Below are 122,725 nucleotides of genomic sequence, written 5' to 3'. Positions count from 1 at the left end.
TACATTGTATTGTTGTCCAATGAACAACTAGACTTGTGTTTGCTACTCTTTTTTGCAGCTCTTTTGCAGTGATGTGTGGGTTCTTCTGAATATTTCTCATTAGGTCACGGGCCAGTCTATCTGCAATATTTCTTGGTCTTCCAGACCTTGCCTTGACTTGAACGGTTCCGTTTATCTTCCAATTTCTGACAGTGGAAATAGGTAGTTTGAAACATTGAGAGTTTTTGCAGCCTTCTTCTTCCTGGTGGAAATGAACCATCTTCGTTCTGAAATCCTTGGACATCTGTTTAGAGGAACCCATGGTTGTTAACACCGGACAGAACAGTTGGATACTTTAGAAGGCATGGAGTTACTTAAGAATAAAAAGTTCAACCACCATTTAGAGTTCAGGTTTGCTTCCAATAACATACAGATTCATTGTAACAGACATATAAACCAGGCGTGCCCACATTTTTTGCACCCCACTGTATGTATTGTATGTATTATATATTGACCTTTAATTCAGTGCTTGTAACTTAATGTTTCAGGCACTAGAGGCAAAACAAATTTCAGTGTCAACAAATAATAAAGTACAATTTAATCTAATCTAATGTAATTAGCAAAACTGTAGCATGCAGATAGCTGGCAACAATGATGGGCTGATTAGTGCTTGCTTGCATACACTGATATACAGTGGATACTCCATCCATCCATCCATTATCTTAACCCACTTATCCTGAACAGGGTTGCAGGGGGGCTGGAGCCTATCCCAGCATACATTGGGCGGAAGGCAGGAATACACCCTGGAAAGGTTGCCAGTCCATCGCAGACAGTGGATACTGATACACTTAATATCAAATTGAAAATTGTGTCCTTGTATAACTTCTCATACTCTAGTCCAAAACCAGCAACGTGATAGATCAAGGTGGTCAAGGTGGTATTTACTAGGGCAGTGGGGAGTACACAGTTGCCCCTCCAGCCCCCGTGTCTGCTTCCTTTGAGTTTGACAGAGGCTTGTGACATCACAGATTTTATGTCTGAGCTGCTATCCGCTTGCTTGTCTCCAAGGGTCACAGGTGGCCAACCTGGATGGAGCCGTGGCCAACGGGTTCGCCACAGCTCTTTAGGTTGGGCCCACTTTTTGCCATCCTGGTGAGAGCAATGGCAGGAGCAGAGATCTGAGTATTGTTGGGGAGAGGAGCTATAACACTCCTGCCCTCAGAGGTGATGTGACAGGGGTTTTATTCAACCTATTTCCTGATGCCAATTAGGATGGGGGTTTCTGGCCCATCCTGAATTTGGAAAGTTCAGTTGTCGTCTGAGGTGTCTGCCCCTTCTTGGGGTGGTCCTAGGGGCCTAAGCATAAGTATTGATCCTCTCGTTGAGCATTTGGTTTGCGAAGTGGCGCCTCTTCCTCCATCAAGGTAAAAGCGACCATCTCAGCTATAGCTGTCAATCGGCGTCTGCCTCCATCAGGGCAGTAATGATGGTCTCAGCCATGGCCAATTGGAACTGAGCTAGAGCACCACCCCTTCCCTTGTCAGGCTGGGCTCCCATGGACCCCAGAGGGATGTTGGGGGTAGATGCCCTACTGAATCCGTAGCCCTTCTGTACACCTTTCTCCCACTTCCCTTTTCTGCCAGTGGTTCTGGCCAAAGTGAAGGTGTTGTTACATTAAATTACATTAATGGCATTTGGCAGACGTTATCCAGAGCAACATACAGTTGAGTAGAATCCTCCCCTGGAGCCTTGCTCAAGGGCCCAATGGCTGTGCGGATATTATTGTGCCTACACCTTGGATCGAACCACCGACTTTGTGGGTCCCAGTCATGTACCTTAACCACTACACGACAGGCCGCCTCAGTTGTCAGTCAGAGTGCTGGTTGTGGCTCAGACTGGCCCCATCAGTCCTGGATGGCTGAGCTGGTAGGAATGCTGAGGGGATCCCCCTGGCCTCTCCTAGCCAGACCATGCTGTCTCAGGTGCGGGGACTGCTGTAGCATCCAAATTTGTTATTCAGACTGCGCGTTCTTGGCCCAGTGCTTATGACAACTCAACAGGCAGCCAGGGCCCCCTCTACTTAGGTGCTCTATGCTGGTCGCTGGAGCAGGTTCTGTTGTTAGTACCAATCCTGGGGCAGAGACTGTGGCACCTGATCAGTTTGATTATTTCTGCAGTCCCTACTGGAGAGTGGGGGTTATGTGCCGGCTATATTTAACTGCCACAGGCGTGTCAGTTGCCTCTTGAGGGGGCACAGAGGCTGTGCCTGCCAAAGATTTATTGGGTCCCCTCTGCTCTTAAACACCCTTACAGAGCTACATTCTCTGTCGATGCACCCAGCATGTTTGAGTTTGGAAGGTGAAGGCTCAGGCATCTCTCTCCTCCATAACCTGGCATTCCAGCCAAGGGTTCTGCTTTGCTCTTTTGTGGTGAGGCCTTTCGTTTGGACCCCTTTCATCCTATTCCTCATGGGTCTCTATAGGTGGTTGGCTGTACCTACTCTGCCCAGTCCGGGCACTGAGGAGCTACATTGCTTATACCTGCTCGATTAGACAGACAGATAGTGGGCTCGCTGGGTGATCAGTGCAATAGAGTTGGCCCACTTGACCAGAGGGGTGGCGGCCTCTAGGGGCGTGGTTCAGAAGTGCTTCCTTGGAGAAAGTTTGTGCAGCAGCTGGTTGGGCTTCCTCACTGGCATTTGCCTGGTGACCACCAGGCCTGGTCGGGTTGAGTCTTTTGGCCAACCATAGGTATTGAAGATTGCGTTGGTTAGTCCAAACAATGAACAGGATGTTAATTCCTTCAAGCAGGTGGCGCCACTCCTCGAAGGCCAACTTCACTGCCAGGAGCCCTTGGTCGCCGATGCTGTAATTTCTCTCAGAGGTAAGTGAGACAGCTTGTGCGAGTGTGGTGGTAGGGACTCCCAGCCAACAGACCAGAGATGAAGTTGGCGTTAGAACGGGTCTCTGCATTCTCAGCAGATAACGCTAGCGTGAATTATGGGGTACATCTGTGTATAAAAAGTTAAGACGAGAATCATGCAATCAACTGTGTGGCCCACATTCTGCATAATTGTGGGAGGAATTTAGGTGACAAGCTTAAAGTGGACATCGAGAGTGTAGTCACAAAAATATACAACCACTTTTCAGCATCTGCTACATGAGGAGTACATGACACTTTACAGGCATGTACCAATATGGTGACTCAGTTTGTAGCCAGCTGTCAAATGGCTTTATGACTGCTGGCCTGATGTCAAAAGTTACTCTTGGTCCCTTGGAGACGACAGCTGCCCATCAACACGTTGGAAGTTTTTAGCAAATGACAAGGATGGCAAAGTAGTGCGCTGTGACCTCATTTATAAAACAGACTTACGATCAATTTTGATCTTGAGTATGACTTACACAGAAAACCACGTCCAAGTAGTTATTTATAAAACTTTACTTTGATGAAAGGGTCTTATCTCTATGCAAAATGTAGACTTGACGCAATTGATTTATCTGCTGGTTATGTAGGGGTATTGCAGATTGGGACGCATATGCGTCCAAGCCTGTAGTGAACTTTGCATTAGCTATTTGATAGGAATGATCAATTAAAGGTGTGAGGAATTAATTGCCAGACGCAAGGTGTTTTGAATTAAAAACAGGATGCGATGTTCTATAAATAGTGTATAAAATTAGAAAAAAGTAACAATGGCTGTTCGTGCGTTATAGGAAGACATTGAAAAATGACTTTTTTGTCTCCCAAGAAATGTTCTGCTAGATTTGTGCATGGATTTAGCCCGTAATCTGGAAAGGGAGACGCGCTGTAATCATGCCATACCCGTATCTGTCCAAGTACCGTCCACTCTGGGATTCCTTGCTACTGGGACATTCCAGAGGGAAATGAGTGACAGGTTGGGTATATCACAGCCATCATTCAGCCGCATCCTGCCGCAAGTGATTGAGACGATTCTACACGTATTGTCCCCAGGATACATTAGTTTCCCCATTTATAGCCAATGCACAGGCACATGTCAAAGCCAAGTTTGTCCGCTCATTTAATTTCCCAGGGGTCATAGGTGTAGATGACTGCATGCATATTGCCTTACCTGCACTGTCTGTAGATGAACATGTATATGTTAACAGGAAGAATTTCCATTCATTCACTGTACAGATCATCTGCGATGCCCGTATGCAACTACTCAATGTATGCTCCAAGTGGCCAGGGTCTACGCATGACTCATTCATTGTGCGCCACAGCAGAGTAGGCCTGCGTCTAGAAGCTGGTGAGAGTGGAGACGGGTAGCCTCTCTTTTTTCTGGAGTTCTTTTTTTCCCCAGTGTATAATAGCCTATTAACCATGCAAAATTATGTAACCCAACTGTTTTACCCCATTAGGTGACTGGGGCTATCCACTGAAAACGTGGCTTCACTCCCTTTGCCGATCCCCGAACAGCACAGGAAATGCGCTACAATTTGGCACATGGCAGAACAAGGTCAGTTGTGGAGCGCACCATTGGACTGCTGAAGGGCGGTGGCGTTGCCTTGATGCATCAGGTGGAAAACTCTACAAGCCAGAGGCAACTTCATTTTATAGAAATTATACATTTATGAAAAATGAAAACTTAAATTTGGTTTTAAAATGGGTCAACCTAAAGCAACATACCAACATTTAATATTTAGGTTTGAAATTGCACATCCAACAGGTTCTGGCCAAACAGCTGAAAACCGTTTTTAATTTGGCACTACATTTACTGGGATTTCCCCTTGAAGCTTGTTCATTTTGGATTCCTATTGTTTCCACTAGCATTGCAACAAAATGCAAACAGATTTCAAGGGGACATCACAGTAACTGTAGTGTAGTGTAAGAATGAATCGTTTCCCTCCCCTATCAAAGCTGACACACAATACTGGCATGTGTTGTGCTCCACAACATAGCCCTGAGGCATGGTATTGAAACAGATGCAGAGATTAGAATGGACCCCCAAGAGCCTCCTAACTCACCACCCAATGGAGCACCTCCCCCGGCTGATGCAGTGAGGTGGCAGCTCATACAGAGTTTGCTGGTAAGAAACAGAATGCAAGACAATATACAAGCATACGTTTTTTATTCATGTTGTGGGAAAACGTTCGAAAATTGGATTATGTAAATTATTCAAAATCCTGCCCATTCTTGTGAGTTGTCATAATCTGCCCAACCAATGTGTTCAACTCGTTTTGGGTTTGCAGGACTGAGGCGGTCAACACGTGGATGGAAACCTCGACACCTGTGGCTAAACCTTCACTCCTGGCACCTGCTGATTTGGGAGCCTCACGCACTTTATCCCTGGGTGGAGAGCGTATATCACGTTACTGACAACCAAGTTTCACATTCTCTTAATTACTTACCGTCATCCAGTGATGCAGTCATGGGGTTTCGCGCGCCGACTACAGTTTCCGATGTTGCTGCTAAACATCCACTGTCGCCGTCGGAGCATGTGCCAATGTATACGCTTTCCCCAATGATTGCTGCGATGCGCTGGTCCATTTGGAAGAGCCAGGCCCCCCTCCCGTTACCTTAATGCTGCGGTTATGCATGGCTATTCTTTTTTTTTTTTCTTGCAGTTTAAGGTCAGACCATTTCTTTTTCTTTTTCTGATCAGCCACAATTCTGTCGTGCTGGCCCACCTCGTTCACTGCAGCGGCAACCCACTATTTATTCCACCTAATAATACGTGTTGCCTGTCTTCAATCTCATCTACTATCGCTGTGGTCTCGTTTCCCGAAAAGTTTGCTCCTTAGATCCATGATTATTTCTGACTAAACCCTCATTTGTGCTAGCATTATATAAGTGGACATCGCTGATTGTAAGGCACGTTCAGGTGCCTGCATAAGCAAGGTTTTTCATGCCCAGTATCTTTTATGAATCTTTATCTTTTATGTAAGCACACCGTCGGAAATTATCTTAAGACTAAGTTCAAGTATAAATCTAAGTGCTTCAAGCAGTGCTTGAAGTTGAGGGTGTCGGTTCCTCGCACATGCCGCCAAATAAAGTCAATATTTAACACTACAAAATAGTGAGGATGATTTTTTTGAAACGTATACGTCTCGGTCCTCAGAAGGGCACGCAAATTGTGTAGGAATGAGTATACACCACAATATAATTGTTTGCGCCCCTCCCTATGTCCTGTTTAGATTGCTAGGATTGATACAACGTTTCGTGCTTGGCATTCCAGCCAAGGGTTCTGCTTTGCTCTTTTGTGGTGAGGCCTTTCGTTTGGACCCCTTTCATCCTATTCCTCATGGGTCTCTATAGGTGGTTGGCTGTACCTACTCTGCCCAGTCCGGGCACTGAGGAGCTACATTGCTTATACCTGCTCGATTAGACAGACAGATAGTGGGCTCGCTGGGTGATCAGTGCAATAGAGTTGGCCCACTTGACCAGAGGGGTGGCGGCCTCTAGGGGCGTGGTTCAGAAGTGCTTCCTTGGAGAAAGTTTGTGCAGCAGCTGGTTGGGCTTCCTCACTGGCAAACGTTTCGTTTCGTTTCGGCGCCAATTAATGTTATGTAGCAGTATAACTGCAAAAAGTACTCAGTCTCATAAAATTAATGTTATCTGAAATATCTAACCACAAATGTATTTTAATGAATCATTAAAATGACCAATATTAATGATTGAACATCCAGATAACCTGAAGGTTAGAAGTTATTTGACTCGGCTCGGCTCTCTCTCTTATTTGACTTTGACTCGTGTTCATGTGATGCCAAAACAGACACCGGGTTTAATAAAAGTAATTTATTAAATAGACGTACAAACACAGAACATATTTGGGGTTCAGCTAACGAAGTTAGGTAGGATAGGTGTGTGTGCCCCTTGAACAAGGGAAAGGTAAAAGTAGCTAGCTTGGATAGTTAGCCAGAGTTCTGAGTGGGAGTGTTAGCTGTGTAGTTTACCTCTATACATACGCGAAAGATGGCGAATATGTTCACGAAAACATATGGCTAACAGAATGCAATCAAATGATAACAAAGACACAGATTGACAATATCAGTTAAAACTAAGCTAAACACTGGCTATGCCTGGATGTTCGAGAATGCATTGCTGGCTCCAGGAATGCTGAGCTGCTGTCCTTGTAGAAGCGGCATGGTGCTGTGAATCGTTGTCCTGGGCAGATGCGCAAAGCTGGGATGTTCAATGTCTCTCTCAAGAGAGAATTCAGCTTCCAAGAACTTCAAGAAGCAGCTGAAGCTCTTAACATGAGCAGCAAACTGGACATGGACCAGTTTTACAATGAGTTGCAGTGACAAGAGATCCTGTCACAACAAAGTGGACAGCACTGCTCAAGCATGCAATTACACCGAACATGACTACTTTGGTATCCTTCGCATTCAGCATCCTGGTCACCAACGCTTTTGTTGAGAGGCTGTTTTCATTGATGGTGGGGGCCTGGACCGATCAATGGAACTGCTGCAGCATTGAGCTCATCAAAAGCAAAATACAAGTGAACTACAGCTGAACGTGCCAGGAGTTTTACACCCATGTGCAAAAAGAGAATGTCCTGCTAGATGCTGCCTGTTCCAACAAGAAATACAAGTTCAAGCATTCAATCAGGTAGGAACACACAGTCCTTACCGGTAATTATGTTTGCGTAATTTTCTATTCCTGCATAAAATGGAATTAAGCCTAATAACACAAGCTAAACATTTCATACGACGATTTACAGCAGATTAATAACAAAATGTGCTATATATACCATCGAATATGAAATGAATACTCTACCATGTGTCCCACTTTCTCCTGCAAAAGCAGTTCTGCTGTCCTGTGACTGAACAATTTTGACCTGGTCACTCTAGGAAGAGCAACTAGCAGCAGCTCCAGACACCACTCAGTCGACGACCCTCTTCATAGCTGAGCTGAGGTCCAATGTCCAAACACAGTGGGTCGATAACATACAGACGGGAAATCCAGGAAGCAGAAGTCGAAAACAAAACGGTTCGATACACAGGTAATCAGACAGGAAGAAATGCTGGAAGGTATGGCTAAAGCACATGATAATCTGGCAACAAAAGACAGAAACAGAGGGGTTTAAATCCACAGATAAGGAGAAAATAATAATCAGATGTGCATGCTAACCAGGAAGTGAAAACAGATTAAATTAATGAATGTGAATGACTGGGGAGATATAGAGACGTCTGAAAGCACTGACTGAAATGGCAGTTTTATACACATCGTCCCCCTATTTCAGGGCACCATAATGTTTGGGACACAGCAATTAAAGAATTAAAGGAGTCGTGTAGTATTTTGTTGTATATCCTTTTCATGCAATGATTGCTTGAAGTAAGTGACGAAGGATTTTTGGTAAGTGAGTAAGTGAGTAGCTACAGTCTAATGGGAAAAGTCTATTGAAGGGGATTTCAGCAGTACACTCAGTGATCACTTGGACCTGTATACCAGCTTGTTAATGCAAATATTTAATCAGCCAATCATGTGGCAGCAACTAAATGCATACAAGCATGCAGATGTGGTCAAGTGGTTCAGCTGTTTTTCAGACCAAATGTCAGAATGGGGAAGAAATGTGATCAAAGTGACTTTGACAATGCAATGATTGTAGGTGGCAGACATGGTGGATTGAGTATCTCAGAAACTACTGATTTCCTGGGGCTGAAGAATCAATCCTTGGTTTCAGAATTAAAACAATAAACTCAAAGGACAAACAGTTTTAATGAAGAGTCCAAATAGCATATAATACAATGGGCAATGCCTGCAGAACACTACCTTTATAAAATATCACAATCACAGAGTTTTCTGGCAGATCTATCTGCATGCAGTCAATTGCAAATAAATCTGAAGTAATTACTGTAAGCAAATAAAGTATCTGCATTTGGTGATGGCCATTGTGCCCTATCCAGTCATACCGTTTAATTTATGCAGAATTTTTTTTATCATAGGTCATATATATATTACTATTTGGGCTGTAAATATCATTACAAATAAATAGTAAGCTTTCAGCACATGTTCATCTTTAGGCCCCAAATCTTGATCACAAATGCAAATACAGGTACAGAAAAATGGTGAAAGATATCCCTTTATTTGTGTTACTTCTGTCTTCGCAATATATTAGACAAGACTACATTAGGAATTAAATTGTCACTCATATCTGACACAATGGAACATCTGTCTTCATTGCACAGAAGAATGTGAAAGTAACTTTTCACACACAAATCTTCTTTGTTTATTGCAGGACGCATCAAACCATTGGGAAAGTGCTCCATCTTCATCATCTCCAATGGCTGCACAGTCCTCTCCATTTCGATCTCCACCCCCAGTCCAATTATCAGGCTCATGCTTCCCATTTTCCCTTCTGTGCCAAAACCTTAATAAATGGAACAGTGTGGTAATTAAATGTCTCGCTAGTATTTAGGGGAAAAAGACATTTTGTTATCAAGTGCACTGCATATTTTTCCGGTATTGAAACGGCGTGCATCTTAGCCAGACAGAGTAAATGCCTTATGTACAGGCTGAAAACACACCTGTATAGGCAGCATTTTGGCTCAATTATCACCAAACTCTGATAATTTATTGGTTTACTACTAGCCTTGCCCATTCCACACTTAATGCGACAGTAGATCCTCAAACTTTTTTCTACTTAAAGCATTCCCTTCCCGAATTTTCTGTGAATTTATTTATAGGTTTTTGGCATACTATTGGCATACCGATGACATGGCATCATCCCTGCTCTGCCTAAACTTTATATGCACATACAGTACTGTGCAGAAGTTTTAGGCAGGTGTGAAAAAATGCTGTAAAGTAAGTATGGTTTCAAAAATAGAAATGTTAATAGTTTATTTTTATCAATTAACAAAATGCAAAGTGAGTGAACAGAAGAAAAATCTAAATCAAATCAATATTTGGTGTGACCACCCTTTGCCTGCAAGCCAGCATCAATTCTTCTAGGTACACTTGCACCAAGTCAGGGATTTTGTTGGCATATAGTCAGGTGTGTGATGAACCAATTCTCTGGACTAATGAGTCAAAATATTTGTAGCGGAAGGCAATTTGTTCGCCGAAGGGCTGGAGAGCGGTACAAGAATGAGTGTCTGCAGGCAAGAGTGAAGCATAGTGGAGGTTCCTTACAAGTTTGGGGCTGCATTTCTGCAAATGGTGTTGGGGATTTGGTAAGAATTAATGTTCTCCTCAATGCTGAGTAGTACAGGCAGATACTTATACTTATTGTGCAATACTATCAGGGAGACATCTGATTGGCCCCAAATTTATTCTGCTGCAGGACAACGACCCCAAACATACAGCCACTGCCATTAAGAACTATCTTCAACATAAAGAAGAACAAGGAGTCCTGGAAGTGATGGCATGGCTCCTGATCTCAACATCATCGAGTCTGTCTGGGATTACACGAAGAGACAGAAAGAAGCATTTGAGGCTGCCTAAATCCACAGAAGAACTGTGGCTAATTCTCCAAGATGTTTGGAACAACCTACCGACCGATTTCCTTCAAAAACTGTGTGCAAGTATACCTAGAAGAATTGATGCTTCTAGGTAACTAGAAGGCAAAGGGTGGTCACACCAAATATTTTTCTTCTGTTCATTCACTTCTTCTGTTCATGCATTTTGTTAATTGATAAAAATAAACTATTAACATTTCTATTTTTGAAAGCATTCTTATTTTACCTGTATATGTAAGCCAGTCAGAATAAAACCATATCCTGAATGACTTAGCATAAGTGTAATTTACGAGACTACAGTATTCACATCCTTAATGTATTTTAGATGGGAGGGCAGGATGGGGAACAGCTAAACTGAAGAAAATATCAATAAACTATTCATTGAAATGCTGAAATGACCTGGAATGGATTTCACACAGTCCCATTTTCCCACCAGAAGCATTTCTGCACCTTTGTGCAAATGCAGTTAGGTCAGTTTGCCCTTCCTGAAGCAGAGCTACACACAGGAAGATCTTACTGTATTTTTGTCTGACTGAGCGGGGTATTGTCTACCCAGCGCCATTGTCCTTCAGTTCCCAGATCACTCAGCCCAATCCAGTGTGTCTCACTAATGCTGGATGCCACAAATGCCTGAACAAGAGAAATGAAAAGGAATTACTGGACTCTGCATTTGACAATTGCAGCAAGCTTTGCAACTTTAGATTATATGCACTAAAAGATTTTGTAAGACTTGCATTACAAATCAAAGCTCCATAAATTTTGTCATAAATGTATTCAAGTATGGGATTTCCTTCCAGATTTCGTCATTGATGCTAGATTTCTGTGAAGATTCGAGGAATTCTTTACCTGTTCCTGCTCAAAGTTGATAATGACCAGTTTAGCCCCCCTTGAGATGCAATAATCACGACTTTGTATCCAGTTCAATTTCTCAGTGGAAAATAAGTAGCACTGTCCCAGATGATTCCTCCAGCCACTGTCACACCCTCCGTTTGCTGTGTTAGACAGAGACACAGGGTCACAGTTCATGTGGGGTAAACTCTGTTTGCTGTGTTACACAGAGACACAGGGCCACAGTTTATGCAATTAAATATTGTTCAGAAAAGTAATGTCTTGCTCAACTGTAAACTGTAAGGTGGGGCGGGGCGGTGGGGGGGGGGTGTCAAGCTGATATCCCATAGGGCAGCAGTATCTGCAGGTTTTGTGTTTTCCTTTCAGTTAGAAGCCAATTTAGGCCTTGGAAGGAAGTGTAGATTGTGTAGATTCCTTAGCCAATCAGTGATGCAGTTAACAAAATGTACTGAAACAGACCAAAAGCCAATAAACAGTGTAGCCTTTCAATACTTGAATTGAACTTGAATCATTCTCAAGATTAAAATATATTTTCTCGGTAAAAATAGTGTTTCATACTACACAGTGTAGCTAAGATTTTTATGTGGCCCCCGTCAACCTTCACATCTACTGTAGCAATCAAACTCACCTTTGCAGGACAAGAGAGTTTTCATCACTTCACTGTGATTGGCCTGCAGTTCCTGCAACTGTCTCTCAGTTCCTGATTTACAAGAAAGAGACATCATTCGCTTCCATTCAAATGAGCTAAATTAGCACCTCCTTCTGAGTTCATTTTAGGGGATTCTTTAACCTACTACCCCAAAATAGGTCAGCTAACATAAAGCAACATAAACATTTTCTCAAAGTTAACATTCTCCCAAAGGTGTACGCAAATAAAACTCAGCCAGACAAGGGTAGTTGGTGCTTTCAAAGTCTGTGTGAAATTAACATATTATTTATGAAGGCTAGAGCTAATGACAGAATCAGTGAATTGCCTACTAATCACATTCCACATATGAATCACAGCTTAAAATGCGTAGTTCAAAAACTGCTGTTAATATCTTCATTGAATGGGAGTAAAACATTGTTTTACTGTATCTGTATGTAATGTGCTGTATCTGCCGGTGTGTGTAAGAGCACTATGGACAGTGCTATTGTGGGCCAAAACTTGGTGAAATGACACCAACCACATTTAAGATTTATTATGGAAGTTGGATTCTGGACCAAACAAGCCCCAAATGCATATCACACTTGACACAGTCATATTAAGCTGTGGCTGCATTCTGACTGCTAGATTCAGGATCATTCCATGGTGGTATGTGGACCAATTGAAGTGCTAAGTGCAGACCAGGACGGGCCTTAATTCAGTTTGTATCTGGGCAACACTATTTTTTTCTGTTAATAGAAAACAAGGTGAATTTAGTCATATTACAAATGTGCAGAATGTCTTATATCTTACTCACTGCACACTGCTATATAACAGTATATCAACAACTTCCCGGTGCTGTCCCTTGTCTCATAGCCTCTACAGCTTGGACCATCGTTGGAATCTAATCTCTTAGAATCCCTTGGTTTGCAAGAAAATAAGAAAAAGGATCTTCTTTTCTGACTCACCTGTTAATTTCTGCTCCACAGAAAAAAGATACGCAGAAAGGTTCCTGTTCTGAGCTTCCAAGGATTCTGCAATGGTGTATTCATCTGTTGGAACAAAAAGAGAATTGAGCAGTGCCTTGTCTGATATCGTCCTTCACAAGTCTGACAGTTATCTGACCGAGGGCAGTTTTGATGTTGGAAATGCTTATGGGTTTGGTTCCTGTTCCTTCTGTTATAGCTTCTGGAACTTGGACTGTTTTGGATCCTAATCTTCAAGAACTTCTGTCCTTAGTTTACAAGAAAACTGATAGTTAAGCCCAAAACATCTCATTTAGACGCACCTGCTAGTTTCTGTTGCAGAGAGGAGAGAGAGGCAGAGATGTTCCTGTTCTGGACCTCCAGGAAATTTGCAAAACTATTTTTTTCTGTTAATAGAAAACAAGGTGACTTTAGTCATATTACAAATGTGCTGAATGTCTTATTTTTTTACCCACCGCATGCTGCTATAGAACAGTATGTCATCAACTGTCCCTTGTCTTATAGCCTCTACAGACTCACCTGTTAGTTTCTGCTCCACAGAAAAAAGAGACGCAGAGAGGTTCTTGTTCTGAACCTCCAGGGATTCTGCAATGATGTGTTTATCTGTTGGAAAAATAATAATTGAGCAGTTTCTTGTCTGATATCCTTCACAAGTCTGACAGTTAGCTAACCGAAAGCAGGCAGTTTTGGGTTAGGAATGCTTATGGGGTTTGTGCCTGTTCCTTGTGTTATAAGCCTCTGGAACTTGGACAGTTTTGGATCCTAATCTTCATGAACTTCTGTCCTTAGCTTGCAGAAAGAGTGTAGAAACTAAGGCAAAGATTTCTGATTCAGACTCACCTGCTAGTTTCTGTTGTAGAGAGGACATGGAGGCAGAAAGATTCCTGTTCTGAGCCTCTAGAAAATCTGACATTTGTGTGTGTTTCTCTGTTGAAGGAAACCAGATATAAATTGCAAATTGTAGTTATTATCACATACAGTCAGGTCCATAAATATTGGGACATCTTTTTGACTCTATACACCACCACAATGGATTTTAAATGAAACGAACAAATATGCTTTAACTGCAGACTTTCAGCTTTAATTTGAGGGTATTTACATCCAAATCAGGTGAACGGTGTAGGAATTACAACAGTTTCTATATGTGCCTCCCACTTTTTAAGGGACCAAAAGTAATGGGACAAACTAACAATCATAAATCAAACTTTAACCTTTTAATACTTGGTTGCAAATCCTTTGCAGTCAATTACAGCCTGAAGTCTGGAACGCATAGACATCACCAGACGCTGGGTTTCATCCCTGGTGATGCTCTGCCAGGCCTCTACTGCAACTGTCTTCAGTTCCTGCTTGTTCTTGGGGCATTTTCCCTTCAGTTTTGTCTTCAGCAAGTGAAATGCATGTTCAATCGGATTCAGGTCAGGTGATTGACTTGGCCATTGCATAACATTCCACTTCTTTACCTTAAAAAACTCTTTGGTTGCTTTCGCAGTATGCTTCGGGTCATTGTCCATCTGCACTGTGAAGCGCCGTCCAATGAGTTCTGAAGCATTTGGCTGAATATGAGCAGATAATATTGCCCGAAACACTTCAGAATTCATCCTGCTGCTTTTGTCAGCAGTCACATCATCAATAAATACAAGGGAACCAGTTCCATTGGCAGCCATACATGGCCACGCCATGACACTACCACCACCATGCTTCACTGATGAGGTGGTATGTTTTGGATCATGAGCAGTTGCTTTCCTTCTCCATAATCTTCTCTTCCCATCATTCCGGTACAAGTTGATCTTTGTCTCATCTGTCCATAGGATGTTGTTCCAGAACTGAAAAAAGGCTTTTTTAGATGTTGTTTGGCAAACTCTAATCTGGTCTTCCTGTTTTTGAGGCTCACCAATGGTTTACATCTTGTGTTGAACCCTCTGTATTCACTCTGGTGAAGTCTTCTCTTGATTGTTGACTTTGACACACATACACCTACCTCCTGGTGTTCTTGATCTGGCCAACTGTTGTGAAGGGGGTTTTCTTCACCAGGAAAAGAATTCTTCTGTCATCCACAACAGTTGTTTTCCGTGGTCTTCCGGGTCTTTTGGTGTTGCTGAGCTCACCGGTGCGTTCTTTCTTTTTAAGAATGTTCCAAACAGTTGATTTGGCCACACCTAATGTTTTTGCTATTTCTCTGATGGGTTTGTTTTGATTTTTCAGCCTAATGATGGCTTGCTTCACTGATAGTGACAGCTCTTTAGATCTCATATTGAGAGTTGACAGCAACAGATTCCAAATGCAAATAGCACACTTGAAATGAACTCTAGACCTTTTATCTGCTTGTAAATGAGATAATGAGGGAATAACACACACCTGGCCATGGAACAGCTGAGCAGCCAATTGTCCCATTACTTTTGGTCCCTTAAAAAGTGGGAGCCGCATATAGAAACTGTTGTAATTCCTACACCGTTCACCTGATTTGGATGTAAATACCCTCAAATTAAAGCTGAAAGTCTGCAGTTAAAGTATATCTTGTTCGTTTCATTTAAAATCCATTGTGGTGGTGTATAGAGCCAAAAAGATGAGAATTGTGTCGATGTCCCAATATTTATGGACCTGACTGTATATAGAGGCTTAAAGAAGTTGGATTCTGGACCAAACAAGCCCCAAATGCATATCACACTTGACACAGTCATATTAAGCTGTGGCTGCATTCTGACTGCTAGATTCAGGATCATTCCATGGTGGTATGTGGACCAATTGAAGTGCTAAGTGCAGACCAGGACGGGCCTTAATTCAGTTTGTATCTGGGCAACACTATTTTTTTCTGTTAATAGAAAACAAGGTGAATTTAGTCATATTACAAATGTGCAGAATGTCTTATATCTTACTCACTGCACACTGCTATATAACAGTATATCAACAACTTCCCGGTGCTGTCCCTTGTCTCATAGCCTCTACAGCTTGGACCATCGTTGGAATCTAATCTCTTAGAATCCCTTGGTTTGCAAGAAAATAAGAAAAAGGATCTTCTTTTCTGACTCACCTGTTAATTTCTGCTCCACAGAAAAAAGATACGCAGAAAGGTTCCTGTTCTGAGCTTCCAAGGATTCTGCAATGGTGTATTCATCTGTTGGAACAAAAAGAGAATTGAGCAGTGCCTTGTCTGATATCGTCCTTCACAAGTCTGACAGTTATCTGACCGAGGGCAGTTTTGATGTTGGAAATGCTTATGGGTTTGGTTCCTGTTCCTTCTGTTATAGCTTCTGGAACTTGGACTGTTTTGGATCCTAATCTTCAAGAACTTCTGTCCTTAGTTTACAAGAAAACTGATAGTTAAGCCCAAAACATCTCATTTAGACGCACCTGCTAGTTTCTGTTGCAGAGAGGAGAGAGAGGCAGAGATGTTCCTGTTCTGGACCTCCAGGAAATTTGCAAAACTATTTTTTTCTGTTAATAGAAAACAAGGTGACTTTAGTCATATTACAAATGTGCTGAATGTCTTATTTTTTTACCCACCGCATGCTGCTATAGAACAGTATGTCATCAACTGTCCCTTGTCTTATAGCCTCTACAGACTCACCTGTTAGTTTCTGCTCCACAGAAAAAAGAGACGCAGAGAGGTTCTTGTTCTGAACCTCCAGGGATTCTGCAATGATGTGTTTATCTGTTGGAAAAATAATAATTGAGCAGTTTCTTGTCTGATATCCTTCACAAGTCTGACAGTTAGCTAACCGAAAGCAGGCAGTTTTGGGTTAGGAATGCTTATGGGGTTTGTGCCTGTTCCTTGTGTTATAAGCCTCTGGAACTTGGACAGTTTTGGATCCTAATCTTCATGAACTTCTGTCCTTAGCTTGCAGAAAGAGTGTAGAAACTAAGGCAAAGATTTCTGATTCAGACTCACCTGCTAGTTTCTGTTGTAGAGAGGACATGGAGGCAGAAAGATTCCTGTTCTGAGCCTCTAGAAAATCTGACATTTGTGTGTGTTTCTCTGTTGAAGGAAACCAGATATAAATTGCAAATTGTAGTTATTATCACATACAGTCAGGTCCATAAATATTGGGACATCTTTTTGACTCTATACACCACCACAATGGATTTTAAATGAAACGAACAAATATGCTTTAACTGCAGACTTTCAGCTTTAATTTGAGGGTATTTACATCCAAATCAGGTGAACGGTGTAGGAATTACAACAGTTTCTATATGTGCCTCCCACTTTTTAAGGGACCAAAAGTAATGGGACAAACTAACAATCATAAATCAAACTTTAACCTTTTAATACTTGGTTGCAAATCCTTTGCAGTCAATTACAGCCTGAAGTCTGGAACGCATAGACATCACCAGACGCTGGGTTTCATCCCTGGTGATGCTCTGCCAGGCCTCTACTGCAACTGTCTTCAGTTCCTGCTTGTTCTTGGGGCATTTTCCCTTCAGTTTTGTCTTCAGCAAGTGAAATGCATGTTCAATCGGATTCAGGTCAGGTGATTGACTTGGCCATTGCATAACATTCCACTTCTTTACCTTAAAAAACTCTTTGGTTGCTTTCGCAGTATGCTTCGGGTCATTGTCCATCTGCACTGTGAAGCGCCGTCCAATGAGTTCTGAAGCATTTGGCTGAATATGAGCAGATAATATTGCCCGAAACACTTCAGAATTCATCCTGCTGCTTTTGTCAGCAGTCACATCATCAATAAATACAAGGGAACCAGTTCCATTGGCAGCCATACATGGCCACGCCATGACACTACCACCACCATGCTTCACTGATGAGGTGGTATGTTTTGGATCATGAGCAGTTGCTTTCCTTCTCCATAATCTTCTCTTCCCATCATTCCGGTACAAGTTGATCTTTGTCTCATCTGTCCATAGGATGTTGTTCCAGAACTGAAAAAAGGCTTTTTTAGATGTTGTTTGGCAAACTCTAATCTGGTCTTCCTGTTTTTGAGGCTCACCAATGGTTTACATCTTGTGTTGAACCCTCTGTATTCACTCTGGTGAAGTCTTCTCTTGATTGTTGACTTTGACACACATACACCTACCTCCTGGTGTTCTTGATCTGGCCAACTGTTGTGAAGGGGGTTTTCTTCACCAGGAAAAGAATTCTTCTGTCATCCACAACAGTTGTTTTCCGTGGTCTTCCGGGTCTTTTGGTGTTGCTGAGCTCACCGGTGCGTTCTTTCTTTTTAAGAATGTTCCAAACAGTTGATTTGGCCACACCTAATGTTTTTGCTATTTCTCTGATGGGTTTGTTTTGATTTTTCAGCCTAATGATGGCTTGCTTCACTGATAGTGACAGCTCTTTAGATCTCATATTGAGAGTTGACAGCAACAGATTCCAAATGCAAATAGCACACTTGAAATGAACTCTAGACCTTTTATCTGCTTGTAAATGAGATAATGAGGGAATAACACACACCTGGCCATGGAACAGCTGAGCAGCCAATTGTCCCATTACTTTTGGTCCCTTAAAAAGTGGGAGCCGCATATAGAAACTGTTGTAATTCCTACACCGTTCACCTGATTTGGATGTAAATACCCTCAAATTAAAGCTGAAAGTCTGCAGTTAAAGTATATCTTGTTCGTTTCATTTAAAATCCATTGTGGTGGTGTATAGAGCCAAAAAGATGAGAATTGTGTCGATGTCCCAATATTTATGGACCTGACTGTATATAGAGGCTTAAAGAGTATTTCCTCCCTGGGCTTTTGCACATCTGAGCCTCTGAAGCTAGGCTCTCACATGAAACCTATTTTTTTGAGAATGTCTGTGCTTGGTTCTCAATACTATTTCAAACACGTTGCATGTTTGTCACGTCATGTTTTATGTTTAGTTATTGTCTTAGTTACGTTATTGTCATGTCTCGTATTATGTTAGTCTAGTCTCGCCATGTTTTTATGTTTTACTTCTTGTTCCGTTTAATTTTCATGTCATGTTACGTTTCATTTTTAGTTGTTATGATTTAATTGCTAGTCTTGTCATGTCACTTTATGTAGTTTATTCATGTCACATTTTGCAAACGTGTTATGTCACGATTTATGTTTGTTTCATGTTATGTTCTGTTCATTGATTAGCATACACTTTTTTGTGTCTTTCGTGTCCCCTGTCCCCTTTTGTTTGAGTCCAACCCCCCACGCACCCGTCTCAGTAAAGAGCATGTGCTGCTATTATTTTATTGTTTCCTTTCTCCAGTGCACAGGCAGAAACCTGGTACACACTCACCTGCTATGTGTGGTTCCAAAGAGCACAGGGAGGCAGAGGATTGCTGGATCTTCAGGGAATCTGGCATGTTACACAAAAACCAAAGGAATTTGTGATAGTGATAGAGCTATACATGATTTATTTCCCCCCCAAAATCTACTTGTCAACATGCCGCAAATAGAGACTAATCAAATGATTGAGATCACAACATCTAGTGTGGGGCAAATATATATATATTGCTCTGAAAAGAAGTATCTGCTGGATGAATGTATTATGACAGACTGTAAAGTTTCAGTGAACAATAGATACAGTATCTTAAGAAAGTATCCCCTTCACATTTTGCACAATTTAGTGTGTTGTAGATAAAATTTTAAATGGATAAAATAGCTATTTTTGTCCATAGATATTACTCAATAACCCATAATGACAAAGTCAAAACATGGTTTAGAATTTTTTAAATGTATTAAAAATAAAAAATAGAAATATCTCATTTACATAAGTATTCACTCTCCAAATTGTGGTCAGGTGCACTGCTCATCACTTATACCATCCCCACCAGCCCCTTTTCTTGACACAAGCTTAAAAATTACATAAAATAAAATTGTTATTATTACTTGACTACAGGCATAATCCTGGTCTCTTCAGAAAGGTAACCCTTCAGGGTCAGAATTACTCCAAAATATTACTGATATTACACTTCAGAAGCTGAAACACAGTGAAAGTTTTTTTTCTCACTGAAAAGATTTTCTGTTTTTGACTGGATGCAGATTATTGTAGCTGCTTGTGCGCTTGGAAACACAATGGAGCCAAGTCACAAAACTGGACAAATTCCCTTAAAAAAAAGGACACATGGAAATTGTTATAAATTATATTATGGGTCTTATGAGAACAAGTCAAAGACTAATTTAAGAAGCTATTTATTATTCAAAAGCAGCATGGCTTGTTATTCATAAGCATACTGAATAATAAAATATTATTATAACAGTGTTTTTACCTTCCTTCTCAGAAATATTCACTCAGACGAGATTCCTTGGAAGTCCTCAAAAGGAAGTCCTCTATTTAGACATAGGCGTTATGCCTGCCGGTTCCCGGATCCCTGTCCTTTTGTTTATGTGTTTCCCCAGTTCTCCTTGTGTCGTGTATTGTATTTAATTTACTTGTGTGTTTTTATTTTTCCATGTTGTAGGTTGGGTGCGGATCGTTACCTCGGCCTCGTTACCCCGCCTCATTTCCGGATCAGTTTCACCAGCTTTTTCATCACCTCATTTATCCGATTAGCACTGATTTCAGTTGCCCTGCAGTTCTCACCACATTCCTCACCCCTCAATCAATCATTCAATTAGTACTGGCACATGTAGGCATTCACTTCCACATAGTTCATTATTAGTTAGATTCCCTACACCTGTCCTTTTCACTATTTAGTCCCAGCACACACTCCCTTCCCTGCCAGACTGTGAAGTTTCAAGTCAAGTGCCTTTCATGTCTTTATCAGGTCTTGTGATCTGTCCAGTTTTGTCTTCATATCCAGCCTTGTCACCTGCCTGTCCTGTTAATCCCTGCCAGCTCATCTGCCTGCTTGCTTTCCTGGTTCCTGCCAGCTCACCTGCCTGCTCGCCTTTCCGGTTCCTGGCAACCTTGCCTGCCTGTTTGCCGGTCAGGGGATCCTGATCTCCAGCTCACTCTGTCTATTCCTAATAAACACCTCCAGTGAGGAGCGCTTAATCTGACTGTGGTCTGCGTCTGCCTGTGGGTCCTCACCAGTAAATCTCTTGTTGTAAAACGTCAACTTTTTTTTGGCATAAAACTCAAGAACAGTTTTTGCAGTAATGTCATTAGCTAAAATGCTTTTTAGTCATCACTTCAATAACATGCCCGTAGTCGGTTATTTAATGAGCTAAAGTTCTACTAAATTTTCTTACACGTGGATGGGGGTAACACATTTTCTCTGCAACTAAATTGCAAACAAATACTGTTCAGAGATGGTTGTACTTTGGCTCATCGTGTTCAAGAGAGCCTATGCAAAATGTAGATAATAGCAATTATATTGTAAGTACACAACGAAATGGACAACCGTGATAATTCCTCCAGAGAAGTAAACAATGGACATTCTATCAACGTTTCTCCAAGTTGGCACATTTTTAGAAAGAGAAACTATTATGCATTTGGTCCGCTGTACACTTGTTGACACTGCCATTACCTTATTACTTGTAGTAGACCTCTGTGGATTTCCAAAATGCAGAGAAGGTGAGACTTGTTTTACCACCCACATGTTACAAAATGTGTTACACAGATAAATTTTAACCGTGAGTTTTAATGCTTTCAATCGGTATATCCTGTTACCACAGTGATTGAAAAGTACAGGCTGAATGCAAAAAACCCCTCATAAATTAGAGATTTCAGCTTCAGATTTTTCATAAACACTTTGACATTATGGGTTATTGAGTGTAGATTGATGGGCAGAAATGGTAATTTTATCTATTTAAAATGTAACATAATATAGTGTGCAAAAAGTGAAAGGTGAATACTGTCTGAAGCCACTGTATCCCTGGGTGATGGCTCAGAGCAGGGTTTTGCACGGAGGATGGTAGACTCACAGAGCACTCCCAGAGCAATGAGGCCACACAGCAGGATGAGGCAGAGCACAACCAGCGGGGCCCAGGTCATTCTCTTGGTAACACCAACACTCTTTCCCTGGATTTCTGGACATACAGTACACAATCAACACTGTCCAGAGAGCTCTGGGTCAGTCTGAAACTTCTCATTGCATCAAGCTGTTCAGTTTCTCAATTTACCCTACATTTATCTACACTTAAACCAGATTATGTCAGGATTGGATGCATTATGGGAAGTATAGCACAGTATTATGCAAATATCTTGGGCACCCTATATTTATAAATATGGGGTCTCCGATGTTTGTTTTTTTGGGGGGGGGTTTTCTGCATTTGTGTGTCAGTAGAAAAGAGCTAATGTATGATTTTTTTGTATTTCAGTAAATAAAGTAACATATTAATCAATTGTCCACTTTTCTGAGAACTTTATTGTGGCTGTCTGGGATTACCCAGAGAGCTAAAAGAAAGTGAGACAGCCAAAGTATACAGAAGAACTGTGGCTAGCTACTATATATCAAATTCCTATGTCAGTTATTAATGCCAGTACATTTCAGTCAATAAAGTAACGTAACATATTAATCAATTGACCACTTTTCTGAAAACTTTGTTGTGGCTGTCTGGGATTACCCAGAGAGCTAAAAGAAAGTGAGACAGCCAAAGTATACAGAAGAACTGTGGCTAGCTACTATATATCAAATTCCTATGTCAGTTTTAATGCCAGTACAGATCAGTTTTAGGATAACTCAAGCTTTGATTTTCTTAAATGAAATAATATTATATTTGAGTGGATTAAACAATCATTCCGACAATGGAAGAAGCAATAATAGAAGAAACAATGCAAGCCATAAATCAGCCTATGTTTCAATACACCAGGTTTACTGTGCCCTGCTAGCATTAAATTATTTTGCACAAACAGATTTTCACAATATAACATAACATTACATTAGGTAATGGTAAGAACAGGCCATTCAGCCCAGCAATGCTCCACTTTTCCTACCCCTAAGTGTACCTACTACCTAAATTGCCTAAAAGCTAAATAAAATCTAACACTGTATCAAGCCTGGTCTTGAAAACCCCCAGTGTTTCTGCCTCCACTACATGCGCTGGCAAGCTATTCCACACATTGGCCACTCGCTGTGTGAAAAAATACTTCCAAATATCTGTACGGAATTTTTCCTTAGCCTTTTTCCATTTGTGTCCTCTCATTCTGCTAACCGAACTCAACTTGAAGAATCCCCTATACTTTGTTAATCCCTTTAATGAATTTAAAAGCCTCAATCAAATCCCCCCCCTTAGCCTCCTTTTACTAATCTTAAAGAGATTAAGCATCTTAAGTCTATCCTCGTAACTCTTATCTTTTATACCTGGAATCAATCAATCAATCAATTCCAGTTTCCCTTCTCTGAACCTTTTCTAATGCCTCTATGTCCTTCTTATAGTGCGGTCCCCAGAACTGCACACAGTACTCCCAAGTGTGGTCTAACAAGAGTATTGTTAGACCACACTATAGTCTATACTATTAGTTAAACCTCCAAGTTTTGTATCATCTGCAAATTTAACGAAATTACTTTTAATGCCCATGTCTAGTTCATTTATGTAAATGAGAAAGAGCAGTGGCCCCAGCACCGATCCCTGAGGGACTCTACTTCTCACAATATCGTGCTCAGTTAAGGCCCCTCCTACTACTACTCTTTGTGTCCTTTCCCATAGCCAATTCCAAACCCACTTCGAAATGGCTCCTACAATTCCTACCATCCTCATTTTGATAGAGTTTGTCATGTGGTACCTTATCGAATGCTTTTTGGAAATCTAGGTATAGAATATCATAAGCCCTGCAATCAACAAAACACTTGGTAGCTTCCTCAAAGAATGTCAAAAGGTTTGTCAGGCATGACCTACTCTTTCAAAAACCATGCTGGCTATCCCTTAGAATGTTATTCTTTTCAAGAAATAATTCCAGTTTGTCTCTAATTATAGATTCCAGTGATTAACTTGTTTCAAGTCATCTGGTATTTCTGGACTGTCTAAAAATACTTGCTAGTGGTTTAAAAATGATCTCACAAAAAATGCAAATGAACTCTTTGAGTACCCATCTTGGCCTGCTGCCTTATTTATCTTTAGCTGATGTAATTTATCCAATATTTCTTTATCCCCCATCTCAATATTGGCTAAAACCTTGTTAGTACTGAGTATGCCTTCCGGCCTACTAGTAACCTCCTCCCTGGTAAAAACTCTCAACAAAGTAGGCATTTAATGCCTCAGCAGTGTCTTTATTCTTATAAAGCAGTTCTCCTTTGTTATTCTTAATGCACTTTTCCTTTTCCTACTGCAGTATTGAAAAAAATCATTTGGGATTGCATTTAGCATCGTCCGCAATTTTCCTTTCAAATTGCCTTTTGGCTCCCCTTAGTTCTTTTTTAACCTTAGCACGCATATTACAATATTCTGCTTCATTACTCTCATTGCTGTCCTTTTTATATATCTGATACAGTTTATTATTTTTTCGCAAACTGTTACATATATTCATCCACTGTGGTTTTCTTGTAAATCGTTTTGGATTAAAAGCGTCTGCCAAATGACAAAAATGTAAATGTAAATGTAATATTTTTTATGCTTCTAGCATTTAAACAAAGACATTTCAGTTTGTTGCTTCTACACATCCTTTCCTGTTACCTCACTCCCTGCTGTCCCAAGCCACCATTACTTGATTTTTGCCCTGAAAAGATTTTGTTATTACTCTCACCATTACATGTAGCCTTTGCTGTTTCCGTCTGGGCAGTCTGTACCTCCCTGCCCATTTCACTCTATCCTCCCTGCCCCCCAAGTCCCTAGTTTAAATAATCCTGTGCTATCCTAAGCAATGCTGACCCACGCTGACATGCACTATATGATAACAAAAATGCATGCATATTAGGCTAAGTGGAGTATAAATTGCCCATAGACCTGTCCTGGGTGTATTCCTATCTGCCATCTAGGACAGGCTCCATGCATGTTGGGACAGTCTCCAATCTGAAATCTCTGGCTGAAATCTGAATTATCTGCAATTGTGTGGTTTTAATACTTTTTTTCGCATTCAGAAAAGGTTCAGAAATAAAGGCAATGCTTTATTTAAAATGGTATTGCTTTGTGATATGGCTTGTTTAGTTTCTGTGAAGAATACTGTATTTAATTTAGGTACAACTAGCAATTATTTTGATATCAATATTTTGCCAGCAGGCTCAACACAAATGTCATTTTAATAAAGAAGATAAATATAATTAATCACATGCCTCTTTGCCAATTTTGAATGTTTAAAATATTGAATTTTATGTTGAAACATTAAATGTTTTCAGTTGTAAAATATAGTGTTTTTAAACATTTCTTGAATTTTGAGTCAGAAATGTCCGAAATTTTTCTGAAAAGTAAAAACCCTGGGGGTCAGGGGGGAAAGGATCTCACCTCTGAAGACACATTCCTCATTCTTCTGATCCAGTTCAGAGAGAATTATTGCAGTGGGGCTGTAGTCATTTTCTTCCATTTCTCAATGAATCTCAGGGTAGTTTACAGAGGGATTGCAAATAGAGAGTGGGAGGACAGTCTTCCTTTTTATCCACTGTTTTTTTTCAAGACTGAAAGTGGCAAATGCAGAAGTTAAAGAAGAAATAGGATTAAGAAACCAAAAGTATCACTATCGTTTCTTTAAAAGAAAAAGAGACTCGAGGTTACTTCAACCCATTGGTAAAGAGTCATTAACCTCAAATAAGTAAATAACCTCATTATGTAACAAGTTTCCGTGCAGCAGAAAAGTTTTTGCTCCTGATTTCCTCTATTATTTGTGGTACTGAAAGGCTTCAGATCTTTAGACAAAATGAAATATTTGACAAAGGGAACACATCAAGTAAACATTCATTTATTTAATGAAAGAGGTTATCAAACACCCATAAAAAGCAACAGCGAAAAAATAATTCCCCTTAACATTAATTTGCCAGCAGGCATACCATCATGCAACCTGAATGGTTGAAGCTAAGCAAGTGTGTGCTTGGTTAGTACTTGGATGGGAGACCACCTAGGAACATAAAGTTGCTGCTGGAAGTGGTGTTGGTGGGCCAGTAGGGGGCTGTCTTCCCTCTGCTCCGGTGTTAATTTTGACAGCAAATTTTGATTTAGTTTAGTCTTTTGAATAAAATGCCATTTAGTTTTAGTCATATTTTAGTCATCTGAATTGTTTTAGTTTCATATCATAAGATTTTAGTCGACTAAATATACAGTAGATTTTGTCGACTAAAATCTAATGGGTTTAGTTAGTGTAATGCATTATTCAAGCATTTCTCTAGAATTTCCAAACTCATTATATATTCCTGGAGGAAACATCTTGTGTTTTCTTTTAATTTATAGAAGCGCGTAATCACTGTAGGCGTGTCGATTTGTTTTGCCCGGCAGAGTTGCCGTAGTTAGGGAAGTAATAAAAATGTACGTGCCCTGAAATCTGCAGCATGTGCGGTGTCTGTAGCCTTTAATTTTATTGTTTCTGGCCATACAAACACATGCCTGTAAGTACAAATTTTATTATGTTGGTTCGTACAAATGCCTAAAAGTGGGTGATGCATAATATGTTTTCCTGTATAAGAAAATACGGTTACATTGAACGCAAATATGATGCATGTAGCATTAGACGTTATATGGAAGTTGCCATGTACTTCAGCACGAAGCTAATCCGTTATGTTACCTTAATATGCTTTATATTTCAGTCTGTATTAGTATTGGAAACTGTGCATTATTCTGACGCGGATTTTCTGTATGTTTTTCAGTTTTACAGTGAATTCTCAAGTAAAAAGGGCAAACTAAAACTTCGGACTGGGTTGCCTTTCTTTTTGGGAAAACTGTTCGCTATCTGTCGAGCTATTCTTATAGCAGGGGCAGAATAGTAAAAAGGCATAGCATCGGGTGTCTCGGTGGCGCAGCCTGTAGAGCACTGACCGCATGCTCATTGCGAGTCGCGACGTCGGCGGTTCGAATCCGATCGCCTGACATTTGTCGCATGTCTTCCCCTCTCTCTTGCTCCCATTCTTCCTGTCTCTCTATACTATATACTGTCCAATAAAGCTGAAAAAGGCCTAAAAAATATCTTAAAAAAAAAAAAGGCATAGCATCAAAACGGCCAGCAATCGCCAGTCTTGCAAACGCAAAGTACAGCAAGTACGTAATAATGGCGCAAAGCAATGAAAAGGGGGATCTGGATGATCTTTTCGATATGCGATCTGAATTATCCAGCTGCTCGCGTGCTAGCAAAGTTCCATCGCCAGTTCAATGGCATTGAGGGCACGCGCTAAGGCAGAGGCTGCCAGAGCAGAACTAGCATTTGCTAACAAGCAAGCTTGTACAAACTGCAATGTGAAAAAGCAGTTGCTGCTGCAGAGGCAGAAGCTAAAGCTCTCCAAGCACCTGCAGCAGATGAATATGAAGAGTTGACACAGCATAGCAAAACTGAAATTACAACACAGGCCCCTGTCAAACATTTCAGTGAAAGTGCTTCAACTCAGGTTTACAGTCAGCATCCAGGCCACAGTGTTAAAGTCACAGATGCATTAAACTCGTATCAGAGCCCAACACTTGTTGCAGGCCCACACACCGTTTCACACCCAACAATGCACCAGCCAGCCCTGGACAACGTTGAGACAGCAAGGAGCCATGTGAAACTAGGTGCCACACCCCCAAGTGAAATCAAAACACATTCAAAAGGGAAGCTATTGGGAGCACCCCACAGACAGATTTCGTAGGAGAACCCTGCAGCCACAGGGAACCTACACACAGCAGTAGTTTCCCCAGCCACAATTATCAACCTCCTCAGCCGCATTCAGCCCATTTAACACCCCAATTCAACATGGGTCCATCTTGTTCTACAGTCACACCAGACCTAGCGAAATATTGAATGCGACGGGAGATGGTCAGTTCAGGCTTACTGAAATTCGATGATAAGCCAGAAAATTATTGGGCCTGGAAAACGTCCTTTCTGAGCTCCATTGAAGATTTGCTTTGCAAATGGTTGGGGCCCTCATCAGCTGAGCAAGCTAAAAGACTTAGGGCAGTGAATGTCCATAATAATTCTGCGGGCCTGACTATGGTGTGGCAGAGACTGGAAGAAATATACGGCTCTCCTGAGGTCATTGAGAATGCCCTCCTTAAAAAAGTGGAGGATTTTCCAAAAACCACAAACCGAGAAAATCACCGGCTTAGAGAATTAGGTGACATGGAGCTAGACACAGACAGAATAGATGGATACCTACCTGGTCTTTCGTATCTGAATACGTCACGTGGGGTCAATCCTATTGTCCAGAAACTGCCATATGGCCTTCAAGAAAAATGGATCACATTTGGATCACGCTATAAAACGGAACGCAGGGTACAGTATCCTCCATTCTCAATTTTCGTAAAATTTGTTTGCGATCAAGCTAGAGAACGTAATGACCCAAGCTTCGCTAACATAATGACAGGAACGCCCCCTGCTGCAAAAATGGAGAAAAGTCTCTCTCTTAATCCTCACACAAAACCAACAGTAGCTGTTTAAAAAATGGGAGTTGCGGATGGGAATAGCAATAGTGACATTTCAGCAGGAAAAATGAAAAATGACATCGACAAGCAGTGCCCATTGCACAACAAACCTCATCCATTGCGAAAGTGCAGGGGGTTCAGAAACAAAAAAACTGGACGAAAGGAAATCCTATCTCAAGGAAAACAACATCTGCTTCAAGTGCTGTGCATCGTCCACTCATATCGCTAAAGACTGCGACAAGCTTGTGCAGTGCACGGAATGCAACAGCGATAAACACCTCTCAGCACTACATCCGGGACCTGCGCCATGGAAAGCTGACGGCAAAACAAGCCCTGCAGTCCAAGGCGAGGAGCGGCAAGGCGGGGAGCAGCATGTGGAGGCCGTTCCACAGGTGACATCTAAATGCACTTTTGTGGTTTGTGGGAATGTAAACAGTTGCGAGTCCTGTTCCAAAATCTCTCCCGTCAAGTTGTTCACAGCAGGTCAGAGAGACAGAGCAGTGAATGTGTACGTTGTTCTAGACGAACAAAGCAATAGGTCGCTAGCTAGGACAGAATTTTTCGAACTTTTTGGCATTGACGGTGAAGGGTCAGCGTACATGCTGAAAACATGTTCTGGAGTTCTTGAGACAGTTGGGCGGCGCGCCAATCACTTCATTGTGGAGTCAATGGATGGTAGTACTCAAATTTCTTTACCCACTCTAATTGAATGTGATATGCTCCCAGACGACAGGTCTGAAATCCCATCACCTGAAGTAGCCACACGTTATCCGCATCTCAGACGAGTAGCGGACAAAATTCCAGATGTAGACCCAAATGCAGCCATATTGCTTCTCCTTGGTCGGGATGTAATAGAAGTACACAAAGTACGAGAGCAGTGTAATAGGCCCCGCTGAGCCCCATTCGCCCAGCGCCTTGACTTAGGGTGAGTAATCATAGGGGACGTGTGTTTTGGAAGAACACACAAAACAGCTGACATTCATGTTTTTAGAACCAATGTACTGGTGAATGGACATACCTCTATTCTTGCACCCTGCACAAGCAACATAGTTGTAAGGGAAAAAATGAACTGCAACACGCTGCAGAGCAAATCTCAAAGTGTTCTGCACACCTTAAGTGCCAACAGTAGTACAGACACTCTTGGCGAAAGTGCGTTTCAGAGAACTTTATAAGGTGGGGGTAGAGCGGAGAGCCAGGGGCGACCAGAGGAAGAACCCGACTGAGCGAACGCGCTAGGGTTCGCCCCTGAATGCAGGGGTTGGTTTACAGGGATATACAGGATATCTACTCCCAAAAGAAAGGGAGGAACAAAAACTAACCCGAAGGCGATTCTTAATAAGGAAACAGAAAACAAGCCCAAAACGGCTGAAGAAAAATAAAACAACCCTCACAAAACAGGGCGAATAATGAAATCACTCTTTGTGCTTAAAGGCGAGCACAGATACAGATAAACGAGGAGTTCAGAAATAAAAGTACAACCTAGCCAAAAAACGCTAGGCATGAAACAAAAAACCCATGAGGCACAGCTCAGGCAAAACACAAACTAAAATACAGATACCGGGGACAACGTCCCTCTACCACCGGCTCACACGAGCCCAAAACAAAAATGAAAACCCTTAGGGAAGGCGTCGGTGAACCCAACAACTAAACCGAGCGCCTTCCTTACCTTTGTTCTTTTCTTTCTTTAAATTGTATTGCTTTGACACACACACCTGCACAGAACCTGACTCGAATAAACACAGAGTCTACCTTGTGCATTTACCGGCTTTGTGCTAGGGCGAACGGTAACACAGAAGCACTGAAGACCAGTCAGAACTGGCTTTAAATACTCTGCTGGGAGGCAATTCCCCTGGTGCAAACGAGGAACAGGTGTTACCAATTATCCTAGGCCCTCTGGCGATCACCACGGGTATTACCTCCCACCATGACAACGTTACACGATGATCAACCTGGCATGTCTGTTGAGGACGAATTGTTCCTTGAACTCATGGACAAAAATGTTTACATGGATGCAGCTAATTGTTGGGTCGCACCCTTACCTTTTAAACCAAAAGCAGGAAACCGCCTAGCTTCCCTACACCGCATGTTAGAAAAGAAGGAAGGCATGAAAGAACAATTTTTCTAAGTCATGCAATCAATGTTTGATTTGGACCAAGCTGAGCCAGCTCCAATGCTTGCAGCGCATCAAGAGCGCTGGTACTTACCCATGTTTGGTGTATATCATCCTCAAAAAAGGGATCAAATTCGGGTTGTATTCGACTCCAGTGCCAAGCATGAGGGCATCTCACTTAACAACGTTCTCTTGAAAGGGCCTGACATTAACAATTCACTTCTGGGGGTCCTTATGCGCTTCTGCAAGGAGCCAATTGCTGTGACTGTAGACATTCAGCAAATGTTCTACTGCTTTACTGTCCATGAGAACCATCGTGACTTCCTCAGATTTCTGTGGTTTCAAGACAATGACCTAAACAAGCAAATTACTGAGTATCGCATGAAAGTGCACTTTTTTTTTTTTTTAAAGAAAAATGGCAGACGCTTTTAATCCAAAGCGACTTACAAGTGCATAGGTTCTACCACAAGTCAAAGCATCACAACCAGAACTAGGAAAATACACCTGGACTGCTGTTCTAAACATATAGTCGTCATCATAAGTGCAAAATTTTTATTTTTATTTATTTTTATTTTTTTTGGGGGGGGGGGGGTTAGACAGGGATAGGGGTATCAGAAGGGGGGGGCGGGGTGAGTCAGGAGGGAGGACTAAGGTAGAGTTTGAAGAGGTGTGTTTTGAGTCTGCGTCGAAATAGGGGGAGGGATTCTGCTGTCCTGACAGTGGTAGGCAAGTCATTCCACCACTGAGGGACCAGAACGGAAAACAGGCGTGAACGTGCAGCTCGACCGCCAGGTGCCCGTAGAGAGGGAACCGTAAGGCGACCAGAGCGGGCAGACCGGAGTGGTCTAGCTGGGGAGTAGGGAGTGATCAGGGATTGTATGTAATGTGGGGCAGTCCCCTTAGCAGCCTGAAATGCCAACACTAGGGCCTTGAATCGGATGCGTGCGGCAATAGGAAGCCAGTGGAGGCCAATGAGAAGCGGGGTGACATGAGCCGACCTGGGCTGACTGGTGATCAAGCGGGCTGCAGCATTCTGGACCAGCTGGAGGGGCTTGATGGCGCACGCTGGGAGACCGGCTAGGAGGGAGTTGCAGTAATCCAGGCGGGAAATGACGAGCGCCTGGACTAGGAGCTGGGTGGCTTTCTCCGTCAGGAGATGACGGATGCGGCGTATGTTATACAGAAAGAACCTGCAGGTTCTGGCAGTGGAGGATACTTGTGGAGCCAGGGAGAGGCAGTTATCAAGAGTCACCCCAAGATTCTTTGCCGTACGGGAGGAGGAAACTACAAAGTCCTCCACAGTCAGTGAGAGGTCAATTGACGGAGAGGACTTAGCAGGGATGTAGAGAAGCTCAGTTTTGGCAAGGTTGAGCTTCAGGTGATGGGAAGTCATCCACGCAGAGATATCAGCCAAGCAGGCAGAGATCTGTGTGGTGATTTGGGTGTCGGGGGGGAAGGAAATGAAGAGTTGGGCGTCATCAGCGTAGGAGTGATAAGAGAAGCCGTGGGAAGAGATAACAGAACCAAGAGACATGGTGTATAGCGAGAAGAGGAGAGGCCCAAGAACTGAGCCCTGCGGGACTCCAGTTCGTAGGGGTTGAGGGTCGGAGACTGCGCCCCTCCAAGTCACCTGGTAGGAGCGACCAGGTTTTTGGAAATTCTCCATCCCCCACTGTGGCCATTTACTGCTTAAGGAGAGCTGCCATACATGGTGAGAAAGAGCATGGTGCTGAAGCCAAACAGTTTATAATGACAAAATTCTATGTTGATGTAAGGCGGACATCTGGCATTATCACTCAGGGCTGGTCAGCTTGCTGGCTTCCTCTGGTATTGTGGCAAAATGTGGCTGTAAAGTAATTTAACCCAGGAGCATGCACCATTAACCCCCACTATCTCCGCACCCATACAGGCAGGAGCCTGTGGGGGAAGACTCAGGCCTCCAGCCGTAAAACTCGTTACGACGGGGCAACATCCTTTACGGCACGGGAAGGTTTCAGAGGGCACGGCCTGTTAGGCCCTGACCTTCTCCTGAACCCCCCTTTATTGCTCTCTCCCTCTTTACTCAGTCACTAAATGATGTGTACAGCATTGGATGTTTCATGACAGTCAGTTTAGATAATATTCATGTTTGGTATTATTCTGATTGTTTCAGTGCGACTGGTGCAATGGTTTTATTTCTGCAACAGCAAACCCTGGACATCATAACCAACCAGGAGAAACTGTGTGGAGCTCTGCCCCAGTGAAAGCCATGTGCCTCAACCCCCCCTGCGTTTCCTGGGGAGGCGTGGCTCCAAATTACAAATTGGTGACCCATTTTTAGGGTTAACATCAAAGGCCAGATTTTGGATTTAAGGACAGCAAACTAAGCAATCTGGGAGAATGCAATCAGCCTCCCGTGCACACAGTGCACGTAATTTCTACGTACAGGGTGTCTGTAGCCAGACTCCCGTATGTAGCTTTTATTACCAGGTATGACTTTTAAGACTCCGTAATTTGGTTTCCGTTGTAATGTTTTTTGATTTGGAACTAGTATGCAATTACGTGTATGTAACCTGCCTGGTAAAATAAAATTGTTAAAACTTGATCTGTTTGGTTTCGCTTACTGACACTCAAAGTTATACAGGGAATGCGTGGTTTACCCCCTCGAACTGGTCTAGGGAGGATGATTACTTCCACTTAATGTATCAAGGCGTATAGCACCCGTAGACCTATGTTGGTAAATCCCTCGCCTCCGCATGGTAGTTCATTCATGTCGAGCACAGCCGTAGCTAGGTTGGTCTGCTTGGGTCCCTAGGCTGTAAACAGATATACCCAAGAGTAGCTATTCCTGCGACCTCTGATGACTACAGATAGCTAGTCAGTTCGTGAGACGTGCAGATTACGCGCGATGTGACATGCGGTGGTACCAGCAGAGGACTGTTCGGAGAGTAAATCTCAGTACAGGATTCCTGTAGCGATCAAGTGAAAATTATAAATACGACATCCACTAAATGTGGACAACTAATCTAAATTATTATTCTAAAATGGAGTCAGATAAACGAAGGTGAATATATTGGCCCTATTGTGGAGATTCTTGGTCAGCCCGGACCAGTAAAGAGCGGAAGGCAGAGTGGTACTCCTGTCTTTGTATCATGGTTTATTTATTGGCTGATCTAGACTCTCCGCATAGGGGCCACTAATTTTTAACCCTATTAGTATTCTTTCAGCAACACCAGGAGGACGAGCACGCGGATACCTTCAGCCCTCGCTAAATTCCGTCGTTGGGTTAGCGTGGGGTTTTACATTGATGATGGACTTGCTTCATTTCCCACAGTCAGCGAGGCCATTTCTGTCCTGAAAGACACAAAGGAAATGCTAGTTGAATCAAGCATCAAACTACACAAAATAGCCTCTAACAGCCGTGCACTAATGGATGCATTTTCCCCAGAAGAGTTCCCATTTCGTCTGACCCAGACATGTCTACTGTCCTCACACCCGCCATGTTGCTAACTCAAAAAACTGAGACTGTGACATCACCACCAGGGGAGTATAGTCTCAAAGACATCTACAGCAAACATTGGAGACAGGTACAGACTCTGGCTGAGTCCTTCTGGAAACGTTGGCGTCAAGAATATCTGACGTCACTCCAACCAAGGCGGAAGTGGCACATGGACAAACCAAATCTGAGCAAAGGAGATGTCGTGCTTCTTAAAGATGCACAGCTTAAGAGAAATGAATGGCCGGTCGGACTGGTAGTGAATGCCATTCCAAGTCAAGACGGCAAAGTCTGTAAAGTGGAGGTAAAGGTGGTCAGGCAGGGTTCTGCAAAGGTATACTCAAGACCAGTTTCTGAAGTTGTACTCCTCTGTAAAGAATCTTAGTGGTATAACACATTATACCAGGCGGGGAGTGTGTTGTTATGTGTAAAGCGCGTAATCACTGCAGGCGTGTCGATTTGTTTTGCCCGGCAGAGTTGCCGTAGTTAGGGAAGTAATAAAAATGTACGTGCCCTGAAATCTGCAGCATGTGCGGTGTCTGTAGCCTTTAATTTTATTGTTTCTGGCCATACAAACACATGCCTGTAAGTACAAATTTTATTATGTTGGTTCATACAAATGCCTAAGAAAGTGGGTGGTGCATAATATGTTTTCCTGTATAAGAAAATACGGTTACATCGAACGCAAATATGATGCATGTAGCATTAGACGTTATATGGAAGTTACCATGTACTTCAGCACGAGGCTAATCCGTTACGTTACCTTAATATGCTTTATATTTCAGTCTGTATTAGTATCGGAAACTGTGCATTATTCTGACGCAGTTTTGTTTTTCAGTTTTACAGTGAATTCTCAAGTAAAAAGGGCAAACTATAACTTTGGACTGGGCTGCCTTTATTTTTGGGAAAACTGTTCGCTATCTGTCGAGCTATTCTTATAGCAGGGGCAGCTTAACTGACATAACTATTGTTTATGTCATTATTTGTTATTATTTGTTTTACTTGAAACTTGAAATTGATTTGACGTTTGTTACACATATTTATATGATTTTATTTTCATGAATATTGATTTGTTGAGTTACAATTTGTAAGAACCTATTTTACATTTTGTGTTGTGTGGGGACACATTTCAGTGTGACAATTTCCTCCAAGACATGCGCAATCGGTTAGCGTAGCAGGAGCAGTTAAGAGTGGAGTAGCAAGGGAAACTTCACTTATAAGTTTATAAAGAGTTTAATAAGAGTTTAACAATTGCATTGCCCTTCTGGAAGGTTTATGTTTTGAGAATTTAGACTTATTTTGGTCAAGTGGACTCATTCCCTCTTGGTTACGTGCAGCCAGTGAGGTACGTTATTCATGTGTTTTATGTTGTCGTGCATATTTAAGTTTCAGTTTGTATGAGCTATACGGTGAATTGTGTTATTTGAACAGTTCGACGGTGGATTTGAGGACAAAGACAATTAAATTCATCTGTAACAGAAGAACCGTGGTCTCGTGTATTTCCTGGACTGGAGGGAGTGATAGGCAGAATACATCTATTAACCTGTTATTATGGAATGGTATTAAGGATTGAATGTGCAATACAGACACAGGTAACTGTTGTGATTTTATGAAACATATCTTTATTTATCATGAAATTTAATCCATATAAAACCAAGTCTCATAAAGAAAAAAGAATACGGCCTTGCTTTTTCACAAAATACCAATAATTATATATGCATTGTATATAACAACTTGCATATGACATTCTTCCTTTTAAGCAGAAGTGCAAAACAAATATTAAAAAAGAAAAACTGTATTGGCTGTAATGCCAGTGCACATAGTATCTGAATATAGAAAATTCAACAGTCCTCTATTAATAATGAAAACAAGTATCAAGTAACTCAAAACAAGTGAAATAGATTTGGGTTGTGCTCTTTTCTACAGCTAGCACAGGCAAAGGAAGTGAATGTAACAGTTCTACTTCTCAGACTGATTAAATGAAATATTGTGAAGGCAGCAATGCCATTAGTCCATAAAATGTGAATTAAGAACAATTACATGGTCTCCAACTATTTATAACACAAGTAAGTGAAACAGCATACCGAAATACTTGTGGGGTGTGCTTATTTCTATAGGAAGAGCTATCAATAATTCACTGTTCACTGTTAATTATTTCAACAGTTGTAATTCTCAAATACATTCAAAGAAAAAGTGCATAGGCTATGCCATCAGTGATTAAAATCTAAATCAAGAAAAAATACCAAAATGTTGAAAACATGTCTCAAAAGCTGTGAATAGCAGGGAATGCAACCATTCTAATTCAACATTCTCAACATTAAAATAACAACTGCTAGGATAAAATGCCATTAGTGCGTGGAACTAAAAATCAACTCCTCTCTCTCAGCATTGACAATAGAGGTAAATATCACAGTAAACTAAAACACAGACCCATAACTTACAGTGCAACCGGAAAGTATTCACAGCGCTTCACTTTTCCCACATTGTGTTATGTTACAGCGTTATTCCAAAATGGAATAAATTCATTTTTTTCCTCAATTCTACACACAACACCCCATAATTTTTGCAAATTTAAAATAAATAACTAAGAAATCACATGTACATAAGTATTCACAGCCTTTGCTCAATACTTTGTTGATGCACCTTTGGCAGCAATTACAGCCTCAAGTCTTTTTGAATATGATGCCACACGCTTGGCACACCTATCTTTGGGCAGTTTCGCCCATTCCTCTTTGCAGCACCTCTCAAGCTCCATCAGGTTGGATGGGGTGCGTCAATGCACAGCCATTTTCAGATCTCTCCAGAGATGTTCAATTGGATTCAAGTCTGGGCTCTGGCTGGGCCACTCAAGGACATTCACAGAGTTGTCGTGAAGCCACTCCTTTGATATCTTGGCTGTGTGCTTAGGGTCGTTGTCCTGCTGAAAGATGAACCATCGCCCCAGTCTGAGGTCAAGAGCGCTCTGGAGCAGGTTTTCATCCAGGATGTCTCTGTACATTGCTGCATTCATCTTTCCCTCAATCCTGACTAGCCTCCCAGTTCCTGCCGCTGAAAAACATCCCCACAGCATGATGCTGCCACCACCATGCTTCAGTGTAGGGATGGTATTGGCCAGGTGATGAGCGGTGCCTGGTTTCCTCCAAACATGACGCCTGGCATTCACGCCAAAGAGTTCAATCTTTGTCTCATCAGACCAGAGAAATGGTCTGAGAGTCCTTCAGGTGCCTTTTGGCAAACTCTAGGCGGGCTGCCATGTGCCTTTTACTAAGGAGTGGCTTATGTCTCTACCATACAGGCCTGATTGGTGGATTGCTGCAGAGATGGTTGTCCTTCTGGAAGGTTCTCCTCTCTCCACAGAGGAACGCTGGAGCTCTGACAGAGTGACCATCGGGTTCTTGGTCACCTCCCTGACTAACGCCCTTCTCCCCTGATTGCTTAGTTTAGACGGGCGGCCAGCTCTAGGAAGAGTCCTGGTGGTTCCGAACTTCTTCCATTTACGGATGATGGAGGCCACTGTGCTCATTGGGACCTTCAAAGCAGCAGAAATGTTTCTGTACCCTTCCCCAGATTTGTGCCTCGAGACAATCCTGTCTCGGAGGTCTACAGACAATTCCTTGACTTCATGCTTGGTTTGTGCTCCGACATGCACTGTCAACTGTGGGACCTTAGACAGGTGTGTGCCTTTCCAAATCATGTCCAATCAACTGAATTTACCACTGGTGGACTCCAATTAAGCTGTAGAAACATCTCAAGGTTGATCAGTGGAAACAGGATGCACCTGAGCTCAATTTTGAGCTTCATGGCAAAGGCTGTGAATACTTATGTACATGTGATTTCTTAGTTTTTTATTTTTAATAAATTTGCTAAATTGTGTTGTGTGTAGAATTTTGAGGAAAAAAATGAATTTATTCAATTTTGGAATAAGGCTGTAACATAACAAAATGTGGGGAAAGTGAAGCGCTGTGAATACTTTCCGCATGCACTGTATAATGAGATTGTGCATATTTTTGCTATTAGAAGTGCTGTCAATGGCAGTGAATACAACAGTTCTATTTGGTTCGATTCATTTTAAGGAAAGCACTTCACGCCAATGTGACCCTTGCTCTATTGCGCCGGCCTCTAGTGAGGTCACCTGTGACACTGAACACCCTCTCTGCAAAGGCTTGAGAAGCTGGCATAGCAAACAGGTCTAAAGCAAAAGGTTTTAACATGTGATAAATAATTTCACTCTTTGCCAGCCAAACGTCTGTTCCTGTGTCATCAGAGGTGGATTGTGAAAGCTCTTCCTTATACTTTCTGATCTGCTGCCTCATGCTGGTTGTGGAGGTCCTCTGTCTAGGCCTTGTGCGGCATTTTGGAAGAAACCTAAATACTGGCTGCTTTGATGAGGATGGTGCTGCTTCTGGTTCCTCAATAGTCTCCTCTTCTGCATCATCTTCAGTCTGATCCTGATGTTGTGTGTGTGGCAAAGTGGATTTTTTTACCACATACTCTACTGCCTGTTTCAGCAGTTCCTGAATATTGTCATCAGCCACATCAACAAGGGTTTCACAGACAGCAGGGTTGACAAAGCAGGCAGCTGCTGCAAGTGGCGAGAACCTTTCATCGGTTGGATCCAAGAGCCAAGCAAAACGCTGGTTCACACTTCCTTTGATTTTCTGTGCAAGAGTGGCAAGGTCTCGGTAGCTAGTGTTCTGTTCAAAGTCAGCAAGGTGGCTGAGCAGATCAAAGAGGGCAGGGATCACCAGGGACATGGACATAGTGTCACTCTGGAGGGTTTTAGTATGTTCCGTAAGCTTTTGCCACTCACTAGGGAGGCAGACTGAGTCTTTCACTTTGAGGAGTCGTGCGACCATGTTGAATATGCTTGACCAGCTTGTGGGGCAGTCATTTACAACAATAAGGCCACACTGGTCCAATATCCTCTGTGTTGCAATGGAGGACTTGCGAAAGAGCTTTACCACTGACCTTGCTTTATCAAGGACTCTCTTGAACTCTCTTGAGACATGCCTCCTTCTGCACTATGTGGACGACAAGTTGTAAGGTATGCACCACACATGGTGTCCGGTCCATATCCATGTCGACATGATGGTACCTAAGGAGGAATACAGCCAAATAAGCATAAACTATAGAAAATGTTTCTATTTTAACCCTCAAAATCTTAATGATGGAAATACTTTTACATGAGATTACAAATACAGTGGGGAAAAAACAAAGATACAGCACTAGACCACAGTCCCAACCAGGGCTGGAAATTAGCACCAGCCACCAAATGCTGGTAAAATATGAACGTGGCTGGTAGATTTCAGACACAAAATAATGATTTACTATTGAGTGGCTGGTAGATGTTCACATTTTAAAAAGTTAATTTCCAACCCCGGTCCCAACATCAGCCTCATATTCATGTGATCATTGTCTGTCACATAAAAGAATAACATAAATAAAAATGGCTCACCGCAGGTCATCAATTTCTGACTCAGAGTCACATTCCATCATCTTCCTCAGAGCTGGTTTCTTCTCCTTCTGCTGTGGTGTGTTTAAATGCTGCCACCATATTACTCCCATTGTCTGTTATTACAGTAAGGATCTTCTCCTTTGGTATGCCCTACTCTTGGATACATTTGTCCACACATTTCTTGATTGACTGTGCAGTGTGTGGGTGGGCTACTTTTTCAAGTGCCAATAATATGTGTTCAGGTTTATTTTGTTCAACACAAAGGTAGGATGAACTTATAGCAAGAAATGAAGCTGTCAGTCCTTTTTTTGTCTACATGTCAATGCCAATAGATACTCTCCGGGCAGCAGCCAGTTTCTTTTTGAATTTTTGTCTTTCATCTTCATAATGTTTGTCAATCAGATTGCTTATTTTAGTTTTCTTTGGAACAGTCAGCCTCCTATCTACTGTCTCCATCATTAGAACAAAATCCTCATCTTCAATCGTTGTGACTGGTAATCCTGTGCGCCCAATCCGTTTTGCCATGGCCTCCTCCTCTGTTGTTCTTTAGAGTCACTTTTGTACTTTGAAGCACTCAGAAGAGCTGTTGAAATATTCTGCTGGGATGCACTAGCTTTATTTGCCCTCAGTGGCCCATCCTTGTCATTGGAGGTCTTCTGTATCTGTGAGGTTGAATAAGGGGGGGGAAATCAAGTTCTGATTTTTCTCTCACTCCCCGCATACACACGCGCACACAGCTCCAAGTTGTCTCTATACTACATTCCTGATAATTTCTCCCGACATATGTCTAACATTAAGTAAACTACATTTCTTCAAACGTGCATTATTCTTTTTATTGCGTATTTGTTTCAATTTCAGGACAGTAAAACTTTATACGTAGGCTATTATCTTTAGCATGTCAATCGATCTTTTGATTCACAACCTAAGATTAGGAACTCTGGGCCATTCACTTCTCTAATCAGTACAGGACAGCGGTGGTTTCTTTTAGCTTGTATTGTATTTCAAGTTTAGCGAAAACACACCAGCTCGGTTAGCTGATACAATAGCGTTAGCTAGAAGAAATCATTTAAAGTAAGTGTGCTTACCTTTGCATTAATTTCGGGATGACTCGTCTGCAAATGTCGCTTCAAGTTCGTTGTGTTTTTACCGGTGATTGTCGCTCCACATGGTTTACAAAGACTCTTGTTTTCCTTGACATCAAATGTGAAATTTATCCATATGTCCGTTCTTCTCTTTCTCCCAAACGTTGACATTTCTGTACTACAGTTTATGATGAGTCATGCAGCAAGTGTATGCTAGTGGATTTATGCTAGCATAAGTGTGTGCATTAGATTAACCTCCATACCACGCAGAGTTTAGTTCTGATTGGATCTCATCCCAAATCGTCCCTCCCTAACATTTTCGTCTCGTTTTTAATCGTTGCCGAAAGTGTCAATATATTTCATCATAGTTTTTGTCATCATCAATTCGTTTTTATTTAGTTATCGTCTCGTTTTCGTCAGTGAAAAAATGTCGTTGACGAAAAATATATTAATAAAAATAAATGAACACTGCTCTGCTCAAATAAAATCCAATGCTCCAGTGCAGTGATGGGGACACTGTGCTGTAGGAGGTGCTGACTTCTGGATGAGACGTTAGACTGAAGTCATCAAGATCCCATGACACTCTTTGCGAAGAGTAGGGGGTTCCCCTGGTTCCAAACCTGCTACCTAATCATCCCGATGTAATTTCTCTGCCTCAGCTGGTGAGCATTCTGGCATGATGCCATTGCATCACCCAGGTGGGTTCAACACATTGGTGGTTCTTGAGTTCTCTTCTTCACTGTAAAGCCCTACGAGTTGCTGGCTGGAGAGAAAAGCGCTATCTAAATGCAAGAAATTGTTATTAAGGAATTATGATTACGTAGTTACTGGTTGTATCACAATTGGAAATTATTGCGACCAAATGCTTCTTTTACTTTGATATATACTATGCTTCTCTGTGTGGAGTTTGCATGTTCTCCCTGTGTTCACATGGGTTTCCTCCCACAGTCCAAAGACATGCAGGTTAGGCTGATTGGAGAGTCTAAATTGCCCATAGGCATGAGTGTGTGAGTGAATGGTGTGTGTGCCCTGCGATGGACTGGCGACCTGTCCAGGGTGTATTCCTGCCTTTTGCCCAATGTACGCTGAGATAGGCTCCAGCCCCCCTGCGACCCTGTTTAGGGGTTAGGATAATGAATGAATGAATGAATGAATGAATGAATATTTGCGGAATTTATCACTTGGTGATTTCGATTTATGCCCCCTTGTTCCGCTAATAGAACCTCTAGAATCTCCTATAGTTTACTTTGTTATTCCCTTTTATGAATTAAAATAGTCTGTTAAGGTGAATTTGACTGCATTTTATGAGCTTATAATGGCATGTATTAAGCATCAGAAAAAAACAGAGAAATCAAATGCATTGCGATATTGACTGATATCAGTCTAAACATTGCCATCTATTCCTATGTGGGGATTAAATGGGTGGAGCTCAATGTATTACCAGACCCTGTGCTATTGACCTAATGGCCAATAAATCTTTTAGTCTCATTGCATATTTCCTCCCATAGTTTCATGAGATTTGTAGAGGTTTTTTTAGAAACATATTAGAAGTGAGAGCTATGTGGTAGCATGGTGGTGCAGTGGATAACACCTCACAACAAGCGATGTAATGGGTTCAAATCTTGACTTTGTGTGGAGCATTTTGCTATTTTTCAGGTCTTAATGCCTCGACCAACCATACCCCTCACTCAGTCTCCCTCCTTCTCCAATGCAATTTACTTGAGGTAGGTACATTTTGGGAGGAGTTGAGGAGGGAGGTGAGGTGGTGAGGCACTCCAATACACGCCCTTACAATCCAAACTCGGCTTTGGCAGGACTGGGAATCAAACCAACGGTAACAAAGTGATGCCTGTATCAAGGACCATTCCTTTTACCCATGTGCCATCGCTGTTCCCAGAGATTAAGCATCTAAAGTATATTTCCTCATAAATGCTATCTTTTATACCAGGAATCAATCAGGTTACCCTTCCTTGAACCTTTTCCAGTGCCTCTATACACTCAGTGACCACATTATTAGGTAGACCTGTACACCAGCTTGTTAATGCAAATATTTAATCAGCCAATCATATGGCAGCAACTAAATGCATACAAGCATGCAGACATGGTCAAGAGGTTTAGCTGTATTTCAGACCAAATGACAGAATGGGGAAGAAATGTGATCTAAATGACATTGACCGTGGAATGATTGTGGTGGTGGACAGGATGGTTTGAGTATCTCAGAAACTGCTGATCTGGGATCTTCAGGCATAACGGTCTGAGTTTACAGAGAATGGTGTGAAAAACAAAAAAACATCCAGTGAGCAGCAGTTCTGTGGGCAAAAACACATTGTTAATTAGAGAGGTCAGAGGAGAAGGGCCAGACTGGTCGAAGCTGACAGGAAGGTGACAATAACACAAATAACCACACATGACAACAGTGGTACACAGAAGTGCATCTCAACACGTCACAACTCTAAGTGGAAAAGCTACAGCAGCAAAAAGTCCAAAAAATAACTAATTGTCATGGTTAGTGGCTGTCTCTATTTGTTTCTACTATTGTTTTCCGTTTGGCGTCGTCTGAAGCTCTATTGGATTTTTTCTTCCTCCGTCCCGGTGTTTGGATCTCTCCGGGTCATTATCTCCGACACCTGTGTTCAGTTTCCGTCGGCTATAAATAGAGCTTACTTCTGCTTTCCGGTGCTTCTAGATTGTCGTTGCTTTATGACTAGGAAGCCGGTGTAGGGACTACAACTTCCACATTCCCACAGGAAAATTCTGCGACGACCACCACGAATGACGTCTAACTTGGTTCAGCCAATCCCGTAATGGCGGGAGCAATAAACGGTCCCGTATAAGAGCAAGACACGTTCTTGGGATCTTTCTCCTGCTTCTCCCCTTTCTTCATTCACTTCTTCGACGCACTCTTTTTGGCCATTCGCTTCAGCTCATCCGCTCCGAGACTCGGACAGAGTCTGAATGCTGCACAGCGCACTACCAGGCCTACGGACACACCCAGTTACCTTGCGGTAACTTCGTGGCCTATAGCGAGTGGAAACTGGTGTAGGCGGAAAGCTACATCAGTTTACCCCTGCAAAGCTCACCAAAGAACAACTGCAACGAACATCCTTCCAGCAACCGAGTGGACCAGACGACAACGCGCGGCTAAGACGCCCCAGCCTGCGCACCTCTCCAGGACACACATTCACAGCACCATCGCGGCTCCTATAAGGACAGCATGTCTTTTGGATCCAATGCGTATGGACTCAGTAAGAGAACAAACATTCAGGCATAGCCAGTGTTTAGTTTAGTCTTAACTGTTTGTGAATCTGTGTTTCAATATTTACCATCCTACCATTGTAATGTGTTTGGTTAGCTACATATATATGTACGTGAATTGATTCGCCGTCTTTTGCGCATATATAGAGTAAAACTACGCAAGTAGTCCCTTCTCACAGCTAACTCTAACTCATTACCACACCGAGAACTCTAGTTTACTCAAGCTAGCTACTCCTACCTTTCCTTTGTTCAAGCGACACGCGCGCTCGCGGGCGCCCACACACACACATACACGCCCTAACTTAACCTACTAAATTTCCTTACTAACTTCCCGTTATTTTATCTGTTCTGTGTTTTACGTTTGTTTAATAAATATATTTTATTAAACCCCGGTGTCCGTTTTGGAATTGCATAGACATGAGAGCCGAGTTAAAGCAGTCTTTCGAAGAACTTCCAACCTTCAGGTTATCGGTATGTTCAATCATTTATATTGGTTATTTTAATTATTAATTGAAATACTAAATTTGTGGTTGGATATTTCTGATAACAGTAATTTTATGAGACTGATTACTTTTTGCAGTTATACTGCTACATAACATTAACTGGCGCCCCGGTTTCGTAGAGAGTAAAATCCCTACGTTATTTGGCAGCCCGTGCGAGGACCCTACATAATCTGGAGCCCCGTGCGAGGACCCCTACACCGGTATAGGTAGAGGTATAAGAAGTTAGCTACTGCATCTCTGTTCGGTTTTATACAGAGACTATTCCTATCAGTGATAGGATTAGAATTTTAGTTTTCTGTCCTATCGTCCTCTATTCCTTTCTTTTTGCCTGCAGCCTGTTTATACTCTGTTCAGCTCCTTTCTCACTGTTTTAGCAATATCTCGCCTCCGTTTGAGGTCGTTTTGTGTTAGCCTAGTGCTAGGGAAGTTTTGCTCTTGCTTTTCCATTTCCTTTTGTTTTTCCTTTTCTCCTGCTGTGGTTTAATTCCGCTTCTGTGGTGTGTCTATTTTTAGATACGCTTTCTGAATCCTAATCTGTCGCGTTTGGTTCTCAATTTTCTAACCCAAACCTGACAGTAATAAATAAATAAAAAAGTGCCCACTGGGTGTATCTTTCTTGTAGTATGGTCCCAAGAACTGCACACTTCAAGTGTGGTCTGACAATCGTATTGTTTATGGCAAGTATAACTTCGTTAATTTATACCCTTAGCCAATAGTATTTATCATACTATTGGCTATCTATCCTAGCATCCTGTTGGCTTTTTTTTACTTCTCCACCCTTTCCACTTTAACCCTCAAAAACAATTTACTGCACACACATGTTTAAAAACTTAAAGAAGAGGCTTGTACCAGAAATTTGAGTAAGAACAAATTTATGTCAGAGCATGTACATACACTGTACACTGCACCCAGATGTCCTCAAGTGACCCCAAATCTCTCCAAATACAAAACATATCTTTTTGTCCAGACACATGAATGTTCAGAAAAGCTTTTTTTTATTAAAACTGTGTTTTATTCACATATATAAGAGTATGTTTTTACAAAATCATTTTTCACACACAAATCTTTTTTCTTTCCTGCAGGAGGCATCAAACCAATGGCTAAGAAATCCAGACTCATTCCCTATGGCTCCACAGTCCTCTCCACTTGAATCCATGCCCCCAGTCCAGTCATCTGGCTCATGCATTCCATATGACCTTGTGTGCCAAAACCTAAACAAAAAGGCAAGAGAGAAAAGCATGAAAATAAACTAAATAGTCATGTTCACAGCTGAGATTTTGAGGTTGATTCAGTGACATTTGATTAACCTAATCAAATCCATGTGGTTATTTGAGTTACTTTGCCTTTCTGTCAGCTTGAACCAGTCTGGCCATTCTCTTCTGAACTCTCTCATTAACAAGGCGTTTTGCACCCACATCACTCTCCAAGGTTGTTTTCTCAGTAAAGAGAAACTACTATATGTGAAAATCCCAGGAGAAAATCCTCAGCAGTTTCTGAGATACTCAAACCACCCCTCTGGTACCAACAATCATTCCATGTTCAAAGTCACTTAGATCACATTTTTTCTGCATTCTGATGAACAACAACAGAACCTCCTGACCATGTCTGCATTTAGTTGTTGCCACATGATTGGCTGATAAGATATTTGCATTAAGAAGCTGGTGTCCATATCTACCTAATAAAATGGTCACTGAATGTACTTAAGAACTGTTAAAGTCAAATGATCTTGTAGTGATCTTGTAGTGCTGTTAAAAAAGTATTTGCCCCCTTCCAGATTTCTTCTGTTATTGCATATTTGACATGCTGATTTGAATATATCTTTTGACAAAATGGAGGTCTAAAGGAAAACATAAAATTAAATTAAATACATTGTCAAACACTCATACAACCCCAGTGAAAAAGTAATTTCCCCTCAAATATTTTAACTGATTGTACCACCTTATAATTTGATATCAGACAGTCACATCTCTGTTGAGGTTGCTTTTAGATTTTTTTGGCTTCTCAGGTCTTGCCACAAGTCAGGACATTGACCAAACCACTAAAAGAAATGTGTAAAAATGTTTTAATGTATTTATTTCTATTATTTATTTATTTTACATTTATTTAATTTGGATTATTTTCACCCCATCTTGTGGTGGACTTCCTTTTGTCTTTTGGATCATTGTCTTGCTCCATAACCCAATTACGCCTCAGCTTGAGCTCGTGGATATATGACCAGACATTCTCCAAAAGAATTTTCTGGTACAGGGCAGAATTCAATAATGACAGGTTGTCCAGGTCCCAAGGCAGCAAAACATCCTCACACCATCACATCACCACCATACCACCACTTTTGGTATGATGTTGTTACTGTGAAATGCTTTACACCAGACAAAATGGACCTGTATCATTCAGAAATCTCCCCATAAAACATGACCCCAAAAGGCTTGAGGATCATCCAGGTGCTTTTTTGCAATTATGAGATGAGCATTGACGTTTCTCTTGATTAGTAGTGGTTTACACCTTGATACCTACCCATGAATCCCTTCTTTGCCTTTCTCTGTTTTATTGTAGAGCCATGAACACTGACATTAGCTGAGGCTAGAGAGGCCTCAGCTTTGAATGTTCTCCTCGGATCATTTGGATGAGTTGTCGCTGCGCCCATAGAGGAATTTTGGCACACTGGCCACTGCTGGAAAGATTCACCAGTGTTCCAAGTGTTTTCCTCTCCTTTATCCAAAGCACTGTACAATTGATGATTCTCTCCACCCATTCATACACACTCTGAGGCAGGTGCGTGGGGGTTGGACCCAAAATGCACAACTCAGAAACAATAGTAGGATAAAGTCCCGTCAGGGCTTTATTCGGGACGAATCCCAGGAGCGTAGTCAAAACAAGCAAAGTCCATACATGTAGATCCAGCCAAACAAACGATAAACAAACAGAAAGCACGGTGCCGATGGAAGAGGCGAACTCATAGTCGGTAGACGTGCAGGGAGGTCCGGTAGCAGGAGAGCTGTCAGCGGGGCAGAAGTACAGGCGGACGGCAGGCAGGGTCGTAGTCGAGGGCGAAGCAGAAGTCGAAACCATAAAACAATCAGTGAGGCAAAGGTACAAAAACGGTAGGCGAGGACGTGGTCAAAAACAAACAATGGTCAACGAAACAGAAATCAATAATCAATGGTCGGTAAACAGGCTTGGATCTTAACGTGTAATCTATGACGGTAATGCTCAAGAGTTGCTTTGACGAACAAGAGGCAGACAATTTCGCAACGAACAGTAGCGCGACTGGGATATAAATGCAGGTGTAGACAGGTGTAGACAATTAGTTAGAGCGCAGCAAGAAAATGGAAAACAGGTGCGATGGATGACAAGTTAAACAAGGTAATTAGTAATCGTTAGTAATAAACCTATCCTGCCCTAGCATTAGTAAATTAGTAAATGACATGCACGAGAAACGTAAGGTAACATGAACACATGATTAGTTTGTTAGTTCTACCCAATTCTGATCTAGCGTTAGTAGTTTTAGTAAATAGACAAATAGAAACAATTAGGGTGTGAATGACAGAAAGAGAGAGAGAAAGGCGGAACGCAAGGTTTGCGGAAAGACATGTAAAAGTGTATGTTTAAACAGTGACCAGTGTACGTAACAATGAACATAAATCAAAACATAACACTAAACGAACTAAGACGATAACCACTCAACATAACGAGGTAAAAATAATCGTAACGAAACATAACTAGACATGACAAGAAAATAAATCGTAACAGGAAACAAACTAAACAACATGACGAACCTAGACTAACATAATACATGATAAGACAATTTGTGACTAATACAACATGAAATAAACATAAAACATGGCAAGACAGACCTGAAACGTGACAGGTAAGGACATAATTTAAACGTAAGGGGGGGGCCCCCTTAACGACCGACTCCTGGCGGTCCTTTTGAATTTGTCAGGGTGGTCACGATGGAAATCTTTGATGACCGAATTGTCCAGAATGAGACTGGGAGCGACCCAGGAATGCTCCTCAGGACCATAGCCCTCCCAGTCAACCAAGTATTGCACCCCACGGCCCCTCTTACGAATGTTCAAGAGTTTTTACACAGTGAATGCAGGGTGGTTGTCAATAATGCGGGGGGGAGGTGGTGGGGGGTCCGGGGGACATATAGGGTGAGAGGATATAGGCTTGATACAAGAAACATGAAATGTGGGGTGAATCTTAAGGGAAGCAGGAAGTGACAATTTAACAGAGGAAGGGTTGATGATACTATGGATCTTAAAGGGACCAATAAAGCAGGGTTGCAGTTTATGAGAAGTGGCTTGGAGGGGAATGTCCTTAGTGGACAGCCAGACTGAGTCATCTGGTTTGTAGGCAGGAGCTGGAGTGTGGTGACGATCAGCAAAACGCCGATTACGGTCTGTCGTGCTTAACAGCACGGCCTTGGCATCCCTCCAAACCTTGACGCACTGTTTCATGTGGATGGCGAGGGAGGGAACAGCGATCTCGGCCTCCTGGTCAGGGAACAGTGGAGGTTGGTAGCCCAGGGAGACCTCAAACGGCGATTTCCCGGTGGCGGCACAGGGTAAGGTGTTGTGTGCGTACTCCACCCAGCATTCTGCTCCAGGCGGCTGGATTCCTGGCCGATATGTAGCGTAGAGCGGCCCCCAGGTCCTGATTGGCCCTCTCAGTTTGGCCATTGGACTGAGGGTGGTAGCCCAAAGAGAGGCTAGCTGTGGCCCCGAGGGCCACGCAGAACGCCTTCCAAACTTGAGACATGAATTGGGGGCCGCGGTCTGAAACGATGTCCGAGGGAAGTCCGTGGATGCGGAAAACCTCTCTCACCAGGACATCAGCGGTCTCTTGGGCGGTGGGCAATCCAGCCAGGGGGATGAAGTGTGCCGCTTTGCTGAATCGGTCCACCACAGTCAGGATGGTGGTTTTACCCTCGGAAAGGGGAAGTCCGGTCACAAAGTCCACTCCAATGTGGCTCCAGGGTCAGCTGGGCACCGGCAATGGTTGAAGCAGTCCAGCAGGGGCCTGGTGAGATGCTTTGCTTCTGGCGCATGTGGTGCAAGCCTTGATGAAGCGTCTGGTGTCGGGGATCATGGAAACCCACCAGAATTTCCTCTTCAGCACCGCCAAGGTGCGGGTAAAGCCGGGATGGCAAGAAAGGAGGGATGAATGGGCCCATTGCAGCACCTGTGTCCGAGCGGCTGAGGGGACGTATAGGCGTAATCCGGGGTTGGGCCTGGGATCGGGATCCTCCCATAGAGACCTCTGGATCACCGACTCGATCCTCCATGTGACGGACCCCACGGTGCAGGAGGCCGGAAGGATGTTCTCGGGAACCTCACGCTCAGGACAGGTGTTAAATTGGCGAGAAAGGGCGTCCGGCTTAACGTTCTTAGAACCCGGGCGGTAGGTAAGTGAGGAGTTGAACCTCCCGAAGAACAGTGCCCATCTGGCCTGTCGGGAATTCAGCCTCGTGGCTGTCTGGAGGTATGCCAGGTCCAAACAATGAACGGCTTCTCGGCCCCCTCCAGCCAATGTCTCCATTCCTCCAACGCCAGTTTGACTGCCAGCAGTTCTCGATTACCGACATCATAATTCCTCTCCGCCGGGACAGCTTCTTGGGGAACAAGGCGCAGGGGTGCAGACGGTTGTCCGCGGCCACCACCTGAGAGAGCACAGCTCCCACCCCCGTGTTGGAGGCATCCGTCTCAACCACAACCTAGCGGGTAGGGTCGGGGTGCACCAGGATGGGAGCAGAAGAGAACAGTCTCTTGACCTTGGTGAAGGCTGTCTCAGCTTCGGGGCTCCACCGGAATGGCACCGCAGTGGACGTGAGCTTGGTTAGGGGGGAGACCACTTAGCTGTAGGATCGGATGAATCTTCGGTAGAAGTTGGCGAATCCCAAGAAGCGCTGGAGTTGCTTACGTGAGGTGGGTGTGGGCCAGTCGGTGACTGCCAGAATTTTCTTGGGATCCGCCCTGATCCGTCCCCTCTCAAGCATGAACCCAAGGAACTCAACTGTGTCGGAGTGGAAGACGCACTTATCCGCCTTGACAAATAATCTGTTCTCAAGGAGTCCCTGCAGCACTTGCCTGACCTGGTTCTCATGATCCTTGGCAGTAGTCGAGTAGATTAGGATGTCATCCTGGTAGACGAACACATGGCGGCCCAACAGGTCCCGAAGAACATCGTTCACCAGGGCCTGGAACACAGCAGGAGCATTGGTGAGGCCGAATGGCATGACCAGGTATTCGAAGTGTCCGAGAGAGGTGTTGAAGGCGGTCTTCCATTCATCGCCCTCACGGATACGGACCAGGTGGTAAGCGTTGCGGAGATCCAACTTGGTGAAGATGGTGGCCTCGTGAAGAGGGTGGAACACGGAGACCATCAAGGGCAGAGGATACTTGTTCCTCACCGTGATGTTGTTCAGCTCCCTGTAGTCGATGCACGGGCGTAGGGAGCCATCCTTCTTCTGTACGAAGAAGAATCCCGCACCGACAGGAGAAGAAGATGGGCGAATTAGTCCGTTAGCCAGACAGTCACGGATGTATTTCTCCATAGCCTCCCTTTCTGGTCTGGAGACGTTGTATAGGCGACTTGAGGGGAGTGACGAACCAGGAAGGAGCTCGATGGCGCAGTCGTAGGGTCGATGAGGCGGCAGTGACTGAGCCTGTGTCTTGGAGAACACTGTGCCCAGGTCATGGTAAGGAGTGGGAACCTTCTCCAGGGAGGGCTTGGGGGTCTGTGGTGGAGCTGGTGCTCCCTCTGCCGGTGGTGGAGCGGAACGCAAGCAGGAGAGATGGCATTTCGGATTCCATGCTTGCACTTGGTTAGAACTACAGTTGATCATGGGGTGTGTTTCTGGAGCCAGGGTAATCCCAAGATGAGTTGGTCATTGGGGGACCGGATGACGCGGAACTGGATCATCTCCCGATGGTTTCCAGAAATGACCAGTTGTATGGGAATGGTGATCTGTGTCATGCGGCAGAAAGTCCTTCCATCCAGCGACCGCGTGTTCTCAGGATGGGGTAGAGGGAGGGTGGGAATGTTCAGTTTGGACAACAAAACCTCGTCGATGAGATTGGCGTCCGCTCCAGAATCCACCAACCCGTTAATCCGGGTTGTTCGGTCGGGAAGAATTAATAGCGTGGTGAGCATGGGGCGATGGTTGTCTCTGTTAGAACCCTCATGTCTGTCGACTGCTCTCACCTCCACTGGTCGCCTGGTCCTGAAGTAGCACCGAGCCTGGGTGTGACCCGGCCTCCCACAGTAGAAGCCTTGGCCCCTGCCTGGGGTACGGGTTGCCGGGAGGGATCGGTCTCTCTGACCGACGTTGTCTGGCACGGTTGTCCAGGCGGATCGTGGAGCGCACAAGTTGGTCGAACTGGGTGATGGGGTCCAGTCGCGCCAACTCGTCCTGGAGCGTCTCACTCAGGCTGGCCAGGAAGAGATTCGCCAACGCCGCATCGTTCCAACTAGTAGCCGCCGCGAGGGTGCGGAAGTCGATGGAGTGGTCTACCGCGGTCTTCCGTCCCTGGCGCAGAGCAATCAGTCTCTGGGATGGCTCCTGGTCGTTGGATGCGTGTTGGAAGACTTTCCGGATCTCCTCGGCGAAGACTGGGTAACGAGGAGGGAAAGAATCCCCAGACCACACCGCCGTAGCCCAGTCCAACGCCCTCCCCTTGAGTAGCCCCATCACGTAGCCAATCCGATGGTCGTCGCTGTTGTAGATCTGGGGCTGTTGCTTGAACACAAAGTCGCATTGGAGTAGGAACGCCTTGCACCTCTCAGGTTCTCCACCGAACCTCTCCGGAGGGGGTTGTTGGGGCTCCCGGAATTGCTAGGTTTCATCAAAACAAGCAAAGTCCATACATGTAGATCCAGCCAAACAAACAATAAACAAACAGAAAGCACGGTACCGATGGAAGAGGCAAACTCGTAGTCGGTAGACGTGCAGGGAGGTCCGGTAGCAGGAGAGCTGTCAGCGGGGCAGAAGTACAGGCGGACGGCAGGCAGGGTCATAGTTCGGGGGCGAAGCAGAAGTCGAAACCATAAAACAATCAGCGAGGCAAAGGTACAAAAACGGTAGGCGAGGACGTGGTCAAAAACAAACGATGGTCAACGAAACAGAAATCAATAATCAATGGTCGGTAAACAGGCTTGGATCTTAACGTGTAATCTATGACGGTAATGCTCAAGAGTTGCTTTGACGAACAAGAGGCAGACAATTTCACAATGAACAGTAGCGCGACTGGGATATAAATGCAGGTGTAGACAGGTGTAGACAATTAGTTAGAGCGCAGCAAGAAAATAGAAAACAGGTGCGATGGATGACAAGTTAAACAAGGTAGTTATTAATCGTTAGTAATAAACCTATCCTGCCCTAGCATTAGTAAATTAGTAAATGACATGTACGAGAAACGTAAGGTAACATGAACACATGATTAGTTTGTTAGTTCTACCCAATCCTGATCTAGCATTCGTAGTTTTAGTAAATAGACAAATAGAAACAATTAGGGTGTGAATGACAGAAAGAGAGAGAGAGAAAGGCGGAACGCAAGGTTTGCGGAAAGACATGCAAAAGTGTATGTTTAAACAGTGACCAGTCTACGTAACAATAAACATAGATCAAAACATAACACTAAACGAACTAAGACAATAACCACTCAACATAACAAGGTAAAAATAATCGTAACGAAACATAACTAGACATGACAAGAAAATAAATCATAACAAGAAACAAACATGATGAACCTAGACTAACATAATACATGATAAGACAATTAGTGACTAAGACAACATGAAATAAACATAAAACATGGCAAGACAGACCTGAAACGTGACACACACACACTCTCACCCCAATGGCGATTGGCTGCTATGCAAGGCTCGTCAGGAACATTTGGGAGTTAGGTGTCTTGCTCAGGGTGTCAGGTTCTATGTTTTCTGTTCTCTATTTTGTTGAAGTTCTTAGTGTTTTGGTTCATTGTTACCCTCATAAAAATCCCTCTCTTTGTGTAGTTAGTTGCCAGATTGTCATGACCCTTTGCCATACTTTCCAGCGGCTGTTTTCCCGTGGACCGACCGATTGTTTTAGACTTCTGTTTCCTGGATTGCCCTTCTGTTCGTTATCGACCCGCTGTGTTTGGACCCTTTTTTGCTTTTCAGATTTTGATTTTGGATTTTGTTTCTGTCTGTGTGTTTTCAACCCTTTGCCATACTTTCCAGCGGCTGTTTTCCCGTGGACTGACCCGTTGTTTTAGACTTCTGTTTCCTGGATTGCCCTTCTGTTCGTTATCGACCCTCTGTGTTTGGACCCTTTTTTGCTTTTCAGATTTCGATTTTGGATTTTGTTTCTGTCTGTGTGTTTTCAACCCTTTGCCTTTGACATCGACCATCCTCAGGTTCGTCTTTGTTGTACCCGTTTGCCCAGTTATCAAATTATTGCCTGGACATTCGTTTTCAAACTGCCTTATCTCTGTCATTATTGTTTGCTGGAAATCGACCCCTGCCTGCCTGAACTGCGCTAAAATGAATAAAGACTTCATCGTCAATTTCATCTCCTGTGGTCTTGCTATAGGGTTCAGTGTTCTGGTGTCTGACACAAGGACATTTCGACACACCCAGGGCGGGATTGAACTGGCAACCCTCCAACTGCCAGATGACTGCTCTTACCGCCTGAACCAATTTCACCCCCACAATAAATGTTATAATAACTTTTTCACAGGGGTGATATGGATGTTTCATAGCTTTTTTCATTAAATAAATCTAATTGTAATTTTAAAAATATGGCTAATGATTTACTCCGGTTCCCAGTCTCATATTACATTTTGTTCAAAGATCTGAAATCATTCAGTGTGACAAATATGCAATGGCCCTGTAAATGTAACCTTACTGCGGCTGGCTGAGACGCGTGTCATCTACCCAGTACCACTCTCCTTCAGTTCCCAGATCACTCAGCCCAATCCAGTGTGTCTCACCAATGTGGGTCTGCAAAAACCTCTAACCAAGACAAGGAAAATGAAGGAACAAATTAAAAGTGGTCCAGTTTCACAACTAATAGTAGTTGTCTTGTGTAAACCAAGAACATTATGTTAAGGACCATAATAGGTGCAAGAGGGGGACAGTGCTATTAGCAAAAAATGGGCTTAAAAACATAGCATAAGATATAGGACAGATAAGGGCTAGTAAACCCATAATTAATGGACTGAATTTAAACTTAGCCAAGATGGAGTGTTAAAGGTAGATGTGGATTGTAGACTTGATTTACCTGTTTCTCTTCACTCTTGATAATGACCAGATTACCCCCTTTTGAACGGCAGTAATCTCGACTTTGCACCCAGTTCATCCTCTGGGGAGAGAAGTAGTAGGACCTTCCAAGGAAGCGTGTCCAGAGGCACCCTCTATTCTCTATATTACAGAGACACAGGGTCAGTTTACAGTGTAGACCCATATGCTGTATTATACACAGGGCTCTAGCCTGTGCATAGTGTGTTATGAGCCATTACACTGACAAAGTTGAATATTCATCAAGCCATTTGATACTTCCAGTCATATATTGCTTTTAATTCTGGGCATTATATTAAAAAGAAAAATCACTAATCAAGGTGAAATCAATTTTTCATACCACACGCAAAAATATATGATTTATGAATGAATGTATGAATGAGAGAGCGGCATAATTGGGCCACCTGTTATGTACAGCTCTGAGAACCCAAACGCAGACCACAGGATAATCCAAAATCGTTGTTTATTAGTCCGAAATTGTAGTCAGGAGATCCAATACAATGACAAAAGTGAAAGGCGAAAGAATAGTCGAAAACAAGCGAGGGGGTCAAAAATCCAGAAAATCAAAAGGCTAAAGTACAGAAGGGTGAAGGCAAAAATCAAAATCAGAAAACAAAGCAGAATGTCAAAAAACCAGAAAAGCAGAAAGGCAAACAAAACAAAAGGGCAAGGCAGGCTCGGAAATCAAAAGGCAAAGGGGTGTCTATCAAGAATTAGGCTTAAGTAAGTATTCAGCACTAAGACTGATCAACGTCCTGACAAGGAACAATGCAGAGACTGAGGTTTAAATGCATGAGGGAGGGTAACAATCTAGGTGGGGCTGGGGAAAAGGTGGGCTAAACAAATAGACAACAGGTGGGGAAACATAATGGAGTAGTAACATAATCATAGAGGGCAGAAGAAAATGCGGACTGGATGCACGTAACCAACATGTAAAACATACGGCTCCGGGTTAGGGAGTAGACATTTGCATAGCTTGAAGACGTAGTGATAGTTAGAGACAGGTGCGAACACTTCGCTGAAACTGAATGAGTAATCAGGGATAGCATAGGGAGGCAGAGTTACAGAACAATGCAGAAATACTAAGAGATTGCGTTAGTGAGTTAGTTACGTGAATATTTCTAAACTACCCAATAAAAGTGATTGTTAGTTAGTTAGTTAGACAGACAGTAAGTGTATTAATCGGATTAGTACTGTACAAAACCGAGATTAGTAGTAGTTAGTAAGAATCGTGCTTTACAACATTTAACTACCAAGAAAAAGCAGGAAGTAAGAATCGCGAGTTGGGAAGGAATTTCTTGAAAACCCGAAAATACCGTAAACACACGAATAGTGGGACACGCAGACAGGGGAGTGACTCGGCTGGTGAACATTCAGACGCAGACATATCAGGGGAAGACAAATGAGAACTGTAATGGAAAACACGAACCAATGATGAAAGTTGTAGAAAGGCACAAGTTAGGAGAAGGCTACAAAAAGATTTGGAAGGCTTTAGCGATCCCTCTGAAACCATTCAGAGTATAGGAAGTGGAAAGTGTATGGCACCACCAACACCTTGCCTAGATCAGGCAGTCTGTCCAAACTGGATGACTGAGCCAGGAGGACATTGATCAGAGAAGCTACCAAGAGGCCAAAGGCAACTTTGAAGGACTTACAAGTCTGGCTGGGACTGGTCGCTCTGTGCATGTGACAACTGTAGGGGTCCTCACACGGGCTTCAAAATATGAAGGGGTCCTCACACGGGGCTCCAAATTATGTAGGGTCCTCGCACAGGCCGCCAAAAAATGTAGGGATTTTACTCTCTACGAAACCGGGGCGCCAGTTAATGTTATGTAGCAGTATAACTGCAAAAAGTAATCAGTCTCATAAAATTACTGTTATCAGAAATATCCAACCACAAATTTTGTATTTCAATTAATAATTAAAATAACCAATATTAATGATTGAACACACCGATAACCTGAAGGTTGGAAGTTCTTCGAAAGACTGCTTTAACTCGGCTCATGTCTATGTGATTCCAAAACGGACACCGGGGTTTAAACAACGTACAAACACAGAACAGATCAACTAAGGGGAAGTTAGGGTGTGTGTGTGTGCATGTGTGTGTGTATTGTGTGTGTGTGTGTGTATTGCTACCCTGTGTATATAAACCCCTTTGTTAGTCTTGTTCGTCGCCAGATTGTTATGTGTTTATACCCTACTTTCCAGCATTTTTCGATTGATATCTGTTATGACCTGTTTCGTCCCCGACCTCCGAGTTTAGTTTATCCCGCTTGTCTGATTCCGACCCATAGTTTTTCAACCCGTTTCTGTTTTTCGACTTTTGTTTCTGTTTGATTAGCCTGTTTGTTTTCAACTCGTCGCCTGTGACCATTACTACTATTTGGATTATCATTGATATATCTGTTTGCTGGAAATCTGACCTATTGCCTGGACTATCGTTTACGGACCTTATCCCTGCTGTATCTGATTGCTGGCTTTTGACCCTTGCTTGTTTGACCTGCTTTGAGAATATAAAGACTTTTGTTCGCTATTCGATCCCCAGTTCTGAGAGCCTGAAGAATATATATTGTCATATTTTTTATGGTGAAGTTCTGGCAACCACAGCGACCAGTAATTTACCATAAATTCAACAGAATTCTTTTGACAGTGATATGTTCCTTACTAAAGTTGTTTATTTTTCTAGGGGTGTTCCCCGAACTATCCCTTAGGAGGTTGCCTAATGGACAGCTTCTACGTGCGACGTTACTAGGCCCATCAAAAGCTCCCGGATCGATTATTCACTCCATGAATTGTGTTGCACTTGATAACACAATTGTGTTATGAGAGAAAGTGGTATTCTCAATGAATAAAACACTGCAGGAATACTTAAAGATATTGCATTTATCACGATTGGTGGGAACTTATTCATAGAATTCGAACGTACAAACTGAATTATCCAAACGAATATATAATTTACGCCTTCTTTGGCATGTCATATTTTATTTACATTATTTTAATATCTTTGCCATAGTGCCTTATATGACTTTGCAATCAGGGTTGATTTGCCAGACGCCCCATCACATTACTGGTGTAATTCACTATTTTTTCTGATTGGCATTTTCAGCAAAAGAGCGCCAACACACAAAACGTACCAACACGAAAACAACATAAGCTATGGCGGAAAAATCATTTGGGGAAATAAAATTTTAAAGGCAATTGGGCTACATGTTCAATAAAATGCAACATGCATCTATCGTAATGTACAATTTTATTATTTGCATGAAAACACTCCCATTAATGTGGTAACACAGAGATGAAACTCGGAGCAACAGCTGATTTCAGACTCTTGCAGTCAGTGCAGTGGTGGCCACTAGCGGATTGAGCTGACAACATCGATAAGGTATAGCTAAGAGTGGTCCAGACCAACCTTACAAAAGTATCACTTACAGAAGGTATACTTAGTTAAGAACATTTTGGGAAACACCCTGAAACGTTTAGGTACAGCTTAAGGTATAACTTACGAATGACGTAGCATTAAGAAGGCTTTAGGAAATGCAGCCCAGACCCTTAATTCAGTACTTTGTAGAAGCCCCTTTGGCAGCAAGCATCCTCTCAAGCTCTGTCAGATTGGATGGAAAGCATCTGTGAACTGCCATCTTCATGGTCTATTGGGTTTAAGTCTGGGCTTTGGCTGGGCCACTCGAGCACAGTCAGAGAGTCACCCCAGAATTGTCCTGGGTGTATGCTTTGGGTCATTGTCGTGCTGAAAGGTGAACCGTCGCCCGTCGCATGCACTCTGGAGCAGTTCTGGAGCGGTTTTCTTCAAGGACCTCTCTGTATTTGGCGACATTCATCCGTCCCTCAATTATGTCTTCCTTCCGCAGCCTCTGAGAAGCACCCCCATAGCATGATGCTGCCACTGCCATGCTTTACCGTAGGGTGATGAGCAGTGGCTGGTGTTCGCCAGACATAGTGCTGACAGAGGTCTGCCCAGAGTTCAAGTGTCAGTTTTAGTCTCATCAGACCATATAATCTTTCTTATCATGCTCTGAGTCCAAGAGGGCTGTCTTATGCCTTTTACCCAGTCTAGCCAGTCTACCATTAAGGCATGATGGATGGAGTGCTGCTAAGATGCTTGTCCTTCCAGCGGGTTCTCCCATCTCTGTAGAGGACTTATGAAGCTCTGTTAGAGTGACCATTGGGTTCTTGGACATCTCCCTGACCAAGGCCCTTCTTGTCCAGTTACTCAGATTGGCCAGACAGCCAACTCTAGGAAGACTTCTGGTGGGTCCAAACTTCTTGTGGCGGTTCCAAAATCTCAGAATTATCGGGGCCACTGTGCTCCTGGGAACATTCAAAGCTTTTGAAATGGTTTCATACCCTTGCCACAATTTTATCACAGAGGTCTACAGGGGGCTGCTTGGACTTCAAGGCTTGTTTTTTTTCCTAACACGCACGGTGGAATGTTATCTACACAGGTGTGGGCCTTTCTAAACTATGTCCAATCAATTACATTTACCAAAGGTGTACTCCAATGAAGTTCGAGACACATCTCAAGGATAATTAAAGCAAACAGGATGCCACAGGAATGGGTCTGAATATTTTTAATTTTTAATATAATTCTAAAAACATGTTTTCACTTTGTCATTATAGGTTATCGGGAGTAGACTGATGGGAAAAAAACATAAATTTTATCCATTTAAAATGAAATCTACAACAAAGGGTGCAAAAAGTGAAAGGATATGAATACTTTCTGAAGCCTCTCTATATTCAGAAAAGCTCATTTTCCACCTGTGCTTTTAGCTTTGTGTTCCTCGCTTCTGGTGACAAAAATGCCAACTCAGTGCCTTGCCCACGTGCCAATGCCATTGACTGTGCCATGCACCATGTGACACTGACTCAGAAAATAGAGCCCACAGGGTAAATTATTTGCTGTTACACAGCATGACATTAGAATGAGTGTTCAATCTCCCATTTTCGTTGAAATTGAGTTGTTTATAATACTTGACTGTTAGATGTTTATCTACAACTGCGGAGGGTATTTTCATACTGTAAATATGAAAAGGTTCCAAAGATTCCAAATCACAAACCAAGTTAGAATTATATGGTACTATCCAAAGTAGAAAGCAACCAGTGTTGTGCTCAGAATGGTAGCTAATGCAAACTGCACCATCAGAAACTTAAAAGTTAATGTTTTCATCAATAAAAACAGATTTGACAGTTCAATTTTAATCAGTTTGTTATCCAGTCATAATAACAGTGATGGGTAAGTTGAAACATTGTCGTTATATCTAGCTATTTTGGCGGTATTTGTTTGTTCCCCAATCAATAAAGTAGCAAGCTATCATGTTAATGAACATTGGCAAATTAGTCAAGTTTTTGATGACCTTGACAATTGAATATCTGCCAGGGAATTGTTATAGATGGGATATAACATTATTAATTAAGCCATTAAATTGAATGTATAGCAATTTATGGAGCAACGATGACAGAGAGTGACACAAGAAGCAGCAGAGACAGAAACAAGAGAAGGAGAAACAGCCCCTGCAAAGACAGTGAGGAGAAGCGCAGAGAGCAGGAGGTAGGAGGAGGTATTATTGCCAGCCAGGTTCTTACAGAGAAGTCATATTGCAAATACAGAATACAAAACAATACAATGTCATTTAAAGATATTTTGATGCTCAGCGGTAAATGACAGAAGAAGCAGACATACCAAGAGCTGCAGAGACAGTGAGCAGAGCAGAAAGTGTAGGAGGAAAAGCCAAGCTGAGCAACAGACTCCTAGAATAAGAAGAGTATGAAACTGATTCCCAATCCATCATTAAATTCATAATAAAAAATAAAAAATGTACAGTATATTTCTATTTATTGCAGGTACTTATTGGTCTTATTCTTATTATGGATGTAACTCCTCCTGCAGTTGATAAAACTAAACTGACCAAACTTGCCAATCAAGCATCCACACACCTATTTGTGAAGCGATACAATTTATACTTATATATTTCTATATCATAAGATTTTTAAAAACAGCCCCCTGACCTAACATTGTTGGAACGCTAAGTTTACAGCAGAAAACCAGTCCAGCAATTGAACCCCCTGCAGGGGGAATTAGCAGCTTCCTTGGCTAATTTGAATGCAATGCCAGTGACTTAAATGTTAAATTATGAACTTCCATCCATCCATCCATTATCTTAACCTGCTTATCCTGAACAGGGTCACAGGGGGGCTGGAGCCTATCCCGGCATACATTTGGCAAAAGGCAGGAATACACCCTGGACAGGTTGCCAGTCCATTGCAGGGCACACACACCATTCACTCACACACTCATACCCACAGGCAATTTAGACTCTCCAATCAGACTGACCTGCATGTCTTTCGACTGTGGGAGGGAACTGGACTACCCGGAGGAAACCCATGCGAAGACGGGGAGAACATGCAAACTCCACACAGAGAGGCCCCGGCTGAACGGGATTTGAACCCAGGGCCTCCATTTAAAGGTAAATGGCAGGCATTTATATAGCGCCTTTATCCAAAGCGCTGTACAATTGATGCTTCTCCATTCACCCATTCACCCATTCATACACACACTCACACACCGACAGCAATTGGCTGCCATGCAAGGCCCCGACCAGCTCGTCAGGAGCATTTGGGGGTTAGGTGTCTTGCTCAAGGACACTTCGTCACAGCCCGGGCGGGGAATCGAACCGGCGACCCACCGACTGCCAGATGACTGCTCTTACTGCCTGAGCCATGTCGCCCCCTTGCTGTGAGGCGGCAGTGCTACCCACTGCACCATCCCTGCCTAAATTACAAACTTGACTAATGTTAATCATTGCAAACTTGTGCAATTTTTCTGAGTTTGCTGCAACAACCCAATGAGCAAAACCGGAATCTAGACGTTTAGAGAGAGGAGGGGGAAATATACGTTGAGAGACGTTTTGACGTACTGGGTTCACCCCAATACAGCTCAGGATTTACCTGGATATAGCATGGCTACGTCCTAGTTGCTAGAAAACTTTCACTTTTCAACCAAATGAAAAAGTACAATAGGCTCTATCTAGATTTATAATGGGTCAATTCTGTTTGCTGTGTACCTTTTTTAGTCACACTGCCATGCCTACCTTATGGACCCTCCAACTGCCAGACGACTTTTCTTAGCCCCTCAGCCTATTTTCAGAAAATATAGTGATAAATGATTATCTCAACTACTGTGGTTCATGGTGAGCCCTAAACAAGAGCAGGGATGCACTGTTCCTCTGATTCAGACTCACCTGCTAGCTCCTGTTGCAGTGGGAACAAAGTCGTAGAGAGGTTCCTGTTTTTGGCCTCCAGGGAATCGGTCATATTACTCTTCTCAACATCTGTTGGTGAATATCCAGTGGATTTTAACAAATTATAGAGCTGTGCACTTGGTCTTATTTTTCCCCTAGTAGTGCTCATTACATTACATTACATTAATGGCATTTGGCAGACGCTCTTATCCAGAGCGACGAACAACAAAGTGCAAAGTGCATACCCATAACCAGGGATAAGTGTGCTGAAAGACCCTAGAGGGAAGTACAATTTCAACTGCTACCTGCACAACAAAGATAAGGACCAGACCTATTTGATTTCTTTTTTTTTTTTATCAACTAACTTTTGCTTGTCTGACATCCCTCTAACTAGAGTTTAATTGAGTGTTTAAGAGAGATCTAATGAAAACCAAGGAAACATCGGACATTTTTTATGTTAGCTTTTCCATTTGGTCTCAAGCATATAGTGTATCTACTGTATAGTATAATATACGCCTTATCTCTGACGGAGAAGGCCACCCAGCTCCTAGTCCAGGTGCTCATCATTTCCCGCCTGGATTACTGCAACTCCCTCCTAGCCGGTCTCCCAGCTTGTGCCATCAAGCCCCTCCAGCTGGCCCAGAATGCTGCAGCCCGCTTGATCACCAGTCAGCCCAGGTCGGCTCATGTCACCCCACTCCTCATTGGCCTCTACTGGCTTCCTATTGCCGCACGCATCCGATTCAAGGCCCTAGTGTTGGTATTTCAGGCTGCTAAGGGGACTGCCCCACCTTACATCCAATCCTCAATCACTCCCAGCTAGACCATTCCGGTCTGCCAGCTCTGGTCACCTTATGGTTCCCTCACTACGAGCACCTGGCGGTTCTGGTTCCTCAGTGGTGAAATGACTTGCCTACCACTGTCAGGACAGCAGAATCCCTCCCCCTATTTCGATTCAGACTAAAAACACACCTTTTCAAACTATACCTTAGTCCTACCTCCTGATTTACCACCACCCCCCCCCCCTTTCCAATATCCCTATCCCTCTTGTCTAACCCAAAAAATATATAATAGTAATAATAATTTGCACTTATGATGACTGTATGTTTAGAACATCACTTCATGTGTATTTTCCTAGTTATGGATGTGTTGCTTTAACTTGTGGAAGAACCTATGTACTTGTAAGTCGCTTTGGATCAAAAGCGTCTGCCAAATGACTAAAATGTAAATGTATAGCTTTTGTAGATCAGTGTCATAGTTAGAGCCATCAGTTCATCTCTGTTTGTTTTCTCCCATGTATATGTGGCCCTTAGCTACAAAAACCCAGTTCCATTATACCACCATATGTTATTACGCCACTCCCATCTATTTGGCGGGGATGGGAGAACCCACTGATACTCTACAGTAGAGATCCCTCCCCACGTGTTATTCAAATTAATGAAACAATTGGAGGCTGATGTATCAAAAGCAATACAGTAATACTTTATTTATAACATTCGTTCAGAGTAATTAAAATATTTGTTGTGTAGAGGACCAACCTTTACTCGCAGCAGTGTATTAGGGGTGCATACATGAGTTCTCATAAACACATGTTTATATGAAAGATTCCAATAAATAATGTTGGGCAGCACCCCAGTGCTCAATATTGACAGGCAACCCACTATTGATCCATAATAAGTACAGGGCTCCCCAGTGACTCAACACCCCAAGCACCGCAACCAAGGTGACACCATGTTAACCATAAAAGGCTTGGTCAATACACACCAATCGTAATCACACCACACGGGGGGTCCCCGTAACACATCGAGCATCGAGCCCTGCCCACTAAATATGAGAACCCAAGCAAAGCCAAGATTTAGAACAAGTCATGTAGTAACAAGTAAAGTGCATGAAGTGCCAAGATAATCAGTTAGATAGACTGCCCACTGGCACCTCCCCTTGTCCCAGCCTTGATATTGCACACTGCCCCCATATAATGGTTGATTACAATAGTAGAGCCCACCCTTGGTATTGCACACTGCCCAAACACAACAAGTTGCATCAATAGTAAAACATCAATGATTAAAAGAGCTTATTTTCATAGACATGATATAAATAAATAAACATATACAAACTTCACATGTGGGAAAACAGTGGCTAGCTGTCCAAACAAAATGGCAAAAACGACGAGTGGCGGGGTTCATTCACAAGCCGGCTCCCAGGCCATCCGCCCCCCCGCATGCAGCAGCAATTAGGCAAACCCTCTTAACACCAACACGATCCTCGTTAAACCCAACAAAATGCCTCCGTACTTCAGTTACCGGTGACTGCACACGCACACCCTTTAACACACGGAACGCCAATGCCCGGATTGTCTTCGTCCGTCGGTAATTGCACTTTCCACTCTGCTCCCCATGCTAAGCAGCTGACTGATGATGCAAGAATCCTGCCCCTATGCACACCTCGTCATTTAAGCCCTTACTATTCGCCCCTGGGTCCTAAAGTCCCACTTGCTACATATAGGTTGATTTGATTTTTAAATGGGAATTTAGCTAGGACACTCGGGTGGAAGGGGCAGTTCACCACACAAGACCAGGCAAGCCTGGTTTAACCAGACCCTGATGTAGCTAAGGGGAAGTATGTGTGGCAGAAACTATATAGGATGACCCATGACTGTCAGTGCAGAAGTGGAACTGGACCCTCTCTAACTTTTTTGGTTAGACCTACTTCCTTCATTGAAGCATTTCCATCTAAATAGGCTACTTGTATTATTACAGAAGATGTAGGAATGTTTGTGAAATAAGGGCGATTGAGAGATGATTAGGTTCGTGGGGGGCTTTAATTTTGCCGGAATGAATGGGAATTAATGAATGAGTACTGCTGGGTGAGATTACTTTTTATATACATTTTCTACAGTTTCAAAAAAAGAAAAAAAGGAAAAAGGTCCTGTGCAAAAGTTTGGGAGCCCTGTCAGTTAGTACTTTGTAACTCCTCCTCGGACAATTAACAGCTATTATACAATGGATAGGTCCAGTCCATTGTCTCTATTGGTCAGTTTGCATTCCAGCCACACCAATATCAATGATAAATGCACGGATAAATGTTATAATATTACTCCACGTTTGTAGATCATCGTTCATCTACTTTGTAACTGAAATGAATGCAACTTAACATTATCATTGTCTCGCCACTAGTAGCCTACCAAAGTAAAACAAAATGAGTGATTTTAAAGTGTCATTTGACCTTCTAGGAGATTAGGGGACGAAAGAAATACAACTAAGGCAACATCCTTGGATAAAATACCAACAAGGCCACTAAACTCTAAACAAATTAGTTTTCCAGATGACTTGTGTGTCAGTGTTGTGAAGGATACATTATTGCTAGTAGATAACGTTTGTACCATTGCTTAGGTAGTGCAGTGGGGATACATTATTGCTGGCTAATATTAGCAATAATGTTGCTTAGCAATTAATAGACTACTGTTCAGCGGAAAAATACATTTACCATTAAAAATACATTAATTTAAAGCTTGTCTTGTCTTTCTTTTGTGAAATTTTGAAAGATAAATGTGGTAACTGTTGTATAAAAGCGTTATTGAATGAAAACCCGTGGTATATTTGATATTGGCACAGCCGTTACACCCCCTAGCTGTGCCAATATCCACAATATACCACAGGTCTGAGGCTTAAGTAAACGCATCCTGTAGCCAACTATGATGACTATATGTTTAGAACAACACTTCATGTGAATTTACTAGTTATGGATGTGATGCTTTAACTTGTGGAAGAACCTATGCATTTTTAAGTCACATTGGATTAAAAGAGTCTGCTAAATGACAAAAATGTAAAATGTAATGTAAATCAGGTGTTTAGAAAGTCAGGACATTAGTTATGACCTGTTTTGATTTAGTGATGCAGGTCAAGCAAAGTGTGTCTTCACAGAGAAATGTTTTGAGTTATAAGTGATCACCAGCCAATTTGCCTGCGTCATCATAGGTGAGGAAAGCTCAACTTTCATCGGGTGACAGGAAATATTAAGGCGGGTTAAAGAGGGACAATGTCATGTTTGTATGACAGATGATTGGTTAGCAATATTGCATAAAGGCTAGGACACTTCCTATTGTTACTTCGGAATTCTCTGGTCTCTTGAAGCTTCTTCCACAGAGCACACAGATTCCCCAGATTAATCTGTTTTATTTTAAACTTGGCACATAGGGTGTTTTATTTTAAACTAAAGATTTTTAGTTTGAGCAATTTGACTCTGAGTGCTTTTTTCAACATCACTACTGCGAACAACTTCACCCACTTAGAAGGGACAAGGAGGAACAGCGACAAAAATATTTCCACAACAGTGGGCTCCAGAATTATTGCCACCCCTGATAAATCTTCACAAAAAGTTCTGTAAACTAAAAAAGAATGCAGTTCCTGACATAAGCTTTATTTTCAAACGTGTAAAGTAGTACATGTTATTAATGATTCAGTGGTATCAACCAGTCATTTTTCAAATAAAACATTATTTCCCCAAATTAAAGGTTCCACAATTATTCGCACTCCTGGTTAAATTAAATGCCCCTGGCAAAGATAACAGCCACAAGTCTTTTCCTATAACTTGTGATAAGGTTACAGACACATTTTGAGGGATTTTTGACCCCTCAAAAGCTTTTCAGAATCATTGATATACTTGGGATACCCCCTTCTTCAGTTCAGACTACAGATTTATCATGGGATTTAAGTCTGGAGACTTAAATGGCCATTTCAGAACATGGTTCAAAATCCACATTTCTGTGTGGATTTTGATGTATGCTTTGAGTCATTGTCCTGCTGGACAAACTACCTAGCATTTTGCTGCCAAACATGTCTATGTATGGGCAAAACATTCAATTTTGGTCCCATCTGACCAGAGCACTCTTTTCTAGTGATACTGCCAATGAGGTTTGGCAAACTCAAGATGTTTGGTTTTGTTGATTGTGCTCAGTAAGAACTGTCTTTGTGCCACCCTCCCAAACAGTTTGTTGATATGGAGGTGCCATTTTATGACTTTTTTTTAACTTGGGGACCCCAAGACACAACAGGATCTCTGCAATTCTTAAACTGCGACACTTGGGTTACTTATGCCCTCCCTCACCATCTTCCTTACTGTCCTTGGGAATAATATGCACTTGCATTGTCTTCCTGGCAAGTTTGCAACCATTCCATTTTGTCCTTCCATGTCACAGTTTATGTACTTTTTTTGCACCCATTACCCAAGTTGTGATGGTCAATTAACATCTGAGTCTTCTGAATTGACAGTTCTTTGGCTTTTCCCATGCAATTTTACATGAAATTTTGCATGCCTGTAACTTCTTTTTTATACAAGAGAAACAGGAAGTGATGGAATTACACAATAGTAATGGTTCCTTCACACTGAGATTAACTACATTAAAGTAAAATTGTACTGCCAATTTCACTTTGTTTTATTTTATTTACAATAATTGTTAGGCGTGCCAATAATTTAGCCAATAATTTGGTTTTCAGAAAAAAATAATTTACTAAATAAAAAACATTGAAGCATGAGAGTAAATGTATTGAAATAAAAGTAAATAGTTTTCCCATATGCATGAACAGAAATACATCATGATCAATGTTGTTTATTATATGCAGCCTTTTTTCTATATTTTTAGTAAGGGTGCCAATAATTACCGATACATATAGTGTGAAAATTTTTAAATCACAAATAGAAATTGTGAACAATTCTGTGTTTTCTGTCTTCACCATTTCCGTTTATTTTTACCCTCTGTGCACACCGTAGTCTGTCTGATCATTCATTCCCTGTCATTCATTTGACCTGTCTCCCACGTCCTGATTGTTTCCCACACCTGATTGTTATTTCCCTCTTACCTGTGTATAAAAACCCCTTTGTTCATTTAGTTTGTTACCAGATTATTATGCGTCCTGACCATACTCTCCAGCGTTTATTTCTGATTGATTTCTGTTACAACCCGTTTTGTCTCAGACTTCTTCCACCTCTTGATTTATCCTTCTGTTCTGATTTGAGCCGTTGTGTTTGGACTCTCGCTTGGCTTCTTGGTTTTTGTTTCTGGATTCTGCTTTTGTCTGGATTGCCCATGTGTTTTCGACCCTTTGCCTGTATTATCAACAACCCTCTCGATTTACTGGCTTGCCCATTGTCTGAACCTTTGCCTAGACTTTCGTTTCTGAACTGCCTAATCTCTGACACATCTGCTTGCTGTAAATCGACCCTTGCCTGTTTGAACTGCTCTTAAGTGAATAAAGACTTTGCTTTACTTCTGTGGTCTCGCTCTTGGGTTCAGTGTTCTGGAACCCCATAAAAACAATCACATAAGTTTTCATACATCATAAATAACTCTGTCCAACTGTCCAATGATCTAAATATCAACTTCGAATGCTCCTAAACTAAGGATCAAAGCCTGATGTTTAAAAGTACTTCATCAAGGCCTTTTGGTGTTAGTTTTATCATGTCATTACCATAGGAAGTCTTCATAAGAGGACATTTTATCAATCACACTAAGACTCTAACAAAGGACAGACATGTCTGAAAAGGAAGTCATTTTTTTCAAGCAGAAATGGCAAACACAGCAGGAGACACAGTGGTTATTGTTTTATTAATCAAATGTACTAAAATTTTCGCAGCATCATGTGATTTGATGAAATCAGAACATGTATCATAGTGATGGGAACGTTCGTTCATTTTGATGAGCCGGATCTTTTTGCTCCATTCGTTCAAAAGATTTGTTAGTCTTGCTCACTCGTTCGTTCACTAGTTCATTCCGGAAATTACCGCATTAGTCGTTCGTTCCTCAGTTCATTCTTTCGCAGTATATTCTCCAAGCAAGGTGCCCGCTCATGGCTCCAAAAAGCCAGTCTTTTTCTGGAATTGATTTATCATTTCCTCTTTTAGTAACATTAATTTAGTATATTGTGTACACCACACCAAAAAAGTTTAATAGGCTATATTAAGCATAATCATTACCCTTCCTTTAGACAGCATTCGTTGACACCACTTGTTGTGCCTATGAATCCGAGTAAAATGAAAAGAACACATTGTAATTGTTTATTTATATTAGAAGTCCCATTTTGCCCGCTATATTTGGATTGCATCATCATCCATAAATAGGGTCTCTGTGTTTGTGCTAATTTATTTGGTGTGACCACCCTTTGCCTTCAAAACAGCATCAATTCTTCTAGGTATACTTGCACACAGTTTTTGAAGGAACTCGGCAGGTAGGTTGTTCCAAACATCTTGGAGAACTATCCACAGTTCTTCTGTGTGACTTCTTCTTCTGTGTTCTTCTTTACGCTGAAGATAATTCTTAATGACATTGGGTGTATGTTTGGGGTCATTGGAACCTCCATTATGCTTCACTGTTGCCTGCAGACACTCATTCTTGTACCACTCTCCAGCCCTTCGGTGAACAAACTGCCTTCTGCTACAGCCAAATATTTCAATTTCAATTTTTCTGCACCCCAGTTCCCGTGTTTTCGTGCATAGTTGAGTCACTTGGCCTTGTTTCCACGTCGGAGGTAAGGATTTTTGGCCGCAATTCTTCCATGAATACCACTTCTGACCAGACTTCTCCGCACAGTAGATGGGTGTACCAGGGTCCCACTGGTTTCTGCCAATTCTGAGCTGATATGATATGTCTTTCATCTGCTGCACTAACTTGGCCGACCACTGCGTCTATGGTCCTCAACGTTGCCCGTTTCTTTGTGTTTCTTCAACAGAGCTTGGACAGCACATCTGGAAACCCCTGTCTGCATTGAAATCTCTGCCTGGGAGAGACCTTGCTGATGTAGTATAACTACCTTGAGCCCTGTTGCTGTGGTCAGTCTTGCCATGGTGTATGACTTCTGACATTAAACTGTCTTCAGCAACCTCACCTTGGAAGCAGAATCTGGCTGTTCCTCACCCAGTTTTAACCCTCCTACACAGCTGTTTCTGTTTCAGTTAATATTTGTGTTCAGTATTATGTTAGTCTAGTATCGCCATGTTTTTATGCTTTATTTCTTGTCACATTTAATTTTCATGTCATGTTATGTTTCATGTTTAGTTCTTGTTACGATTTATTTCTTAGTCTTGCCTTGTCATGTTATATAATTTATTCATGTCACAGTTCACAAACTTACATCACGATTTATGTTGTCTCATGTTATGTTGTTCTGTTCATTGTTTAGCATACACTTTTTTGTGTCTTTCTGCAAACCTTGCATTCATGCTCTCTCTCTCTCCCTTTCTGTCACTCACGCTTCCCTAATTGTTTCAATTTCCCTTGTCTTCTTACTAATCTACTAATGCTCAGGATCAGGATTGGGTAATACTAACATTCTAACCATGTGTTCATGTTTACCTTACGTTTCTTGTGCATGTCATTTACTAATTTACTAACGCTAGGGCAGGATAGGTTTATTACGAACGATTACTAATTATCTTGTTAACTTGTCAATCCTCCACATCTGATTTCCATTCTCATGCTGCTCTCAAGCTAATTGTCTACACCTGTCTATGCCTGCATATAAGCTTAGTTTCATGTCAAATCTTTGTGAAATTGTTGCCTCCTGTTCGTCAGTGCACTTTTTAGCGGTTTTGTCAAGCCATTGTCTACCCGTTATGATCCAAGCCTGTTTATTGACCAAAGATTATTGACTTCTGTTTTGTTGACCATTGCCTGCCTGTACCACAACTTAGCCTGCTGTCTTTGTGCTATTGCCCCACGGAGCAGACTTCGGTCTTGACTCTTGCACCATCATCGACCCCGAGCCTGCCTACTGTCCGCCTGTACTTCAGCCCCGCTGACAGCTTTCCTGGTTACTGGACGTTTTACATGGTGTACCGATTACGAGACTGCCTTCTCCCTTGGTACTGTACTTTGGTTTTGGCTGGATTTCACATGTATGAACTTTTTGACTACGCTCACTGGACATTCCCTGAATAAAGCCCTGAAGGGACTTTATTACATCCCTATTGTCTGAGTCGTGCATTTTGGGTCCAACCCCCCACGCACCTGTCTCAGGTTTGAAGGCAAAGGGTGGTCACACCAAATATTGATTTGATTTAGATTTTTCTTCTGTTCACTCACTTTGCATTTTGTTAATTGATAAAAAATAAACTATTATTTCTATTTTTGAAAGCATTCTTACAGCATTTTTTCACACCTGCCTAAAACTTTGCACAGTACTGTATGTATATATATATATAGCCTATATATAGAAAGTAAAGTCCTCCTTTAAGGCAATAATGTTTGAACGGTAAGTCTAACCACATCAATCCACATCAATTATATCAGCGTTGCCAAAGACAGCATTATTATTTAACACAAATAATATCTACAATATCTACTGACACTAACTATGAATGTTAACATCAGATAACATTATATACCCCATACCTTCAGTTCAGGCTCCATAAGACATTGTATGATAAGTTTTCAAAATTGTAAATATTTCAAATATAGCGTACCGTAATTACATTATACCTAGGCCTACATAATGTAAAATTAACATTAAAAATATACAACTTGAAACATATATTGAATGATGAAGTAAAGCATTTGTGCGTAATCACTATCTGAAATAGGTAGAAAATAGATGTCAATAACTAAAAAATGGCACGATACATGTTTAATGGTTTCATTTTTATTACATAGCTGGCCCAAGTATGACAGAAAATCCTAATTGTCAATGGGATAAATATTATCTGTGATATCCACTAGGGGTGAGCGAGTAGTGCATTACTCATATCCTTTTCAGTATACGAGTAAACCAATTAAATTATTCGTTATTCATACTCGGAAGTGGGCATAATATAACCTGGAAGTGGTGCCGTTTAAACCGTCCCCCGTACTACATTGCGATTTGCAGTACATTGAAACCAAAGCTTTCACCTGAAGCACTACTACACTTTTGGTTCTGTGTTTTTGTAACTTTATTATTTTTCATATTCATGTCTGGTTTCTGTTTTCATTCATTATTCATTGCACTCTGTAGCTCCACCTCCCTGTTCAATCTCTGATTGCCTGCCTTAATTCTGCAAAGTGTTCGCACCTGCTCTCTACTATCTCTGCATTCCGTTTGTATTACATGTGTGTAGATGTGAATCCAGTCCTGCGTCTTCGTTCTTCCCTTGTTATTGTATGATTGCCCTTTCATGTTTCTCACCTGATGTCTATTTGTTCGACCACCCTCACTCCCATGCCCCGCCTAGGTTGTCTCATTCCCCTGTGTATTTAAACCTGTCCTTTTCAGTTTTTCTTTGCTAGTTTGTCTTTCTGTTCTCCACCCCGGTTCTTGCTTCCCCGTACCTGTTATATTCTGCTCCACTCTGTTCTGTTTTTTGATTTTATGTTTTTTGATCTCTGCCTGGCTTTTTTGACTCTGCTTTTGGATTTATGCCTCTGATTTTCTGTCTCCTCAGTTTTTGAACCTGCTATTACGTTATCCCAGAATCCCAGAGAGTAGAGGCTATTTAAAATGCCCTTTCTTTGTACTTTCCAGAATTAAATGGTTTAAAAATAATGAAAGTATAGCCTACCATTTTAGGATCCAGATCTTAGAATAAATAGTATTCTTTCTGGAGCCGGTCTCTGAGGCATGTCTGCTCTGTCAGAGGAAATCGCATATTTCGAGATTTGCGATGGGTGAGAGAGCCAAACGAACGGATCTTTGACGGAGAAGACACAAGTCAGTTTGTTAATTTGAAAGATTTGTTCAAAAAGAATTTGGTCATAAACTGCCCATCACTAATGCATCACAGTTGTAAGATCCTGATTGCTCAATATAAATTGCAGATAACATTTGTCACTACAATAGCATTTTAGTTTTTTTTGACGAGCAGAGGTAGCTAGGTGGTCACCAACTAAGCTAACTAAGCGTTTTGCAATCAGCTCGCTCCCAAGAAAGAATTGGCACATAGATATACCACTGAAAGTGATGAATATGAATATTTGTCCATTTCCATTACAGGAATTTTCTGCTGGTCAATGGTTACACAATCACATAAATGAATAGTTTGCAGCCTCCATCTGATATTCCTGGAGAAATATTTCGGCTTTCATAATCTGTATGTCCTTAGGCTTTGTAAGCTGACAATGATGATACGAAAAAACTACACTAAGGTTGTTCAGGATCAGTTTATTTTAAATCTGCTTGATGTGAATCCACCCAAACAACGTTGAATTCCTGTCAAAGGTGAAGCAGAGACGAAGAACAGACAATTCCAGGTTAAGCTATTAGATTTAGACTTTGAATTTGTTGTTTTAAATATGTTTTTATGGGCCGTAAACTGTGTTGTGTTTATGTAAGTCTGAAGAATCAAATGGTTCCAATGAATGCTCCTGAGCCAGTAGGATGCCCATCTTTTTCTCACAAATGTGCAGCCTGCGAGTTACTGTAGTTACAGTGAAGAAATGGCTGACTTGCCATGGTAAATGGTAAGTGCACAGCATCTACCAGAAAGCCAGCTAAGCCCAACCAGCATTAGACCATCTCAATCCATCTCGCAAAGTGAATTATAAAAATTTGAGGAAAATAAGAGTCAACATCGGTCTGGCTTTTGAAGAATGCTAACATTAGCTGTTAAGCTATGATCCTATCATAGCTAACGTTGGTCCACATGCTTATCCGCACACGACAAGCCCACAAAAGACAAATCATGTCATTAATTAAGTGAAGCTAATGCATGGCTATAATATATTCCAAAGTTGCTCTATACATATATTACTCATTACTTGACCAATGCAAGACTCATTGCTTGACATTTTGGATGTTACAACAGACAGCTTCCAATCACACGACATTCAGCACTGTACCACCACTGAGCACAAAGGAACAGGTTGTTGGAGAACCTGCCAACCACTCACTGGGATGGAACTTAGATTGAGAGAATCTAGCAAAGTTTTTAACCTGTCTCTGTGTAGGGTACCAAGTAGATACTGTTGCACTCATCCACTCAAAAATATGCTTTTCATAGTGTATGCATTTCACATTCCATCCATGATACTTCTCCTCTGTATTAGGTCAACAAATAGTTTTTTTATAAATGTCACTGAATTGTAAATTTGACCATTTTAATTTGACTGTTACTACAACCAAGCCCCTAAACCTGTCCCCAATAGTAGCTTCCATAGGCAGAACCGAAGCTGACCGATTGTGTACAAAACAGGCATACATACAGCACACACACCAACATGAACAAAACAGCCTGGAGTACCAGCCATGCACCAAAATATCCTTTATAAAAAGCCATTCAAACTGACCAGTTTGCCCCTAATTAGTTTTGACCTTTGCCAGTGTTCTGCAGTGCTCAATCACTGGATTTATGTAACATGTAGAAACTAAGTTCAAAGATGTAGGTGTTCTGTATAGCGGTTCCTAACAGTGTGCCATTTGAATGTCTAGAGGGCCCCTGGAGGATAATAATTAAACACAGTTTAAATTCAGAGACAAACTGATGGCCCTAGTTATAGTACACATCTATGTTTACTGGTTCAATCTAATGGTAGCTGAATGCCTGCTCCATGTAACAATAGAAAGCATAATGTACGTATAACTGTTTCGTGTAGCAGTCGATAGTATAAAACAGCTTGGTGTAAGTTAGATATTAATGCTTCATTTTTTTTCATATCTTTTGAATAGCTCAGAGCAGGGTTGCTCACTGCTTGAATGTTGATGACACAGACTTACAAAGGACACCCAGAGCAATGAGTCCAAACAGCAGGGCAAAGCAAAGTACAACCAGCAGGACTTGGGACCATTTGTTGCGCATACAAGCAATCTGTGCTCTGGACCAGGGAAGAGTTTCTGGGAGCATTAATACACAGAACATTATCATGAAGCTTATCAGTAAACATCTCTGTAAACAGGACTTCAGTCTGAACACGTCACACCAAAAACACTGAATATACTTGCCACACAACAGAATTAGGTTAAAGGACAAATACATTGTAAAAACTTATATATATATATGTATATATATATTTAAATATTTAAATATTTTACATTGAAACATAGACTTAATTTCAATGTAGCATAGGCCTAGAGAAAAATAAAAGTTTCTTGTTTTAAAACTGGGATTTAACATATCATCTATATGTTGAATGTTTGCCAAATATTTAAGTATGTCTTAAAGTATGTCCTTTACTAATTAAAAAAGATTTTTTAAATCTCAGGACATCAACAGCAGCAAAAGAGTTTGATCCAAATATTCCCTCAGCATGATATATCCAATCATTTCTGCTCATTCCCCAATACAAAAAAGAACCACTGACATTAGTGCATATCTACATGAACAATATTTAAAATGGTGAGATTAAAACAACAGTCAATATAACACAGTTATAAAGCAACATTAAAAGTACAGCTGAAGACAAACATCATAAGGGAAATTACAAACATCATACCATATGATGATATGATCACAAAAATGTTTATGTGCAGCTGGAGGTTTCTTTAAAAGTCTGAAATGCACTGGAGAGAAAGATGTCTCACCTTTGGAGAACAACTCTTCCTGGTCCAGTCGAGAGAAAGTAATTTCTGTATTGCCATTGTCGTTGGACTCCATTTCACACTCTAGGCAGAATGGCTGAGGGCAGGGATGAATTGCAACATTGCAGAATGTTTTTAAAACACCTCTCTTACAGAAAAAAATATATAGCACCTTATGCAAAAACCTTCATGTACATGAACATTTGAAGAATATTTACCTCATAAGGAGTAGCTGCCACACACAAATGGAGATAGACATGAGGTTCCTATAAAACACTAGTGAATTCCTAACAAGGAGGGGGGATAAGGGAATGGTTTACTGGGGGCACTATGTTCAATGAACTCTTATGAAATAACAGCACTATGCCAAATTCAACATGCAGTTGACTGTGTAGCATAGCTAAAAAGTTTTTACAAAATTCCACAGGAGATTGTTTGAGACAGAGAATGTGTAGGCCAACCATATGATAATGCTGTGAAATACATGCAAGATGTTTATTTGAGTATATTGAATGTACTTTATGGCTGAATTATGCATTTATTTCATTGGTTTTTACAGGTTTCATTCTCCAAACAAACATGAGTACAAATGGCAGTCTTACCGTCTGACCTGGGCAACTCATGCATATACTGCAGTCTGTAAGTATTTGGACAGTGACATATTTTTTGTTGTTTTCAGTCTGCAGTGATTACCTTACTAAAGCCATTAACATAATAACGCATAATCTTGACATTCATTATCCAATTCCCAACATGTGTCCATGCAAATAGTAGATTAACCTACTGACAATCAGCTAAATGTCGATGAGACTAAATTCTCTGATCGAGTAAACGCCTATAAGATACATTCTCATGTAGGGTAGGGGCAGGGTGGAGGGCCAGTAGCGACTGAGGTTAGACCCTTGAAGGCGAACTCACAATACAGGAGGTGGTATACAACAATAAGACCTTCTCTCGGGACACAGAGAGGAACAGAAACTAACCCGTAGGCGGTAATAGGAACAAACAGGAATTAAGCCCAAAAAACGGCTGTAGAAAATAAAAACAACCCTCCGAAAACAGGGCGAATACACAGACCAAAAATAGTGCTAGGAAGTGAGCACTGAGTAATAATAGTGAATTTCCCAAATAAAAGTACAACCGAGCAAAAACCGCTAGGCACAAAACAAAAACCCATGAGGCGCAGCTCAGGAAGAAAAACACAAAATAAGATACAATACCGGGGACAACATCCCTCTCACACGAGCCCCAAACAAAAAGGAATAAATGAAAACCCTTCAGGAAGGCGTCAGTGAACAAACACCACAACCGAGCGCCTTCCTTACCTATTTTTTGGCAGTCTCAGAGAATACTAATGAATGACCCAACACCGTACCTGACTCTACCAGAACAGAATCTACCTGGTGTGTTACCGGCTTTGTGCAAGTGCAAACGTTGAACACAAAAGCACTGAAGGGAGTCAGCACTGGCTTTAAATACTCTTGGGGAAGGCAATTCCCCAGGAGTTAATGAGGAACAGGTGGAACTAATGATCCTCAGCCCTCTGGTGGACCCACCGGGTACTACCTCCCACCGTGACACTCATTTTGAATTATATTATTGAACTTGAGTTGACTTGAGGCAGTCGGAGGGTTGCCGGTTCGATCCCCCGCCCGGGTGGTGTCGAAGTGTCCCTGAGCAAGACACCTAACCCCCAAATGCTCCTGACGAGCTGGTCGGGGCCTTGCATGGCAGCCAATCGCCGTCGGTGTGTGATTGTGTGTATGAATGGGTGAATGGAGAAGCATCAATTGTACAGCGCTTTGGATAAAGGCGCTATATAAATGCCTGCCATTTACCATTTGCCATTGACCATTTACCCTTTTCTTTCCAAACATTCAATTTTGGTTTTGTCAGTCCAAAGCACATTGTTCCAAAAGGCTTCAGGCTTCTCAATGTTTTCTTTTGCAAACTTAATTTTTAGACACTTAATTTTGTGTTGAGATTGTTCTTTCCGGTAACTGTGCCATGTAGGTCTTTGTTGTTTAAAGTGTGTTGTATTGTTGTCCTGTGAACAGCTAGGCCTGTGTTTATTACACTTTTTTGCAGCTCTTTTGCAGTGTGGGTTCTTCTGAGCATTTATCACCAGGTCACAAGCCATTCTATCTGAAATCTTTCTTCGTCTCCCAGACCTTGCCTAGATTTCAACTGTTCCATCTATCTTCCATATTCTAATAATGTTTCTGACATTGGACATAGATAGGACATTGAGAGTTTTTGTAGCCTTCTCCTTCTTGGTGGAATCCTTGGACATCTGTTTAGAATCCATGGTTGTTAACACCAGACAGAACAGCTACTGCAGTTGGATACTTTAGAAGGCATTACATTACATTACATTAATGGCATTTGGCAGATGCTCTTATCCAGAGCAACGTACAACAAAGTGCATACCCATAACCAGGGATAAGAGGCATGGAGTTACTTCAGAATAAAAAGTTAAGCCCTGGAATTAGACTCATTGAAGCCCTAACAAGTAAATCACCTGGCTAATTATCTTTTTAAAAAGTAACAAAAAATAATCCAAAAGGGTTCCCAAACTTTTGCACATAGCTCTGTTCCTTTTTTAATGTAATTTATAAAGAGTTAAAAATGAAAATAAAAAGGTTTCACATTTGCAGAAAGGTCTCATGTTTTACTTTGTATCATTTAGAGTTCAGGTTTGCTTTCAATCACATACAGTTTCATTGCAACAGACATAAATCAGGAATTCTTTGCACTCCACTGGGTCTCTGACCCCTACCGCCTACAAACTGTAGTCCCACAGGGCTCAGTTCTTGGTCCTCTCCTCTTCTCTCTATACACCATGTCTCTTGGCTCTGTTATCTCTTCCCATGGCTTTTCTTACCATTCTTACACCTATGATACCCAATTCTTTCTTTTCTTCCCCCCCAATACCCAGGTCACCACACAGATCTCTGCCTGCTTGGCTGATATTTCTGCGTGGATGATTTCCCTCCACCTGAAGCTTAACCTTGTCAAGACTGAGCTTCTCTAGATCCCTGCTAAGTCCTCTCCGACAATTGACCTCTCACTGACTGTTGAGGACTTTGTAGTGTCATCCTCCCATACGACTCTTGATAACCGCCTCACCCTGGCTCCAAAAGTGTCCTCCACTGCCAGAACCTGCAGGTTCTTCCACTACAATATACGCCGTATCCGTCATCTTGTCTAACGCCTATCCCTCTTGTCTAACCAAAAAAAATAATAATAATAATAATTACACTTATGATGACTGGATGTTCTTTAGAACAGCACTGCATGTGTATTTTACTAGTTATGGATGTGATGCTGTAATATGTGGAAGAACCAATGCACTTGTAAATCGCTTTGGATTAAAAGCGTCGGCCAAATGACTAAAATGTAAAAGGTAAATGTATGTATTATATATTGACCAGTGCTTGCTACTTAATGTTTTGGGCACTAGAGGCAAAACAAATTTCAGTGTCAACAAATAATAAAGTACAATTTAATCTAATCTAATGCAATTAGCAAAACTGTAGCATGCAGATAGCTGGCACCAATGATCGGCTGATTAGTGCTTGCTTGCATACATTGATATACAGTGGATACTGATACACTTAATATCAAATTGTAAATTGTGTCCTTGTATAACTTTTCTCATACTCTAGTCCAAAACCAGCAACGTGATAGATCAAGGTGGTCAAGGTGGTAATTACTAGGGCAGTGGGGAGTACACAGTTGCCCCTCCAGCCCCAGCATCTGCTTCTTCGGGGTTTGACAGAGGCTTGTGACATCACAGATTTTATGTCTGAGCTGTTATCCGCTTGTTTGTCTCCAAGGGTCACAGGTGGCCAACCTGGATGGAGCCATGGCTAATGGGTTCGCCACAGCTCTTTAGGTTGGGCCCAATTTTTGCTATCCTGGTGAGAGTAATGGCAGGAGCAGAGATCTTGTAGAGTATTGTTGAGGAGAGGAGCTATAACACTCCTGCCCTCAGAGGTGATGGAACAGGGGTTTTATTCAACCTATTTCCTGATGCCAAGTAGGAGGGGTGTTTCTGGCCCATCCAGAATTTGGAAAATTAAAAGGAAAAAGCAACCATCTGAACTATAGCTGTTGATCAGAGTCTCCTTCCATCAGGGCAGGAATGACCGTCTCAGCCATGGCAGATTGGAACTGAGCTTGAACGGTGCCCCTTCCCCTGTCAGGTTGGGCTCTGGTGGACCCCAGAGGGATGTTGGGGGTAGATGCCCCAGCATTTGCATGGCCACAGGCCCTTCTGTATGCTTTTCTCCCCCTTCCCTATTTGGCCAGCGGTTTTCACCTAAGTGAAGGTGTTGTGAGCCAGGGCGGCCAAGACTGTCCCCATCAGTCCTGGACGGCTGAGGTGGTAGGAATGCTGAGAGGATCCCCTGGCAACTCCCAATCAGACTATGCTGTCTTGGGTGGAGGGCTGCTTTGGCATCCGAACCTGAGGTTATTCAGACTGCGTGTTCTTGGCCCAGTGCAACAACTCAACAGGCAAACGGGGCCCCCTCTATTTGGGTGCTCTGTGCTAGTCACTCTGTTGTGAGTGCCAATCCTGGGGCAGAGACACGGGTTTGTGTGGCACTGGATCAGTTCTGGGACACAGCAATGTTATCTAAATTAGAGTAGCCAGGTGTTGAATTTTGTTGCATATCCTTTTCATGTAATGGTTGATTGTAAGTAAGTGAAGAAGGATTTTGGATAAGTGAGTAGCTACAGTATAATGGGAAAAGTCTATTGAAGGGGGTTTCAGCAGTCCACTCATTGATCACTTCAACATCAGCTTGTACACCAGCTTGCTAATGCAAATATTTAATCAGCCAATCAAGTGGCAGCAATAAATGCATAAAAGCATGCAGATGTGGTCAAGAGGTTGAGCTGTTTTTCAGAACAAATGTCAGAATGGGGAAGAAATGTGATCGAGGTGGCTTTGACCGTGGAATGATTGTTGGTGCCAGACAGGGTGGTTTGAGCATCTCAGAAACTGCTGATCTCCTGGGGCTGAAGAATCAATCCTTGGTTTCAGAATTAAGACAATAAACTCAAAGGATAAAACATTTTTTTAATGAAGAGTATGAATAGCATATAATGCAATGGGAAATGTCTGCAGAACATTACCATTATAAAATATCACAATCACATAGTTTTCTGGCAGATCTATCTGCATGCAGTCAAGTGGAAATAAATCAAAAGTAATTACTGCAAATAAAGTATCTGCATTTGGTGATGGGGCAAGCCATTGTGCCCTTTCTAGTCACACACGTTCCATGGATCGCTGGTAACATGTAAAGTCTCACAAAGTCAAAGTAGTTTGTTTAACCAACTGTGAGAAAGTTACCTCATGCATGTCCTAAATGTAAATCTGGCAGCGTCTATGTCTTTATGAGTGAAGCAACAGACATATTACATCCTCACACATAATCCAGAGAATATGGAAGCACAGGAGGTGCTTCCTGGAATCCAAATAGCAGTTCGGCTTTTGAAAATCACCCCCCAAAATGTCTTATATTTCCTGGCAAAAATACAGCTTCATTTATGCGGAGAAATAGCAAATCATTGCAAATAAACAGTAAGCTTTCAGCACATGTTTGTCATTAGGCCCCAAACTTTGATCACAAATGCAAATACAGGTACAGCAAAATGGTGAAAGATGTTACTTCTGTCTCCATTGCACAGAAGAATGTGAAAGTCACTTTTTACACACAAATCTTTTTTGTTTAGTGCAAGACGCATCAAACCATTGGGAAAGTGCTCCTTGTTCATCTCCAATGGCTGCACAGTCCTCTCCATTTCGATCTCCACCCCCAGTCCAATTATCAGGCTCATGCTTCCCATTTTCCCTTCTGTACCAAGACCTTAATAAATGGAACAGTATGGTAATTAAATGTCTAGTTTCTGTATATCAGCTAGTATTTAGGGGTAAAAGACATTTTGTTATCAAATGCAGTGCATTTTTTACTGAAATAGCATGCATCTTAGCCAGACAGAGTAACTGCCTTATGTACAGGCTGAAAACACACCTGTATAGGCAGCAACTTGGCTGAGCTATCACCAAACTCTGATAATTTATTATTGGTTAATTACTAGCCTTACCTATTCCACACTTAATGCGACAGTAGATCCTCAAACTTTTTTCTACTAAAGCATTACCTCCCCAATTTTCCTTCCCAAAGTTATATGTTTTTGTACTAACTACTATTGGTATACTGATGACTTGGCATCATCCCTGCTCTGCCTAAACCTTGCATGCGCATATATGTAAATCAGCATATCCTGAATGACTTAGCATACGTGTAATTTAGCCACTATGGCAGCCACATTCTGAATGTGTTGAGACGGGTGCGTGGGGGTTGGACCCAAAATGCACGACTCAGAAACAATAGTTATATAAAGACCCCTCAGGGTTTTATTCGGGACGAGTCCCAGGAGCGTAGTCAAAACAAGCAAAGTCCATACACGTAGATCCAGCCAAACAAATAGTAAACAAACAAGAAGCACGGTGCCGAGGGAAGAGGCAAGCTCGTAGTCGGTAAACGTGCAGGGAGGTCCGGTAGCAGGATAGCTGTCAGCGGGGCAGATGAACAGGCGGACGGCAGGCAGAGGCGTAGTCGTGGGCGAAGCGGGAGTCGAAACCATGAAACAATCAGCGAAGCAGAAGTACAAAAACGGTAGGCGAGGACGTGGTCAAAAACAAACGATGGTCACAAAACCGAAATCAATAATCAATGGTCGGGAACAGGCTTGGATCGTAACGTGTAATCAAAACAGTACATAATGCTCAAGAGTTGCGTGGTAAACAGAGGCAAACAATTTCGCGAAGAACAGTTGCGCGACTGGGCTATAAATGCGGGTGTAGACAGGTGTAGACAATTAGTTAGAGCGTAGCAAGGAAATGGAAAACAGGTGCGATGGATGACAAGTTTAACAAGGTGATTAGTAATCGTTAGTAATAAACCTATCCTGCCCTAGCATTAGTAAATTAGTAAATGACATGCACGAGAAACGTAAGGTAACATGAACACATGATTAGTTTGTTAGTTTCTACCCAATCCTGATCTAGCGTTAGTAGTTTTAGTAAATAGACAAATGGAAACAATTAGGGAGTGAATAACAGAAAGAGAGAGAGAGAAAAGGCGGAACGCAAGGTTTGCGGAAAGACATGTAAAAGTGTATGCATAAACAACGACCAGTTAACGCAACAATAAACATAAATCAAAGCATAACACAAAGCGAAACTAAGACGATAACCACTCAACATAACAAGGTAATATAATCGTACGAAACATAACTAGACATGACAAGAAAATAAATCGTAACGAAACATAACTAAACAACATGACAAACCTAGACTAACATAATACATGATAAGACACTACGTGACTAAGACAACATGAATAAACATAAAACATGGCAAGACAGACCTGAAACGTGACATGTGTTTTAGTTTGGAAGGCAGGATGGAGAACAGCTAAACTGAAAAAAAGGATGAAATCCAATATCAAGTAATCATTTCAATGCTGAAATGATGCTGGAATGGATTTCACACCAGAAGCATTTCTGCACATTTGTGCAAATGCAGTTAGGTCAGTTTGCCCTTCCTGAAGCAGAGCTACACACAGGAAGATCTTACTGTATTTTTGTCTGACTGAGTGGTGTATTGTCTACCCAGCGCCATTGTCCTTCAGTTCCCAGATCACTCAGCCCAATCCAGTGTGTCTCACTAATGCTGGATGACACAAATGCCTGAACAAGAGATATAAAAAGGAATTACTTGACAATTGCAGCAAGCTTTCCAACATTAGATTATACAAGTGCATCTCAAATAATTGGAATATCGTGGAAAAGTTTTTTCAGTGAAACTTTCATATGAGGTGAAATATTTTTTGTTTTAATCTTGATGATTACGGCTTACAGCTCATGAAAAAAATCCACTATATCAAAATATTTTAATATTACATAAGACCAATCAAAAAAAGCATTTATAATACAGAAATGTCAACCTACTGAAAAGTATGTTCATTTATGCTGACTTGACAGTTGTCCAGAAGACACTCATTGACACCCTCCACAAGGGTAAGCCACAGAAGGTCATTGCTGAAAGGGCTGGCTGTTTGCAGAGTGCTGTATCAAAGCATATTCATGGAAAGTTGACTGGAAGGGAAAAGTGTGGTAGGAAAAGGTGCACAAGCAACAGGGATGACCGATTTGAGGATTGTGAAGCAAAGCCGATTCAAGGACTTGGGGGAGCTTCACAAGGAGTGGACTGAGGCTGGAGTCACCAGGCTGGATCAAGAGCCACCACACACAGACGTGTTCAGGAAATGGGCTACAAGTGTCGCATTCCTAGTGTTGAGCCACTCCTGAACCAGAGACAACATCAGAAGCGTCCTACCTGGGCTAAGAGAAAAATAACAGGACTGTTACTCAGCGGTCCAAAGTCCTCTTTTCAGATGAAGGTAAATTTTGCATTTAATTTGGAAATCAAGGTCCCAGAGTCTGGAGGAAGAGTGGAGAGGCACAGAATCCAAGTTGCTTGAGGTCCAGAATGAAGTTTCCATAGTCAGTGATGATTTGGGGTGCCATGTCATCTGCTGGTGTTGGTCCATTGTGTTTTATCAAGTCCAGAATCAACGCAGTACCAGGAGATTTTAGAGCACTTCATGCTTCTGTCTGCTGACAAGCTTTATTTCCTTTTCCAGCAGGACTTGGCACCTGCCCATAGTGCCAAAACTACAAGTAACTGGTTTGCTGACCATGGTATTACTGTGCTTGACTGGCCAGCCAACTCACCTGACCTGAACACCTTAGAGAATCCATGGGGTATTGTCAAGAGGAAGATGAGAGACACCAGACCCAACAATACAGACAAACTGAAGGCCGCTATTAAAGCAACCTGGGCTTCCTGTCACGTTTCAGGTCTGTCTCACCATGTTTTATGTTGATTTATGTTTATTCATGTTGTCTTAGTCACGTAGTGTCTTATCATGTATTATGTTAGTCTAGGTTTGTCATGTTGTTTAGTTTATTTCTTGTTACGATTTATTTTCTCGTCATGTCTAGTTATGTCTTGTTACGATTTATTTTCTTGTCATGCCTAGTTATGTTTTCGTACGATTATATTACCTGGTTATGTTGAGTGATTATCGTCTTAGTTTCGCTTTGTGTTATGTTTCGATGTATGTTTATTGTTACGTTAACTGGTCGTTGTTATGCATACACTTTTACATGTTTTTCCGCAAACCTTGCGTTCCGCCTTTTCTCTCTCTCTCTCTCTCTCTCGTTCTGTCCTTCACTCCCCTTATGTTTCTATTGGTCTATTTACTAAAACTACTAACGCTAGATCAGGATTGGGTAGAAACTAACAAGACTAATCATGTGTTCATGTTTCCTTACGTTTCTCGTGCATGTCATTTACTAATTTACTAATGCTAGGGCAGGATAGGTTTATTACTAACGATTACTAATCTCCTTGTTAAACTTGTCATCCATCGCACCTGTTTTCCATTTCCTTGCTACGCTCTTACTAATTGTCTACACCTGTCTACACCTGCATTTATAGCCCAGTCGCGCAACTGTTCACTGCGAAATTGTCTGCCTCTGTTTTTTCACGCAACTCTTGAGCATTAGTTACTGTTTGATTACACGTTACGATCCACGCCTGTTTACTGACCATCGACTATTGATTTCTGTTTTGTGACCTTCGTTTTGTTTCTCGACTACGTCCCCGCCTACCGTTTTTGTACTTTTGCCCCGCTGATTGTTTCATGGTTTCGACTCCCGCTTCGCCCACGACTACGCCTCTGCCTGCCGTCCGCCTGTTCATCTGCCCCGCTGACAGCTCTCCTGCTACCGGACCTCCCTGCACGCCTACCGACTACGAGATTGCCTCTTCCCTCGGCACCGTGCTTTTTGTTTGTTTTGTATTTGTTTGGCTGGATCTTCGTGTATGGACTTTGCTTGTATTGACTACGCTCCTGGGACTCGTCCCGAATAAAGCCCTAACGGGACTTTATTTTACTATTGTTTCTGAGTCGTGCATTTTGGGTCCAACCCCCACGCACCCGTCTCACTTCCATAACACCTCAGCCATGCCACAGGCTGATTGCCTCCATGCAACGCCGCATTGACGCAGTAATTTGTGCTAAAGGAACCCCAACCACGTTTGAGCGCATAAATGAACATACTTTTCAGAAGGTCTACATTTCTGTATTATAAATCCTTTTTTTGATTGGTCTTATGTAATATTATAATATTTTGAGGTACTGCAGATTTTCATGAGCTGTAAGCCATAATCATCAAGATTGAAACAAAAAAAGGATTGAAATATTTCAGTTTACGTGTAATGAATCTAGAATAGATGAAAGATTCACTTTTTTAAATTAAATTACAGAAAAAAAAATATTCAAGTTTTTTGAGATGCACATGTATGCACAGTAAAATGTCCTTTGTAAGACTTGCATTACAAATCAAATTCTTTACCTGTTCCTGCTCAAAGTTGATAATGACCAGTTTAGCCCCCTTTGAGATGCAATAATCACGACTTCGCATCCAATTCAATTTCTCAGTGGAAAATAAGTAGCACTGTCCCAGATGATTCCTCCAGCCACTGTCGCACTCTCTATTTGCTGTGTCACACACAGATACAGGGTCACAGTAGGTTATGCAGGATATCCACTATTTGCTGTGGTCACAGTTTATGTTTTTGTTTCACAGAGACACAGAGAGTCACAGTTTCAGTGATACAGGGTCATGGTTTATCAATTTATGCAATTAAATATTGCTCAGAAAAGTAATGCCTTGCTCAACTGTAAACCGTGTAAACACAAGGCGGGGCAGAGAGGGTGTCAAACTGATATCCCATAGGGCAGCAGTATCTGTAGGTTTTGTGCTTTCCTTTCAACCAGAAGCCAATTTAGGCCTTGGAAGGAAGGTGTGTTGATCTCTTAGCCAACCAGTGATGTAGTTTTTACAAACTGTATTGAAACAGACCAAAAGCCAATAAACACTGTAGCCTCTGAACTCTGGAATGAAACTCTCATCCTCAAGATTACAACTATTGAAGCTATTTTCTCAGTAATAATAACGATAAAAATCATGTTTCATATTCATGTACTACACAGTGAAGCTATGATTTTGATGTGCCCCCCATCAACCTTCACATCTACTGAAGCAATCAAACTCACCCTTGCAAGTTTTCAGTAGATCACTGTGATTGGCCTGAAGTTCCTGCAACTGTCTCTCAGTTCCTGATTCACAAGAAAGAGACAAGCATTCACTTCCATTCCAATTAGCAAAGTCAGTAGATTTCAGTTCAGTTCCACAGAAGAAAGACATGCAGAGATGTTCCTGGGGGTTTGATTGCTGACAGGGTTGGTTCCTGTTCCTTGTGTTATAGCCTCTGGAACTTGGACTGTTTTGGATCTTAATCTTCATTAACCTCTGTCCTTAGTTTACAAGAAGACTGTGATAATAAAGCCCAAAACATCTTATTTAGACACACCTGCTAGTTTCTGTTGCAGAGAGGAGAGAGAGGCAGAGATGTTCCTGTTCCGGACCTCCAGGGAATTTGCAACACTATTTTTTTCTGTTAATAGAAAACAAGGTGAATTTAATCATATTACAAATGTGCTGAATGTCTTATTTCTTACTCACCGCACACTGCTATATAACAGTATATCAACAACTTCCCGGTGCTGTCCCTTGTCTTATAGCCTCTGTAGCTTGGACCATCGCTGGAATCTAATCTCTAAGAATCCCTTGGTTTGCAAGAGAATAAGAATCCCTTGGTTTGCAAGAGAATAAGATCTTATGCTCTGACTCACCAGTTAGTTTCTGCTCCACAGAAAAAAGAGATGCAGAGAGGTTCTTGTTCTGAGCCTCCAGGGATTCTGCAATGATGTGTTTGTCTGTTGGAAAAAAATAATTGAGCACTTTCTTGTCTGATACCCTCCTTCACAAGTCTGACAGTTAGCTAACTGAAAGCAGGCAGTTTGGGGTTGGGAATGCTTATGGGCTGGTTCCTGTTCCTTGTGTTATTGCCCCTGGAACTTGGACTGTTTTGGATCGTAATCTTCATGAACTTCTGTCCATAGCTTGCAGGAAGACTGTGGAAATAAAGCCAAAGATTTCTGATTCAGACTCACCTGCTAGTTTCTGTTGTACAGAGGACAAGAAGGCAGAAAGATTCCTGTTCTGAGTCTCCAGGGATTTGGCAATGATGCATTCGTCTGCTGGAAAAAAAGAGAATTAAGCAGTGCCTTGTCTGATATCTGTCTTCACAAGCTGACCGATGGCAGACAGTTTCGGTTTGGGAATGCTTATGGGGTTGGTTCCTGTTCCTTGTGTTATAGCCTCTGGAACTTGGACTGTTTTGGATCTTAATCTTCATTAACTTCTGTCCTTAGTTTACAAGAAGACTGTGATAATAAAGCCCAAAACATCTTATTTAGACGCACCTGCTAGTTTCTGTTGCAGAGAGGAGAGAGAGGCTGAGATGTTCCTGTTCCGGACCTCCAGGGAATTTGCAACACTATTTTTTTCTGTTAATAGAAAACAAGGTGAATTTAATCATATTACAAATGTGCAGAATGTCTTATTTCTTACTCACCGCACACTGCTATAAAACAGTATATCAACAACTGCCCGGTGCTGTCCCTTGTCTTATAGCCTCTGTAGCTTGAACCATCGCTGGAATCTAATCTCTAAGAATCCCTTGGTTTGCAAGAGAATAAGAATCCCTTGGTTTGCAAGAGAATAAGATCTTATGCTCTGACTCACCAGTTAGTTTCTCCTCCACAGAAAAAAGAGATGCAGAGAGGTTCTTGTTCTGAGCCTCCAGGGATTCTGCAATGATGTGTTTGTCTGTTGGAAAAAAATAATTTAGCACTTTCTTGTCTGATACCCTCCTTCACAAGTCTGACAGTTAGGTAACTGAAAGCAGGCAGTTTGGGGTTGGGAATGCTTATGGGCTGGTTCCTGTTCCTTGTGTTATTGCCCCTGGAACTTGGACTGTTTTGGATCGTAATCTTCATGAACTTCTGTCCATAGCTTGCAGGAAGACTGTGGAAATAAAGCCAAAGATTTCTGATTCAGACTCACCTGCTAGTTTCTGTTGTACAGAGGACAAGAAGGCAGAAAGATTCCTGTTCTGAGTCTCCAGGGATTTGGCAATGATGCATTCGTCTGCTGGAAAAAAAGAGAATTGAGCAGTGCCTTGTCTGATATCTGTCTTCACAAGCTGACCGATGGCAGACAGTTTCGGTTTGGGAATGCTTATGGGGTTGGTTCCTGTTCCTTGTGTTATAGCCTCTGGAACTTGGACTGTTTTGGATCTTAATCTTCATTAACTTCTGTCCTTAGTTTACAAGAAGACTGTGATAATAAAGCCCAAAACATCTTATTTAGACGCACCTGCTAGTTTCTGTTGCAGAGAGGAGAGAGAGGCTGAGATGTTCCTGTTCCGGACCTCCAGGGAATTTGCAACACTATTTTTTTCTGTTAATAGAAAACAAGGTGAATTTAATCATATTACAAATGTGCAGAATGTCTTATTTCTTACTCACCGCACACTGCTATAAAACAGTATATCAACAACTGCCCGGTGCTGTCCCTTGTCTTATAGCCTCTGTAGCTTGAACCATCGCTGGAATCTAATCTCTAAGAATCCCTTGGTTTGCAAGAGAATAAGAATCCCTTGGTTTGCAAGAGAATAAGATCTTATGCTCTGACTCACCAGTTAGTTTCTCCTCCACAGAAAAAAGAGATGCAGAGAGGTTCTTGTTCTGAGCCTCCAGGGATTCTGCAATGATGTGTTTGTCTGTTGGAAAAAAATAATTGAGCACTTTTTGTCTGATACCCTCCTTCACAAGTCTGACAGTTAGCTAACTGAAAGCAGGCAGTTTGGGGTTGGGAATGCTTATGGGCTGGTTCCTGTTCCTTGTATTATCGCCTCTGGAACTTGGACTGTTTTGGATCCTAATCTTCATGAACTTCTGTCCTTAGCTTGCAGGAAAACTGTGGAAACAAAGCCAAAGATTTCTGATTCAGACTCACCTGCTAGTTTCTGTTGTACAGAGGACAAGGAGGCAGAAAGATTCCTGTTCTGAGTCTCCAGGGATTTTGCAATGATGTATTCGTCTGTTGGAAAAAAAGAGAATTGAGCAGTGCCTTGTCTGATATTTGTCTTCACAAGCTGACCGATGGAGGCAGTTTCGGTTTGGGAATGCTTATGGGGTTGGTTCCAGTTCCTTGTGTTATAGCCTCTGGAACTTGGACTGTTTTGGATCTTAATCTTCATTAACTTCTGTCCTTAGTTTACAAGAAGACTGTGATAATAAAGCCCAAAACATCTTATTTAGACACACCTGCTAGTTTCTGTTGCAGAGAGGAGACAGAGGCAGAGATGTTCCTGTTCCGGACCTCCAGGGAATTTGCAACACTATTTTTTTCTGTTAATAGAAAACAAGGTGAATTTAATCACATTACAAATATGCAGAATGTCTTATTTCTTACTCACCGCACACTGCTATATAACAGTATATCAACAACTTCCCGGTGCTGTCCCTTGTCTTATAGCCTCTGTAGCTTGGACCATCACTGGAATCTAATCTCTAAGAATCCCTTGGTTTGCAAGAGAATAAGAATCCCTTGGTTTGCAAGAGAATAAGATCTTATGTTATGACTCACCAGATAGTTTCTGCTCCACAGAAAAAAGAGATGCAGAGAGGTTCTTGTTCTGAGCCTCCAGGGATTCTGCAATGATGTGTTTCTCTGTTGGAAAAAAATAATTGAGCACTTTCTTGTCTGATACCCTCCTTCACAAGTCTGACAGTTAGCTAACTGAAAGCAGGCAGTTTGGGGTTGGGAATGCTTATGGGCTGGTTCCTGTTCCTTGTGTTATTGCCTCTGGAACTTGGACTGTTTTGTATCCTAATCTTCATTAACTTCTTTCCTTAGCTTGCAGGAAGTCTGTAGAAACAAAGCCAAAGATTTCTGATTCAGACTCACCTGCTAGTTTCTGTTGTACAGAGGACAAGGAGGCAGAAAGATTCCTGTTCTGAGTCTCCAGGGATTTTGCAATGATGTATTCGTCTGTTGGAAAAAAAGAGAATTGAGCAGTGCCTTGTCCGATATCTGTCTTCACAAGCTGACTGATGGCAGGCAGTTTCGGTTTGGGAATGCTTATGGGGTTGGTTCCTGTTCCTTGTGTTATAGCCTCTGGAACTTGGACTGTTTTGGATCTTAATCTTCATTAACTTCTGTCCTTAGTTTTTACGAGAAGACTGTGATAATAAAGCCCAAAACATCTTATTTAGACGCACCTGCTAGTTTCTGTTGCAGAGAGGAGAGAGAGGAGAGAGAGGCAGAGATGTTCCTGTTCCGGACCTCCAGGGAATTTGCAACACTATTTTTTTCTGTTCATCGAAAACAAGGTGAATTTAATCATATTACAAATGTGCAGAATGTCTTATTTCTTACTCACTGCACACTGCTATATAACAGTATATCAACAACTTCCCGGTGCTGTCCCTTGTCTTATAGCCTCTGTAGCTTGGACCATCGCTGGAATCTAATTTCAAAGAATCCCTTGGTTTGCAAGAGAATAAGATCTTATGTTATGACTCACCAGTTAGTTTCTGCTCCACAGAAAAAAGCGATGCAGAGAGGTTCTTGTTCTGAGCCTCCAGGGATTCTGCAATGATGTATTCGTCTGTTGGAAAAAAAGAGAATTGAGCAGTGCCTTGTCTGATATCTGTCTTCACAAGCTGACTGATGGCAGACAGTTTCGGTTTGGGAATGGTTATGGGGTTGGTTCCTGTTCCTTGTATTATAGCCTCTGGAACGTGGACTGTTTTGGATCTTAATCTTCATTAACTTCTGTCCTTAGTTTACAAGAAGACTGTGATAATAAAGCCCAAAACATCTTACTTAGACGCACCTGCTAGTTTCTGTTGCAGAGAGGAGAGAGAGGCAGAGATGTTCCTGTTCCGGACCTCCAGGGAATTTGCAACACTATTTTTTTCTGTTAATAGAAAACAAGGTGAATTTAATCATATTACCAATGTGCAGAATGTCTTATTTTTTACTCACCGCACACTGCTATATAACAGTATATCAACAACTTCCCGGTGCTGTCCCTTGTCTTTTAGCCTCTGCAGCTTGGACCATTGCTGGAATCTAATCTCTAAGAATCCCTTGGTTTGCAAGAGAATAAGAAAAAGGATCTTGTGTTCTGACTCACCAGTTAGTTTCTGCTCCACAGAAAAAAGAGATGCAGAGAGGTTCTTGTTCTGAGCCTCCAGGGATTCTGCAATGATGTGTTTGTCTGTTGGAAAAAAAAAACAATTGAGCACTTTCTTATCTGATATCCTCCTTCACAAGTCTGACAGTTAGCTAACTGAAAGCAGGCAGTTTGGACTTGGGAATGCTTATGGGGTTGGTTCCTGTTCCTTTTGTTATAGCCTCTGGAACTTGGACTGTTTTGGATCCTAATCTTCATGAACTTCTGTCCTTAGCTTGCAGGAAAACTGTGGAAACAAAGCCAAAGATTTCTGATTCAGACTCACCTGCTAGTTTCTGTTGTACAGAGGACAAGGATGCAGAAAGATTCCTGTTCTGAGCCTCCAGGGATTCTGCAATGATGTATTCGTCTGTTGGAAAAAAAAGAGAAAAAAAAGAATTGAGCAGTGCCTTGTCTGATATCCTTCTTCACAAGCTGACCGATGGCAGACAGTTTCGGTTTGGGAATGCTTATGGGGTTGGTTCCTGTTCCTTGTGTTATAGCCTCTGGAACTTGGACTGTTTTGGATCCTAATCTTCATTAACTTCTGTCCTTAGTTTACAAGACGACTGTGATAATTAAGCCCAAAACATCTTATTTAAACACACCTGCTAGTTTCTGTTGCAGAGAGGAGAGAGAGGCAGAGATGTTCCTGTTCCGGACCTCCAGGGAATTTGCAACACTATTTTTTTCTGTTAATAGAAAACAAGGTGAATTTAATCATATTACAAATGTGCTGAATGTCTTATTTCTTACTCACCGCACACTGCTATATAACAGTATATCAACAACTTCCCGATGCTGTCCCTTGTTTTATAGCCTCTGCAGCTTGGATTATCATTGGAATCTAATCTCTAAGAATCCCTTGGTCTTCTTTTCTGACTCACCTGTTAGTTTCTGCTCCACAGAAAAAAGAGACGCAGAAAGGTTTTTGTTCTGAGCCTCCAGGGATTCTGAAATGATGTGTTTATCTGTTGGAAAAAGAATAATTGAGCACTTTCTTGTCTGATATCCTCCTTAACAAGTCTGACAGTTAGCTAACTGAAAGCAGGCAGTTTGGGGTTGGGAATGCTTATGTGTTATAAGCCTCTGGGACTTGGACAGTTTTGGATCCTAATCTTAATGAACTTCTGTCCTTAGCTTGCAGAAAGACTGCGGAAACTAAGCCAAATATTTCTGATTCAGACTCACCTGCTAGTTTCTGTTGTAGAGATGACAAGGAGGCAGAAAGATTCCTGTTCTGAGCCTTGAGAAAATCTGACATTTGTGTGTGTTTCTCTGTTGAAGGAAACCAAATATAAATTGCAAATTGTAGTTATTGTCACATAGAGGCTTAAAGAGTATTTCCTTTTGTATATCTGAGCCTCTGAAGCTAGGCTCTCACATGAAACCTTTTTTTTGAGAATTTTGGTTCTTAATACTTCAAAAAACAAGTCTGTTATTCTCAGTTTATATTCCATTAAATAATTGATTGATTGATTGAATACATACTTGTTTATTTCAAAGACACTGCATGCCTGTTCAATGCTGGGGTAAAGAGCATGTGCTGCTATTATTTTATTGCTTCCTTTCTCCAGTGCACAGGCAGAACTCTGGTACACACTCACCTGCTATGTGTGGTTCCAAAGAGCACAGGGAGGCAGAGGAGTGCTGGACCTTCAGCGAATCTGGCATGTTACACAAAAACCAAAGGGATTTGTGATAGTGATAGAGCTATACATGATTTATTTCCCCCCAAATCTACTGTTGTCAATATGCTCTGCAAATAGAGACTAATCAAATGATTGAGATCACAACATCTAGTGTGGGGAAAAAATATATATTGCTCTGAAAAGAAGTATCTGCTGGATGAATGTATTATGACGGACTGTAAACGTTTGGCGTAACAATAGATACAGTATCTCATATAGATACAGTACAGTGTGTTGTAGATTTAATTTTAAATGGATAAAATAGCATCATTTTTGTAGAAGACTCAAAGCTGCAATTGCTGCCGAAGGGTCTTTTACAAAGTACTGAATTAATCCCTTAAGTATCGCCCGTTTTCTTGACACAAGCTTAAAAATTACATAAAATAAAATAGCTATTATTCTTTGACTACAGGCATAATCCTGGTCTCTACTGAATGGTAACCCTTCAGGAGTTGTTTTCCAATAGTCAGAATTACTCCAAAATATTACTGATATTACAGTTAAAGAAGCTGAAACGCAGTTATTAATGGACATTAATGGCATTTGGCATACACTCCTATCCAGAGCGATGTACAGTTGATTAGACTTGCTCAAGGGCCCAATGGCTGTGTGGATCTTATTATGGCTACACCAGGGATAGAACCACTGACCTTTGCGGGTCCCAGTCATGTACCTTAACCACTACGCTACAGGCCATCCTACAGTGAAAGCGAAAGCTTTTTTTCTCACTGAAAAGATTTTCTGTTTTTGACTGGATGCACATTATTGTAGCTGTAGCTTGTGCGCTTAGAAACACAATGGAGCCAAATCACAAAACTGGACAAATCACAAAAAAGGACACATGGAAATTGTAATACATTATATTATGGGTCTTATGAGGCAAACACATTCCATAATTTCACAAACTATGTATTATTCAAAAGCAAGCTGGCTTGTTATATGTAGGCATACTGAATAATGGGGCAGCCTGTAGCGTTGTGGTTAAGGTACATGACTGGGACCCGCAAGGTCAGTGGTTCTATCCCTGGTGTAGCCATAATAAGATCCACACAGCCATTGAGCCCTTGAGCACCTTAACCCCACATTGCTCCAGGGGAGGATTGTCTCTTGCTTAGTCTAATCAACTGTACGTTGCTCTGGATAAGAGTGTCTGCCAAATGCCATTAATGTAATAATAATAAAATATTTTCAGAATGTATTTAGATGCTCACTGATACAAGTTCTCCTTGTGTCGTGTATTGTATTTAATTTACTTGTGTGTTTTTATTTTTCCATGTTGTAGGTTGGGTGTGGATCATGTTTTCCTTCCAGTCCAGGTTTTCCATCCCACTCACTCCACTCGCCTCGTTACCCCGCCTCATTTCCATCAGTTTCGCCAGCTTTTTCATCACCTCATTTATCCCATTACCACTGATTTCAGTTGCCTTAGTTCTGTAGGGACTACAACTTCCACATTCCCACAGGAAAATTCTGCGACATCCACCACGAATGACGTCTAACTTGGTTCAGCCAATCCCGTAATGGCGGGAGCAATAAACGGTCCCGTATAAGAGCAAGACACGTTCTTGGGATCTCTCTCTTCTGCCTCTTCTGCTTTTATTGCTTCTCTGCTTCTTCTCTTCGACGCACCCTTTTTGGCCATTCGCTTCAGCTCATCTGCTCCGAGACTCGGACAGAGGCTGAATGCTGCACAGCGCACTACCTGGTCTACGGACACACCCAGTTACCTCGCGGTAACTACGTGGCCTATAGTGAGTGGAAATTGTTGTACGCGGAACGCTACATCAGTTTACCCCAATAAAGCTCAACAACGAAACAGCAACAAACTTTTACACCTGGAAAAGGACCAGCGGATCAGACGACAACGCGCTGCTAAGACGGGAACACCCCAGCCTGCGCATCTCTCCCGGACACCATTCACAGCACCATCGCCGCTTCTACAAGGACAGCATGTCTTTTGGATCCAGCAATGCGTATGGACTCAGTAAGAAAACAAACATTCAGGCATAGCCAGTGTTTAGTTTAGTCTTAACTGTTTTTGTGAATCTGTGTTTCAATATTTACCATCCTACCATTGTAATGTGTTTGGTTAGCTACATATATATGTACGCGAATTGATTCGCCGTCTTTTGCGCATATATAGAGTAAAACTACGCAAGTAGTCCCTTCTCACAGCTAACTCTAACTCATTACCACACCCAGAACTCTAGCTTACTCAAGCTAGCTACTCCCACCTTTCCTTTGTTCAAGCGACATGCGCGCTCGCGTGCGCCCACACACACACATACACGCCCTAACTTAACCTACTAATTTCCTTACTAACTTCCCGTTAGTTTATCTGTTCTGTGTTTTACGTTTGTTTAATAAATATATTTTATTAAACCCCGGTGTCCGTTTTGGAATCACATAGACATGAGAGCCGAGTTAAAGCAGTCTTTCGAAGAACTTCCAACCTTCAGGTTATCGGTATGTTTAATCATTAATATTGGTTATTTTAATTATTAATTAAAATACTAAATTTGTGGTTAGATATTTCTGATAATAGTAATTTTATGAGACTGATTACTTTTTGCAGTTATACTGCTACACAACGTTTAACTGGCGCCCCGGTTTCGTAGAGAGTAAAATCCCTGCGTTATTTGGCGGCCCGTGCGAGGACCCTACATAATTTGGAGTACCGTGCAAGGACCCCTACATATTTTGGTGCCCCGTGTGAGGGAGACTAGCTTTGGCTCAAATTTCATGTCTTGTGACTTCATAACAAATTCCCCATCCTAATTTGGAGCTCTGCGTGAGAAAGACGAGCTTTGGCTCATATCATGTCACGTGACTCCAGAACGAATTCTCGGCATTCTTTGGCTTTCTCAGCTAAATAGCCAGAAGTGCAATTTTCTGAAAAGACCACTAGATGTCACCCTTGTACCATTTTTGAAAGCTTTCTCAATACACTGCCCCCTAGTGTAACATTGTGGCATTACATTCGTAATCTTACACGGTAGTTTGTTGATTGGCATTTACCTTCCGGTATAATACGTATTATCAATAATAGTACTATTAGCCGCACTGTATTATTAATTATAATTACTTTGTCAAAGTAATTTTAATAATTAATTGAATTTTACATTTAAATCCAAATTTAATTGTAATTTCAACCAATCACATTCTGGTATTTAGGATTAATGTGATCAGCATCACAGTTCCTATTTTACGGTCTGAATATCCGCCATATGTTCGGTCATTTTGCTGTTGTTGCATTGCAGTACCGCTAGTGCAACTCGAGTCCCTGTGTGATGCTACAGCTACCTTGTACTATAGTTAGAGAATAATCAAAGTGCGTTTTAAATTCTTTATCCTTCATCACAACTTGTATGTTGGATTGTGATTTTGGTGAACAATTCATTGCCAACTTTTAGGAGCTCAAGGCCCTTCAAGAGTACCCTCTTAAGTTACTGATTCAGCTTTTAGCTTTATTTGGCTTGAGATATGGAACCCATATCTATTGATGAGTACCTTTCCTTTTTAGCCCATGGTTTAGCACCTGGCTACATAGCTTTCCTGAATCAGATGAACCTCACTGATTGTAGGAAAGAAATGTTCTCATTAATCAACGAGAAAGGTCACTCCCCCAACCATTCAAAAGACCCAATTCTAAGTTGTCTGGTCTTGAATTTTGCCAGACAGATTAGTCTTGCTCTTCAGAGCAACAAAAACTTAGAATCAGAGATGGCATACCTCAAAGGACAACACACCAGTGTTTTACTTGAGCTTCAAACTGTTGGCAAGAAAGCAGTACAATACTTGCGTGATCTGCATTCAGCCGAATCAGATCTTTGTTCCTACAGAGAGGAATTATTTCAGTTGAAGAGTGGATGCCACAAGCTACCACATCCACTCTCTTCTGTAAGCCTGCTTTCTCAGGCTTGCCCAACTCCAGCTTCTCCTGCTTCCTCCTTACACCACAAGGCAGAGGAAGGGGGGTCACAAATTGATTCGGGTTTGTCAGATCCCGGTTCCACAGCTTGCTCTGATGCAGACTTGTCAGTCTCCTCAGATTGCAGTGCTGTTGACCACCCATGCAATGGTTTGCCCACGTCTTCCCTGGAGAGGGAAAGGGGGGACTCCATCCCAACGGTGGTCCATCTCCGCAAGGGAGAAACAGTCAGGCGAGTACAGGACTGCACCTTCCATGCCCACCCCTCTCGTGAGGAGGTCAGGGAACCCTCCCGTGGACACGGTAGAGGAGATCTAGCGTTATTAATTGGGCACACAAAAAGCAACGCTAATCCTGCTAGCTTTCCCTTTATTACTGAGAGGATAGGTGACAGCTCTGTATAGTATACTGACAGCGACAATTCATCTTCTGCCAACCATTGTGAGAATGACTGTTTTGTAGCTCCGCCCCCTAAACCAAACCGAGGACGTCGAGCTCTGCGTGAAACGCATTCACATTCAAATGTGATTTCAGTCTCTCCTTCTCCAAACAGGCAGACTAGTGCAACTTCACATGGTCTTTGCTTTGAGGAGCTAGAGGCCATGGCGAAGTATGTCCACACATTTGACCCCAAGGACTCCGAATTTAACATTCTGAGTTACTTGAGAGAAGTTGACTACTGTCTCTCGGATTGGCCCAGGGCAACCGATCGAGAAAAGGTACGACTTGTATGGAAAACCTCAACCAGAGAGATCCATACATTTATGGAACAACTTCCACCACAGGTTCGTTCCAGCTATCCCAAGGTTTGTGAAGCGTTGGTAGCTGAGTACCTGCCACGGTTTGATCAGGCCACAGCCATGATCAAATCTGTGGAGGTTAAACATAGCCGTACAGAACGACCAAAAGACTTTTACCAACGACTTAAACATGCTTTTTTCCAGGGCAGAAACGGACCAGGCTTAGATGAAGATCAAGCCTTCAAATCCCTTTTTGTGCACAACCTGCACCCCTGTGTCCGAACTCATGTTTCACTGTTTTCAAGGGGCCAACACTCAGCCCTTGAATTAAGAAATGAAGCCCAAATAGTCTGGGACACTTTAAGGATTGTGCCCAGGAACGAGGTATTGGAAACAGCTAAGCACGTTGTTCCAACCAAGCCCGCCGGCACTTCCCAAGTTGCCCCATTAAAGTCTAATGGCTCAAAACAACAGCATGTGAGTAAGTTCCCGGTTAAGAGCCACCGTGGTCGCTTCTCACACTCTGATTCCAGCCGGAATTGGAGAGAAGACCGACCCGGTAGGCCCAAGCCTCAGAGTCACCAGCATGACTCTGATAGGGAAGATACCTTGTCTGAAGAGAGCTTCTTCAGTTCCTCTGAGGACAACTAAACCCTCTAACCTTTGTTCAGTAGTGTGTATGCCTTGAGTAACCACTCCAAAGAGCTATCTGGTCTTGTTCAACCTCCATCAAAAGACGTTGAATAAGACTGATCTATAGCCGTGGTCTCCTCACAGGCAGACTCCCAGCTGAAGCTTTGACCACTTTCTTTTGCACACCTTTCCTACCAAAGGGGGGTGGCAAAATAAACTGGTAGTTTATAGCAGCCACTTAGATTTGCTTGTAGCAGCAGCAAACGCAGATCGTAAGTAGGTACTGTAGAGTTAAATCCGACACCTGTTATAACTCGTAAACGTTCATTGCTTCTTTCTACACCTACTGAACCATCGTAAAGTATTGCATGTAGAAACTACAGTGTAATCTAAGTATATTGCCACACCCCAGTGTGCCTTACTCCACCTCTGCCCCAAGCAAGACAAGACCACTTGTGAGCTTACCACATCATTTAGAAATGAGACAACCTCTCCATTTCCTTCCTGATGACACAGCCATAAGGTTAAGCTTGGATACAGAAGCTGCCCTAATTTGAAAATGTCCCCACATATTTCAGATGACAACCCTCGTCAGCAACCTGACTGTAGGGACTAGAACAATTGGTCAGTCTGAACAAGACTTCCAAAAAGGCTGCAGCCTCTCCATCCTAGACCCCTACATCATCTGAACATTTTCATGGCTGGGTCATTCCTGTTGGTGCCCCACCTTCTGGACACCATGCAATAACTAACAAAACACCTGAACTGAACTAACAAAACGACTAACCCTTTCACCAAGTTTTCTCATGTTTTGTGACAATGTATTCACTGTTCGACCTTAGTGTTTCACATTGTTTGTATCATGTGTTTTAGACCAGTTTAGTTAATTGTTGATAAATGCCTGGATGTTTGACAGTCAATTGTGAACTGTGTTACCGACCCAATGTACTTGACCTGTGGACTGTGAACTGACTTTTGTGCTCTCAAGGAACACTGGCTTCAGTCGCATCCTGAGACCACAGGGGGGATGTAGGGACTACAACTTCCACATTCCCACAGGAAAATTCTGCGACATCCACCACGAATGATGTCTAACTTGGTTCAGCCAATCCCGTAATGGCGGGAGCAATAAACGGTCCCGTATAAGAGCAAGACACGTTCTTGGGATCTCTCTCTTCTGCCTCTTCTGCTTTTTCTGCTTCTTCTGCTTCTTCTCTTCGACGCACCCTTTTTGGCCGTTCGCTTCAGCTCATCTGCTCCGAGACTCGGACAGAGGCTGAATGCTGCACAGCGCACTACCAGGCCTACGGACACACCCAGTTACCTCGCGGTAACTACGTGGCCTATAGTGAGTGGAAATTGTTGTACGCGGAACGCTACATCAGTTTACCCCAATAAAGCTCAACAACGAAACAGCAACAAACTTTTACACCTGGAAAAGGACCAGCGGATCAGACGACAACGCGCTGCTAAGACGGGAACACCCCAGCCTGCGCATCTCTCCCGGACACCATTCACAGCACCATCGCCGCTTCTACAAGGACAGCATGTCTTTTGGATCCAGCAATGCGTATGGACTCAGTAAGAAAACAAACATTCAGGCATAGCCAGTGTTTAGTTTAGTCTTAACTGTTTTTGTGAATCTGTGTTTCAATATTTACCATCCTACCATTGTAATGTGTTTGGTTAGCTACATATATATGTACGCGAATTGATTCGCCGTCTTTTGCGCATATATAGAGTAAAACTACGCAAGTAGTCCCTTCTCACAGCTAACTCTAACTCATTACCACACCCAGAACTCTAGCTTACTCAAGCTAGCTACTCCCACCTTTCCTTTGTTCAAGCGACACGCGCGCTCGCGCGCGCCCACACACACACATACACGCCCTAACTTAACCTACTAATTTCCTTACTAACTTCCCGTTAGTTTATCTGTTCTGTGTTTTACGTTTGTTTAATAAATATATTTTATTAAACCCCGGTGTCCGTTTTGGAATCACATAGACATGAGAGCCGAGTTAAAGCAGTCTTTCGAAGAACTTCCAACCTTCAGGTTATCGGTATGTTTAATCATTAATATTGGTTATTTTAATTATTAATTAAAATACTAAATTTGTGGTTAGATATTTCTGATAATAGTAATTTTATGAGACTGATTACTTTTTGCAGTTATACTGCTACACAACGTTTAACTGGCGCCCCAGTTTCATAGAGAGTAAAATCCCTGCATTATTTGGCGGCCCGTGCGAGGACCCTACATAATTTGGAGTCCCGTGCGAGGACCCCTACAGTTCTCACCACATTCCTCACCCCTCAATCAATCATTCAATTAGTACTGGCACATGTAGGCATTCACTTCCAAATAGTTAATTATTAGTTAGATTCCCTATACCTCTCCTTTTCACTATTTAGTCCCAGCACACACTCCCTTCCCTGCCAGACTGTGAAGTTTCTCCTTCTAAGTCAAGTGCCTTTCATGTCTTTATCAAGTCTTGTGATCTGTCCAGTTTTGTCTCCATATCCAGTCTTGTCTCCTGCCTGTCCTGTTAATCCCTGCCAGCTCACCTGCCTGCTTGCGTTCCTGGTTCCTGGCAGCTCACCTGCCTGCTCGCCTTTCCGGTTCCTGGGGATCCTGATCTCCAGCTCACTCTGTCTATTCCTAATAAACACCTCCAGTGAGGAGCGCTTAACCTGACTGTGGTCTGCGTCTGCCTTTGGGTCCTCACCAGTCACCCGTTGTAACAGTAGGCATCGAAAAAAAAACATTTCTTGTGGTAAAATAACATGCCCGTAGTCGGTTAACTAATGAGCTAAGGTTCTACTGAGTTTTCTTACACACGGTTGTACTTTGGCTCATCGTGTTCAATTCTATGTACAAGTACTTTTCTAGAAGTACACAATGGTGAAATGGACGAGCATGATAATTCCTCCAGAGAAGTAAACAATGGACATTCTATCAACGTTTCTCCAAGTTGGCACATTTTTAGAAAGAGAAACTATTATGCATTTGGTCCGCTGTACACTTGTTGACACTGCCATTACCTTATTACTTGTAGTAGGCCTCTGTGGATTTCCAAAATGCAGATGAGTTTTAACCGTTAGTTTTAACGCTTTCAATCGGTATATCCTGTGACCATAGTGATTGAAAAGTACAGGCTGAAAATGAATTAAATAAAAATACTGACATAAATTAGAGATTGAAGCTTCAGATTTTTCATCAACATGTTTTCACTTTGTCATTATGGGTTTTTGAGTGTAGATTGATGGGCAGAAATGGCAATTTTATCAATTTAAATCTACAACATAATATAGTGTGAAAACAGTGAAAGGGTCTGAATACTGTCTGAAGCCACTGTATCCCTGGGTGATGGCTCAGAGCAGGGTTTTGCATGGAGGATGGTAGACTCACAGAGCACTCCCAGAGCAATGAGGCCACACAGCAGGATGAGGCAGAGCACAACCAGCGGGGCCCGGGTCATTCTCTTTGTAACACCAACACTCTTTCCCTGGATTTCTGGACATACAGTACACAATCAACACTGTCCAGAGAGCTCTGGGTCAGTCTGAAACTTCTCATTGCATCAAGCTGTTCAGTTTTTCTCAATTTACCCTACATTTACCTACATTTAAACCAGATTATGTCAGGATTGGATGCATTATGGGAAGTATAGCACAGTATTATGCAAATATCTTAGGCACCCTATATTTATAAATATGAATTTGGTCTTGGATGTTTGTTTTTTTTTGTTTGTTTGTTTTTCATGTGTCAGTAGAAAAGAGCAAATGTATGATTTCCAAGCATTATATTTCAACCAAAAAATGTAATGTTACAAATACTTTTTTGTATTTCAGTAAATAAAGTAACGTAACATATTAATCAATGGACCACTTTTCTGAAAACTTGATGGTGGCTGTCTGGGATTACCCAGAGAGCTAAAAGAATGTGAGACAGCCAAAGTATGCAGAAGAACTGTGGCTAGCTACTATATATAAAATTCCTATGTCAGTTATTAATGCCAGTACAGATCAGTTTTAGGATAACTCAAGCTTTGATTTTCTTAAATGAAATAATATTTCATTTGAGTGATTTAAACAATCATTCTGACAATGGAAGAAGCAATAATAGAAGACACAATGCAAACCATAAGTCAGCCTATGTTTCAATACACCAGGTTTACTGTGCCCTGCTAGCTTTAAGTTATTTTGCACAAACAGATTTTCACAATATAATAGCAAAAATGCATGTACATTAGGCTAAGTGGGGTATAAATTGCCCATAGACGTGTCCTGCGTGTATTTCTGTCATTCATCTAGGACAGTCTCCAATCTGAAATCTCTGGCTGAAATCTGAATTATCTGCAAATGTGTGCTTTTAATACTTTTTTTCACATTCAGAAATGGTTCAGAAATAAAGGCAATGCTTTATTTAAAATGGCATTGCTTTGTGATATGCCTTGTTTAGTTCCTGTGAAGTATACTGCATTTAATTTAGGTACAACTAGCAATTATTTCGATATCAATATTTTGCCAGCAGGCTCAACACAAGTCATTTTAATAAGGAAGATAAATATTATTAATCACATGCTTCACATCTCACCTCTGAAGACACATTCATTCTTCTGATCCAGTTCAGATAGAATTATTGCAGTGAGGCTGGAGTCATTTTTTTCCATTTCTCAATGAATAGCAGGGTATGAATGTATTTACAGAGGGATTGCAAATAGAGAGTGGGAGGACAGTCTTCCTTTTTTATCCACTGTTTTTCAGACTGAAAGTGGCAAATGCAGAAGTTAAAGAAGAAATAGGATGAAGAAACCAAAAGTATCACTGTGGTTTCTTTAAAAGAAAAAGAGACTAGAGGTTACTTCAACCCTTTGGTAAAGGGTAATTAACCTCAAATAAGTAAATAACCTCATAATGTAACAAGTTTCCCTGCTGCAAAAAAGTTTTGGCCCCCTTCCTGATTTCCTCTATTATTTGTGGTACTGAAAGGTTTCAGATCTTCAGACAAAATGAAATATTAGACAAAGGGAATACATCAAGTAAACACAACACATTTATCAAACACCCAAAAGTAATTCCCCTTAACATTAATTTGTCAGCAGGCATACCATCATGCAACCTGAATGATTGAAGATAGGCAGGTATGTGCTTGGTTAGTACTTGGATGGGAGACCTCCTAGGAACACAAAGTTCAATTTCAAAGTTCACAAATTCCAATGCCCCAGTGCAGTGATGGCACTGTGCTGTAGGAGGTGCTGACTTCAGGACGTTAGATTGAAGTCATTAAAGATCCCATGACACTCTGTGAAGAGTAGGGGGTTCCCCTGGTTCCTAACCTGCTACCTAATCATCCCGATTTAATTTCTCTGCCTCAGCTGATGAGTGGTGAGCATTCTGGCATGATGCCATTGCATCACCCAGGTGGGTTCTACACATTGGTGGTTCTTGAGTTCTCTTCACTGTAAAGCCCCATGAGTTGCCGCCTGGAGAGAAAAGCGCTATATAAATGCAATAAATTATTATTAAAGAATTATAATTAAGTAGTTACTGGTTGAACCACAATTGGAAATGATTGCAACCAAATGCTTCCTATACTTTGATATCATTTTTTTGGTATTATTATCATTGTGAAATTCTGTATTTGCTTTACACCAGACCAAATAGACCCTTATCATTAAAAAATCTGTCCACAGAACATTATTGCAAAAGGCTTGAGGATCATCCAGGTGCTTTTTTGCAATTATGAGATTATGCATTGATGTTTCTCTTGATTAGTAGTGGTTTCCACCTTAATATCTATTCATGAATCCCTTCTTTGCCTGGTCTCTTTTTTGTTGTAGAGCCATGAACACTCACATTAGTGACAGCTGAGACTAGAGAGGCCTGCGGGTCTTCGAATGATCTTCTGGGATCATTTGGATGAGTTGTGACTGTGCCCAGAGAGGAATTTTGCCACCCTGACCACTACTGGGAAGATTCACCAAGTGTTAATTTGGAGATAATGGCTCTCACTCTGGTCAGTCCCAGAGCCTTAGAAATGGTGGTGCAACCAGCTATTAATGTTAAGGGGGCAATACATGTAATAATAACTTTATGTTTTACTCAGGTTTACATTGTCTGATATTACATTTTGTCTAAAGATCTGAAACCATCCAGAGCAACTAATATTCTGGGGTTTTTTGTTTTTTTTTGCATTTCTGGATTTCTGTTTTGTTGACCCCTGCCTGGCTTTTTGGACTGTTTTAGGATTGCAATCTCTGTACCTCTGCCCGGTTTGGACTGACCACCCAGTTTTTGAACCCTGCCTGTATTTTTGGATTATGCTCCGTCTGCCCCTTTATCTGCCTTCTTCATTAAACCTGACATTTTTCTCATAACCCCCGAGTCTGCACTTGGTTCCTCTGTTCCCCAAACCTGACACTTTACAAGAAAATCAGCTAATAAATGTTGTGGCACTATGATTACTGATAGGTATATCCTAGCTAACTGGTTATATCCTAATTATTTTGGATGTAAAGTCATTACAAAGATCAGTGGATAATCAACAATGAAAACTTACATAACTAGTTTGCTAGCTAGATCGCTACTGAAAAACCTCTACTTGATTACTGAGTTGCAAAATGCTATGGTGTTACCTGAAAAAAGATGCTGAGTGCAGAAAAATGTACCATTAGTGTGTGACTGTGATTACACCAGCTGAGTGTAGGTGTAACTATAACACGTTTTTAGCTTGTTTCCGTTGCGTTACTGCTTTTGTTAGCAATGCATTAAACAGTATTAGTAGGATTTAACGTTATAGCTAACAAGGCTACATTTCAACTGAAGTATCGCAGTTCTACAGAGGGCACTCAGAGGGTTGCTGCAGCAGAGATCCTTGTTTTCTTCTGTTACAGGTCAAACATCCAACCTTTACTGACATTGACGGGGTCCCATCATAATATTTTTAATGGATGCCATGTCATCTAGGCCAAGTAGTGAATGAGTCGCAAAAATGAATGGGTTTCTATGGGTTGCTATGGCCGCTTGTCCTCCAACACGTCGTCGTCAACGAAATAGTCACGTGATTAAGAACGATCCATTATCCATTGGGGGGGGGGAACCTATCGGCGCGAATATGTTGGTGCGTCCCAAGAGTGTGGCCAGCCGGGGATAGATAACGTCATTTTTGTTGTTGTATTCGGTACACAAATCTGACCGTGCACTCATGTTGATAGTTTTGCAGAGTGTTGTAATTTTGTGGTTGCAGAACGATTTAATGCTTCATTTGCTTATATGAAGTTGTCGCTACTGTCGTCTATGATGAAACGCACTCGTAACAGACTAGCGCCGCGACTTTTACAGACACGCAACACAAACACCGCAACACTTGTGAAAAATGAAAAAACAACAAACAGCGTCTGCATTTAAATTTTTTTATTGAGGATTTAAAACTCGGAAGAAATGTTACGAATACAGTTGCGTTGACCTGGGTCCGTTCGTTGGAACGCCACTACCAAACAGGAGGGTTAGCGGAAGCTAATTTTAATTAATTAATTAATTTGTTGGTGTAAGGGGGGAATTTTAACAGTATTATTGTTTTAATTCCCGTTTAGTACCCCCTTTGTTGTTCTTGTGTGTTTAGTTGTTTATTATTATTGCCATGGCCATGTTTGTCATGTTCAGTCTGATCACTTTCTGTTTTATTTTGGTTCATGGAAGGTGCCAGGTGGGAGGGGCTATGCCCATATAGCTCTGGGCATTAGAGCTCCTCCTGGTGAGAGTTGAGTTGGTGGATTGAGTTATGTGGAGTTTTGAGTCGCTGTGTCGTAGGCCTACTTTTCAGGCATAGCCAAGTACACTGCATTTTCATTTGCATTTATTTTGTTTGTGTTTTTCTTCTTCTTTTATTTTTTATTTTTTTGTCGTCACTGTAAATATTTCTGCACTGCTACCATCACACCTGATTTGTTTCATCTCTGATTGGTTGAGGCAGGGGTTCATCAGTTTTGAGGCCACCAAAGAGGCCTTACTCCACTGTAGCTTCATTATAGTCTCAAAATCACAGAGCTACGCAAGGGCCCCGTTCAAAACTGTAAAAATGTTTTTTTCTTCATGCTCACTCACCCTCGATTGGAAGGGGAAATCCCTAAAGTGGACCAGATGTAAGATGGCTGCCACCAAGGAGTACGTTCCAATCTAAATTAAGCAAGTGGAGGGAAGATTCATACTCCCTAATTTACTCGATTTTCCTCCCTCCACGGAGCCAACAAAAGACATCACTTCTCGAAGTAAAATTGGCTAGAATACATTACGATGCTTCCTTAGCTGCCAAGACTTGTGTTTTAATTTTGCGTAATTTTTCTTTCTGTAAAATGTCAGACAAGTGAGCAATCAAATATAAGAACTGTAGTTAGTATCGCTAACGTTCGTTTTTCACATATCAGGTTAAATGTTGATGACGTTAGACTATATACGACTGTGAAAAGTATTTATCGAGAAGCCCATTTACCCAAATAGCAAGTGACACTGGGACAGTAAGCCTTTACACAGCACCTGGATGAAATCAAGGACTTCATTGATCAGAGGCCGCTTCAGGCAGAAGTTGAATGCGAGTTGGGCTGATAATTATAGAGAAATTGACAAAAACCACACTACTTTCCTGTGTTGGGAATATATCATTTTACCTAGGCTGGTGTTAGTACGAATACCTATTCACGATGTTCTGAACTGTGCACATGAAGCAAAGGACAAACTGAGCATTTTTCACAACATGCCTGCCCACCAGTCTCTAAATGGCAAAGACACTGTCACAGGCTCCATTACCTTGTCATTGCAGAGAAGGATCACAGGTGTATCGTACCTAGTTTTTGTGGAAAGGCAATTAGGCTACGCTAGTATGTCCAAAGTTCATTGTCAGTTTATAACCGGTTTTTTGATTTTCTAATATATATTTCTCTGCCTTTGAAAAGTTTTTGGAATTAAAATCTATTTTGGAACCATTGTTGGTAAGTCAGGGTACGCAGCATTAAGAGTTGGAATAATGGGGCTTGTCGTATTGGCTATTCACTGAGGAGAAAACTAGACTGGCCATCAGCCATCTCGTTCGAGTGTCTGAATTCTAGTGAACAACCGTGGTCACTAGAAAGGTGGATACGAACCACAATGCTTTGCGACCAGCATTTTACATTTGTTTTTTGCACAAACCTTTTTTTATTCAAATTTTAAGCTGTGCGTGACGATGGCGGTCCAGGAGCAATTCAAATGAAAGAACAGCTCTTTTGGTTTTTGCCACGTTGATTACAAATACATTTCCATTGAGCATAATAAAGTACCCTAAACAGCTATAACATAATGTAGCTACTGTTTAATTATTCAATAATCCAAAACCTTGTTTGCTCACTAAGTGGCACTGTTTGTTAGCTAGCTAAAACGCTATGAAGTCTTATATTTGACTTTAAGGTTATTTGTAACGAACGAGTAGATTACATCAAGTCCATCAACTAAAACAGCATTCTTCTAAACCAGTGTTCTCTTGAATTATCAGATATAAATGTGTAGGGGATGTATTGTAGATGTTTGAAAATGTGCTATGTGACATGCCCCACCCAGAAAATAAGCCAAAGTCATGTTTTAAAAATATAAAATTTTTCGTAAAAATACAATTTTTAATTACGTAAATTGTGTTAAGTGAGATACATATTCAGAGGTTTAATATCTCTAGAGTAGAGATAGCCTACGTGATAACGTTTATTTAGTATATCTATAGCCAAGCCCAGCATATGGACATTCACTAGTTAAGAGATTAGTAATTAGTGAACAGTGAGCCATTTCGGACGCAGCCATTGTTTCAGTGTTCCGATTGGTCCGTGTATGTATGTGAGGTCGCTGGGAACGGTGAGGGAGTGAGTGGAGTTTTTGGTTGTTATTGTTTGTGCGTTTTGAAAGAGCATGGTCGCGGGTAAAAGCTGGTATTACATGGAGTAATATAATTTTCTTCGGTGCAATAAAGGAAGCAAATGCCTCAGGACACCTCGTTTTTGCAGCAGAAACCAGTTAAATCGTTAAATTGGGTCCTACTCTGAGGTTGCTGCCGAGTGCACGATGTAGCTACAGCTAACTAGCTATAGTTAGCAGCTTATATTACAGTTCAATGTCTAAATACCAAAACAGTTCAGTCTCTTCCTCGCTGCTGCTTCAGGCTTCAATCACGTGCCCACGGCAACGACTCTTGGTATGGATAGCGGTACGGCCCAAACATGTTCGGGAATTCTTTTGCAACAAAACGCGGAAGTATACGTAAGGTGTGTATTTCCTGGTGATGTTCCTGGGTGAAGCTGCAGGTAGCTAGCTAACTGATGATCTCTGTGTTTGTGTTAGGTAATTGTGGTGACGTATTCATAGAAAATGTTTAAAGGCTGGGGGACCTGGTTAGGGTTGCAGACCCCTATAGAGCCATCGACAGTTGAGGAAAATGGACAATCAGAATTTGTCCCGAGTGGAGAGAAGACAACCGAGTTGGAAGACAGTGGAGTAAACAAACAGACGACACCGGATGAAGTGGCAGTGGGAGAGGAGGGCGATCCAGCTCCGCAACTTTTTCAGCAGGCAAAAGGGCTGAGCGGTTGGTTTTTATTTCGCAATTCAGTTCGCTCCTAGAACTGGTTAGCAAACTTAGTAACCAGCTAGTTCGTTTAATTAGCTAACGTTTCACTTAACCGGCTAGCTAACGCTAGATACCTCGCTTCTTTATAGTTAATTAACCAAGATTGTCTTGATACCTAATTGGGAAGTTGTGTTGACAGTATGTAAGATACCTGTTATAATGTAAATAAGTGATTGGCTACGTTGACTTGTGCATGTAGTACACGGAATTCAAATGCCAGTGAATTTTATTTTTTTAAACAACAGAATTGTATGCTGTTTAGCTAGCTGTGTAGCTGTTCACCGATTCAAGCACAGAAATCGAAAAGGAAAAACAAAATCAATGACAACGCTGGTTGGCTAACATCATGTCATTGGTTATAGTTGTTACATTTCTTGCCACGGCGTTGATACAAGTAATTTCAAAACTACGTCGCTAGCCTCAGGTCCTGCATGATTCGCATTTATATTCAAACAATGGCTGTGAACTGTTGTAAACGTAAATGCAAATGCATTTCTTCTATTTAAGGGTACATATATAATATTGCGAGCAGTGCTACAAAGAAGATATCCGACTCAGTGGCGGAGACTGCGCAGACTATCAAGAAAAGCGTTGAAGAGGGAAAGATAGACGGAATCATAGACAAGGTTTACTAAAATGTTTTGTCCCATTTTCTCAATGATTGTGGTGGCGTAACGACATGAAAACGAGCTCACATTGTGTGCCGATACGAATTGGAAATTGTTGCATTTTCCCCTTTCGTATTGACGCTATTCATATGAAATAATGGATCATAAAAATAGTCAGTTTCCAGCTATGCGTGTTTCTTACACCCCTCCCCACGTCCCTACCCCCATAGACTATCCTGGGAGATTTTCAGAAAGAACAGGACAAATTTCTTCAAGAAAAAAATGCGAAAAAGACCGGTAAGCATCGATACTTTTTATGCCTCCTGTAGACCTGTGATTATCGCAGACGACAGTCTAGATCCACGTAGAGCCTCACTCATTTTACAATTGTATGTTATTTCCCCAAATATAAATTCTTAGATGCAGCAGTGCTACCGTGGGTTGGTTACAGTGAGGAAGAGACCATACAGCAACAGATATTGGCTTTATCAGCTGTGAGTATAAATCGTAATGCAAATACTCCCCACTCTATTTTAGGATTTTGTGTACTTACTCATAACTTGATGTATATTACCCGTTGAACATAATTATCTATAAGTGTATTAATTATTTTTAAAAAATGTATACTCAATTATCTGAGAGGCTTGCTTTTTCAAGTTGAATAACTTCTCACATTCTAAAAGGTACAAAAATGCGTATGACCTTTTTAAACACTTAAAACAAAACAACAAAAATAGTACATTGTGCAAATGTGCATAAACCATGTAGATGGCATCTCAATGGGCGGCACGGATGGTGCAGTGGGTAGCACTGCCGCCTCACAGCAAGGAGGTCCTGGGTTCGAGTCCCCGTCGGCCGGGGCCTCTCTGTGCGGAGTTTGCATGTTCTCCCCGTGTCTGCGTGGGTTTCCTCCGGGTACTCCGGTTTCCTCCCACAGTCCAAAGACATGCATGTTAGGCTGATTGGAGAGACTAAATTGCCCGTAGGTATGAGTGTGTGAGTGAATGGTGTGTGTGCCCTGCGATGGACTGGCGACCTGTCCAGGGTGTATTCCTGCCTTTCGCCCAATGTATGCTGGGATAGGCTCCAGCCCCCCTGCGATCCTGTTCAGGATAAGCGGGTTCAGATAATGGATGGATGGATGGATGGCATCTCAATACATTGCTGTTACTTATTATTCTGTCAGTGTGCTGTGTGCTGATCAGATAAAAAAAGTTCTTCTTTATTTAGTAGCATTGCTGTTCTGAGCATTAAAATTTTAGGAGCAGCAGAATCTTTTTTAGCAGAAGCAAAAGTTTCAGGTGCACCAACAATTAAATAAATAATTTTGGTAAGTGTGTATGTTGCTGTAGACATCACATTATCACTGGAGACCACACATACAGCAAATGTCAAAAATGATTTTCTTTTCACTTGGATGAATCCACCATAATGACTGTACAGTGGCAATATTCTTGTTTCTTCAAAGTATACTAACTAAATAACTGGTATACTAACATTGATTGAAGATTTTGTCAAATACCCAACCCAATCAACAAGTCATCCCACAATTTCACATGCCATGTATTATTCAAACGCAGGCCTTATTTGTAACTATACTGAATAATAATAAAATATTCAGAGAATGTAATTTAATGTTCCTGATATAAAATGGGATCAAATCACTGAATGATCAAATGCCCTCTAATGTGGCGTCAAAAGTGTTTTCACTGTCCTCCTCAGAAATATTCAATTTTATGAGTGATTTCTTCAAAAGTTGCATGTACAGAGAGGAGCATTGTCTATATACAGTGCGGTCTGTAAGTATTTGGACAGTGAGTAATAAATAATAATATATATGAGTGCAGTTTAAGTGCAAGGAAGCCATTATGAGGCTGAGAAATAAGAAACCGCTGTCATAGGCATTAGGCTTTGTGAAACTTCACAAAAAGACTTAATGTGGAAAAACTGCAAAAACAAGATGGCTAGGATAAGTTCCTAAAAGAGCCGCAGAGTTCTCGTGAAAAGGTTTTGTGGACAGAATAGACCACGTTTTACTGTCGGAGTGTTGACAGGAGCAAAGTGTGGAGGCTAAAAGGAACTGCCCAAGAACTAAAACACCCCATCTGTGTGACATGGTGGTGTTTGGGATAGTTTGAGCATGTATGGCACCTGACACAGCTGGCTCACTTCATTGCCTTCATTGTAAATGTAAATGGTCTGCATTTATATAGCAGCTGTACAATTGATGCTTCTCATTCACACACACACACACACACTCGCGCACTAATGGCGATTGCCTGCCATGCAAGGCACCAACCAGCTCGTCAGGAGCATTTGGGAGTTAGGGGTCAGGGACAGGGACACCCCTGTGTCTGCTGATAGCAGCAGTTCTTTTTTAGAGCTTTCATTCAACTCTGATCCTTAGGTTGACAAACTGCAATAACAGACTCCAAAAGCCTAGAATCAAGACTTGATATGGAAATATGTCTTATACCTGCGCTAAGGAAGCAATTAAAAACCTCTGACTAGTCAGAAACAGCTGAGAAGCCAGCTGTCCCAATTATTTAGCCCCTAAAATGGGGGGACTATAAAAAGGGATGCAATTCATACACAGATCACCTAATCTTGATGTAAATACTTGACTTCAACCTCACATTCATTGTTTCATTTCAAGACCACTGTGCTGAAGTTTAGAGCCAAAATAACGGAAATTGCACCACTGTAAAAGTACTCATGGACTGCACTGTATATTGATATTACTAAATTTACCCTGACTACTGTCGTCTGTGGATTTCTAAAATTCAGAGAAGGTGTGGTCCCATCACACTTGTTTTGCCTCCCTGTATGTTACAAAATAAGGAACTGTTGTTGCTACAGTAGTGTCATCATAAAATAGTTCTGTATGTTTAGAACCGTGAGTTTTAACACTTTCAAATTATATATCCTGTGATCATATTGAAAAAAGGGAATGAATGCAAATTAACCCAACATTGAATTTTCTTAAAATATTTGGGATGTATTTTAAATGTATTAATATAATAAAATATCATTATATATGAATATGATAAAAGATAATGAATAATAAAATATTAAAATAACATTTAATATTATTTTAACGTATTTTTAAAAGGCTCTAAATGCTTTTTGAAAATACTATTTATGAAAGAATTTAAATGCATCAAATGCAAAGTATTTCTTGCATAAGTGCATTTGAAAGTACTTAAAATATGTATTTAAATACATTTGCTAATACAAGTATGTATTTGTATTTGACTCCGGTCTGGCTAGTATAGATATTGCTGGTTTTATTTGGTGCTTTTAGTTACTAAAAGCCAGTAAAATCCTGAGCATGTCCAGTGGAGGCATAACACAAGAATGTCCTGTGCTGATTGGTGCTTTCTGCTTGTTCCAGGACAGGAGGAACTTCCTGCGGGATCCCCCTGCCGGGGTTCAGTTCCAGTTTGTCTTTGAGCATATGTACCCCATAGCCATGGTGATGTTGCAGGAGGATGAGTTGCTAAACCGGATGCGCTTTGACCTGGTTCCAAAACAGTGAGCAGTCCCACCTACCACTCACCGAAATGATTGGGTGACCGATACCAAGAGTACTGCTGTTCCCACTGAGTCACTTGTATCACTTTTCTTAAAGGGGAACTTCTCGTATGCCTGTCCTGATTTAAATAAATGTGTCTCAGATGCAGGGCATAGCAAGGGGTCTGCAACCCTGATCCTGGAGAGCCACGGGGTGTGCTAGCTTTTGTTGTTACTCAGCACTTAATTGATCAATTAAAGCAGTCGATTACTCCGTTAACTGGCCTCACCTGGTTTCTTGGGTATGAATCAGTTGCTGGTATTAAGGCGAAAACAAAAACCAGCACACCCTGCGGCTCTCCTGGACCAGGGTTGCCGACCCCTGATCTAGCCTCAACGTTATAATTGCTTCCTTGACTTTCATTGTTGCAACTCATGTTGACAAAGCCAATAACAAAGGCAATCAAAAGCCTAGAATCAAGACTAGGTACTGAACGCTCTCTTCTACTTGCACTAAGGAAGCGATTGAACAAACCTGACTTATTAGAAACACCTGTGAAGCCATTTGTCTAAAATATGGCACCCTGAAATGGGGGGCTATGTATTAAATAGCTGTAATTCCTACACAGATCAGTCGCTATGTATGCAAGTATCCTCAAATGAAAGCTGATACTCTATACTTCTATATTCATTATTTAATTTCTAACACAATGTGGTGGATTACACTGTAGATGCATTAAGTTTGGCTGCAATTAAACCAACATGCCGCCTTAATTTTGGGGTAGGCCTACATGCCAGTGTTATATATTTTCTTCACAAAGGCAGTTTAGCATTCCATTTGCTTACTTTGTAATCTTATGACAATGAAAAATCTGTTAATTTTTTATTTTATTTTTTGATTCTACTGTTGTATCTACTGTTGTATGTGGGACGCACTTGTACTCTAACTACATTACATGATTCTTGTGTTCTCATTTTCCATTTGCATGTGGATGATTAGCCTAGTGCTATACAAACATCTTGTTTGCTGTAATCGGTTTTGCAGCGTTAAGGAGGATGCCTTCTGGAGGAATTATTTCTACCGCGTCTCCCTGATCAAGCAATCGGCTCAACTCACTGCACTGGCGGCTCAGCAGCAGGCCGCGGAGAAGAAAGAGGAGGGGAAGAGTCCGGGCAGTCCTGAAGACGATCATCTCACCGGTAGCCTCCCTGCATGTCCTCTTCCTCATGCACAGTTCACATTACATTTATATCCAGACTAGGTGTGTGTTTTTTTTTATGCAGTTGGATTTAGGATTGGTCTGGTTCACGTGATTAGCTTTTTTAGTCCATGTTTTTTATTTCAGAATTTTCCCACAATACCTGGAAATTGGAAGGCCGAAAATTTTGCAAGTGCTTTCTGGAAAGATTGGCTGCATAACTGGGCATTTAGTTTTCATGTGAAATTTTCACTTTAACTTACAGGAGTAACCTATGTTGAAACCAGTTGTTCCCAACCATGTTCCTGGATGTCTACCGTCCTGTAGGTTTTCAATCAACCCCTAATTTGGCATGCCTGATTCTGCTAATTTGCAGCTCAACGAGATCTCAAGACATTGGATGAGGTGTGCTTTGTTGGGAATGGAGGAAAAACCCACAGGATGGTAGATCTCTAGGAACAGCGTTGGAAACCGCTGGTTTTAATGTTTATTTCCTTTTAATTTTTTTCCATGCAAGCCCGTTCTGTCACTGCAACAGCCTCTCCATGAGATCCCTGACTGGTATATGCACCCTCTCGGGCATGCAGCCAGCTGCTGTTATCCACGTGCCAGAAGTTGGAGTACTAGCCTTTGCAATATGACGCATGCGCAAGTGAAACGGATCATTTGGAGGGGAATATTTAGAGGGTGGGGAGTCGATAAGACTGGCGTTAAATGAGGGGGCAGAGCAGAGCCATAGCCTACGGCTCTGGGGGAAAGAGTATGTGCCCTATTCCGTGCCGAACAGAAAGGTGAGATTAGTTTGCTAAAGAGCTCCTAAAAGAGCCCCAAGAGTTCTGGAGCCAAGTCCTGTGGACAGGTGTGGCAAACAATAACATGTACTAGAGTGATGGGGAAAAAGGAACGTGGAGAAAAAGGGAAATGCCCATGATCCAAAGCAATACCACCTCATCCATGAAACATGGTGGAGGGGGTGTTATGGCTTGGGCCTGTATGGCTGCCAGTGGAACAGGCTCACTTGTTTTCATTGATATGACTGCAGACCGAAGTAGGACAATTAATTGTGAAGTCTACCTATATATTTTATCTGCTACGATAATACCAAATGCCTCCAGGCTTATTTTGGACGGCACTTGCATCTTGCAACAAGACAATGTCCTGAAACATACTGCCGGAGCAGTATGACAGTATGCCTGTGCATTTTACATGCTGTAGGGGAGACTGAAGCCAAAAAGTCCCTGAAACTAGCAGTAACTAAAGATGGCTGCAGTACAGGCCTCAGAGCATCACCAGGTCACCTCAGAAGATACCCTGTGTCTGGTGATGTCTATGCGTCACTAGACTTCAAGCAGTCATTGTATGCAAAGGACAGGCGACCAAATATTAAAGTATAACTTTTTATTTATGTTAAACTGTCCAGTTTAACATAAATAATGTACAAAATGTTCTATAATTTCTAACGGTAAAGTTCAACGGTAAAGCTGGCGGTCTGTACTTCAACCTCGTTGCCTATGTATAATTACAAACTCAAAATAAACTTAAAAAGTCACTGTTCAATGAATTATGGTGCTCACTGTATGTTCAGATTTGGAAATAACGGTCCTCTTCTGTACTCTGTCGACTTACATCCTTGTGAAATTATATACAGAAATGACTTGAACCAATGAGATTCTGACAGTTATTTGTTTACAATGCAGAAGACATCAGGCCAAAGACCCCTCCCATACCCATGACCAGCAAACCCAAGTCAGCGGAGGTGAGGAAGAGTTCATTTGCCTTCTGTGTATGCATTTCAGAGCTGGATTGCAGTGAGCCCATGTCATGTGTTTGAGCTCAGCATGGCCCAGGAAAGGGTAAACTTGCGGATTGTGTGCATGTGTCTTTGTCAGATGCAGGGACACTGTAGCCAGATAGAGGTGACATCGATCTGCCCATGCATCTGCATTTACTTTAAAGGCCCTCAGGCATATCTTCATGTTTTTGAGCTTTTCATATCATCCTGGAGCTTTTGACTTATGTTCCATTCTGATTAAAGTAAAACCATAGTGATTTTGTAAAACTGCATATTGTAGGGTCTAACTGATATTTTTCCAAACTGTTTGTAGAACAATTCCTCACATGAAATGATGTATGTTTTTGCAGAGTAATCAGATGAGGTTGCTAAATGAGAGTAGAGAGGAGGAGGACCACAGGAGGCGGAGGGGGAGGGGGAATTGGGCTCTGGGGGCAGGGATAGGGACTACATCACTGCTCTTTGCAAACATTTTGTGGGCATTTAAGATACCTGAGCCTGAACAGAATGATGATGCGTATGGGCCATTAAGGGGCACTGAACTGAGTAGCCAGGGCTACCAGCACAGTCTACTGGTTGAACAGCAGTTAAATGCTGTTATCAGCTCTGTTGTATTTTAAAAAGTGAAATAAGTCCCCTTTCTTGTTTGCATCGTTGGAGCTTTCTATACTGTGTTTGTGACTGGGACATGTGGTAGCAGGATGAAGAGGAGATCTCCACCAGTCCCGGGGTGTCGGAGTTTGTGAGTGACTCCTTCGATACGTGCAACATCGACCAGGAGGACCTGCGCAAGGAGATGGAGCAGCTGGTCCTGGACAGGAAGGCTGAGGCAGCAGCGCAGGATGGTGAGTGTGGCGATCCCATGTCCACCACTAGATGTTCCCTGAAGCCCTGAAGTCAGGCCAAGTGTAACTCCTCTTCCCCAGTAACGAATTGCCATTTATATCTTATTATATAAGTATGCTGATGTGCTCTGCTTCAGAGTCTCTACCTGTTTTACATACTAAAGGCCCCACGGAAAAACAAGAGATAGACTTATAGTAATTAACTAGTAGCTGTGGTTCTCAGATTGCCCTGCTTCCTTCCTGCAAACTGAGCCCAGCTGCAACATAGGTATAGAGGAATTCAGTTAAACCCTGAAGTCTCACCCAGGGCTGGGCCTGTGTGGTTTTTTTGCATTCATTCCTTTTCATGATGCAATTTTCAATCACTATGGTAGCAGGATATGTTTAGGATATGTTTTTAATGCTGTTTGACAGCATTAAAACTCACGATTCTATCTCTATAACCTATTTTAAGATGCCATTGCTTTAGCGACAACGGTACCTTATTTTGTAACATGTGAGTGTGAAAAACAAGCGTGCATTTTTTTTTATCCAGTGTCCTTTTCACGACAAAGGTCCAGCGAATCAAATGCATTATATATATAATTCTAAAAAGCCACAATAAACACTATAGTAAAAATATGCTTCATATTCGTTCTTTGGCATTTAAATCATTTAAAACGTAATTTTCTGAGTGCATGGCTGAAGGTACCTGTGCTTTCACATGGAGGGGTGGATGTTGTTGTTGGAGAATCAAGTGCTAAGTCACATGTTGCTGCTGACGGGGAAAGGGCTGCTGAATTGGCATTATCAGCGAACGTGTCCTTACTACTTGGCACTTGTTGAGGAGAATCTGGCGCAAGAGTAGCTGGTGTCTGGGTTGAGAATGATGTCTGAACTGCTTTGTTTCACCATGATTTTGAACCTACATTAAAAGCAGCTCGCCAGTGGAAAGTAGACTTCTGTTTCCCTGTGCATTTGTGGGCTGTACACTGAGTGAAAGAGGAGGGGCTGCTCGCAATCTGGCATTTGCGAAGTCACTCAAAAAATCTGACCTGTCTTCATCATCATATGGTAAACAAGAAGCAAGAATTGTTTTATTTTTATTGGTCCCATAGTCATATAATTGAAATGGTATACACTGGATGATCTAGCAAAATATGAGCCCTTCTGATTGGGCTATGTGCAGCTATGCACCTGATTGAAATACAACCTTTCTCAATTATTCTGGAGCTGACTGTAAATGCGCTTAAATGAGTTGAATTCCTCTCTGCTGTAAGATTCTAGTATTGCATCCTGTGCCACTCAGATCTCAAACACTGGTAAGTCAAGCATGCCTGCCACCCGGATGGTTGCGGTCGACTAAGTTGGCATTCATTTATGTTGATCGCTGTACTTGTGGGATGGGTGTGGATCTCAGAAAATGGTCTTAATGATATATGTGGTCTTCATCAAAGTCTCTTTATGAACAAAAACCCTTTCAGGTTCGAGGTTTAGACTGATCCCAGGGTATGTTTCTTGTATTTCTGACAACTGCTGTTCTTAGAAATAAACACCTTTTCTTTTTCCATGAAAATCAAAATTGTGTGCCTTTTTTTTTTTTTTTTTTGTAGGTAGCCTAATACTTTTGGCCTGTACTGTATATACAATATTGCCACTTCAAATGTTCTAAATAAATTGCTGTGAAATATATTCATAATTCAAATTTAAGCATCAGGTTCGCACAGGCACAAGTTTGAATGTTGCATGTCTTAACAGGTGGATTCATGAGTGCCCTGTTGTCCAGCAGGGATCACTGTTGCATCATGAGACTCTATTAACCTGACCCATGGAAACGATCCCATCCCTGGGCAATGCTAGAGCCAGTTGTGCATTGCCCTGCAGCCACAGTCCGTACTGTCCAGGTTTGATATCAGACCGTGGGTCTCATCCATGCTAAAAAACCTGTATCTCATTTAACAGATCAAGGCATAACTAACTTTTGAGTTTGTATTTCGTATCTTTATTCCCCTAAAATGACAAGTCAAGTCCTTTAGCTGTTGATTCACTGCTTAGAAAAGCAACTAAGACGACCATGAACGAAGGCATGATATTTTTGTCGGATAATTTACTGAAATACATACATGTAGATTTCCGCTCTCATATCAGATTAGGTCAACCATACATTTCTCCTTGAATGGCTTAAGATTTATTATGGTTGCAGTACAGGCCTCAGAGCATCACCAGGTATTGCACAATCCGTGGGAATGCCTGAAATCATTTGCTACAACCCACACACAAGCCCATGATCACATCAGTTTTGAACCTAATGTTACAAAGACATAACCTTAGGGGATATTAGTAGACATAAGGGGAACTACACCTACACATTTTTATTTATGCATTTGCACCACGTGTAACATGAACCAGAACAATGCAGAACAACAGGTGCTTGTGCTGGTGAGGTAAAAACCCAGAGGGTTAGGAACCAACCTCACCTTAGAATTTATTTTATTTTTATTTATGAAGACTATTGATCTGTTCAGACCATATTGATCTGTCTGTAAAAAATGTATACATTCCAAATTTCACCCAACTTTGACAGTTATGCCTGAGTGATGTGTTTTGCATCACTAGTGAAGCCACACCCACCGTCACTGTAGTAGTGGTGTTCAGCTGAGTCAGAGGCATATCTTGGTTGAAGAACGTGGCCATGTATACACAACCACAACCTGGGAAAAATGTATAACCTCAGTGAGCATGTTCCTAGGTACACCTTTTTGGGTAGGACCTCCCTTTTCCTCTATATCTTTCTTGTAGTGCGGTCCACAGAACTGCACACAGTACTCTTAAGTGTGGTCTAACAGGGTTTAATGTATAATGTGTTGTGTGTTCAGAGATGCATGCCACTGTTGTAATGTATGGTTATTTGAGTTACTGTTACCCTTCCTGTCAGCTTGAACCAGTCTGGCCATTCTCATCTGACCTCTCTCATTAACATGTTTTCTTTCTGCACCATTCTTTGTAAACTCTAGAGACTGTTGACAATCCCAGAAGATCAGCAGTTTCTGAGACCACAATCATTCTGTGGTCAAAATCACTTTGATTGCATTTCTTCCATTCCATTCTGATCTGGTCTGAACAACAACTGAACCTCTTGACCATGCCTGCATGCTTTTATGGATTGAGCCGCTGCCAAATGATTGGCTTCACTGATTGTGAAAAGGTTTACCTAGTACTGAGTGTATTTTTAACCTTCCAACAGCGGAGGGATCAATAAAGTACAGTTTCATCGAAGTAGGGTGAAGTGCCCTTGCAACACTTGTTGAGGGAGTTGCTTCTTTTGTCCTCTGCTTGTATTGTCAGGAGATGGAGGAGGTGAGACGCTCCTATGATTGACAGAAACTTTGGCATGTTGGGATTAATTGAAAGACGTGAGACGCCCACATCAGATCTCTTTCGACCATGCATTTGAAATTTTGTCTCTCTTGCAGAGGAGGCTGCTGACTGGGAGAAGGAGCTGCAGCAGGAGCTACAGGAGTATGAAGTGGTGGGTGAATCGGAGAACAGGGACGATAACTGGGACAAGGAGATTGAGGAGATGTTGCAGGGGGAAAGCTAGTGTTGTGGCCCAGAGATTACTATTTGGGCCCTGTGTCTCATGAAGGAAACTGAACGAGGACCACAAAGTACTCTTCAGCTATGGGACTCTTAACCATTGTGATGAACTTTCTCAAACAAACAGTTACACCAAGATCATGTCTGTCAGCACTTTGTCCAGGTTACATAATTTGAACTGTACGGCATGCATTGGCATAGCATTGTGGAAGTGCATTCAAGCTAGTCTAGAACTTACAAAATATGTTATGGTGAAAGCTTTTTAAAATGTGATTTTAACCACGATGACGTTTGTAGACACAGTGCCAAACTGCAAACTGACAGCATAATATGCTCAAGGACTCCTGATCCTAGCATAAATTTCCTCCTAATTTGGTGTTAAGTATAGCAGTTGGTTGTGGATACTGTTGAAATAAAATGTAATGTCTGCTGGGCATGTTTTGTTTTTTGTTTTGTTTTTTGTGATATTTTAAAAATGAAGGATATTAAAGGCTATTTTTATCAAGGGACAAATCTACTATCTTGTTAATTTTGGTTTTCCTTGTGTATCCAAATGAATGTGGCTTAGATTAGGGAATGTCAGCTACATTCAATTTGTCTTCATGACCACAAAAATCTAGTTTACCCGTGTCTTTTTCCCCCAATTACTGATTTAAGTATGAATAAAGCATGATTGTATGGACAGCTGAGATTAGCCAGTATGGGCCTATTGGTCACCCTCAAGGACCAGAAATAATGTTGCAGTCAGATGAGTTTTTGCAGTATCTAACTATGTTAGGAGGAACAAAGATAAATAATTGTCTGATTTTAGCAAATTGTTAGGTCTAACTGAACTTTCCATCTTAATTTTTATTTTCAAGATTGAATAATTATTTTGGATGTTTTCCTGTGAGCGAAATTTGTACATGTACAGTGGGTCATTTTGATCAAGATGGTTTCTCTCCTGTAAATGATGGAATATGAATTATCTGGATTGTCCTGGTATCACTACTTTTAGGATTCTCTCTTAAAACAGAATCAATCACTAAATATTTTTCCAACATAACAAAGAGTAAGTCATGTTGTTTTTACCTTTGTGCTACTGAAAATTGTCTATCTTTTCTGACAATATTAATAAATATGTTGCATTGAAATCACATGCAATTACAGTACATGCTAGTGGCATCTTCCTGTGTTTTTTGTATTTATTTATTTATTTAGTTTGTTTTTTCCAAATGGAACACCTGTCAAATCTCTTATTAATTTAATTACTAAGTTGGTACAAGTATGTATAAAAATAACCCAGTAAATTTCACAAAACCTCTTGTCAAATTGTAGTTGAATTAAAGGTTACTAAATGCTCTGTTCTCTGTTGATGTACTACCATGAAAATACTAAGGAAAGTCATATTTTGGCTTGTGTTGTTGGGCCACTCAAGCACCATCAGAGACTTAGCCTGAATCCACACCAGTATTGCCTTGGCTTCAGGTGATTGTCATGCTGAAAGGTGAACCGTCATCCTAGGCTGAGGTTGTGTGCTCTCTGGAGCAGGCTTTCTTCAAGGACCTCTCTGTATTTGGCTGCATTCATCCTTCCCTCAATTCTGACCAGTCTCCCTGTCACTACTGCTGAGAAGCACCTCCACAACATGATGCTGCCACCACCATGCTTCACTATAGGGATAGTATTAGCCAGATGATGAGCAGGGCCTGTTGTTTGCCAGGCCATAGTGCTTGCCCAAAGTTCTGCACGAACACGTAGATTCTCTGGTCTAATGAGACAAAAAATATTTTCCTCAATTCCTTTAAATGCAATTTGGCAAACTTCAAGTGGGCTGTCCTATGCCTTTTACTGAAGTCTAGCCACTCTACCATAAAGTCCTAACTGATGGAGTGCTGCTGAGATGGTTTTCCTTCAGGCAGGTTCTCCCATCCCTGCCAAGGATTTCTGAAGCTCTGTTCCAGTGCCCATTTGGATCTTGGTCACCTCCCTGACCAAGGCCCTTCTTGCCCAGTTACTCAGCTTGGCCAGACAGCCAACTCTAGGAAGAGTCTTGGGAACACTCAAAAGCTTTAGAAATGGTTTTCTAACCATGCCCTGATCTATGCCTCGCCACAATTATATCATAGAGGTCTACAGAGACTCCTTTGAACTTTATGGCTTGGTTTTTGTCCTGACATGCAGAATTGGGGGC

The 122,725-nt window shown here is 41.7% G+C and overlaps 4 protein-coding genes across 16 annotated transcripts; 1 reads left to right on the top strand and 3 right to left on the bottom strand.

The window, feature by feature from the left end:
- Positions 1–8,639: 8,639 nt before the first annotated feature.
- LOC133124967 (C-type lectin domain family 4 member F-like) lies at positions 8,640–25,301 on the bottom strand. 2 transcript variants are annotated; one of them, XM_061236597.1, is made up of 15 exons: positions 25,086–25,301; positions 21,633–21,737; positions 19,060–19,119; positions 16,744–16,830; positions 16,423–16,506; positions 16,206–16,289; positions 15,886–15,969; positions 13,698–13,784; positions 13,377–13,460; positions 13,160–13,243; positions 12,840–12,923; positions 11,875–11,946; positions 11,244–11,389; positions 10,915–11,027; positions 8,640–9,310 (listed from the first exon to the last, which is right to left on the bottom strand). In XM_061236597.1, exons 1-15 carry the CDS (start codon positions 25,162–25,164, stop codon positions 9,118–9,120), a joined length of 1,446 nt encoding a protein of 481 aa, XP_061092581.1. In that variant the 5' UTR covers positions 25,165–25,301; the 3' UTR covers positions 8,640–9,117. The 2 variants fall into 2 exon arrangements, with proteins under 2 accessions (XP_061092581.1, XP_061092582.1); XM_061236598.1 differs by lacking the exons at positions 21,633–21,737; positions 25,086–25,301 and adding an exon at positions 20,033–20,127.
- Positions 25,302–44,910: 19,609 nt separating this feature from the next.
- On the bottom strand, positions 44,911–75,362 carry LOC133123086 (CD209 antigen-like protein E). Of its 4 annotated transcripts, none has more exons than XM_061233357.1 (7): positions 75,289–75,362; positions 75,074–75,167; positions 74,270–74,386; positions 61,596–61,685; positions 54,326–54,465; positions 53,951–54,057; positions 44,911–45,266 (listed from the first exon to the last, which is right to left on the bottom strand). In XM_061233357.1, the coding sequence occupies exons 2-7, from the start codon at positions 75,144–75,146 to the stop codon at positions 45,101–45,103; spliced, it is 693 nt and encodes a 230-aa protein (XP_061089341.1). In that variant the 5' UTR covers positions 75,147–75,167; positions 75,289–75,362; the 3' UTR covers positions 44,911–45,100. The 4 variants fall into 4 exon arrangements, with proteins under 4 accessions (XP_061089341.1, XP_061089337.1, XP_061089338.1 ...); XM_061233353.1 differs by lacking the exon at positions 44,911–45,266 and adding an exon at positions 45,283–47,050; XM_061233354.1 differs by lacking the exons at positions 44,911–45,266; positions 74,270–74,386 and adding an exon at positions 45,283–47,050.
- A 4,777-nt stretch (positions 75,363–80,139) lies between these two features.
- Positions 80,140–103,117, bottom strand: LOC133124428 (myosin-16-like). 6 transcript variants are annotated; one of them, XM_061235632.1, is made up of 27 exons: positions 102,972–103,117; positions 101,784–101,888; positions 92,984–93,043; positions 92,568–92,654; positions 92,264–92,347; positions 91,985–92,068; positions 91,663–91,746; positions 91,338–91,421; positions 91,035–91,118; positions 90,723–90,806; positions 90,418–90,510; positions 90,104–90,187; positions 89,783–89,866; positions 89,461–89,544; positions 89,150–89,233; positions 88,830–88,913; positions 88,508–88,591; positions 88,196–88,282; positions 87,875–87,958; positions 87,553–87,636; positions 87,241–87,327; positions 86,920–87,003; positions 86,598–86,681; positions 86,281–86,343; positions 85,577–85,722; positions 82,728–82,840; positions 80,140–80,952 (listed from the first exon to the last, which is right to left on the bottom strand). In XM_061235632.1, the coding sequence occupies exons 1-27, from the start codon at positions 103,045–103,047 to the stop codon at positions 80,787–80,789; spliced, it is 2,427 nt and encodes an 808-aa protein (XP_061091616.1). In that variant the 5' UTR covers positions 103,048–103,117; the 3' UTR covers positions 80,140–80,786. The 6 variants fall into 6 exon arrangements, with proteins under 6 accessions (XP_061091616.1, XP_061091617.1, XP_061091618.1 ...); XM_061235633.1 differs by having other exon boundaries at positions 87,241–87,324; XM_061235634.1 differs by having other exon boundaries at positions 88,196–88,279.
- A 5,123-nt stretch (positions 103,118–108,240) lies between these two features.
- LOC133124598 (synapse-associated protein 1-like) lies at positions 108,241–121,703 on the top strand. Of its 4 annotated transcripts, XM_061235931.1 has the most exons (11): positions 108,241–108,258; positions 108,555–108,657; positions 108,734–108,977; positions 109,527–109,645; positions 109,858–109,924; positions 110,048–110,121; positions 113,022–113,161; positions 114,186–114,340; positions 116,037–116,095; positions 116,829–116,976; positions 120,429–121,703. In XM_061235931.1, the coding sequence occupies exons 3-11, from the start codon at positions 108,761–108,763 to the stop codon at positions 120,554–120,556; spliced, it is 1,107 nt and encodes a 368-aa protein (XP_061091915.1). In that variant the 5' UTR covers positions 108,241–108,258; positions 108,555–108,657; positions 108,734–108,760; the 3' UTR covers positions 120,557–121,703. The 4 variants fall into 4 exon arrangements, with proteins under 4 accessions (XP_061091915.1, XP_061091916.1, XP_061091913.1 ...); XM_061235932.1 differs by lacking the exon at positions 108,241–108,258 and having other exon boundaries at positions 108,267–108,657; positions 116,832–116,976; XM_061235929.1 differs by lacking the exon at positions 108,241–108,258 and having other exon boundaries at positions 108,267–108,657.
- Positions 121,704–122,725: the final 1,022 nt, after the last annotated feature.

The sequence above is a fragment of the Conger conger genome, chromosome 3 (assembly GCF_963514075.1).
Source record: "Conger conger chromosome 3, fConCon1.1, whole genome shotgun sequence".
Lineage (NCBI taxonomy): Eukaryota > Metazoa > Chordata > Actinopteri > Anguilliformes > Congridae > Conger > Conger conger.
Note: the sequence above shows the minus strand (reverse complement) of the source record. Positions and strands in the feature narration are given on the sequence as shown.

Bases quoted from the DNA above. Each gene is read 5' to 3' on its own strand.
- LOC133124967 (XM_061236597.1), bottom strand. From the start codon at position 25,164: ATGGAAGAAAATGACTACAGCCCCACTGCAATAATTCTCTCTGAACTG. The intron at 13,785-15,885 runs GTGAGTCAGAAA...TTCCTTCAACAG, and splicing joins TGTGGAGCAGAAATTAACAG to AGAAACACACACAAATGTCA. The intron at 11,390-11,874 runs GTGAGTTTGATT...TGTCTAACACAG, and splicing joins AACTCTCTTGTCCTGCAAAG to CAAACGGAGGGTGTGACAGT.
- LOC133123086 (XM_061233353.1), bottom strand. From the start codon at position 75,146: ATGGAGTCCAACGACAATGGCAATACAGAAATTACTTTCTCTCGACTG. The intron at 61,686-74,269 runs GTAAGTCTGTGT...ATTCACCAACAG, and splicing joins CATTGCTCTGGGTGTCCTTT to ATGTTGAGAAGAGTAATATG. The intron at 47,051-53,950 runs GTAAGGTTACAT...CCCCGCTGACAG, and splicing joins ACGCGTCTCAGCCAGCCGCA to CTCTCCTGCTACCGGACCTC.
- LOC133124598 (XM_061235931.1), top strand. From the start codon at position 108,761: ATGTTTAAAGGCTGGGGGACCTGGTTAGGGTTGCAGACCCCTATAGAG. The intron at 109,646-109,857 runs GTTTACTAAAAT...CTACCCCCATAG, and splicing joins TAGACGGAATCATAGACAAG to ACTATCCTGGGAGATTTTCA. The intron at 116,096-116,828 runs GTGAGGAAGAGT...GACATGTGGTAG, and splicing joins GCAAACCCAAGTCAGCGGAG to CAGGATGAAGAGGAGATCTC.
- LOC133124428 (XM_061235632.1), bottom strand. From the start codon at position 103,047: ATGGAAAAAAATGACTCCAGCCTCACTGCAATAATTCTATCTGAACTG. The intron at 92,655-92,983 runs GTGAGTGTGTAC...TTCCTTCAACAG, and splicing joins TTTGGAACCACACATAGCAG to AGAAACACACACAAATGTCA. The intron at 87,637-87,874 runs GTGAGTCAGAGC...TTCTATTAACAG, and splicing joins TGTGGAGGAGAAACTAACTG to AAAAAAATAGTGTTGCAAAT.